This window comes from Xyrauchen texanus, chromosome 13, assembly GCF_025860055.1.
Source record: "Xyrauchen texanus isolate HMW12.3.18 chromosome 13, RBS_HiC_50CHRs, whole genome shotgun sequence".
Taxonomy (NCBI): Eukaryota; Metazoa; Chordata; class Actinopteri; order Cypriniformes; family Catostomidae; genus Xyrauchen; species Xyrauchen texanus.
In genome coordinates, this window is record NC_068288.1 from 719350 (window position 1) to 863528 (window position 144179).

General features: G+C 39.5%; 3 protein-coding genes across 8 annotated transcripts in view; 1 reads left to right on the plus strand and 2 right to left on the minus strand.

Annotated features, from left to right (window-relative positions):
- Positions 1-23216: 23216 nt before the first annotated feature.
- LOC127653644 (probable ATP-dependent RNA helicase DDX5) lies at positions 23217-36532 on the minus strand (the record flags this gene model as incomplete). The annotated part of the gene is made up of 11 exons (XM_052140414.1): positions 23217-24307; positions 24472-24693; positions 26517-26578; positions 26656-26766; positions 26940-27112; positions 27276-27436; positions 30360-30501; positions 35693-35758; positions 35935-36068; positions 36180-36276; positions 36374-36532. Coding segments are annotated over 11 exons (1731 nt in total), but the record flags the coding sequence as incomplete, so codon positions are not given.
- A 1262-nt stretch (positions 36533-37794) lies between these two features.
- On the plus strand, positions 37795-92791 carry LOC127653638 (centrosomal protein of 95 kDa-like). 4 transcript variants are annotated; one of them, XM_052140399.1, is made up of 19 exons: positions 37795-37970; positions 53592-53720; positions 54255-54359; positions 55652-55768; positions 57688-57778; positions 57876-57994; positions 70247-70440; positions 80684-80886; positions 81245-81362; positions 82691-82805; positions 82885-83003; positions 83109-83213; positions 83823-83964; positions 84390-84559; positions 85216-85290; positions 85376-85528; positions 87458-87604; positions 88196-88267; positions 91695-92791. In XM_052140399.1, the coding sequence occupies exons 1-19, from the start codon at positions 37952-37954 to the stop codon at positions 91869-91871; spliced, it is 2370 nt and encodes a 789-aa protein (XP_051996359.1). In that variant the 5' UTR covers positions 37795-37951; the 3' UTR covers positions 91872-92791. The 4 variants fall into 4 exon arrangements, with proteins under 4 accessions (XP_051996359.1, XP_051996361.1, XP_051996362.1 ...); XM_052140401.1 differs by having other exon boundaries at positions 87458-87645; positions 91695-91845; XM_052140402.1 differs by lacking the exons at positions 53592-53720; positions 54255-54359.
- Positions 92792-136177: 43386 nt separating this feature from the next.
- Positions 136178-144179, minus strand: part of LOC127653642 (importin subunit alpha-1-like) — an 86998-nt gene continuing 78996 nt past the window's right edge. For all 3 annotated transcript variants that reach the window (XM_052140411.1, XM_052140410.1, XM_052140409.1), the window contains 4 exons: positions 137494-137727; positions 137212-137394; positions 136923-137072; positions 136178-136497 (listed from right to left, as the gene is read on the minus strand). In XM_052140411.1, coding sequence (XP_051996371.1) covers positions 136411-136497; positions 136923-137072; positions 137212-137394; positions 137494-137727 — 654 coding nt within the window. In that variant the 3' untranslated portion in view covers positions 136178-136410. The remainder of the gene's footprint in view (positions 136498-136922; positions 137073-137211; positions 137395-137493; positions 137728-144179) is intronic.

The following is a 144179-nucleotide window of genomic DNA, read 5'->3' on the forward strand; positions in this document are numbered from 1 at the left end:
GAAGACATCGACTGAAAACAGCGTGTCAGCATTCACAGATGCTGGCCAGTACCCACTTCTTATTAGGTCAGCTCATGTCAGGTGTCCAATGAGCCAGACATAATCTGCACAGCAAGTTTGGCAAGTGCAAGTCATACCGACCTAAAATAAAAAAGTAGAACATTCTAACACACAAAGGGACAAGAAAAAATGTTAAATATAAAACCATAGTTCCTACCATTTATGCAAACCAAAATGATTGCTCTGCCAGCTGATTCTGTGAAGTTTGAAGGGTCGCAAATGCATAACTGGACAGGTCTCACTGTAGGTAATAAACATACTGAAAAGAGAAGAGAAATAATTTGAGAGAAATCATTAAAAATATGTACAATTAACATAATAAAAGTAAAAAAAATAATTATAATTAAAAGAAAAATTCACCAAAAAATCACTTTACCAAAAAGGTTCAAAACACTACCTTGATTGACCAGTGTATATTTGCCATCTTTTTTACACAGCACACTGTTGGCTCAATGGGCTTGTAAATTCCCTCAATGCAGGACTCCCTGTTATGGAGGGTGAGTTTTTTGTGTATGTGTGTGTCACAATCCATGCACAGCCACTCTTGGGGCATGCAGTCTTTGCAGCGAATGACGGCAGGAGATGTGCAGTGGCTGCAGTTCTTTTCTGGAGCCACATTGCAGGACAGCAAGCAGTTGATGTGATAGGACCTTGCTTTCCGCCACTCATCTTGGGCTACAGATTGGCGTAAGCACCATGATGTGGATGTTGAAGGGACTTGTTGGTGCCTTGAACATCTGCTGAGGTCAGAATATCCTGCAGTTTCTGCATCTCAATGTCTAAAAGACAGAAATAAGAAAATAATAATTCCTTTCACGCTTATTGCTAAATTGCATAATTACCGTAAGGTCAGGTGTCATCTTACCGAATAAGTGTTGAGAGCAGTTTGATTGGGTAACTGTGGGAACCTCCTCAGATGACTCAAAAGGTGTAGCGTCCTCACTGCCAACCACAGAAACAACTGAAAAGATAGATAGAAAGGAAAGAGATAACAATGTTCATGTCTTACAAGCATACAATACAGTGTTCATATAGTGACTTAAGGCTATAATAGGTTGATTGATATGTCTGACAATTCCTTTAAACTCTAAAAGTTTTTTTCCTCATAATCTTGAACTGTTAGAAGCATGAACCTGACACTGATGCTTCACTTCTACTTAATTTCTTTGGAATTGCTAAGCATTACAGTGAAGTCAATAACATAAGTAACACATCCACCATGTGGTGTTTCTGATGGCACAGTTTAACATACAGTATTTAAAGGAAAATGATTAAAATCCAGAAACAGAAATCCTATTAACCTAACAAACCTACCTAACAAATAGCAAGCTGAATTCTGTATACAATGGGCACAGTTATACTTAGTTAAGAAGCATTCTGTGGTGGGTTATCGCAAATAATCTTGGAAGGCATGGACTACCTGTAGCTGAAGCACGTTTTCGTGTCTCTCCACTTCTGCTTCTTTTTAGCAGTGGACGTCCTTTAGCATCTCTCTCCACCCATCGGACATTACATTTAGCAGATGTTGCTTTGTCCTTCGCTTCCTTTGCCTTGCATGACAGAAAGTGAGCAGTTTATGATAAAACTGAAATACAGCCAAATCTTGAGCAGTTCATTAATTTTTTGCACTCTAATTCCCACTCTTTAGTATTATTACCAATACGGGATTGTCTAAAAAAATACTCACTTTGGTTTGAGCAAGGAACATGTCTGCAAGGAAAATAGCATCATCTGCTCTCCCTCTGTCTTGCTGAGCAGCCATTTCAAAGATACTATACTGGAAAGGAAGATAAAAACACAGTCAGACAAAAAGTATTAAGGATGTATAGTATAGAGTGGCTATAGGCTATATAAAAACTAAATAAAAAAAAAAATGTTTTGGACAGTGAGAGAGAGTAAGGTGAAAGAAAAATAAATAATAGAGTAACAATACTTACTTGAAGACAGTGACGCTTTAGAAAAGAGATAGAGAGATGGAGAGAGAGAGAAAGAAAGAGAGTGTGTGTGTGTGTGTGTGTGTGTGTATGTGTGTGTGTGTGAGAGAGAGAGAGACTGACAGTGAGAGACTGAGAGTGAGAGACTGAGAGAGAGTGAGAAAGATAGAGGAGTGGCTCTTAAAAGAGCCGTTGGTTTCTTATAAAGATAAGACAGTTGGAGGTAACAGGGAAGGATGGTGGGTAAAAACAGGAGCTGTTGGACAAAGGAAAACAAAAACATAGTTAATTATTTTGCAGCAAAGATTCCTGGATTTGTCATATTATACATATAACTGTAACAAAATAAAGATGATAACTGTGATGCTGCTGTTATTGCATATTCAGCATGTAAACTGCATTCATGAACAGAAGCAGTGTGTCGTGATAAATGAGGCGAATGCATCATTAATATGCTTAATCTGAATACATTTTCATGACCACTAAAAGATTTTGTGATTTGTCCTCTCGATGCGCCTGTAATTAGTTGTGTGTATGGTTATTGTTTTTAAAGGGTTACAGTGTTGTACCCCCAATTTTGCACATTTTCTTCTGACAGATTTATTAACATCATTTACAGAACATAACACTATGTATATGAACTTTAATGATCAATAAAAACTAAATGTAATTGCACAAAATAGAATAATTATAGTACATTTTACATGTGGGGTCGGTAAGATGTTTAATGTTAAAAGTCTAATATGCTTACAAATGCTTAATTTATTTGATCAAAAATACAGTAAATCTTTGTAAAAACTAAAATTGTGAAATATTATTTAAAATAGGCGATCTGTTTTCTATTTGAATATGTTAAAAATGTAATTTATTCCTGAGATCAAAGCTGAATTTTCAGCATTATAATTATTAGAACAGCTTATATGATTGATATATATAAATATATATATATGTGTGTGTGTGTGTGTGTGTGTGTGTGTGTGTGTGTGTGTGTGTGTGTGTGTGTGTGTGTGTGTGTAACAATGTAAAGGCCTTTACGGTCACGTATAATCGATTTATTGCATCATTTCTGAATAAAATAAATTCGTTCTAAATGAATAAAATTACTGGTTTTATGTGAGGATCTATCCTTTAGAATAGATACAACATCAGTATCGATATTTCAGGATCGACAGCAGCTTTCTGTGGTTAATTAATTAGCCAATTAATATCAATTTCCATTGACGTTATTGACCACAGTAACGTTAACAGCACCATAGATTAAAAAGCTCCACAGTCTTCATACACACAAATATAACGTTAGGCTATAGCAACGTAGATTTCTTAAATGACTGCACCGTAATAAAAATATGGCTTTGACCTACCTGAACGACACGGGAATTTTGGAGAATGCACTATATCGCTTCTATTTGGTCCGTGGAGAGTTGTTGGCATTGAGGAAATTATTGCCCCCTGCTGGTACTCAACCTTCATTCATGCGTGTCATGTTCACGCCTTGAGGAGTGACCCTGACACGCGTCCGCTATTGGACCAGCGTGTGTATTACACGCTTTAGCGTGATACCGGGTTGACTCCCGCTGTGCTGAAGACCCACTCTGATGGAGTACTGGTAGCACATATGCACAGATATTTCCGTGCTAATCTTGCAATGAACGGAAACATTTTGTCGTCCTCTTTCCCATCAAAGGCCATTTCCCAGAGTGCGAATTACCCCACCATAATTGGGGGGTACTGCTCCTTCCAGCCAGGTTTCTTAAGCAACCAAATTGGTCCGGTTGCTAGGGAGGGTACAGCCACATGGGGTAATCTCCTCGTGGTCACGATTAGTGGTTCTCACTCTTTTGGGGCGAGTGGTAAATTGTGCATGGATCGCGGAGAATAGCATGAGCCTCCACATGCTGTGAGTCTCCGTGGTGTCATGCGCCTCACGGATTGAGGTGAGTAGCCTCGCCACCACGAGGACCTACTAAGTAGTGGGAACTGGGTATTCCAAATTGGTAGAAAAAGGGATAAAAAAAAAGTTATATAATAGGTGTGGGTGAGAGACAGATCAACATTTAAGTCCTTTTTTTACTATAAATCTCCACTTTCACTTTTTTCTTCTTTTGTTTTTGCCGATTCAAATTCTTCATGCATAATGCCACCTACTGGCCAGGGAGGATATTTATAGTAAAAAGCAACTGCAATATTGATCTGTTTCTTACGTACACCTTTCATATCGTATGGATTACTATTATGCTACCTTTTTTGCTTTATTGAGCTTCAACTTTTTGGTACCAATTCATTTGCATTGTATGGACCTACAGAGCTGTGCATGTACATGACTTTCTTCTGTTGAGCTCAAATGAAGATTTTCCTTCAAAGTGAGTGAGTAAATGATGTGAGAATTGTAATTTTTGGGTGAACTATTCCTTTAAGGACATTTATATTTGCTCAGTCAACACATGGAGGTTATTCTTTACATGTTCTGTTTTAATATGGACAATGACCGAGGGTCTTATTCATGGTAACATTGTTATGAGTTTACCTCAATATGCCAGCCCTTACATTCCAACTGTTTTGTTATGTGCGCTTTGAGCATAAAAAGGTCAAGAGAATTTTTTTTGAGTGGAAACATACCTGAAGAGAGAAAACCACAACATAGTTCTCCACAATCAGATGATGCAAGCAGAAATATGGGCGATGACTCGTTTTGTTGTTGGGTGAGCAAAGTAAACTGTTGTTGTTTCCAGTAAGATGTGTCACTAAAGGTTAAAAGCAGGGCATGTCAACAAGGCCAACGTGTAACCATATGTAGTCAATACATTTTATAGTGGTTTATAGTGAAACCGTAATCGTCCCATCCCTACAGGTAAGTAGCCGGTAATTCAATGTATGAAGACGTGACATGAGCTATGAAAGAACAAAACACGTTAATAAATGAAGGTTGTAAAATCAACAAGCTAGACGTCAGCTAGCAACTTATAATTATCCATGCACGTCAGCAGCAAACCGTTCTCTATCTCCAATGCTTCTAGCCGCCACGGTGGTTAAAAATGGTACGGTCCACTATAGGGGTGTCTGAAATCGCTTTACATTAAAATGTTCCTACAGTGAAAATAGGAGTTGACTTATATTGTAACCGTAAATATATTTTTTCACAATATCAGAAAAATTATCTGACCCCCCCAATACTGATATTTCTGTCCCTTTGGGGGGTACTGGGTCTTCATTGGGGGGTATAGTACCCCCCAGTACCCCCTGTAATTCGAACTATGCCATTTCCTGCAGGTACATGGTCATTTCTGCCTCGACCTTTTGCTCATCAGTGAGCGTGGCTGTGGCTGCACTCTTCGCAAGAAGGCTGCCCAAAGACGACTTTTTTTCTTAGGCGCAATATATTAGTAGGCTACTAATTAGTTGGGCTAGTAAAATAACGAAATTATAGTTTTTCAGTAGAAAAAAATATCTATGTAAAGAGATATTTATTAACTATGTAAAGAGATAATAAAAAGTGCTTAAAAGTGCACAACTTCTTAAGTGGAAGAAATATTTTTCCCCCTTACGTGCAACCTATTGGAAAGCGCGGATGAGTCAGTTGGGTTAGTAAAATAACGAAATGATAGTTTTTAAGTGGAAAATAGTATTTATGTAAAGAGATATATTAAAATAAAAAGTGCACAACTCTTCTTAAGTGAAAGTAAAAAAAAAAAATGCTTCACGTGTCGTGCAACCTACTGATAAAGCGCCGACGAGTCATTAGTTGGGTTAGTAAAATAACGAAATTAGAATTTGTCATATCATTTTTGAAAATTATATGAAATTATATAACCCCCACCCCAGAAACAATGCTCAGGTAGGCCGTGGCATTTAAACGATGCCCAATTGGCACTATGGGGCCTAAAGTGTGCCAAGAAAACATCCCCCACACCATTACACCACCACCACCAGCCTGCACAGTGGTAACAAGGCATGATGGATCCATGTTCTCATTCTGTTTACGCCAAATTCTGACTCTACCATCTGAATGTCTCAACAGAAATCGAGACTCATCAGACCAGGCAACATTTTTCCAGTCTTCAACTGTCCAATTTTGGTGAGCTCTTGCAAAATGTAGCCTCTTTTTCCTATTTGTAGTGGAGATGAGTGGTACCCGGTGGGGTCTTCTGCTGTTGTAGCCCATCCGCCTCCAAGGTTGTGCGTGTTGTGGCTTCACAAATGCTTTGCTGTATACCTCAGTTGTAACGAGTGGTTATTTCAGGCAAAGTTGCTCAGCTTGAATCAGTCGGCCCATTCTCCTCTGACCTCTAGCATCAACAAGGCATTTTCGCCCACAGGACTGCCGCATACTGGATGTTTTTCCCTTTTCACACCATTCTTTGTAAACCCTAGAAATGGTTGTGCGTGAAAATCCCAGTAACTGAGCAGATTGTGAAATACTCAGACCGGCCCGTCTGGCACCAACAACCATGCCACGCTCAAAATTGCTTAAATCATCTTTCTTTCCCATTCTGACATTCAGTTTGGAGTTCAGGAGATTGTCTTCACCAGGACCACACCCCTAAATGCATTGAAGCAACTGCCATGTGATTGGTTGATTAGATAATTGCATTAATGAGAAATTGAACAGGTGTTCCTAATAATCTGTGCGTGCGTGTATTTATCACTTTGTGGGTACCAAATGTCCCCATAAGGATAGTAAAACCCGAAATTTTTGACCTTGTGGGGACATTTTGTCGGTCCCCATGAGGAAAACAGCTTATAAATCATTGTAACACAGTTGAAGGATGGGCAAGGAGGAGGTGAGAACTGGCTTGTCAACATAAATTATATTTTAATGAGAAACTTAAACTCAAAAACACATAAACAAACACACATGACGGACAGGTCCGTAATTCTCCCTCTCTCGAACCATCATCACTGGCCGCCTTTATCCCTTGCGCGCCTCATCAGGCTGATGGGGACCGGGCGCGCGATATTCCGACCGGCCACGCCCCCCTCCGCTCCACACTCCTCCCGGCGTTATCTCAGGCCGGGGTGCCACCGGCATGACGTACACCCCCCCCCCATCCCTGGGGCGGGGTGTATCTTGCGTCCCGCGTGGTCATCCCCGCCTTCCTCGCCCTGGGAGGAGACAGGAGGGGAAGACAACAACAACAAAACAAAATAGGTGAGGGAAAAGGCCAACACGGTGCGACAGGGAGAGAGAGAGGAGAGAGAGAAAAAGCTCACTCACCGGTTCTCTGATGTACCGTCGCGTGGTCCTCGAACACTCCTCCACATCAGGCGGACGACAGCCGCTCCACCCCCGGGCGAACCGGAGTGAAACCGTCGACCCCCAGCGGGTAGAACGCGCCTCCGCTTTTCTGGCGGCAAATGGGGACACTCCTCCGCCCCTGGCAGCGGCTCCATCTCCGTCGGAGAGTTTCCTCCCTCCTCCCCTCGTGGACGGCGGTCTTCCCTCGACCCCTCCGCGTCTCTGGGGACGGCAGGGCACTCCTCCGCCCCCGGCAGCGGCTCCCTCGCTCCAGGCGGTCGGGGTATCCAGTCCCCACTTGCCCCGCGGACGACGGCCGTACCCCACATCCGGGCGGTCGGGCTACTCCGTCACCCGGCAGATGGCAGCGGCGCTCCCCTGGGTGGACGGCAGTGTCGAGGACTCTGCGACGGGCATCCCTCCTCCTTCCCGGGTTTCGGCCCCAATGTAACACAGTTGAAGGATGGTAATTCTTCGTGAAGGATGGTAATTATGTCCGTAATTCTCCCTCTCTCGAACCATCGTCACCGGCCGCCTTTATCCCTCGCGCTTTGGCGACAGGGCGCGCGATATTCCGACCGGCCCCGCCGCCCTCCGCTCCACAATCATACTAAATTATGTTTTTTGAAAATGTAAAAATGCAGAATGTTTTCTGTGAGGGTTAGGTTTAGGGGTAGGGTTAGGTTTAGGGGATAGAATATAAAGTTTGTACAGTATAAAAACCATTATGTCTATGAAAAGTCCCCATAAAACATGGAAAAACAACGTGTGTGGTGTGCGCACACATATACGCGCGCACGCACAAAACATCTTACAGCTACAAGAATCATCTGATTCCCAATCGTCCCGATGTCTGTCCTCGTCCAACATATATATGAGAGGCAAGATGACACTAGCTGCGTTTGAATAAAACGAGAGCGCATCCATCCGAAGTGTGATAAGAGACATGAAAGAAGGGCCGGATGAGTGGTTATTATAAAGCCTTGCTACTGACGACGATCATTATCGGTCATGTGTTACGACTGACAAATCAGAATCAAACATTTCAGAGAGCCTTGAATTGGCTTAAGTCAGTGTTTCCCAACCACTGTGCCACGTGCCATGAAAGATTGTCTCAGTTCAAAAATACTTTAAGCATACATTGTTCAGTTTTGTTATAATTAAAAAAAGATATTTAAATTAAGAGTCAGAGAATCTTAATGTACACTTCATTTCCTAACCTGGCCATATTCTGCTGCACCTGCTGTGCTTTCCCAGCCCCAAGGTTTCTAGGGCCTGACTGGCTTCCTCTCTGAGCATGCAGTTCATCTACATAATGAATTCATGTAGAGGTTGATGAGTAGCGGATGGCCCTTGCAGTACCACACTAACAAGCTGGGAACTATCTGACATCTAGCTATCTACACTTACCATTTTGTGAATGTTCCCTTCATTAACGTTTGATGGACCTGCGTTCAGGGTACCTCTCAACAGGTTCACTAAATGCCTTGCTGTGTATTTCCACCTATTTTTAGTTATTATCAAAGACAGAAAACACACACACACATATATATATTATATGCACAAAACATCTTACAGCTACAAGAATGTAGGAGAAATTTAGAAAGAAACCATAACCTCTTTACTGTCTGCCATCATCCGATTCCCAATCTTCCCAGTTCCCTCCTTTGGAAAAATAAAACAAATTATAGGAAATCACAGTTAGTGAAAGAGTATGATAACGGTGGTATCAACGCCTTGGAGTTTGAATCAATTTTTGGGGCATTTAAGAGTAAATTGTTGAAATTATAATTATCACAACCTTACTCTGTGGTTTCACATGCCTATCTCTATTTAATAAAATAGCTGGGCTTGAATTTATTTTAGGTAACTTTCCTATTAAATTATCTAACTTCCACAAACAACTTCTCCAATACTGTAAAATGATAGTTACCCACAACTTTTCTCCCTATGGAATAACAGGGTCTCGAATAGGAAATCGTTGTTTAAAAGTGATTGTATGAGACGGGTATTGTGTTTGTGAATGATATATTCGATGATAATAGTAACTTCTTGGAACATATTGGCTTTTTGTTCAAGTATAATCTTAACTGCACTTATAGAGAATATAATAAAATTTGTAAATCAATACCGTTATTACAGTTAATCCAAAACACATTGATGTATGTGAGAATAAGACTTCACCAACCTTACCAAATCTAGTAATTAATTAATGTAATTTGCATTACAGTAAATGTAATAAATGTATTTATGATTTTTTAAATCTAGAATGTTTTTGGATTATAATAGAGGATTGTGTGTACAAGTTCCAAATATGAATGCCTTGTCCATAGATGAACCAAATTTCAAATTCATCAAATGGCCCATCTCCCCAAAAGTCAAAGAGACTCACTTTAAAATAATTTATAAAATATATCTGGTTGCTGACTTTCTTAGAAACGGGTTTAATTTTGAAGTAGATCCCTGTGAATTTTGTGAGGCAGCTGATGAGACTCTGGAACACTTGTTCTTTTTATGTCCTATGGCCAAAAGCTTCTGGTCTGATTTACATAATTGGCTGTCATTTAAGATTGATGACATCCCGATGTTTGACTCATCACAAATTCTCTTTTATATGGATAATGTAGATTCATCCCTATCTGATTTGGTTAATATGATTGTTCTCATTGGTAAATATAATATTCATTGTAGTAAGTGGAGATATTTGAAGCCTTCTTTTTCATGGTTTAATACGATTATAAATTGTATTTTTCCTCACTGAAAAAGTAACGTCTAGTAAAATTGCAAGAAAGATGTGTAGTGATATATCAGACAATTGTTTTGATAAATATTCATTTGTATGCTACGTCTAAATTATGCTTTATTTAAAAATGTCTTTTAATATTTTATATTTTTCTCTAGACTTTGCTCTCGAGACTTTTTTTTTTTTAACTAATACCCCTTGTTTGCTTTTTGTTGTTCAGTATAGTGTAGGGGACGCTTTTCTTTCTTTACACTGACAATAATTGTATTGTTCCTATTAATGTATATTTCTTATTTCACCCCTACGAGTTTTTTTTTTTTTCTCGCATTATAATGACTTTAATCTCGATATTTAATGAGCTTATTCTCAAGATTGTATTTCGAGTTTTTTCTCGAAATTTAACGAGTTTAATCTCGCATTATAATGACTTTAATCTCGAGATGGCTTTATTTTTTTTATTATTGCTTCCGTAGTCCTCTATGGAAGCCGGTTTCCGCCACAATTAAATAAAAAAAATGTGATTTGTAAGTCAATATAATGAGAGATTAAGCCATTATTATGATATAGTATCTCGTAATAATGAGAAACTTTCTCATAATAATGACTTAGTATCTCGTAATAATGAGAAACTTTATCATAATAATGAGAAACATTCTCATAATAATGACTTAGTATCTCGTAATATGAGAAATTTCTCATAATGATGACTTACTGTGCGCATGCGCAATGTGCTCAGTCAGACGAACTTGTGCGTTGCCGATTGAGATGGATCACACAAATGACAACAGCACAACTCTTTTGAAAGTAAGTGTAGTTTTATAGCAACCGCTGAAGAGGTTTGCAAATAACAACAATTGTATGTTAAACAGCAGCACATTAAGTTTTTCAGCAAACATTTACTTCATCTTAAAGATGCCGGATGCGTGAAAGTTAACAGAGTGCCAAACTGCGATGCAATGGTCGCATTTTGTTAGATAAATGGTCGCTAAAAATAGCAAAGTTGGTTTACTCTCCGATTATGTGCTGTCTTTTTCTGTGGCGTATGAGAAAGATTAAACGTCAAACCGTTTAGCGCGATGTAAGTGCTGGGCAAGTGTGTTGACTCGCCAATTGGTCTCAACCACGCAGAGCAAGCGAGGTGTGCATTATTAAAATAAATGTATAATAATCTCGTTTATACCACAGTTGTTACACCTCAAGTCATTTTCAGGTTTCAATTCCTAAAACGCTCTGAGTATAACTACGTTCTTACGCCAGGGATTCAGGTGGTGAACCTCATTTTGCGCTGTCTTCACCTAGGGTATTGCGTACAAAGTCTCCGTTACGAATTCGAAAGCGTAACTGTGGATGTGCGCTTGCACACTGTGGTAAAGTTAGTTTTACGTATTATTGTTACAATGTGATATATAAATAAATAATAAAACAATGTGACAAGCAATACATCTTGGAAAAATGAACCTAACATTTATATACATGCACAGTTTTAAAAAGATGCCCATCCACAAACTTTGGTTTATATTACATGTTTAAAAATAAATTACTCTGGGGTGCTTATGTATGTTATTTAAATAAAATAATTTATTTTAAATTTATTATTTAGGTGATGGCTTAAATTTCATAACTGACATATGTTTGTCTACAGGATGGAAGATCTAAAGGGATTCTCGAGACAGAGGAATGTCCCTGAGGAAACAATAGAGACACTGGAACATGAAACGGTGATACAGATTAACACAGATAATGTTCATAAAAGTTTAAAAGTATTTTGTTAGAGATTAACATTTTAGCTCCAAACTCAAATATAAGCTGCCAAATCCATTCTTGCACTGACGGTGGTAGTATTACAACATGTTGCACAAGTAATTGATTAATCGAGTACTCGTTCAGCTTTAAATATTCGACTAAACTTGATTTTCATTTGTGCCAGCTGTGGGCAACAATGAAACTTCTTTTCTCACTAAAATCTTGCTGTTACAACTAAATGTATTGGCTGGCACTGTACACTCCGGAGCACAAAAAAAAGGGCCAAGCCCAAAATGTCAAAACATTAAGTGAGGAATATTAGCAAGAATTAAACAAATGCTCTCCTGAGACCTTCTGTGCCACCATTTGCTCATTAACTGTTTGGGGGGGAAAAGCTGGAAACGGGGAAATGCACTTGTTTTTTTTTTTTTACCAAATTTGAAAAAAAAAATATATAGTTCTTGTTGCTTAGTATATCAAAAATATTATCAGTGAAGAAAAAACATATGTGTGAAAAACACTTTGTTGTCAAGTCACTTCATAGACTTCAGTGTATTCTACAGTGCTGACACGAGTCATGTGAAAGATTCTTAATGTGTATAAATATCACTCACTTTTGCACATTAATCATTGTTCTTCACAATCACAAAAGTGACAGATTGTGGTTTCATAACGGCGAATTTCTCCGAAAGGTGAGTAGTTTAGATCCCTGAAATTATTATTATTTTCATGCATTTATTTATTTAGTGGAATTTGATCATTTTCCACGGCACACCTGACAATCTTTTATGGCACGTGGCACAGTGGTTGGGAAACACTGACTTAAGCCAATTCAACTTTCAGACATCAACATCAGACATCAAACAAAATCAGTAAGATGGACAGTGCTGTTTTGTCAAAGTACAGGCTTACATTAAGCAAAAAATATAAATTCTGATTGCCGATTTTGCCTCTTCATTTTCCTCGCCCAAACATCAGTGGGAACAATGAGTCCGACTTTTTGATGCACACAGGTGATCGAAGCAGGGCTGTATGGTAGAAAGGAATAAAGGTAAATCGTCCTCCACCTGCAGCCTTGATCTGTATTTGCTTTTAAGCAGGGTCAAAGCTGAAAACTCTCACTCACATAAGAGGAGGGGAAGAGGATGAGGACTTTCATAGCCTTTCGAGAGAGGAGGGGAAACTCAGTCACTACAAAGAGATCCATTTTGCTACACTCATATGCATAACACACACATTAACATGCAACTAGCTGGACAGATGTGTACAGGTGTGAACCAATGTTTTTTTTCCCCCCACGCTGCGCCTCACCATTTGAAAACCTCTGCCTTAGACCTTTGAAAAGATGTATAATTTGTAAACCTTGATTACATTTATAGACAGTAAATTATATTTAACATGTAAGCAGAGTGACGTCACTACCGAGTACGGGGGAATTGCGTATCAACAGGTTAAATGTTTTATTAATGACAACTTTAGGATTTAGAGGGTAACAGTAGCTTAATTAAAACTAGTAAGAATAGTAAAAACTTAAGATTAAGTTGAGTAAACTATTTTTATTTTTTATAATATGAGATTACTATTAGTATTTACAGTGTACACTTTGGCTTTTTAATGTTTTGTTGCCTAATAAAATAATTTTATATTGGAGATTGTGTGTCTTCCTCGTTTAATTTGATGATTACAATTAATGTATGAAATTAATAAAAAACTAAAAATATCCAAAAACATATTAACCTTAAATTAATAACCTTTTTTTTTTGTTTGTTTTTTAAATCTTTTTATTTCACAAAAATTTAACCTGAAAATTATGAAATACTGAAATAAAGAAAAGAGAATTTTAAAGAGCCCAAATGTTATACAGGAAGTACGGTTAATAAACCGGTGTCTGCGCAATAACAGGTTGAACTTCGCCTCAGTTTGGGATTTTTTTTTTAAGCATTTACCTAACTGCAACAAGAAATATAAAAAAACTATTTTGAATGTCTCAATTTACATGCTCATTTAATTGCAATTAATGTAAGTTATTTTTTGTACAATTAATCGCACCGAATTAACACAATTAATCGCATGCCCACGGACCATAATAAGGAAGATTCCTGAGAAGTGCAAGCTTGTAGTACCACCTGTTTAGTAAGTGAAATTTCAGCTTTATGAGCAACATGCAGTTTATACAGTGAAGAAAACACTTTAGTAGGCAGAACAACATGCGTTAAGTTCTTGCGTTCAAAACACTGAGAGCAAATGCGATCCAAGGGATCTCAAGATGTGTTTAAAGATTGTGTTAAGTTAAATGTAGTTTAATACTCAGTGACCTAAACATTTTATGTTTATGATGCAACACACCCGAGACATCTGATGTAGGTGTAAATTGACAGGCCCTTAAACAAGCCCTCATAATAAATCTCCAACTGATTGACAAATTCAATTGTGAAATGGATTGCTGTGAACTCTATGCCAATGACTGAGTTATGATCAGTAATATGGTAGTAAACAGTACATTGTATTCTAAAGCCTTTTTTTTTTTTTTTTTTTTTTTTTTAATGGCCTTATCAATTAACTCTTCTGCTACAGGAATGTTAAGCATTTTAATTATCTGAATATTATATATAATTTGTTAATATTTAAAGATCACTATGTATAATTATATATTGATATAAATATGTATAATCATTATATATTGAGGTATTGTTATATGAGGGGCTTTCTCAGCAAATATTTGTATATGCGATTAATCGCAATTAATTAACCGGGACACCATGTAATTCATTTGAATAAAAATGTTAATCGAGTGACAGCCCTAATTTTTATCCATTTAATAGTTACATAAATGTTTTTGAGTGAAAGACTTCAGTTCTTTAATTTAAATCTCAAGATATTACAGGACATTCACTTAAATACTTTCTGCAAATTAATTCCCAGGGCTTTGTTCTACTCTAAACTCAACATGTTTTCAGCCCAACACTTTTCATGTGTTGGTCAAAGCTCCGCATGTGGCTTGCATTGAGCGGTGTGTTGAAGCTCGTGAAATGAGTAATTATTTCAATGCTTATTAAGAAACACTTTATTATTAACTAGTTTACTGGATAATGTAGCTCACTTCTTGTACTCCCAGGGGCCAGCTGTGTGCCAGCGCATCTGTGCCAAGAGTGGCATCCGTTAGGGAGTACCAGAGTGGGCAGTGGGAGTTGTCTTGGCAGGCAAAGAGATCTATTTGTGCCCTGCCGAAGCGGCCCCAAATCAGCTGGACCACCTGGGGATGGAGCCTTCACTCTCCGCTGAGCGAGACCTGTCGCAACAGCACGTCCGCCGTCGTGTTGTGGTCACCAGGGATATGAGTGGCGAGCAGCGACCTGACTCCAAAGGAGGAGATGGCGGGCGAGTTGTGACATGTGACAGGAGCATACGCTGCCTTGGCGATTTATGTACTCTACTGTAGCGGTGGTGTCTGAACGGATCAAGACGTTCCCAAATCAGCTGGAGAAACCTCAGCAGGGCAAGGATTACAGCCAACAACTTAAGGCAGTTGATGTGCCAATGCAGGCGGGCCCCATCCAGGAGCCAGGGGCTGCGCCAGTAGCACACGGCGCCCCAACCCAAGAAAACAGATGTCTGTCTAAGGGTTGAACGTCTAATGGCAGGAAAGAGTGATTAACACACGGTATGTGCCGCGGCACCATGCCCATCTCTGGACTCGAGTCTGAAGCCAGTGCTGGAGCGGTCTCATATGCATCAACCCGAGTTGTACGACTGCGGCCGAGGATGCAATATGCCCCAGGAGCCTCTGGAAATGATTGAGAGGAACCGCTGTGCCTGGCTTGAAGCGAGCCACGCATGTAAGCACTGACTGCGCGTGCTCGGCTGTGAGGCGTGCTGACAATGAGACTGAGTCTAAAGAGATGCTCTGAACTGGAGAGATGGAGGGACAGGCTCTATCGCGTCCTTGAGTAGCAGAGTGGAAATCTCTGCTCGTAAGGTGCTGGCGTTTTCGCCCTGCATTGGCGTGGAGTGAATACCACAGAAACGAGGTGGGAGCCTGGCGAATTGAATCGCATAGCCAAGTCGGATGTCCTGGCCAGCTATCGCGACGGGCTGGAAAGCACAAGCTATGCGTTTAAGCTCCGTGCGAGGGGCACTAACAGGACGATCGTTTTGGAGGTACCGGGTGGGGCCTTGCAGTGGGGGGGAGCAGGTAATAGTGCGTCGGGAGGCAGAAGAGCGTCCCGAGGCTTGAGTGCTGAGAAAAAACTCAAAGCACTTACCTTGATCCGCGCACCCGGCAGGGGGCGGGTTATAGACAGAGGAGGAGGTCCTGCAGGGACGCCTACAGTGAGGGTCCGTGGCTGGGAGCGGCGCCTGGAGCCGAAGTACCAATTGTCATGCCGCGAGGGTTGGGGGGAGGACGGATGGTTCCAGGCCATCTGCACGTCAGACTCTGACTGGGCGGGCTGGCCCGAGGACGGGAGTCTGGTCAGGTCTTCAGTATCAGACGCCTGAACGCTCTTCGATGTAGCGGCGATGGGCGCAGACTGAAGCAAACGAGTGTGCCGGGGGGCGGGTGGTTCATGAGGCTGTGCCCCGCAAAAACAGAGCCTGCTGCCATCCCCAAATCGCCTCCATCGCCAGCCGGGTCATCCTCAATCCCGTGGGAAGGAGCGACACGGGGGGCGGCTGAAGTGGCGTTCGCTTTGAGAAACGAACGCCGCGACCGCAACGTTGCCATGGTCATGTCCTCGTAGTAAGAACATGAACCATTAACAAACGCTGCCTCGGTGTGATCGCTACACAGGCACACGAGGCAGCGTCTATGACCATCGGATCTGGAGAGAGAACGGCCACATCCAGGAACTATACTGTGGCGGAAGGGCATCTTTATAAAGACGCGTCCCAAAAAGGACGTTCAACGCCTGCTTGTGTATTGCTCTTTTACCAGAAAACAAACTCTTTTAGAGGAAAATAAACTTTCAGAGAAGTCAACTCTTTTATAAGAGAAGCACTGTCGAAGCGCCCAGGGGCAGAGTCTGCACAGCGTGCAGAGAGGAGAAAGCCGCTGGAATATGCCGTTAGATCCAACAGAAGCTCTCTTGCAAAGGTGGGTGAAGCAGTCGTGACACACAGCTCGCTGATCACACAACCGCTGTCTGACATTCGCTCGCCCGCTCCCTTTATACCCATATGTCCGGGGGCGGGGCATGCAAATTCTGTCTGCCAACTTGACATTGGCCTTTTCTCAAGTTCAAGTAGTTTGAGGTATGCGAGGCTCTCAGAAGAGACCCCTTGTATCACTACAATCGACACAACGTCGAGTGAGTGACAGAAGGGGAACCAGTGTTTTATTTGTGCCTCTTTTTCTTTTTTCCCCCAAAAAATGTTTCATCTTGCATCTGGACTTTAAAGGATTCAGATCTCTTTTTTGATCAGTTTAGTTGTAAAAGACATCAGTCCACTTTTCATTTACTCCAATTCAACTTAAATATTGATATAAATTGTAAACAAATACTGATGATGATCATAATAATAATAATACATTTTAATTAATATTATTATTATTATTGAATTAATTTTAAATATAACAGTAATATATTTCAAATGTGCACTTTTTAAACCCTCACACTTTTATTTTGACATTCTGAACTCTCCAGGAAGTCCTGTATGTGTCTGTTTGTAGGTGTGACGGCCCTAGGGTTGGCCGCACAAAAGTGGTAATGTAGATGCATCTCTTACATGCACATACACACACACACACACACACACACATTTACGTGGAGGGTATGTGTTTATTAATTTATGGTTAATCTCTATATTTAACTTTCACTCTTTCTTTCTGTCCTCATTTATTTCGGTTACAGTATAATGGTAGTTTACAATAGCCACAGGAATCAATCTGTATTCTTTATTGCTTTAGATTTGCATATCTTTATTTACATCGTTACTGATTTGGAGTCCACACAAGTTAGTTTCGTTGTGTCTGTTATTTATATTTGTTTAAATTTGAGTTTAAGTTTACTGGTGATGAGTGGTGATGGTCTTCAGACACGGATGGCAGAAGCAGCATATTGTGGTGACGAAAATTAGAGTCCTCAGTCTTCAATTTTGATTTCATAAACTTATTTGTTGATTTGATCATGATTTAAGTAGAGTTAAGTGTTAAATGTAAAGTTACTTTGTTTTCCCTTCTTGTGATGTAATGGGCCCATCCTTTCCTTTTTAAGCTGTTGCTTTGTTCATTACAGGGGACCGCTTTAGTTTGTTAGTTGTTTTCTGTTGAATGTTGTGTTCTTATTTTCTTTTTGTTTGTGGATTTTGTTATGTTTTAAGAAATTTATGAGTTTGTAAGTCCTTTTTTATTTGGGTTCAAATAAAGACCCATTTTTTCAGTTAAGAGCTTGTGTTCCTTGTTTCTGACCCTCGGTCCCTCACAGTAGGCAAGTTCACAGTAGTTTAATTCGCTTCTTATAATTCAAATTCTGTTAAAATGCACCTCCGGTGCCGTTCTAAATGCATGAATGTGAACCGAACTATTGAGCATCTACATCTGAGATGCTGTTCTTGAATAGCGCTCAAATATTGTGAAGGCTAAGTGACATTTTTGGAAAATGTTATTAAGGTTTTACATTTGCCTATAGTAAGACTATATAAGTGAATTTCCCCATTTCCAGCTTTTCCCTCAAACAGTTAATGAGCAAATGGTGGCACAGAAGGTCTCAGGAGAGCATTTGTTTAATTCTTGCTAATATTCCTCACTTAATGTTTTGACATTTTGGGCTTGGCCCGTTTTTTTGTGCTCAGGAGTGTACAGTGCCAGCCAATACATTTAGTTGTAACAGCAAGATTTTAGTGAGAAATGAAGTTTCATTGTTGCCCACAGCTGGCACAAATGAAAATCAAGTTTTCTAGTCGAATATTTAAAGCTGAACGAGTACTCGATTAATCAATTACTTGTGCAATATGTTGTAATACTACCACCGTCAGTGCAAGAATGGATATGGCGGCTTATATTTGAGTTTGGAGCTAAAATGTTAATCTCTAACAAAATATTTTTAAACTTTTATGAACATTATCTGTGTTAATCTGTATCTGTTTCACCGTTTCATGTTCCAGTGTCTATTGTTTCCTCAGGGACATTCCTCTGTCTCGAGAATCCCTTTAGATCTTCCATCCTGTAGACAAACATATGTCAGTTATGAAATTTAAGCCATCACCTAAATAACAAATTTAAAATAAATTATTTTATTTAAATAACATACAAAAGCACCCCAGATTAACTTATTTTTAAACATGTAATATAAACCTAAGTTTGTGGATGGGCATCTTTTTAAAACAGTGCATGTATATAAATGTTAGGTTCATTTTTCCAAGATGTATTGCTTGTCACATTGTTTTATTATTTATTTATATATCACATTGTAACAGTACTATGTAAAACTAACTTTACCACAGTGTGCAAGCGCACATCCACAGTTAAAACGATACCCAGCTGATTCATAACAGCGCGAACCCACAGGTACTGAACACTTTCTTTCCAGCGCTCATACGCACACACACGTTACTCCAATAAATCTCCGTTAGTAGGTCTAAAGTGACGCTTCCGAATTCGTAACGGAGACTTTGTACGCAATACCCTAGGTGAAGAACTAGAAACAGCGCACAATGAGGTTCACCACCTGAATCCCTGGCGTAAGAACGTAGTTATACTCAGAGCGTTTTAGGAATTAAAACCTGAAAATGACTTGAGGTGTAACAACTGTTGTATAAACGAGATTATTATATATTTCTTTTAATAATACACACCTCGCTTGCGGCGCGTCAGCTCTGCGTAGTTGAGACCGATTCGCGAGTCAACACACTTGCCCAGCACTTACATCGCGCTAAACGGTTTGACGTTTAATCTATCTCATACGCCACAGAAAAAGACAGCACATAATCGGAGAGTAAACCAACTTTGCTATTTTTAGCGACCATTTATCTAACAAAATGCGACCATTGCATCGCAGTTTGGCACTCTGTTAACTTTCACGCATCCGGCATCTTTAAGATGAAGTAAATTTTTGCTGAAAAACTTAATGTGCTGCGGTTTAACATACAATTGTTGTTATTTGCAAACCTCTTCAGCGGTTGCTATAAAACTATACTTACTTTCAAAAGAGTTGTGCTGTTGTCATTTGTGTGATCCATCTCAATCTGCAACGCACAAGTTCGTCTGACTGAGCACATTGCGCATGCGCACAGCTGGTCATTATTATGAGAAATTTCTCATATTACGAGATACTAAGTCATTATTATGAGAAAGTTTCTCATTATTATCAGAATCAGCTTTATTGCCAAGTATGCTTACACATACAAGGAATTTGTCTTGGTGACAGGAGCTTCCAGTCTACAACAATACGAAAAACAGCAGCAAGACATAGGTAATTAAAAACAAAAAAAGAACACAAAATAAATAATTATACATATATGTACATACACTCACCTTCATACACACCCACATACACACACGTAGTGCAAATCTATTACAAGCTGTTATATAAAGAACAAAAAACATTATATTATGTACAGAGCAATGTAAGTAATGGCAGAAGTGGATATGTTGGATAATATAAATAGAATTAAACTGTGTATTGCACATAATTATTGCTCAATGGGGCAGTTTAATTGTTCATTAGAAGGATGGCCTGAGGGAAAAAACTGTTCCTGTGCCTGACGGTTCTGGTGTTCAGAGCTCTGAAGCGCCGGCCAGAAGGCAACAGTTCAAAAAGGTAGTGGGCAGGGTGAGGGGTGTCCAGAGTGATTTTACCAGCCTTTTTCCTCACTCTGGAAATGTATAGTTCTTGAAGGGGGCAGGGGCAACCAATAATCCTCTCAGCAGACCAAACTGTCCTTTGTAGTCTTCTGATGTCTGATTTCGTAGCTGCACCAAACCAGACAGTTATTGAAGTGCAGAGGACAGACTCAATGACTGCTGAGTAGAACTGTTTCAGCAGCAGCTGTGGCAGGTTGAACTTCCTCAGCTGGCGAAGGAAGTACAACCTCTGCTGGGCCTTTTTCACAATGGAGTCGATGTGTATCTCCCACTTCAGGTCCTGTGAGATGGTAGTGCCCAGGAACCTGAATGACTCCACTGCTGCCACAGTGCTGTTTAGAATGGTGAGGGGGGGGGACAATGATGGGGTGTTCCTCCTAAAGTCCACAATCATCTCCACCGTTTTGAGCGTGTTCAGCTCCAGGTTGTTTTGACTGCACCAGAAAGCCAGCCGTTCAACCTCCTTTCTATATGCAGACTCATCATCATCTCGGATGAGGCCGATGACAGTGGTGTCATCTGCAAACTTCAGGAGCTTGACAGAGGGGTCCTTGGTGGTGCAGTCATTGGTGTACAGGGAGAAGAGTAGTGGGGAGAGCACACATCCCTGGGGGGCACCAGTGCTGATGGTACAGGTGGTGGAAGTTAATTTTCCCTGCCTCACAAGCTGCTTCCTGTCCGTCAGAAAGCTGGTAATCCACTGACAGGTAGAGGTGGGAACAGGGAGTTGGTTTAACATAGTCTGGAGTATATCTGGTATGATTGTGTTGAAAGCCGAGCTGAAGTCCACAAAAAGGATCCTTACGTATGTCCCCGGTCTGTCCAGATGTTGCAGGATGTGATGCAAACCCATGTTGACTGCATCATCCACAGACCTGTTTGCTCGATAAGCAAATTGAAGGGGGTCCAGTGATGTCCTTCAGGTGGGCCAACACCAGTCTCTCAAATGACTTCATGATCACAGATGTCAGGGCGACAGGTCTGTAGTCATTAAGTCCTGTGATTTTAGGTTTCTTAGGGACGGGGATAATAACGGAGCGTTTGAAGCAGCATGGGACTTCACACTGCTCCAGTGATCTATTGAAGATCTGAGTGAAGATGGGGCCAGTTGGTTAGCACAGGAACGAAGGCACGCTGGTGAGATGCCATCTGGGCCTGGAGCCTTCCTTGACCTTTGCTTCCGAAAGACACGGCACACATCGTCCTCACAGATCTTGAGTGCAGGTAGTGTAGCAGGAGGGGGTAGGAGGGGTGTTGCAGGAGGTGTTAATGGTTGTGTGAAGTGAAAGTCCGAGCGCATGTGGGGTGTGAATTTGGGCCTTTCAAATCTGCAATAAAACACATTCAGGTCGTCAGCCAGTCGTTGGTCCGCCACAGGGTTGGGGGTAGGAGTCCTGTAATTCCTGTAATTAGTAAGTTGTTTCAGGCCACTCCACATTGATGCAGGGTCTTTAGCTGCAAACTTGTTTTTCAGCTTCTCGGAGTAGCTTCTTTTAGCCACTCTGATTTCCCTATTCAGTTTGTTCCTGGCCTGATTATACAAGACTCTACCCCACCCCTGTAAGCCTCCTCTTTGGCATGACGAAGCTGTCTGAGTTTTCCTGTGAACCATGGTTTATCATTGTTGAATGATAAAAATGTCCTAGTATGGATGCACATATCCTCACAGAAACTGATGTATGATGTAACAGTATCTGTGAGCTCGTCCAGGTCTGTAGCTGCAGCTTCAAAAACACTCCAATCAGTGCAGTCAAAGCAGGCTTGTAGTTCCAGCTCTGCTTCATTAGTCCATTATGAGATACTAAGTCATTATTATGAGATACTTTCTCATTATAATGGCTTAATATCTCATTATATTGACTTACAAATCAAATTTTTGTTATTTAATTGTGGCGCAATCCGGCTTCCATACGTTCCCGCTTAGCCAGATGGGATTTAGTAGATAAATGTTTTTTTTGTGTATGTGCACGAGTCGGTGTTGTGCTGGGAGCCGGACGTTTGCTGGATTCCATCTCTAAGATTACCTAGTGGTGCAGAATGTGTGTAGACGTTGTTGAATAGCAGAAGAGAAGCTACTGTCTGAGGCAAGGCTCTCAGGAGTGTGCATAAACATCACATCATTTGGATTTTCCCGGCATAATCAACCCGCTCCCTTTGCATGAAAATCAGTCTACAGGCTCTAATAGGCAACCTAAGAAGTCCGGGAAGGGCTAATTTAAGTTTTGTTACTAGCCGTTCACACATTGGCAAAAAAGGCGAATTTTACATATTGTACCTTTTAAATATTGACCTTTATTGCACCAAAAGCGATTGTATTAAGACATTAATTTAACCACTGGAGTCACGATGACGTTTATGCTGACTTTCTATGATTTTTGGAGCTTCAAAGGTCTGATCACCATCCACTTCCATTTTAATAACCTATTTAGTTGAGATATTTTTCTATTTGCCTTCAAATGTGTTTGAAGAAAGTCACACATGCACCATATAAAGCTCTTAGATCATATCTAATTTTACACAACTCAAATTTTCTGTGATTTGTTTTTGGAAAGACTTTTTTTAAAGTTTCATCAGCGAAACGATCCAAAACACTTTCAATAACAGAACAACCCATTGAAGAGATGTCAAGTCTATCCCTCAACCTCATTTTCATATATATTATATATGAATGTTACATTTGATTTTCCATGAAAGCCAACTTACTGCAGCAAAATCCCACACTTGCACCTGCCATCATATAGTGCCATCTCCATCGAGAATATTTGAAAGGTTTTAGGGAGCTGGGATAAAATCCAGTAAGGAGTGTCTTTACAAGTTCAAGCATATCTGGTGAATTTAATTTTGCCAAAGTCATCTCAGTGCAAGTTGGTTTGAGATGACTGAGAGGGTCCATGCATAGATTATTAGCAAACCGTAACTGTGAATATAGATTTTGAAAAAACTTGTTTTAATACAACCATAATTTAATACTTAATATTTAGCCTAACAAACTGCTCTACTATAAATGCATTGATGCATTTCAAAGGGTTACTACTACATACAATTTCAACCCACCCCTCTCCCCAAAATAAGACATCCAGAATCCTATTCCCTTTTTATTTGAAGATCCATGCATGACCCTCAAAATCAAGTTTGAAACATAGTTAAAACATACATTAAATCAAAATGTGCATTACCTAAAAAATAAATTACCAAAGAATGAATCAAAAATGGTAAAGATGTGCACTGATCTTAAGTTACATTAAAATAGCTTGGACTAGTAAATATCAGCTAGATAAAACATCCAGCTCTGCCATAAGTAAAATAAACAGTACAAAGAATAGTCATACCTATAATAACAATGTTTTAAACAAGATAGTTACTTCATTATTTGTGTTTGTCTGAGATTTTCTACTGGGTGAAAGAGAGGGGCATGGGGTAGGGCATCATGAGCTGTGGTGTCTGCTGGGGTTGTTGAGAAGGGTTATAGGGGTACTGTGGGTGGTTCATCCCATTCTGGGCTGGAGTCTGGTTTCCTAGGAATGGCTGGTTCTGGAACTTTTGATTCCCAAATGCGGCCACAGAGTTTGTCAAATTGTAGTTGGCCTGTCCTTTGCCGTTACCAAAGCTACTGCTGCAATTTTTGCGTTTGTCAAAGCTGCTGCCCCCACAGCCTCCACTCTGTGCCTTTGGTCCACTACCATATCCCCGGTCACTATCCCTATCTCTGTAACTACTGAAATCTCTCCTACTCCCACCAGAATACCGTTCCCGACAGTCATCCTTATAGCCACTGCGACCACCACGGGAACGGCCTACAAATAAAAAAAGAGGGTGGGTGTAGGGGGATGTGTTAGTAATTATGACCTGAGCATTTGAGGATATCTGTTAATTACACTATTTTCACATTAAAACATGCAATCCAGCAAACCAAAGTTTGAGAAGATTCAGTTAATAGTGAGAATTTTGTCAACCTTACCTCCTCTGTCCTCTGCCATCTGGATCAGTTTTGGGTTGATGGCTTGGTTTGCCTCACGGAGGACAGAGATGAGGTCGTTGGCCTGTTTCATGTTGTTTGGAGTAAAGAAGGTGTATGCTGTGCCTGTTTTTTGACTGCGCGCCGTTCGTCCAATGCGATGTATATAGTCTTCAGATGAGTTAGGGTAGTCATAATTGATGACATATTTCACATCCTCCACATCTGTGAAGTGTTGCAGTGTGGCAAATAGGAATGCAGAAAGAATTTGCAAAAAAACAACAACAACAACTTAAGTTAGACATAAGCACTAATCAAACAACTGCGTGAAGGCTGGGCTGCAAAAAAAACATAAAAAACCAACAGAAAAGGGTTAATGGATAAATTCAAACAAACTGAAAAGTTTCTGACTACATGGGAAGACTACTGTGGGAAGAGAGAAACAATGCACACCCCATTTACAACAAACGAACAAAAAAACCTAAATGCTTTCCACCTTCCCTTTTTTATATTTTGTTTCTTCTTTTTTTTAAATCAGGAAAATTGCATTTTATGTCTTACCATTAAGGAGTATGCATTCACTAGTCCTTTCCCAATGCAGCGAACTCCCCACAAATTGTCAAGTGACATCGAGGTGCTTCTAATGCAGTAGGGCCACTATGTGCACAGTCACCTCCTTATGTGCCGTTTGAAGACCATTGGGTCTTCTTTTGGTTCTAAAGGTCTTCTCTCAGCAGCACACTCATTAGAAGCTATCTAATAAAGGCCACACTGCTTAGTCTTGCCAAGACGCAATAGAACAGTGCTAATCTAAGGGCACCCACAAAGCTGAAGTTCAATGATAACATCTAACACATATGCATATGTCAACTATCAAAGACCAGCATCATCATATCCCTCATCACAACCTCGTCTAGGCAAGATCTTCCCAGAAGCCAGTGTTCACTTGAGAAAATGTCTCATTGGCAGGTCTCGACATGACTTTTTTTTTTTTAAATGCAGGTGAGGGAGGAACATCAAGCTTGGAAATTTAGCTGAGCATTTTGTTTAAATTAAAGATTTCACACTTTGTGCTTCATGGTCTACAGGTGTCCCAGAGCTCCTCTACACATGTGCCAGTTGTCACTAATTGCGGTATGAGAAAAATAAATGCTACTTCATTCTCCATTTCATGAACACCAGTTCTTTGGATTCTGAAAAAAATAAATAAATATAATCACCAGAAAGCTTTGCAAACACCCAAGCTTGGACAAGCTCAGAACAGAAAGAATCTGTCCAAATCTCTAAGAAATGTATTGCCATACTGTGCTTTTACAGAACGCATGCAAGACAAAATGGTAAAACCAGCTATAAGCCTTTTTCTTTCTTTCTTTAAATTGTTATCGATATCTAGATGAACTGGTGTACTTAAAAGGTGTAAAATCCATGGACAGAGAACAGATGTGTATATAAAACGAGTTAAGGCTTAGCCACACTGCCTTATTGAAGATAACTGGCACACAGAGCTCAGCTTGGACATGGTCACCTCTCTATGCAACTGGTTGGCAGCCAGTCACCAAGTTCCAAAACAACTCCTTCCCCCTCTGCTGCCCTGGAGTTGTCATGCCTAGGCTCTGCCACAAAAGACTCCACCTTTAGGTGAGAAAAACTCAGAGATTGCATAAAGAAGTTAAAGAAAGCAAAAGCACTTTCTTTAAAAGTAAAACTTTTTGGTTTTTAAGAGAGGACACTACTGGAGGTGTCATCTGGCTGCCAACCACTTGACACTTGACTTGATCTTAGGTAAATTACTGACACAAGCCACGTGAGGCAACATCTGTTGCAATCAGGATGCAGGCTTTTCCGTACTTAAGCTCTACAAAAGATAAAAAGGAATATTACATTTTAACAGGAAGTCAAGGAACACTTAGTTTTACCCTTTTATTTGATTATACAAATTCACTCATTAATAGATATAACATTTCTGAACACTAACAGGATGTAGATTGAAGACGCACTTAGAAGCTCTTAAAAAAAAAAACAATGGGTAAAATAAGACAACTACCCACCATTCAGAACCCAGTCTCTTTCCTGCTGACTCTTGTCACCATGAATGCCCATGGCAGGCCAGCTGGAAGACAAAAAAACCCAGTCATGGTCAGGCCATAGAGGATCAATCGAGACCCACACAGCACTTTATTTTCTTACCCATCTCTCCTCATCCTCCGGGTCAACTCATCACATCTCCTCTTTGTCTCCACAAAAATGATTGTCTTGTTCTCCTTCTCACTCATGATCTCTTCCAACAACCGCAAAAGTCTGGAGAAATAAAGGGGCATTAATGAACAGTTGCAGTTATCTTTAGCAGCAATTTCTAGAGATGGCATTCATAACCACAATGGTAAATTAATATTTAGCAGTACTGCGTTGCCCTAGGAGAGATTTTGAAATAGTGGCATGGAAGTCAAAGTAGCTATAACAAATAATCTCACTTGTCATCTTTCTCTCCATCATTGCAGATGTCCACTATCTGCAGGATGTTATGATTGGCGCTAAGCTGGAGCACTCCTATATTGATCTGACAATAATCCTTCAGGAAGTCCTCAGCCAGCTGACACACCTCTTTAGGCCATGTAGCACTCCACATCAGAGTTTGTCTGTCAGGCTGTCAAATAAACCAGCAGGAAACTGAACAACTCCGATGAGGTTAACCAACATAACGGATCACTATGAAATGCAGGTGGTTGGAATTAACTGGAAGCCATCTTAAAACATTAATGACACTTTTAAAGACACATTTATTGTTTTTAACCTTTGAGAGAACTCACACAAATCTGATCAACAATTTTGCGAATTTGAGGTTCAAATCCCATGTCCAGCATACGATCGGCCTCATCAAGAACCAAGTATGTGCAGCGACGCAGGTTGGATTTTCCTGCCTCCAGTAAGTCAATCAAACGACCAGGGGTTGCAATGCAGATCTCAACACCTATTTCACAGAAGCATATCATGGAACACATACAAATCTAGGACCGTACCACTACCAAATGATTCAAAGTGGCGAAGTCACGCAGTCAGTGATGGACAGACATGATCATTTACACGTTAAGCAGGGTTAGGGATAAGCCTAAACAATAAAGCAAAACACCTTGATTTAAAACTTGTTTGTATTTATTTTAGCTAAAAAAAAAATCTAATAAAACTGGTAAAAATTAAAGTGCAATTAAAATGTGTGTTGTTCAACTTATTGAAAGATGGCTTTACAACAGCTTTGAAGGGCAACATCTATCTGGCAAAGAACCTACTTCATCTGTGCATTCTCTACCGGTTGGGTATTTCGTTGTCCGGGAAAATACATTGTGTGTGAATAAATTAGTTTTGTTCCCTCCTTCATGATGTGTATAATATATATATAGCAATATCCAATTACATCACCAAACCCTGGGCTGAGAGATTGGTGAATATTCTTGCTTTAGTGATCTTGCATTGAAAATTATATAAATGTATTTGAAAAAACAAAAAAATCTAAATTAAATTGTACTCCAAACAAAAAGCAATTAAAATAAAGTGATAATATATATATATATATATATACACTCACCTAAAGGATTATTAGGAACACCTGTTCAATTTCTCATTAATGCAATTATCTAATCAACCAATCACATGGCAGTTGCTTCAATGCATTTAGGGGTGTGGTCCTGGTCAAGACAATCTCCTGAACTCCAAACGGAATGTCAGAATGGGAAAGAAAGGTGATTTAAGCAATTTTGAGCGTGGCATGGTTGTTGGTGCCAGACGGGCCGGTCTGAGTATTTCACAATCTGCTCAGTTACAGGGATTTTCACGCACAACCATTTCTAGGGTTTACAAAGAATGGTGTGAAAAGGGTAAAACATCCAGTATGCGGCAGTTCTGTGGGCGAAAATGCCTTGTTGATGCTAGAGGTCAGAGGAGAATGGGCCGACTAATTCAAGCTGATAGAAGAGCAACTTTGCCTGAAATAACCACTTGTTACAACCGAGGTATGCAGCAAAGCATTTGTGAAGCCACAACACGCACAACCTTGAGGCGGATGGGCTACAACAGCAGAAGACCCCACCGGGTACCACTCATCTCCACTACAAATAGGAAAAAGAGGCTACAATTTGCAAGAGCTCACCAAAATTGGACAGTTGAAGACTGGAAAAATGTTGCCTGGTCTGATGAGTCTCGATTTCTGTTGAGACATTCAGATGGTAGAGTCAGAATTTGGCGTAAACAAAATGAGAACATGGATCCATCATGCCTTGTTACCACAGTGCAGGCTGGTGGTGGCGGTGTAATGGTGTGGGGGATGTTTTCTTGGCACACTTTAGGCCCCTTAGTGCCAATTGGGCATCGTTTAAATGCCACGGCCTACCTGAGCATTGTTTCTGACCATGTCCATCCCTTTATGCCCACCATGTACCCATCCTCTGATGGCTACTTCCAGCAGGATAATGCACCATGTCACAAATCTCGAATCATTTCAAATTGGTTTCTTGAACATGACTGAGTACACTGTACTAAAATGGCCCCCACAGTCACCAGATCTCAACCCAATAAAGCATCTTTGGGATGTGGTGGAACGGGAGCTTCGTGCCCTGGATGTGCATCCCACAAATCTCCATCAACTGCAAGATGCTATCCTATCAATATGGGCCAACATTTCTAAAGAATGCTTTCAGCACCTTGTTGAATCAATGCCACGTAGAATTAAGGCAGTTCTGAAGGCGAAAGGGGGTCAAACACAGTATTAGTATGGTGTTCCTAATAATCCTTTAGGTGAGTGTATACACATATAACCAATTTACATTTACCATCAGGCAAGTATCCGTCTAAACAAGCAGGTGAAAAATTACTTACAGAAATGAAGGCATAAAAAAATTATTAATGTAAAAATTATTTTGTAATTTATTATTTTGTTTGTTTTAATGGTTTTAAATCACAGATGTATAGGCTGCAGAATTGTGTTCACATGTGGAAATATGTGGAAATAAAGCCATGTGGAAATAAAGCCATGTGGAAATAAAGCAAACTGAACACAAACTGAACTTCAGAGTACCTCATAAGCTGAAATGTCTGAGGTCATTTGCAGTACTCATAGACGATACTGTTATTGCAAAAAAAAACAATAATAAGACAGAAACAAAGAAATAGTGAGAACCTTTTACATGCGCGAGACTGTTCTTCTCCGTACAAACAGCATGTCATACATCCTATGACATATATAGACGTCTTTTCTGTTATCTGTTCTTAATAATATAATGCGATTCTTGAAGCACATGTCTATGTGCCAAGGGGCAAATTATTTGTAATATTAATTTGATAATAATAATAATAATAATAATTTAATACATTAATGGGAAAACGAGCCAAATATCATCTTGACGTAATCTCCGATTATCATCTGTTGGCACAACACTAATGACTATTCAGAGTCATTACCGCTTAGCACCGTCACTGTGCTCCATTTCGCTCTAAAAATTAACAAAATGTTCAGACAGTCTCCTTGCTGGTTTTTCAGGCATATTCAGAATCATTACTGCTTTTGCCGGTGTCACTGCGGCTCACTTCATGCTTGCACTTGTAAAATTAATATTTTAAAAGGCTCATTATTATGGTATTTCTCTATAATGTAGAACAGCGATAGGAATGTTACTTATAACGTTCTTTCTCAGCCCTGGAACTCAAACCATTTTCTGATTCCCCCCAAAAAAGATGTATAAGTAATTAAATTAATCTCAAAAACGTGCAACAACTAGTCGACTAATGGCTTAAACTAACGACTATTAGTCGACTAGGAAAAACCCCTTGGTCGGGGACAGCCCTATTCAAAAGTAAAATAGTAATTTCACAGTAATAAAAATTATAATCAGTAACTACAGTACCTCTTTCAAGATCACGGATTTGAGGTCCTTTGGGTGCTCCACCATAGATGCAAGTGGACTTCAGTCGGGAAGCTTTTCCATACTCTGCAGCCACCTGCTGTACCTGCTGTGCCAGTTCATGAGTGGGGGCCAGCACCAAGCACTGAGAAAGCAAGAACAGACATAAGTTTCATATACTTGAGGTAATTTAATCATACGATGATTACAGAGTTATCTGGACTTCGTTGTTGATGACTTGACCCAATCCTTTATTAGGATTACCTTTAGAAGCAAATTTGATACTGGAAGTCTGACCCAGCCACTGCATCACCTTTTGAAGCATGAAAACAATTACAAAGGAATTAGAACGCAACTATTCCTGAAGCACTTCTGGTATCATTAACGGATCCTACAAATAAGACTCAGAGTTAACGTATTTTCCTCAAATAACATCAAACGTTTTCCTAAAGTGACATATCCAGATGTGTTGCTGATACTGAGCATCTACGCTAGTAAGGCGATGATATTGTAAGGCGATGAATAATTGATATGCTCACAATTATTTCCTCAGAGATCAGGAATATTAGATCATTGCTATTATAATCTATGAATCCGTTCAGTGACAAGTTAAGGATTTTTTTTAAACCTAATTTGTAATCGTTTAGGATAAAAGTGGTTGCTAAATTACTAAATGTAATTGTATATAACTTGCGCAGCTTCATTCATTATAATGGGAGCGAGCTATAGTCACTTTTAGAGCTTTACCTATCAAATTTATAATTATGTTGCTTAAATTTCATTCACCTACCAGAGATAAGATGCTACAGTTGTTAGCTGCTCGTATTTAGCAATTTGCTTCAATGAAGCGGTTCATGCATACATTTTCCATTGCTTTTATGGAGATTTACACACTTTAATTTCCGTTAGTCCCAGGCATCCAGGGAGCATCCAGCCACCGACCAACAGGGCCCACATTTAATGACATTTGCATCAATGCTAGTAACGTTTATCGTTTTAAAGTCACTATGAATGAAGTGCCTCCTGGCTCCTGATGTTGTTTCGAATGAGGGTGCTTTCCATTCTCAAGTGATCATGCCCATACCCTCCTTAAACTTTACCATCCAGTCTGAGATCTTTGAAAAAGGCATGGGGCTCCAAAATAAGGGTTACTCAGAACTCTCTTTTTAAAGTAATTTTTATTGGAAACGTTTTGAAGCGATCTTGCAGCATGACTATCATGATCTTTCTCCCTTCAATGTCCCCTTCGGAAGATGATTTATGCCATTTGGAACACAGTCAGAGTTTGACAACTAGCAGGAATTGTTCAAGGAACAATAAGACATCACTTCCTTACACCCTCTCAAAAAAAGAAAAACAGTGTGATTTGTAAATGTATTTTGACTTGCATTCAAACAAAAACAGTATAAAGATAAGGTACTTTATGTTTTACTTAATCAACAGCATTGCTTTTTGAAGATGTATGCTTTAAAAAAAAAAAAAAGAAAGCCTGTAAAGCATTCCAAAAAAGTGGCAATTTAGGACTAACAATCTGACGAGATGAAAAAAACAAGGTGATGTGAAACAGGTTAAGTTAAACAAGTGAGGCAACCGTGTTATAGTATATAAGGGTCTCCAAAAATGCCTAGTCCTTCAAGAGCAAAGGTGGGTTGAGGCTCACCAATTTGCCAACAAATTTGCAGCAAATAATCCAGCACTTTGAGAACTATGTTCCCCAAAAATAAATTGAAAGGATTTTGGGTATTTCACCCATTGTGCACATTATAGTAAAAGAAAAGGCCGAAAACCACTTCTGAATGTACATGATCTCCTATTCTTCAGAGTTCACGGTCTTAACAACCATCATGCGTCTGTAATGGACATCATGACACTGGCTCGAGACTACTTTGGTAAACCTTTGTCAGTCAACACCATTTGCTAAGTTGGTGTAAGTTAAAAGAAGAAGCCCTACATCAACAATGTCCAGAAGCATCTCACCTGAGATGGAAAGTAGAACAGTGGAATTGTGTTTTGCGTTCCAAGGAGTCCACATTTCAAATAGTTTTTGGAAAAAACAGCAGTTGTGTACATCGGGCCAAAGAGGAAAAGGACTGTCTGCAGTCCTGACCCATCTCCAGTTGAGAATGTGTGCCACATTATGAAGTGCAAATTACGGCAACAAAACTGCACAGCTGAAGACCTGCATAATGGATAAATGGGGGAAAATTCTGTTTGCTGAACTTGCACTTGTATCTTCACTGCCCTAATGCTTAATAATTATTAGAACAAATGGTAAGGTTACGAAGTAGTAAACACTTGACTGTCCCAACTTTTTTGGAACATGTTGCAATCATACATTTTAAAATGAGTAATATATATATATATATATATATATATATATATACATATACATACATACATACATACATACATACATACACACACACACACACTACACACACATACACACACACACACACACACACACACACACACACACACACACACACACACACACACACACACACACACACACACACACATAAATACATGTACACACAGTGCATCCGGAAAGTATTCACAGCGCTTCACTTTTTCCACATTTTGTTATGTTACAGCCTTATTCCTAATGGGTTAAATGTATTATTTTCCTCAAAATTCTACAAACAAAACCCCGTAATGATATTGTGAAAGAAGTTTGTTTGAAATCTTTGCAAATTTGCAAATATATATATCACATGTACAAAAGTATTCACAGCCTTTGCTCAATACTTTGTTGAAGCACCTTAGGCACCAATTACAGCCTCAAGTCTTTTAGAGTATGATGCTACAAGCTTGGCACACCTATTTCTGGGCAGTTTCTCCCATTCTTCTTTGCAGGGCCTCTCAAACTCCATCAGGTTGGATGGGGAGCATTGGTGCACAGCCATTTTCAGATCTCTCCAGAGATGTTCAATCGGGTTCAAGTCTGGGCTCTGGCTGGGCCACTCAAGGACATTCACAGAGTTGTCCCGTAGCCACTCCTTTGTTATCTTGGCTGTGTGCTTAGGATCGTTGTCCTGTTGGAGGTCCAGAGCGCTCTTGAGCAGGTTCTCATCAAGGATGTCTCTGTATATTGCTGCATTCATCTTTTCCTCGATCCTGATTAGTCTCCCAGTTCCGGACAAAAGTTCAATCTTTGTTTCATCAGACCAAAGAATTTTGTTTCTCATGGTCTGAGAGTCCTTCAGATGCCTTTTGGCAAACTCCAGGTGGGCTGTCATGTGCCTTTTACTGAGAAGTGGCTTCCCTCTGACCACTCTACCATAAAGGCCTGATTGGTGGAGTGCTGCAGAGACGGTTGTTCTTCTGGAAGGTTCTCCTCTCTCCACAGAGAAACGCTGGAGCTCTGTCAGAATGACCATTGGGTTCTTGGTCACCTCCCTGACTAAGGCCCTTCTCCCCTGATCGCTCAGTTTGTCCGGGCGGCCAGCTCTAGGAAGAGTCCTGGTGGTTTCAAACTTCTTCCCTTTATGGATAATGGAGGCCACTGCTCATTGGGACCTTCAATGCTGCAGAACATTTTCTGTACCCTTCCCCAGATCTGTGCCTTGATATAATCCTGTCTCAGAGGTCTACAGAAAATTCCTTGGACTTCATGGCTTGGTTTGTGCTGACATGCACCGTTAACTGTGGGACCTTATATTAGACAGTTGTGTGCCTTTCCAAATCATGTCCAATCAACTGAATTTACCACAGGTGGACTCCAATCAAGTTGTAGATACATCTCAAGGATGATCAGTGGAAACAGGAGCTAAATTTTGAGTGTCATGGCAAAGGCTGTGAATATTAAGTACATGTGATTTTTTTTTTTTTTTTTTTTTTTTTAATAAATATGCAAAGATTTCAAACAAACTTCTTTCACGGTCTCATTATGGGGTATTGTTTGTAGAATTTTAGGAAAATAATTAATTTAACCAATTTTGGAATAAGGCTGTAACATAATAAAATGTGCAAAAAGTGAAGCGCTGTGAATATTTTCTGGATGCACTGTAATTGTGTTTATTTTGGCCCCTGGTGAAGATCAGCTACCCTTGTGTTTTGGTATCAATCGGGATCATCCACTTAACTGTATGCCATTTTTAGTAGGCTATTCTGTTGTATGAAGTAAGAAGCGAGATTGCAAATGTTAAATGTTTATAACATACATGACTAAAACTATTGTTCATGATGTATGACCTAACAAAGATCTTATCTTATTACATAACCTACCTTAATATGTCTTTCTTGGAGAACATGGTAGATGGCTCTACATGTTTCGGGAATAAGCTCAGTTAAAACTGAGCATCCAATTCGAAACAAGTAGTGCAGGTTACGAAAAGATTCCCCCAAAACAATTCAATAGGTACAACATAGCTTAATTTATCTTGTTTAATTACCGTAACAAATCATTTTAGTTGGTTAAATTGACATTTCATGGGATAAAATGAGATTATTACCTGTTTCCAGGAAACAAAGTGTAAGCGCCCCGTCTCTCACGTCGCAACAACCAAGGCGTTACCCACAACCTCTTTAGTTTCATTCATCGTCTTTTCAGGCAAAGAACGACACATAAAGACTTAGTAAAAGTAACATTTGGATTGTGGTAAAAGGATCATCCACCACTCTGACTCTCCGTAACGAAGTCTGTTGGTGCAGTGTGAACACAACTATTATGTTCCCAACATTCTAAATCCAAAGGCCGACTTTAGAATGTTGGTGATTGTCGGCATTGGTCAGTGTCTGTCGGTGCAGTGTGAACTGGCCTTAACAGTACATAGATTTAGAATTGATGATGCTAATTTTGATTTAAACATGATTGGCAGTCATTGGAATATGTTGACGATTACATTGATTCATAATCGATCAAGCTAATTTTAGATTTTTCAAGACTACCAATTGTTTGTTTGACAATGCAGAAAGAACACAAAATAGAGAAAATATTGAAATAATCTGATAAACAAATCTGAATTTCTAAATATATCTGGTATTAAAAAATATAAAATCATATACCCGCTGTCTCCATATGAGAAAATCAGTTAATGTAGGTAAGCAGCATTACCATTTAACTGCCATAAAAAAAAAAGAACGAAAAAAAAAAACATCTATTATTTTTATTCCAAAGTCAGGTCATAATGAAATTGAAAACAATGTAACAGTTAAGCATTACATTTATTCACTTCTTTTTTTTTGGCCGCATTGGCGGCGTTTGACCTCATTTGATGATTATTATGAAGATTATCATATAATTTCAGATGTATTAAGCAATGTGATGATTAATAGGCCCTTGAAGGCAGGAATAAAATCATACTGCTTAAAAGTTTTATGAGGGAGCTTACAATAGGACCATCTCCGCGTTCCAGGAAAGGCTGGTGGTTAATGTGCACAATGGCAGGCAGTAGGTACTGTGGGCAAAAAAGAAGAAAAAAAAAAAAGTTTTTTTTTTTAATAATTCACAGGACTATCAAAATCTGTGAATACTAATCAGCTGTTTATTTTCAAACATCATTCATTCAGCATTTATTTGAAGTTTATGTTGTTTGTCTTTATACATTTATAATTTATAAAATAAAGCACTTACAGCCAAGGTTTTCCCAGATCCTGTCTGGGCAATGCCAACCATGTCTTTTCCACTGAGTCCCAATGGCCACCCCTGGGACTGTATAGGGGTGGGCTCAGACCAAGATTGTCTAGAGATCACGTCCATAACATAATCTTGAGAACAACAATATATTGTGTTGAATACATGCATAATATTTTAACGAGCATATGTACTTTAACGAGCATATATACTTTAAAGTTCTTAATGCAAGAATGTTTGCATACTGGGGAAATTGGCCTCACTGAACTTAATGACGGGTTTAGGAAAATCTCTGCCTTTCACCATCACTTCTTTCCCTCTGCGGTACTGCTCCACTTCTTGCTGAAATTCAAAACAAACAAAAAAAGAAAGAAAATAAAATTTTACAAAAAAATGCTACTCAAATAATATTATGCATATCCAAATAGGATCACCAAACCATCGCTCTCCGAGTGACATCAGGGTGCACTTTGTAAAAATTCTTCTCAAACTTGGGAAGCTCATTAAGGTCCCAGTGCCTTTTCCGCAGTCTCTCACCAGGGTTCCCAAACTTTCCAGATGGAGGACCACTGTGGCCTCCACCAAATCGAGGGTACCTTCATACCTATGAAAGAACACACACACACACACACACACACACACACACACACACACACACACACACACACACACTTCATTCAGGTGGAAGCACATTACACACCATAGGACCTACTATGATTTTAGCAAATGTTTAAGAAAAACAATCATACATATCAAGCACCAAATCAATTAACTGCTGAAGAGAAAAAAAAATGCATGTAATGCAAAAAAAAAAAAAAAAAAAACGTATTCTTGCAGAACAAAGAATTGGTAGCTTAACACGAATTTACCATGGCAAAGTCTAGCCTCCTTGAAATCAATTAAATGACTGGCGTGTCTATGACGGTAAACGAGAAAGCGAGACAAAATCCCATTCCCAGTTTTCACCATAATAGGTGAAATTTCGCGAGCCGGGTAGTCATCTTGAATTCACACACTTGCCCACAAAACACAGCTCCAAAATAAACCAAACAACATCTAGATGTTAACAAAATCACTACGTCTAACAAAGTATTGAGTATGTTATTATCTTGCATGTGTTCTTTTGTTTTATTTTGCAACAACATATACTTAATTCGACTGCCACGATTTTACTAAAAAAAAAAAAAAACATTACACGACGAGAGAAATACTCAACTTACCCCCGGCCACTGCCAATATCTCTATCTGAATATCCAGGCATGTTATAAATAAATTTGGTGAATTTATAAGAAAATATAAAAATAAGGCCGTTTTTGAGAAAAGACAGCGATCGAGGTTAGCAATCGAACCGGGAGGTTAAATGGCCGCTGCAATACCGCTTGATGGTGTGGATGCCATGTAAATGCGCTTTAGATGCAGTGCTTTAGTTTATTATTAGGTGGTGTCCATCATTCAGTGTGAGCTTTTTGACATAGATCTAAACATAACATACTACACTAATAGAAGTAAGGTAATACTGCTTTCTTTATCTTTTGAAAAAACCAATATGATATTCAACTCCGGTCCTATTTTAGGAACAAAGTACATCGGCGTTCGGATACAGAAGACTTTGAGGTGCGTTATTGGTCTCCATTTAGGTCACCAACCAACTTTGTGAAATTTTCGCCGGGTTTTCATTGTATGTGCATATTTTCTTCTATCCTGGGTATCAGAATATACTTTTATGTACAATCTATTTCATTCACAATATATTTACCCCAAATTCTCGCGTTTGTTGTGGTGTTCGGACCGATATTTTAAAACTCTGGTTCTGAATGTCAGATCCGGCTTAGTTCCGCAAACGTCAACAGGAGTCTCGGCCAATTACAGTGCGAGAACATTTTAAACCTCTGTTACTGTTCCAGCTCTTGAAACGTCAACATCTTTCTTATTTGGTTTACTGATCAACTGAAACGCTTTAGTAAATAACCGTGTATTAAAATATGCCAGTGTGCTGTTAAAGAGTCAAATCTTCACGATGGGACCAGAGGACATGGGTGAGTTTGAGCTACCGATGGGCGGTTGATATGTTAACGTTAGCAGCATGCTAGCTATATTTAAAAACGCTCATATTTTATATTTGATTCAGTTTTGATGGACACTGACACAATATTTCTCTTCTAAAGTCATTTTGAAATGTGTAATTTTGTTTGAGACAATAATATTGGGTTTGAGAGTTTAGATAACAGCCAGCCAAACTACAGGACATCGTAGTTAGGAAATATTGCTTAGATATTTCCTCATGTATACGCACTGTAATAAAACGTTAAACTGTTGTTTAATTGTATCATACAGTGTAATCAAATCTTGAAACAAACCGTAGTCATTCGACTTCCTCAAAATTGAATTTGTGTGTGTGTGTGCGCGCGCACACACACACACACACACACGATTGTTTTCTGATCATAATTAACAAAGTGAACGGCGCGCTTTAGAGCGCCAATGATGATGTGTGTGCTAATTGTCTTTTTTTTCCGTGCTCTTGATCGGAGTGTGTGTGTTCATTATCACTTTGTGTTGTGGGTGTTTACGGTTTTTGTATGTTTATGATGTGTTCCTTCACACAGTCGCCTTTGGCTTGCTTACTTTTGGCATATAAACTAATATAATATAAAAATATATAATAGACCATGTTATATAATTGTTTTATATATATATATTTTTATGCATAATTTACAATCACGTATTTAATAAAACCACACAGTAAGGACTTTACAGACATCACAGCTTCATTTTCTGTTACAGCATAATTTTTTGTGAAGCTGCATTGAAACAACATGTGTTGTGAAAAGAACCTTATGACTTGATCTACACTCACTGAGCACTTTATTTGGAACACCTGCTCACCTATTTATTCATATGGCTTTCTAACCAGCCAATCATGTTCCAGCAGATCAATGCATAAAACCATGTAGGTGCAGGTCAGTAGCTTCAGTTAAAATTCACTGTCAGAATGGGGGGGAATTTGATCTCAGTAATTTCTACTGTGGCAATGATTGTTGGTGCCAGACTGGCTGGTTTCTGTATTTCTGTAACTGCTGATCTCCTGGGATTTTCATGCAGAACAGTCTCTAGAGTTTACTCCGAATAGCTGACAGAAAGGCTAACTCCGATAACCACTTTGTACAATTGTAGTGAGCAGAATAGCATCGCAGAATGCTCAACATGTCGAACCTTTAGGTAGATGAGCAGAAGACCATGTGGGGTTCCACTTCTGTCAGCCAAGAACAGAAAGCTGAGGCTGCAGTGTGCACAGGCTTACCTAAACGTCACAGTTGAAGACTGGAAAAATGTAGCCTGGTCTGATGAATCTCAAGGAATACAGATTGTAGGGTCAGAATTTGACTTCAATAGCATGAAACCATGGACGAAACTGCCTTGTGTCAAAAGTCCAGGCTGGTGGCGTAATAGACCTTGTTCATGCTAGTGCCATCCATGATTTTTAATAGGTAAATGGTCTGCACTTATATAGCGCCTTTATAACCTTATTGGTATTCAAAGCGCTTTACACTGTTGACTCATTCACCCATTCACACTGCTATGTAAGGTGCTAGCCTGCCATTGGGAGCAACTTGGGGTTCAGTGTCTTGCCCAAGGACACTTCAGCATGTGGAGTCGTGTGGGCCGGGATTCGAATCACCAACCCTGCGATTAGTGGCCGACCCACTCTACCAACTGAGCCACAGCCGCCCCAATAATAGGAATGTCAACTAGGCAGTGAGGGATAGACTTGCCATCTCTTCAATGGCACAAATGGTATAAAGCACCTAGATCACATCTGATTTTCCACAACCCATGTTATCTGGAGTTCTTTGTATACTGAATGTTCTTGGTCAGATATTTTATCAATGTTTTAAAAAAAAAAACACTTTAAACTGCAGTACAGCCCATTAAAAAGACTGTAAGTCTATCCCTTGCAGTCTTGTTGTAATTTGTGAATAAGGTCTATGGTGTGGGGAATGTTTTCTTGGCACACTTTGGGCGTGTTAATACTAATCAGTCATCATTTGAATGCCACAGCCTATTTGAGTATTGTTGCTGACCACGTGCACCCCTTCAACGGGCGGCTGTGGCTCAGTTGGTAGAGCGGGTTGGCGGTTCGTTTCCCGGCCAACATGACTCCACATGCCGAAGTGTCCTTGGGCAAGACACTGAACCCCAAGTTGCTCCCATTGGCAGGCTAGCGCCTTGCATGGCAGCTCTGCCACTATTGGTGTATGAGTGTGTGTGTGAATGGGTGACTGGGACACAGTTTAAAGCGCTTTGGTAACCGCTAAGGTTAAAAAAAGCGCTATATAAGTGCAGACCATTTACCATTTACCATTCATGGCCACAATTTACCCAGCTTCTAATGGCTACTTCCAGCATGATAATGCACCATGTCACAGAGCAAAAGTTGTCTCAAATTGGTTTCATCATGAACATGACAATGAGTTCACTGTTCTTCAGTGGCATTCCCAGTCACTGGATCTGTATTCAATAGAACACTGTAAGAGGGATTCAGATGGGCAAGGAGGGGGAGAGAACCGGCTTGTCAATATAAATAATGTTTAATTAAACTCGAAACAAAAAGCACAAACATAATCACACATGATGGACATGCCCGTAATTCTCTCTCTCTCTCTCAAACCGTCGTCACCGGCCGCCTTTATCCCTCGCGCCCCATCAGGCCGATTGGGGACCGGGCGTGTGACATTCCAGCCTGGCCCCCCCTCTGCTCCACACTCCTCCCGGCGTTACCTCAGGCCGGGGTGCGACATACCATTCCCCCCCGTGCTTTGCGCCCCGTCAGGTCATACCGGCCTTCCTCTACCTGGGAGGAGACAGGAGGGGAAAAAAAAAAAATAGGCGAGGGAAAAGGCCAACAGGGTGACACAGAGAGAGAGCCAGGAGAGAGAGTGCCATCGCGTGGTCCTCTAGCACTCCTCCAAACTCTTCGGCCGATGACAGCCACTCCTCCCCGGGCGGACTGGAGTCAAACCTCTGACCCCCAGTGGACAGAACGCCCCTCCGCTTTTATGGCGGCACATGGGGATATTCCTCCGCCCCTGGCAGCGGCCCTACCGCTACAGGCGATCGGGGAGTTACTTCCCTCCTCCCCTCGCGGATGGCGGTCTTCCCTTGACCCCTCCACGTTTCTGGGGGATGGCAGGGCACTTCTCCACCCCTGGAAGCGGCTCCAGGCGGTCGGGGAATCCAGTCCCCACTCACCCCGCGGACGACGGCCGTTCCTCACGTCCTGGCGGTCGGGCTACTCCGTCACCCGGCAGATGGCAGCGGCGCTCCCCGGGTGGACGGCAGCGTCGAGGACTCTACGACAGGCATCCCTCGGGCGGTTTGGCCGGGTGGCTAGCTCTAGGAAGAGTCCTGGTGGTTCCAAACTTCCATTTATGGATGATGGAGGCCACTGTGCTCATTGGGATCTTCAATGCTGCAGAACTGTTTCTGTACCCATCCCCAGATCTGTGCCTCGATACAATCCTGTCTCTGAGGTCTACAGACAATTCCTTGGACTTCCTGGCTTGGTTTGTGCTCTGACATGCACTGTTAACTGTGGGACCTTATATAGACAGGTGTGTGCCTTTCCAAATCATGTCCAGTCAACTGAATTTACCACAGGTGGACTCCAATCAAGTTGTAGAAACATCTCAAGGATAATCAGTGGGAACAGGATGCACCTGAGCTCAATTTTGAGTGTCATGGCAAAGGCTGTGAATACTTATGTACATGTGATTTTTTTTATTTATTTATTTATTTATTTGTATTTGTAATACATTTCCAAAAATTTCAAACAAACTTCTTTTACATTGTCATTATGGGGTATTGTTTGTAGAATTGAGGAATATAATTAATTTAATCCATTTTGGAATGAGGCTGTAACATAACAAAATGTGGGAAAAGTAAAACGCTGTGAATACTTTCCGGATGCACTGTATATCACAATATTGTTAAATGGTTCTGAAAAATCAGTACAATTGTATGATATATTAAGACATGTCACAATGAGTCATTTTGAGTAGGGCCGCATGATTATAGCAAAAATCATAATTGTCGATTATTGCTCTTGATATTGTAATCGCGAATATTAATGTTGAATAAAATATTAAATTACCACGTCGTCACAGTAAGCAACCGTGTGGTTCTTCGGAGTAGCAGATTTCAATGGTGGTTATGAGCTGCGCTCTAGTTTCTTTTAAGCATTTTATTGTATTGTATTTTATATTGTAATAATGTTTGTTAAGGTAACACAAATAAAAATTATTTTAAATTGATATCTATGGTATAGAATAAATTGAATAATTTTGCATTTATTTAATTAAATTGACCAAGTTACTGTGTTCACTAAGCCCTTAGGTGGCTAGACAGGGGACTATTCATCCTGTTAGATCTTCAATGTAAGATCTTGTTCATGTAAGATGACATCTTTTGAGGAATTTTCGATATTTACTGCGTGCCGCTAAAACGCAAGCAGTTCGGCTTTCTCAGGCTGCGTTTCCACTGGGGTGGACGAAATCCACTCAAGGCGCTTCCAGCACTAGGAGAGAGCTTGCTCTTATCTTTCTGCGCTGTAATCTTGAATATTGTTCTCTAGCAACAAACATGCATAATTTCTACCCTATTCCGCTCCGCACGCATTGCCTCTTTTCCTGCATGTGTGTAGACATAAAGCGCCGCATTAGTTAACATGGTTTCAAAGCACCTTTTAGACCATAACGTTTTTCCCTTCTAAATGTATCTTTATTAATCGGCATGCTACCAGCCTTTAATAATAAACAATTCGAATAAACAAATTGATTTCTGTTCTAATTTTGTGAAAATTAATTAGATGTCTGGAATGGATAAGGAAAGACTAAAAATTACTAGTTGGTAGACTTGTCTCTCACTTTAATGAAAATATCCAAATGTTTTTTATTATTTTTTTTAAATGTTTGAGATCTGCATTTTGACGCATGCTCACGACGCTCTGCACAAAGTGCTGCACTCTCGAGAATGCTTGCATTAAAAACAAAGCTGTCTAATCAGCATAACAATTTAATTATTAACACCGCGGCTGTGCCTTGATTAGAACGGGAGGGTTTTAGTTTTGTCGTGTTGCTCATTTGCCGTGTATTTAACATCTACGTTCAAAGCAAGCAGTGCACTATGCAATGAATCCAAAATAATTACAAAGTGCTTTTCGCTCTTGTTCTACACTTTTCAAGTGTCAGGTGAGGTTTCTTCAGTATTACATTTCCTGTGCTGCGCGAACAGAGCTAGAACTTAAAGCAAGCATCTGGGCATTCCTTGTGTTGTGAAAGGCGCTATATAAATAAATTCAGATGGTTTAAAACTTGGATCAGTTGTCGTTACAGATAGGACGGAGGAGTAATCTAAGTGGCTCTGATTGGCCGTTGCTGTTTCTTTGCTCAACGGAAATGTTGGTTATTGGTTAGAAATCTCAACCAAAAATAATCGTGGCAGCCGTCATCGCGATTCGTTTTTTCATTAATTGTGCAGCCCTAATTTTGAGTAATCCAGTCAGTGAATTAAATGCATTATAAATGAAAACTTCATCTTATATAATGTTCTCTTTATTTTGATCTTGACAAACAAAGTATCAAATAAAAAATGCCACATTTCAGTCTTATGATGTGCACTAATTTTCTTTTTCTTATTATTATAATTGTTGTTGTTGTTATTATTGGTATTATTGTTATAACTCCAAAAAACGTAACATCTCAAAGCAATGCAAAAATTAAAATAACACATACATTTTAAAAAAGTATATGCTGTAAAAAAATTTCAGTGAATTTAACAGAAATAAAATGTTATTTGATTAATAAATATTAACTGTAAAATATACAGTAGCATTTTTATATATTTTAAAAGACAATACAGTAGTTTTTACAATAAAATTATTTAAAAATGTAATTATTTAAATGTAAAAAGTAAGATTTGTCTGTAAAATTAATGATAAAAAGAACAAGAGAGTACATGTACTTTTTTACAGTAAATTATTGTTAAAATTACAGTAAAAACAGTAATCGGGCGTTCCCACAATTCCCTGCATGACCCATTACATTTCATTATATTTTATGGGATAGTTATGTTTCATCATATTTTTAATATCAGTTATGTACACTGGGGTGTTCTGTGTTATATTTGGTGTAATTTAGTTAATGTTTACTGCATTATTTAAATCTCATATGTGTTACCATGATGGTGTTTAGTGTTTGTGTGAGTTATACTGAGCACTATCTCTACAAGTTTATGGGTCATTGCTCCTGGAAGAGCCACTACTGATCAACTTCATGTCATCGTGTGCCCTTTTGTAGTTACTGCGGTGATTAACAAATACCTTATAAAGTAAACAACAGATTTTTACAGTTTTAGAAGGCATGTTTATGATTTAGTTTTTTACTGTAAATATAACAATGTTTTCTTCTTTTTTTTTTTTTACAGTGCCAGCATTAACTGTAAAATGTACAGGTTGTTCTGTAAAGTGGTTTACATTTTAACTGTATTTTTTACATAATTATTCTGGCAACCACAGCTGCCAGATTAATTTTTTTGTAAAAACAACAGAATATTTTTTTAAAAGTGTATATTTTTTACCCCTATTTTTTTAGTAGGGGTGAAATGGTTAGAATTTCTCATGGTTCAGTTTGTATCAAGGTTTAAGGATCACGGTTTCGGTACAGTTCAGTATTTGCTTTGTTAAAAAATAAAAAAATAAATATTACTGCCAGATCAAAGAATTATCTATTTGGTAAACACTTCAACAGGTTTGCCCTTAAATAATAATCATTGTTTTTCAACAGTAACCATAGTTTAACCATGGGATTTGTAGTAAAATCATTATATATCACAATATAAACATAGTTACGGTCATGGTTTCTATATAGAAACTACAATATTACTGTTTTTAAACCATGGTTAATTGTATCAAAACCATGATTTCTGCTCAGAAAAACCTTGGTGACAGCAGTCATGGTTACTACAATATTACTATGGTTAATTTTTTTCAGGGTCCTTAAAGGGTTAGTTCACCCAAAAATGAAAATGATCCCATAATTTACTAGCCCTCAAGCCCTCCTAGGTGTATTTGACTTTTTCGGCCAAACACAATCGGAGTTATATAAAATAATATCCTGGCTCTTCCAAGCTTTATGGATTACTTTTTTGATGGGTGGCTGCACTTTTTGGGCTTCAAAATCTAAGGTACCATTCACTCTCATTACAAAGCTTGGAATAGCCAGGATATTTTTTTATTAACTCCGTTTGTGTTTGGCTGAAAGAAGAAAGTCATATACACCTATGGCTTGAGGGTGAGTAAATCATGGGATAATTTTTGGGTGACTAAACCTTAATTACTTAATCAAAAATGTTGATTAATGCCTGCACTAATCCGCTACATGCATCAACGCAAAGTGCACTTCTCATCTCAACATATTCAATATTCGGATGCTGTACATCACTAAAGAAGGAATAACCTTGCTGTTAGAATGCATACGTGAAGGGATGTTATGGTAGTGCTTCTTGAGTATTTTAATCATATATGGAAATCCCACATAAACACCTTAAGCGCTTAAGTTATTGTTTCATGTCTGTCCGAATGAGCACGGAGTGCCTGCTTAAAAATGGAAGGTAGTGTGCACAGTTTCGGCTCACCTCTTTCCCTGGGTGATGTTGGCGTAAATGATTAATCATGTATCAATGTATTACTATAAAGGCATCTTAATGTAATTAATCAAAGTGCGTTATTGACACTTATGATAGATTGCAGCCATGAGAGGAAACGGGAAGAACTTGCGTGCACGTTTTAAATAAACCCTTAATCGTATTATTGACATATTACCCGTATACAGCACTCATGTCGAGTGATTTCTGCAAACAGTGCCTGTTCTGTAAACGTCTTTTGACCATCGCAGTTGTAATTGACTGCAAAAATAGAATGTTCCCTGTAAGGTGAAATGCAGGGGGCTTCTCTGTCTGCAGTTTTCTCCACTTGCCATTTTCAACTACACACAACGCTTGCAGAAAAGTGATGTCATCAAATTGACGCATGAAACACAGTTGGAGCGTATCCATTCAGTTGCATTAGCGGAAGTTGTAACTGTGTCTGTCTGTTTGACACTGTTTTCTTGACCAAAATTTGTGCTCCAGATGCATCATTAAATGTGAGGTGAACTGACCATGGTGCCAATGCTTCCCGAAGCACAGGTGGGGAACAGTATGGTTCGGATTTTTACTAAGAACTGTTACACCCCTAGGTTTTAGTAATCTCTATAAAGAAAATATAAAATATCTGAAGGGAAATATGTCTGGTTTTTTTTCCGTGATATAAAACATCATTCGAACAGAATTTTAGAAAGGGTTTTGAATTGTAGTTTAAAAACCCACTTGACATTGAGTGAAACCAGAATGAGTAGTGGGTGTGATGCGCCTTTTCTGTCACTACTAATGACAGGCCTTGGATGCAGGGGTGTAAATTAACGAATTACAAATACTCACGTTACTGTGATTAACTACTTTTTCCCAAAAATGCTATTTTTAAGTAGTTTAAAATTTTTATACTTTTTTCTCTCTGAACATGCCACACAACTGCTTGTTCAGTCACTTGTCATAACTAGACTGGACTACTGTAACTCTCTCATTGCAGGCCTTCCTGCATGTGCAATTAGACCTCTGCAAATGATCCAGAATGCAGCAGCACGTCTGGTCTTTAATGAACCAAAGAGAGCGCATGTTACACCACTCTTTGTCTCTCTCCACTGGCTACCAGTTCATGCACGTATTAAATTCAAGGCTCTGATGCTGGCATACAAAACAGTCATTGGGACTGCTCCAGCATACCTAAAATCTTTTATGCAGATCTACACTCCTGCCAGAAGCCTGCGGTCGGCTAAGGAACGTCGCCTTGTTGTACCAACACAAAGAGGCACCAAAACACTTTCCCGGACTCTCAGTTTCATCATACCACATTGGTGGAATGACCTTCCCAACTCCATCCGTGAAGCTGACTCACTCTCTGTCTTCAAAAAACGGCTAAAAACACATAATTTCCAAGAGCACTTAACCAGTCACTAAAAAATAAATAAAAAAAAAACAATAAAATAAAAATTAAAAAATTCTTGTTGCACTTAAATCTGTTTTGAATGCTATTCTGATGCTAGTAAAACTTTGTAGTATGGCACAAAGGTCTCCTTAAGATGATTCGCTTATGTTTTCCTCTTTTGTAAGTCGCTTTGGATAAAAGCGTCTGCCAAATGAATAAATGTAAATGTACTTTTACTTGGGTAATTTTTAAGTGATGTAACTGTACTTTTACTGCGCTATTTTCCCACGGTCTGTGTTCGCTACTTCCCTGTCCTAATTTAATTTTTTATCTATCAACATGATTGGCTAGAAAGAGTCTTGTGACTCTTGTGAAAACGTAAAAAACTTGAACGGCATCTGTAGATCTGGCGCCAACTGTGCAGAATGCCTCAAGCACAGTTTACTGCTGAACATAACCGGCTGCACCTGGAAAGGATTTTCGCCGTGAAAAAAGCCAATTGCATGATCGTGTCATGTGAGTTTAACTTGCTCAAGCCAGATATCAGTATTTATCCTGTGTCTAATTTGAAGAAACATATCGTGGTAAATTTCATATTTCTGCTTACTAGATTCTGTGTGTCTATAACATAGCCTGTAATTTAACTATCTATCACTGAGATTATTGGGCTGCTGTGAGAGATTAATGCAATGTTATCAATAGGGCAGTGCAATAAAATGATCTAGATGTTTATCGGAAAAAAGATCAAACATTTCAGTAATTTTCTAAATTTAGCCCATGTTATTCATCTAGAACAGGGGTGTTCATTACATCATTCACGATAGCAAGAGCACCACTGGTTGGTTGAGCTAGATGAAATATAAAAGATTGACTTTTTTATTTCCAGACGTCTGTAGCTGCGTGTTGTTTAATTGACAGGCGGCTAATGTTTGAGCGCTAATGCGGGTATGCGCTTAAATGATCAAATACACTTTATAATTCCGCCAATGCCCGTCTTGTTGAGGATTTAATGTAAACAATCGTTTATGTTTAAAGTGAACTTAAACAGTGGGACAAAAAGCGTATTTGCTTCAAAATGTCGGACTTGAAGTGTACATGTAACCGAATTGAGCATTGTCTAGTAGGCTCTGTCATAAAAAGGCTATTAATTAAACATTAACAAGGAAATGAGAAAACCACTCACTACTTTTGGCTGAATAACTTTAGTAGCTTTAAAATTATTCATGTAATAGAATAAAACAGTGACATTTTTAATAATATTTTTGGAAAATATTGTTTGCTTTTTAATAATAATGACCCCTGATGAAGAGAGTATGGTAATTGGTATAATAAATTACCAGGAAAGTAGAGATGATAATAATTTTTAGTTATTATTAGCCTTTATAAAGATAGAAAAGTATCAACATTTGCAGAGCAATACTTCAGCAGAACATCCACCAGTCACAATCTTAAGAAAACTGTGCATCATGCATTAGAATGGGCTTAAAAGGCGGCAATTTTTCTGGGCTTAAAAGATACAAGAACTAAATCAATGTTGAACATGGTATCTCAAAGGAGGACAACGTGGCCCCCCATGTGCTACTTAAAGAAATAATTTACACAAAAATGAAAATGATCTTATAATTTACTCACCCACATGCCATCTGTCTATGACATTCTTCGGAACACAAATTAAGATGTAAGTGAAGGGGTTGTAAAATGTTGACGCTACTAAAAGCACATAAAAGTAATACATACAACTCCAGTGGTTTAATCCATGACTTCATAATTAATATGACAGGAGTGGGTGTGAAACAGATAAATATTTAAGTCCTTTTTTTGCTAGAAATTCTTCTCTCTGCCCAGTAGGTGGCGATATGTTAAAGTGGAGATTGACTGAGCAGGGAGGAGAATTAGTAACAAAGGAATTAAATATTGATCTGTTTCTCACCACATCTATCATATCACTTCTGAAGACATGGATTAAACCACTGGAGGCACATGGATTAGACTACTTTTATGCTGATTTATGTGATTTGTGGAGCTTCAATATTTTGTATTTATTTAGATATTCTTCTAAAAATCTTAATTTGTATTCTGCAGAAGAAAGTCATACACATCTAGGATGGCATAAATGTAAATAGTTGAGTAAATGATGAGATAATTTTCATTTTTGGGTGAATTATTCCTGTAGCCCCTGTAACAAACAACTTTTCCCATGCTTGCTCCACCTACACTCTTGTGCAGGACATGACGTGCCAAGTGATCATGCATATTTAGCATTGTTTTGCATTCCTTGCATTGTTTGAACCTGTTTTATGCACAACAATAACGCTCTGTCTGCATTAAGGAAAATGTAGACGCTACACATAAATTGATTTTATTGTAATTGTTTCATACATTTGATTGAACAAAAATATGTGAAGTGCAAGTCAGTGAGTTGTCAATATTTTTGGTTCATTTTCCAAGAAGAGTAAGACTGTAAGTTTTAAATGACTGCCGTTCAGCCATGTAACTATGTGGTGCAAGCTAAAAGGTTCTTTGAACTTGTTATCTGTTAGCCAACCGAATTGCTCACATGTGACATGTGAAGCCAATCGGCTTGCATGGAGTAAGCTGATTGGCTACCCAGTTACATTTGAATAAACCAATCAACTTGTGTCTCTTTCTTTGTCTAACATTTAAATAGCTCAGTTTGGCAGATAAGCAAGTGTCACTGCAGCTCACTGCGAGAGTTTTCTATTATAATGCTCAGGTGGTTTCTGGTTATTTTTCATCTATCAGCTTGCACTGTAGGGCTGCACGATTTGGGGAAAATGTCATATTGCGATTATTGAGGCTAATATTGCGATAAGCGATTGCGATATAATAAACAAATGGTAACGTGAGTCAACTAGATTGCACAAATGATTACTGATAGTGCTGAAATGTGTATTTCTCAAACTCACAAACACATCTGTGATTGTGCTTTGTTTACTGGGCTTTTTAATGTAGTTTTAGTCAATGAAAACTGTTGACATTTTAGTCATATTTTAGTACCATTTAGTAATATTGATATTTTAGCCACTGAACACTGTAAACATTTTAGCCATAAGAGTATTATTGATAAGCATTTGACAATCTTGTCTATCCAAAACCTATATAACCTATATCATCATGATAAGATCAAACTTATGTGAAAAATAACACTAAAATGACAACAACAATAAAATGTGTGTGTATGTGTGTGTATATATATATATATATATTACACATACACACATACACACACACACACACATATATTTTATTGTTGTTGTCATTTTAGTGTTATTTTTCACATAAGTTTGATCTTATCGTGATGATCTCATCAATGATGCTACACGTTGCACTGCAGACAGCGGGGGTGAGAGACGAGAATCTCTGTGTTAGAGTGCGCATCACCTGGCAGAACTTTATATCTCTCCCGGTCTCGACTCCCGCTCAGATTGGGTCACTTCCGCGACTGGTTGAAGCGGCTCTGACCGTACCGAGAATGACAGTTTTGGAGTTTGTGTTTATTTACCTGGCACGCTCCCGTATTATATTAACTTTAATTAAGGGTGAAATAAAGATATATCGCCAAGATATGATCTGTGTTATTTTTTCTGGCCACCAGTTCAGTGTCGGTCTGCTCAGCATCTATCACCACGCTGAACACCAGAAACTGATATGACCATACGTGCCACTCCCTAAACTGAGACTGACTGGTCATCTTTTTATTAGCGGTGTAGAGAGAATGGGCTGTCACGTCCACTCATGCATTTATTTATTTAATATAATCGCAGCGTTTTGCCGTCATATAATCGCACAGGCTGACATCGCGATTGCGATATGATTTATCATGCAGCACTAATATACAGGTATCTTTGTATTAAAGAAACAAAGACACAAATTATGAAATCATAAAGTAATATAAGACATGTTCACCTTGAACCTAAAATGGAGTTCTATTTAATTTACTTAAGGCAGCATTAACTGTATTAACAAACCCAATACAAACACATTCGATAAGAACACACATTTGGCACAGAGGGGTTACCAGGATATCATGTTTGGGGGGCATTTGGCTTGTTTGGGGGGGCAACATAAACAATTGAAAAAATCGGCGCAAAATTAAGCTATACTACACACAATCTGTTTTAGTGCATATCTTTTTCTAAGCCAGGAACCCAGAGATAGGCACAGGGCCCCTATTAGACTATAGGGCTTAAACTGGATTTTTGTCGTGTCAGACCTCACTCATCTGCTAGCGGTGGAAAAATATGCACAAAACAATCCACTTTTAAATTGTAATTTATCATCATATGCAGAGGCGTTTCCAGCATTGAAGGACATCCGGGGCTTAGCCCAGACAATTTTATTTTCACACTAGCAACCACTTCCCTGTAGTCCAAAGCTGGTGAGAGGGTATTCTTTGAGTTTTGCTCTGGCTGGGCCTGTTTCTACAGTTCCTAAATCTTCCACTCTAGTACTATCCTCAACATCCTCTCTCCTCCCTGAATCATCTGTGATGCAAAAGAACAGATACAGCACATAACTTATTGCAAATCAGCTTCAAACAACTAATTCATCAAGTGCTACATATGTCAAAGTGTAGACCAATACCATTGAAGAAAATGTATTGGGAAGAGCACATCAGTGGGATTGCCCTAATATCTATCATGATTCTTGAATTTTCATGTACATTAACATAAAGTCATCACAAAAGAGTTATATTATAGTGAGTAAAGTGAGGTAAAAAAAATATTGAATATAAATAATTTATATTTTTTGACATAAATAGTCAAAATGATGTATACGATCCTAAGTTAAAGCAATACATGAATGACTTTAGTCTAAGTTCATTGACACACTATGGCATCGAACTGTATATAATTCTCATCATCTCTATGAGAATAATTCATCTGTCAAAATCCTTTCATTAGGGTCATTAGGATCATTGAGATAAACAATGTTTCACTTTTAACTTTCTCTAAAGTAAAGTGACTTATTAATTGTTACCAGTTTCCATGCCTGATTCTGGCACAGCTGCTGCTGCTGCTCCTCAGTCTGTTGCTCATCTTTGCTACACTCTACAAAACCATTTAATCAAATCAAAGTGTATATTTCCTACAAACTAATATCACAAAATAAGTCACACATACATTTTATGTTAATGCTTATTGGTTATCCTTAGCGAAAACAACACCTGATAAACAAGAAAAATATGCTCCGAACGGGGCTCCTGCGTGAGAGGCGACTGCGTTAACTCGGAGCTACCAAGCTGCGTCAATCTACACTAGGAGGTTACAGGCTACAACTCTTGGCATATTGTGGGTGAAAGCCAGCTAGATGATGATCTTAATACTTTAAGGACAAAAACAAATGTGAATTCTTATCCACTGACTTCTTTCGGAAAAATCCCCAAAGCCTCATTTGCCTAATTTTTGCTGTCTTTCCTGCTAATTGCCGTTAACTCGACACTAAGTAACGTTAGTTGATGTCAACGACTGTGCAAGCTCCTCCTCTACCTGCTGCATATTCAACAGAGAGGAAGAAACGGAGTCGCCCATAGGCTACCGACAGCAAAGGAACTTATTCTATAGGCTAGATTATGCCTATGTCTATTTTTACAGGCTGTATGCAGTATGTGCAAAGCCAAAGCACAATGAAATAAGGCAACTTATGATTTTGGGGGTTTACATAGGCTTTAGTCCGGTTTCATATTTGTCAGTCAACTATTCAAAATACATTCGTGGCTACACTCAAAACAACAGATGGACAGATTATTTCTCAAATTCTCAGGGGAGGCAGAGCTTATCCTAGGGGAGGCACTGCCTCCCCCAGCCTCCCCCTAGACACGCCCCTGATTTGGCAGCATTTTTTGGGAACACAAGGGAATATATTAGGCTTATTTATTATGATGATTATTATTATAATTATCTTTACATTTATAATCGTCTTTATTTCTTAATTTGCAACTGTTGCCGCATACTGATACTTGCGTGATGGCAAATGGGGTCGTTGGAGATGGTGTTTGTATTTGGGGAGATGGTTATATAGAATATTTTTTTTAATCCCTTTGTTTATTTATTGCATTTTCATTTCGATTAAAGTGCTATTTGAATTTAAAAATGTATTTTATTTAAGTTTTTCGTGTTTGAATAAATACATTTTTAAAGCAATCAGTGTTGTGACTGCAGATCATTACCTCGCCCACCCCTAGATGCAATCAAGTCAACATAGACCAGATTTTTAAGGAATTTTTCCAACATCTTGAGGAATTCATGCCATGAAGAATTGAGGCTGTTTTGAAAGCAAAAGGAGGCCCTACCCAGTATTAGTATAGTGTTCCTAATAAAGTGCTCATGTGTGAATTTACTGTTTGTGGTTTGTGATTGGAGTGCCCTGACCATGATCTCTGCATTCATACCGCAAGCCCCTGCCTCTGACAATAAGATCTTAAATAATCAAGAACAAATATGTTTTTTTTTTTTTTTATTTATTATATTATTTTTTGTACACAAATGTAGCATTACTGTCAGTGGGAAAGGAAACACTGTGTTTGAAATGTTTAATGTACACTTGTGTTTTTGTGTAGATTGGGTGGATGTGGCAAACAATCTTCTGTTGAAATGTCACACTAGCCTGAGGCTTGAAAAGATTACAGACTGTGATGCAAATGTGTTTGTGGCTTTGTACCAGGATATCTTGGGAGAGAAAGTACCAGGTATTCACATTCCTTGAGCACAATGCATTATATTTATATGTATCTAGCAGGTTTTGTGTTTTTGCCTTGTTGATAGTTTTTGTTTTATAGTATCAGGTTTCAGTTGTTGATTTTAACAGCATTTAGTCTGAGTTTGAGAATTTGAATAATCCATCTTAAAAGAAACTGGGCCAGCATGCACAGTACAGCTAAATATTACACATAAAAGCTTTCCTTTCAAAATTTAATATAAATCTTTATAGTTTTCCAAAGAATTGTAACCTCTATCATTCACAAAATGTATATAGATTCCTTCCTTCTTGCATGTTTATTCAATATTTTGGCTAATTTCATCTTGCTTGCCACTTCAGATAAGAGTAATGTACTCTCAGCTCTATTTAACACATTTTACTGTGTTTAAATCCATTCCACACCTTTTCCTTCCCAGTGATGGAAAAAGTCATCAGATTTGGTCTTGACCTAGTCATTACTAAGTGGAGAGAAGAACCTACTTTTTTTATATGAATGTGATTTGTTGGAATGTTTCTTCCTCAGATTATGTTGATGCTCATCGTCAAGAAGATGACATTCACAATGTGCAATCTGTAGTTGACTCGCTGGCCTTAGACTACCTCCACATCAGTTTATCTCACATCACAGGTTAGGATCTGTTTTTTTTTTGTTTTTTTTAATTTTTTTATCTTGCATCCCATGTTAGGACTTGTTTTGCTGTCTATCACAAGAATCAAGTAGCTTTATTGGCATGGTAAAAATAAGCTTTAAATGGCTAAAGCACATGTAAATAAACATGTATACACATTTATACACAGTTGTATGCATTAAAAGAAATATCTAGAATAAAATATAGTAATAATAATAATATAGGTACAAATAAAAACTGCTAATATTTAATGCATGTTGCACAATATTGATATTATTGTCCTCTCTTGGTAGGTAAACCTACTAATGCTCACTATAATAAAAAGTCTTTGCATGGTCATTAATCAGTTATTATTGGATGAGGAATAGTGTCATGTGATCTAAAGTGTTTACTCAAGCTCACATCATATCCACCTTTTTCTGCACACGAAAGTGTCCCACAATTCATACTGGAAACCTCTCTTCGTTTTTTCGAGCTGCAGTGTTTTTATTCGCATCTGTGTTTGTTCTTAGCAGTTTATGTGATGTTTAGCATATTAAATATGTAAAAACTGCTAAAAAAAAGTGGCTACAGAGTGCCGATACTTTACAGAGTCAAGATGACATTCTTCTGCCTCACCCATGGTAAGATGACATGATGCGATAGCCCATGGTCAGTTATGTTGATATCATGATCTACTTCGAGGTGATTACCCTGCTGGAATATAATATAATGGCCCTTTACCCTATCTGCTCCAGGGGTGCTGTATTATGTATAATTGCATATATACAGTGAAATGTATTTGTTTTCACATATCCCAGCTAAGCTGGGGTCAGAGTGCAGGGTCAGCCTATAACAGCACCTCTGGAGCAGATAGGGTCAAGGGCCCAACAGTGGCATCTTGGCAGTGCTGGGACTTGAACCCCCGACCTTCTGGTTAGTAACCCAGAGCCTCAACCGCGTGTGCGTGCGTCCGTGCGTGCGTCCGTGCGTGCGTCCGTGCGTGTGTGTGCGCGCGCGCGTGTGTGTGTGTGCGCGCGTGCGTGTGTGTGTGTGCGTGTGTGCGTGTGTGTGTGAGTGAGAGAATGAATGAATGAATGGATGGATGAAATAAAAGATTTATGTTTTTGCTTACATTTACTTTCTAATGGGTAACTATTGTAACCAGGATTGGTTGTCTCCAACTTGTGGGCAGGGCCTTCTTGCAAACTGTATGTGAATTTTATGGTGCCTCTTGAGAGCACTTCATTTTCTAATCTGGCTGGCTTAAACTAGTGTTTCCCATACTAGCTCCCATACTTTCTGTCTGTAGGTGAGAATATAGTCAGAGGAGACAAAGAATCCATCAGAAATCTGTTGGAGATTTTTGATGGTCTGCTGGACTACCTCACAGAGCAACTAAGTGATGTGGATGAGCCCAAACATGGAGGTGAGATTTATATCCCACTAATTATTTTTATATACACTCACCTAAAGGATTATTAGGAACACCATACTAATACTGTGTTTGACCCCCTTTCACCTTCAGAACTGTCTTAATTCTACGTGGCATTGATTCAACAAGGTGCTGAAAGCATTCTTTAGAAATGTTGGCCCATATTGATAGGATAGCATCTTGCAGTTGATGGAGATTTGTGGGATGCACATCCAGGGCACGAAGCTCCCGTTCCACCACATCCCAAAGATGCTCTATTGGGTTGAGATCTGGTGACTGTGGGGGCCATTTTAGTACAGTGAACTCATTGTCATGTTCAAGAAACCAATTTGAAATGATTCGAGCTTTGTGACATGGTGCATTATCCTGCTGGAAGTAGCCATCAGAGGATGGGTACATGGTGGGCATAAAGGGATGGACATGGTCAGAAACAATGCTCAGGTAGGCCGTGGCATTTAAACGATGCCTAATTGGCACTAAGAGGCCTAAAGTGTGCCAAGAAAACATCCCCCACACCATTACACCACCACCACCAGCCTGCACAGTGGTAACAAGACATGATGGCTCCATGTTCTCATTCTGTTTACGCCAAATTCTGACTCTACCATCTGAATGTCTCAACAGAAATCGAGACTCATCAGACCAGGCAACATTTTTCCAGTCTTCAACTGTCCAATTTTGGTGAGCTCTCGCAAATTGTAGCCTCTTTTTCCTATTTGTAGTGGAGATGAGTGGTACCCGGTGGGGTCTTCTGCTGTTGTAGCCCATCCGCCTCAAGGTTGTGCGTGTTGTGGCTTCACAAATGCTTTGCTGCATACCTCGGTTGTAACGAGTGGTTATTTCAGGCAAAGTTGCTCTTCTATCAGCTTGAATCAGTCGGCCCATTCTCCTCTGACCTCTAGCATCAACAAGGCATTTTCAGCCCACAGGACTGCCGCATACTGGATGTTTTCCCTTTTCACACCATTCTTTGTAAACCCTAGAAATGGTTGTGCGTGAAAATCCCAGTAACTGAGCAGATTGTGAAATACTCAGACCGGCCCGTCTGGCACCAACAACCATGCCACGCTCAAAATTGCTTAAATCATCTTTCTTTCCCATTCTGACATTCAGTTTGGAGTTCAGGAGATTGTCTTCACCAGGACCACACCCCTAAATGCATTGAAGCAACTGCCATGTGATTGGTTGATTAGATAATTGCATTAATGAGAACTTGAACAGGTGTTCCTAATAATTCTTTAGGTGAGTGTATATGGGGCTTTCTCAGCAAATATTTGTATTTGCAATTAATTAATCGGGACACCATATAATTAATTCGATTAAAAAATGTTGGTGCAAAAACGGTACAAAGAAAGAGTTCAAATTCTGGCAGAATGTTTCACCTAGATACACACACACACACACACACACACACACACACACACACACACACACACACACACACACACACACACACACACAAAAAATGATCTTAGCACAAGCTAATAGTTATTTTACATTTAAAGTTATTTTAGTAGAATACTTGTATAAACTGAGGCTTCAGTGTGCGTGCTTCTCAACTGTGTCACTTCATGTTGATGCCAGGCAAACTGAGTTCCATGGAGTCCTGGTGCATGTACTGTTTACAACTCTTGTTTCAGCACAGTGGTTGATTGACAGGTGAGTGGGTGGTGCTTCGCTGTTGTCCGGGGCAGATTAGCGTTTACACTAGAATGCGATGTGGTCACATGCGTTTTTGTCTACCTCTGTATAGTTTTTGTGATCCAATCACAAAAGGTTTTGGACCCCTTTACACCTATATTTAGTGTGGCTCACTTGTGATCTGATCACCTGAAAGAAAAATGAATACCTGGGGTAAATGGTGTAAATGACTTAACTGAAGACTTGTAAATTGTCTTTAAACACACATGTAGAGCTCAATGGAGAGACCCATACCAGCACTGCAGTTCTTCAGCATGAGGAACAGGACAGAGAAGAGATGCAGTCTCTGGCCTCAAGCATTCAGTGAGTGGTCTTTTAGCTAATAAATGGAAATGATAATAACATGAGTTCACAATAATGCCATCAACAAACAATGAAAAGACAATTCTCTCTCTTTCAGCTCTGCAGTCCAGTCTAGCAAACATTCCCTTCATTCCTGGAATGGGGATGAATCGGAGTCTACCACAGAACTAATCCGACTGGGGGATTCCGCTTGCACGTTCGCGGCCAAGCATGAAGGTTCTTATCAGTGTTTGATGTTGGATTCTACTACTTGGGAGTTCTCATTTTCACAGAACCACATTGCATGACACATTATACTGTACATGATAAATACTGCGGTGTGTTTTTCTCAGAGGAACAGCAAACAAAAACTACACTAAATCAACCCTGTAGTTGTATAACAATGCATTTTCCACTTCAGAAAGCTGGGACCAGATAATTTAATCCGCTGACAAATAAGACACTCCAGGCTTACACCATTTTTTTTTTTTGTAGCTTTCTAATGCTCACTACAGTCAAAAAGCATTAGTTCAGATTTGACAGATTCTTTCAGAAAATGTGCTCGAGGCCGGTCTCTGGTTACAAAGCGGACCAATGACCGCTGTTGTGGTCTGCGTCAACGTGATGCATTTATTTTTGGATATGTATACATCAGGCTATGGCATAATCTATACCGTAACCACCATAGCTACCTCAATGCAGAAGTATAAATCAGTTCACTACCATGGTTAGGTGTACAGTAGCCATGGTTCCATAAAACAAACAGTAGCCTAAACACATTTAGAAACTGTAAATACAAAATATTGAAAATGTATATATACTACATTTCTAACCATACCCTAGTTGATACAGTTTGTGTTACTATAGTAAATTCATCGTACCTTTTTGTTGGGGTCGTGATTTGTGGATTAAAAATGCCTTGTGTACAGTATCTCACAAAAGTGAGTACACCTCTCACATTTTTGAAAATATTTGATTATATCTTTTCATGTGACAACACTGAAGAAATTACACTTTGCTACAATGTAAAGTAGTGAGTGTACAGCTTGTATAACAGTGTAAATTTGCTGTCCCCTCAAAATAACTCAACATAAGTGAGTACACCCCTAAGTGAAAATGTCCAAATGGGGCCCAAAGGGTCAATATTTTGTGTGGCCACCATTATTTTCCAGCACTGCTTTAACCCTCTTGGGTTGCCACTGGCACTCCACTCCTCCATGACGACATCACTGAGCTGGTGGTTGTTAGAGACCTTGTGCTCCTCCACCTTCCTTTTGAGGATGTCCCACAGATGCTCAATAAGGTTTAGGTCTGGAGACATGCTTGGCCAGTCCTTCACCCTCATCTTCTTTAGCAAGGCAGTGGTCGTCTTGGAGGTGTGTTTGGGGTCGTTATCATGCTGGAATACTGCCCTGCGGCCCAGTCTCTGAAGGGAGGGGATCATGCTCTGCTTCAGTATGTCACAGTACATGTTGGCATTCATGGTTCCCTCAATGAACTGTAGCTCCCCAGTGCTGGAAGCACTCATGCAGCCCCAGACCATGACACTCCCACCACCATGCTGGACTGTAGGCAAGACACACTTGTCTTTGTACTACTCACCTAGTTTCTGCAACACACGCTTGACACCATCTGAACCAAATAAGTTTATCTTGGTCTCATCAGACCACAGGACATGGTTCCAGTAATCCATGTCCTTAGTCTGCTTGTCTTCAGCAAACTGTTTGCGCGCTTTCTTGTGCATCATCTTTAGAAGAGGCTTCCTTCTGGGACGACAGCCATGCAGACCATGGTCTGAGCACTGACAGGCTGACCCCACCCCCCAACCTCTGCAACAATGCTGGTAGCACTCATACGTCTATTTCCCAAAGACAACCTCTGGATATGACGCTGAGCATGTGCATTCAACTTCTTTGGTCGACCACGGCGAGGCCTGTTCTGAGTGGAACCTGTCCTATTAAACCGCTGTATGGTCTTGGCCACCGTGCTGCAGCTCGGTGTCAGGGTCTTGGCAATATTCTTATAGCTTAGGCCATCTTTATGTAGAGCCAACAATTCTTTTTTTCAGATCCTCAGAGTTCTTTGCCATGAGGTGTCATGTTGAACTTCCAGTGACCTGTATGAGGGAGTGTGAGAGCGATGACACCAAATTTAACACACCTGCTCCCCATACACACCTGAGACCTTGTAACACTAACGAGTCATATGACACTGGGGAGGGAAAATGGCTAATTGGGACCAATTTGAACATTTTCATTTAGGGGTGTACTCACTTTTGTGGCCAGCGCTTTAGACATTAATGGCTGTGTGTTGAGTTATTTTGAGGGGACAGTAAATTTACACTTATACAAGCTGTACACTCACTACTTTGCAAGTGTCATTTCTTCAGTGTTTTCACATGAAAAGATATAATCAAATATTTACAAAAATGTGAGGGGTGTACTCACTTTTGTGATACACAGAGTTCTCCTATTTTCCTTGAAAATGCTGTTCAGAATGGTGGGCTCGTTTAATATGATTTTTAAACTAGTTTAATCACAGACACTAGGGCTTTCGCGATTATTAAATTTAGCTGACGATTAATTGTGGGTGGTTGTGGTTGAACTTTACTTCCTGTTCCGGTTGCTGCTGGCACACTGCACAAGTCTCTGTTTGTAGCTTGCTAGCCTGCTTAGCATTGCTTATTCTTCTTATACGTTCAGCATTTTATCCTTTACCATTTTACTGCATGCTTCGTTTTTTTCTGATTTTGCATTGTTTCATCTGTGTATTTTACCTTGCGCACCCATTATCTCTCTTTTTTATTTTCATACATCTCGCATCTCAACTGTGTGCATTCGTTTTCTATTTGTTTTACACTTATTATTGCATCAATCTCAAACTTCTGCTGATCAGAAATGACATTGAACCACATTGATCTCAAACCCTTGCCGCTAAAGAACAATCCACAACAACAAACACTTGCTGTAAGGCATTCGCTCATGTTATTTCTTCCTGCATTACATGCCACATGTTTACTGTGTCTTTTTTTGTCAGTAGTGAGGGATTTGCATGTGATAAATGTAAGGAATTAGTCAGGCTGATGGACAAGGTTAATGAGTTACAGACATGCATCCAAATGGTAGTGGAGTTCATTGAGAGAGAGAAGCCGGTAGATACTGTTTTGGATGTGAGTAGTACAGAGAGCAACACGCACACTTTGGTTCCGGCTGTAGAGCCCCTGCAGCAGGGTGTTTGGGTGACGTCTCGGCGGCATACTCGCTCAGCAGAGAGAGGCCACTCTCTCATTCCTGTTAGGGTTTCCAATAGATTCTCCCCACTCAGTGATGCACCCACTGAGAATCATGTTGAAAAAGCCCTTGTTATTGGTGATTCTATTGTAAGGAACTGGAAGTAGAAACTCCAGCCACTATTATTAACTGCATTTTGTGTGCTAGAGTGTACGACGTCAAATAAAATTTACAAGTGCTGGCTAATGTTAAACGTAGATTTTCTAAAATTGTTATTCATGTTGGCACTAATGATGTCCGGCTTCGCCAGTCAGAGATCGTTAAAGAGGTGTGTGAATTTTCAAAAACTATGTCAGACACTATAATATGCTCTGTTCCCCTCCCTGCTTGTCGTGGTGATGAGATTTATATTAGATTAGTGTCACTGAATGGCTGGATGTCTGAGTTTAGATTTTTTGATAGGAATATATTAGATCTAGTAGCGATCTCCAATTCCCCAGTCCCGTCTTTCTATGTTCATGCCCAGTGAGGTGCAGTCGTGAGTCTGAGTCTCTGAAGACTTTGTGAAGGAAGTAGAAAGAACAACAACACACACTGTGTCTATATTCACTCTACTCAATGTTTATTACAGCAAGCATGTTATTTATATTCTTCATGAGACAAAGAGACAAAGAACAGCCGATAGATAAGTGACAACAAGGATCAAGGGGGAGAAACTGGGTACACCGGAGTGATACAGGAACAAGACCATATACAGATGCCCCAGACATAATGCCTTATGGCTGACCCTGTTCACCTCACGAAAATAAGTATGACCTGTTCAACTCACAAAAATAAGTATGATTCACGGAATATGGAACATCATAAAGAGGAAGAGAGCAAAGAGGAACAGTCAGCAATTGCTAAATATATTGCTACTATACCATGCACACCCTGAGGCGTGTGGCGTGCATCTGGGGTCAACTGAGCACACATACATAGAAAGTAAAAAACACACAGAGCAGAACAGCATGTATAATTTCATTTTTCTCACAATTATGAGACACTGTTTTCTGAGATGCTGTGACTGTTGACTGCATAATTCCAATTTTATTTCTGAGGATTTCTATTTTATCAGTAAAATAATTTATGAAGTCATTACTATTGTGCTTCGACAGAATATCTGGTCCTGTTGAGGCTTTATTCCTAACCAAATTATCTACAGTACTGAATAAATACCTAGAATTGTTGTGGTTATTTTCTGAGTTTGCTAAAATACGTAGCAACAGACACTATCCATCTAAAACGCCGCAAAATACCTCTAATTTTGTATTCTTCCACTTGCGCTCCATTTTCCGAGCTGCTCTCTTGAGAGCGTGAGTGTGATCATTGGTGCAGGGCTTTTTTTCTTTAATTTTCTTTCATCGAAGGGGTGCGACACTATCAAGAGTGCTATAGAAGACTGTATTTATATTTTCTGTAATAACACAAGGTAGACGAAGTAATGTTATGAGATGTCATTGCTCTATGGCATAATTTCTATAGTATCAACATCAACTCCACATGACAGAATTAAATCTAGCATAGGATTATGATGAGATGAGTTGGTCCTGTCACAATTTTTCTGACTCCAAGAGAGGTGAGAATATCTATAAATGCTAATCCCAATGTGTCATTTTCAATATCTGTGAATGTTGAAGTCACAAACAATTAAAGCTCTATCTACAGTAACCACTAGATCTGATAGAAAATTAGCAAATTCACCAAGGAAATTAGAATATGGCCCGGGTGATCTATATACTGTATTTGTATATGATGGTGTCACATTAAGCATTATTAGCTTAAAAGACTTACATTCATATCCTGTCCTCTGAGAAACACCAAAACTTCACTGTAAATTGTAGCAGCTCCTCCTCCTCGACCCATCAGACAAGGCTTAACAATAACGTGGGGGATTAGATTAGTTTAAATAAATATATTCATCCAGTTTAAGCCAGGTTTCAGTCAAGCAGAGCGCATCCAATGTATGATCTGTAATAATTTAATTTACATTGGTAAATTTACCTTTGGTTGAAAGAGATCTAATGTTTAATAGCCCTACCTTTTTATATGAGGTTTATCTTCAATTCTAAATATTTTTTTCAAGTCTGACCTTATAAAATATAAATTATAAAATACTAATTTAATTATTGAGGGGTTTGTGTTTGGTAGTTCAGGGAACAGACACAGTCTCTATATGATATCTAGGTGATAGTCTCTGTGTTGTAGTTTGTGACCTGTGTGATTGCATCTTGCAGACGTTCGGGTTAACCAGTTTGTTTGCTTCCTGACCTGGGCCCCAGTTAGTCAAATACTATCATTATTAAGACTATGAGCCAAATTATTAGAGGAGAGCGGTACCTTCCCTGGAGGGATGGAATCCGTCTCTCTTTAGCAGGTAAGGTCTACCCCAAAAACTCCAATTGTCTATAAATCCTATTTTATTCTGTAGATCCAATACCAACTAAGCTCTTAAAAGAGGTATTCCCTGTAATCTCAGAACCGCTTAATATTATTAACTCATCACTATCCTTGGGACATGTCCCAAGAAACTTTAAAATGGCAGTTATCAAACCACTTAAGAAGCCACGTCATGTTCCTGAAGAATTAGCTAGTTATAGAAGATTTCAAATTTTCTAGTGTCCTCCCGACTATGTTCATTTCTACAGAGAAATGGTATATATGAACAATTTCAGTCAGGATTTAGGCCCCATCACAGTACAGAGACTGCATTTATCAGAGTTACGAATAACTTGCTCTTATCATCTGATCATGGCTGCATTTCTCTTGTAATGCTTTTAGATCTTAGTGCTGCATTCGATATGATAGATCACAACACTCTCTTGAATAGGCTGGAGAATTATGTTGGCAATTGTGGACTCATTAGCATGGTCCTATTTAACAGACCACTACCACTTTGTATCTGTAAATGAGGAATTGTCAAATAAAACAAAATTTAAGTATGGAGTGCTACAGTGATCAGTTTTAGGGCCTCTGCTTTACTAATTATGCTTTGCCTGGGAGATATCAGGAATCGTGGAATAAGTTTCCACTGTTATGCCGACGATACCCAAATTTATATTTCTTTGAAACCCAAGGAAATTTCACAATTCTCCAAATTAGCAGATTGTATCAATGAAATAAAAGATTGCATTGCCAGACATTTCTTTCTACTCAATTCTGACAAAACAGAGGTACTAATTATTGGACCAAAAACCTCTATAATTATAATTTGACTCTCAATGGATGTATTGTTACGTCATCATCTAAAGCGAAGAACTTGGGTGTTATGTTTGATACCAATTTGTCCTTTGAAAATCAAATTGTTTGTAGAACAGCATTCTTCCACCTCAGAAATACTGCTAAGTGACGACACATGCTCAGTGTTGCTGATGCCGAAAAAATTATTAATGCGTTCATGACCTCAAGACTAGATTATTGTAATGCATTACTGGGAGGATGTACTGCAAGTTCAATAAATAAACTTAAACTGGTTCAAAATGCAGCTGCCAGCGTGCTGACTAGAACCTAGAAATGGGATCTTAGCCTCATTTTATCGTTGTTGCATTGGCTACATGTTAAATTTTGTATTCATTGTAAAATTCTGTTAACTCCATACAAAGCTTTGAATGGTCTAACTCCACAGTACTTAAGTGACCTTCTGTCACATTACATTCCATCACGTTCATTACGATCACAAAATTCTGGCATATTAATAGTTCCTAGAATATCAAAATCCACAAAAGAAGGTAGATTATTTTCCTATTTGGCTCCTAAACTATGGAATAATCTCCCTAAAACTCACTCAGATTAAGTCTAGACTAAAGACATCTATTTAGCCAGCATACACCTAATTTAGTTGCTGGAACACTATTGTAGGTGTACTGATTTTCTTTTTATTATTAGGGGCTCAATCATGAAGTGCTAGAAATCCTATTGTTGTTGCTCAGATTTTTTTTATTATTATTTAGTTGTTCATGCTCAAAGTGCTTGACCAATCCAATGCCAAACGATTCTAGTAATTTATATCATATGATAGCTCCTCTCATTGTGAACCACTTTGCCTCAAGAACCATAAGTGTCTGTCAAACCGTTCATTAAATATTTGAGATTATGTTAAAAACCTACTTTTGCGAACTAGTCCTAGGCCGTTCGTCCAATTGGTACCAAACCAATGCCAAAAGATTAGTCTCAATATCAATAATAATTAAATTAATAAATAATAAAACAAAAAAAAGTTTGAACTTTCACGTTAGCTACGATGTATGAAAACACAGGAAGTAGGCGTGGCTACTTCTACATTAATGCTAATGGGAGAGAGATATCTTTACTAAATTTAACTTATGTATGGGCTCTATCTGACAACACACAACTAAATCTGCATAGTTTTGCCAATTGGTGGCGCTATAACAGTGAAAAACATGAAAACGGCTGTAACTATGGTACCTTTGGTCAGATTAACTTCAAATTTGCATGCAGTGTCATTGTTTCAGGTCCCATCAATTTCTACGAGGACATTTGCATATGGATATTGCGATATCCAATTACTTCGGCGAGTGGTACCCGGTGGGGTCTTCTGCTGTTGTAGCCCATCCGCCTCAAGGTTGTGCGTGTTGTGGCTTCACAAATGCTTTGCTGCATACCTCGGTTGTAACGAGTGGTTATTTCAGGCAAAGTTGCTCTTCTATCAGCTTGAATCAGTCGGCCCATTCTCCTCTGACCTCTAGCATCAACAAGGCATTTTCGCCCACAGGACTGCCGCATACTGGATGTTTTTCCCTTTTCACACCATTCTTTGTAAACCCTAGAAATGGTTGTGCGTGAAAATCCCAGAAACTGAGCAGATTGTGAAATACTCAGACCGGCCCATCTGGCACCAACAACCATGCCACACTCAAAATTGCTTAAATCACCTTTCTTTCCCATTCTGACATTCTGTTTGGAGTTCAGGAGATTGTCTTGACCAGGACCACACCCCTAAATGCATTGAAGCAACTGCCATGTGATTGGTTTATTAGATAATTGCATTAATGAGAAATTGAACAGGTGTTCCTAATAATCCTTTAGGTGAGTGTACATATATACATGTGTATATACACACACACACGTTGTTTTTGTCAACAACAAAATCTACAGGAAGTTTTCTCTTCCCCCTTTTAAAAACTGAAGAGCATATTTACATATATGAGCCCAATATTATCCCATTTATTTCCTGATTTCAAACATAATTCAAACAGAACATACATATTACACAGGCTCCTCATTACCATGGTTAATAGTAATAATAATAACATATTATAGTATTTATGAAAAAATAAATACTAGCTGAAACACATCTTGAAACTTTAACTACAACTGCCACTCTTGATATACAATTAGGTCTAATAGATTCTATGTTTTAGATTATTTCATATGAAACTAAAACATTTTCAAAATATAACAGTTACTTTTACTCATGTAAAACTATTTGGTAAAGGTGATGATGTATAATGAAAAAAAATAATAAATTCTGCATAGCACAGTGTTGCTCTTTTCCTCCTCAGTGCTGTTTGGCATGTCAGGGCTGCCTACTGTTTGATGATTTTGACTTGACTTCCTCCTTAACGCTTTAAACTAGAAAAGTCTCACTAGAATTGAAATTGGTCACATCAGTTTTGAGGTCTGCGCGCCGCAATATCGAGGGAAGCCGGTTGTTGCATGCACGCTCCAGAGAGAAGCACAGATCATGATTACAAGCTGGTTCCGTTACACTTGTGCTAAAGTGCAGATGAGAAGCCTTTTGCTGATTGCGAGAGTATCATTAAATTTGCCTCGGCAGTCCTAAATAGGCTATCACTTGGACAGGTGAGATTCTCTGTCCGGTTGTATTTTGTTTGCCTCAATACCATAGATAAGCAAATGTACATTGTATGATAACCATACATTTTCAAACCATGGCATACCTTGAAACCGGTATACCGCTGCAACCCTATTTGCAATGGCTTGCCCTATGGCCAGTTACCATTTTGGATTTGGCATGAAAACTTCTGATATTATGCAATTTCATACGTTTCATGTCTCATAGTATGTATTTGGTGTTGTTTGCACACCAGTAAGCAGTTTCATTTGAGTTAGCAATTCACATAAACACAAAAGCTGTATACCAATTTGAGCTGATAATTTAGAAATTAAATTGTTATTTGGTGGTGGTCTCAGTTCTATAAAAATGTTGCACATTAGAGGTTCAACACAACATTTCACAAAACTACATAGCTTTATAAGTTAGAGGTACACATATTTGTCTAAAAAATGTGCTTACAAACTTACAAAGTTTTGAACTGCAAATTGTGTCTACACATTGGTTACCAAAGGCTCAAACACAGTTTATTCACAGCATGCACAGTATCTATTCTTTCATATTTGACTGTTATGGTTCCCAAACCTGCTTGGACCCCAATAATTGCTGCTTGTGGCTATATTTCTTTTCTTTTTCTGCCTTAAAAGTGTCTGGGCATCAGAGACCGCAAGTCATGGAGACACCAAATTGGCAGGATGGTCTCAAATCCCCCTCACTACTCGGGTGCTCAAATGCACACCCATAAACCACAACAAAAATGGCTGACAATAGCCAATCAAATTTTAGCACATTATAACTCGTATTGGGAATGGTCCAGTGTTATGAAAATTACTATATGCTAGTAAGGTGTCAACTCGAAGCCGCATATCAAATTTTGTGACAATGGACCACACAGTGGTGGTATAATTAGTTTGCATTTTTACTCATAACTCTGGAACCATACAGGCTACAATACACATTTCTCTGAATCTACCAGTGCCACTTGAATTTCCATTTCCGCAAGAATGTTTTTTTTATTTATTTATTTATTTTACAATTTCGATTTATTTGAAAAAAATTTTTTTTTATAATTCTTCCTAGGCCGTTTTCCCGATTCTAACTAAACTCTCTCTAAATTTCTATATGTCATCTACAGACCCTCTTGACAAAAAGTTATCAAAATAATTTTGATCCGTCAAATCGTTCCAAAGTTATAAGCAAATATGTTTTGGCTGTGGGGTATGACTAATTAACCTATATCTTGTGTGCAATTTTCAAACTTAAAATTTGTACACATGGACAAGAGAACACTGAGGTAACATACCAAGTTTTGTTAATTTTTGAAGCTAGGGGGCGCTATAACTTCAGAAAATCCTATTTTTACAACTGTGCGCAAAGCAGGTGAAATGTCACACCAAAATAGATGTCCATGGGATCTTTTCTGTCAAATTTGTTTGTTTTGGTCATCTCGCCATATGTGCTTGGCCCCCGACAATAGTCGCTTGTGGCTATATTACTATTTGTTTCCCTGTCTCAACCTCGGGATTCATAGCTCCATTCCTGCTTTGTGTCAGACACCATATCAGATATATCGGATACATCGGATACTTCATATGCCACTGTCTGAACTTTGGATTTAAGATGCACCCCACCGAACCTCACCAAAATATCCTGCCGGTTGAACTGCGATGCACCTCATCAATCTCTGCCTGCATCACCTTTGTCTGTTGATGGACAACACTCTTGAAATGGAATACATAGACTATCAATTAATTGCTAACAAAAGGGATACTTACTGTATGTGAACTTCTGTAGCTAATCCAGGATGGACTTCAAAGACATTAGTCATTAATCTTACAGTTCATACAAAAATCTCAATTTCAAACCATGACTTGCACTGCACACAAATAACTAATATTGGCATTATATTCATGCTGTTTAGCCAGAGGGAAACTGGCCACAACAGTGAGCCTGGTTTCTCCCAAGCTAATTCTTCTCCATTAACCAAAATCTTGTGGAGTTTTGTGTTCCTTGCCACAGTCACATTTGGGTTTATCATTGGGGTTCTAAATACAATTAATATTTCATTTATTTTTACACTCAATTTACAGTCATATTTAATCAAACTACACAATGATGACTATAGATATTAAGGTTTAATTTTCTGCTAAAACATGATTTTCTGTAAAGCTGTTTTGAAACGACTCGTTAAAAGCACTATATAAATAAGAATTACTTGGCAGAATTTTAAAAAAATTATAATTTAGATTATGGAGATGAATTGTCTCTTAGGGCTTTCACTATGAATAGTTATTTATTAAGGTGCTTGTGTGCTTCATACACCTTAAGAAATAATTTTGCATATATAATTTCAAATATATAAATCAAATAATAAAAGAGGGATATACGTTTTCCTGTTAAAGCTTTAAAATGTAATGAATGTCTTGAAAAATAATCTTTTAAATATCAAAATCTTTTTTGACAACTTTAGTTTTGGTTAATTTTACATTTACACTGTTGTTTTTGGAACTCAAATATTTTATATTAGATTGTTTTATAAAAAAAAAAAATGAAATTATATTTGGGTAATATTATATTTAATTATATTACATTACATTTACATTTATGCATTTGGCAGACGCTTTTATCCAAAGCGACTTACAGAGCCCTTATTACAGGGACAATCCCCCCGGAGCAACCTGGAGTGAAGTCCCTTGCTCAAGGACACAATGGTGGTGGCTGTGGGGATCGAACCAGCAACCTTCTGATTACCAGTGTACCAGTTATGTGGTTTAGACCACTACAACACCACCACACAACCCACAAGCGCTTATTAAGATTATAATGCAGCAAAACCGTTGATATTTAGTTTCATCATTTTATAACTTCACAGAAATAGAGTAGGGGAAGATTTATTTTGAAGTGACAAGGTCAAGTTAGACCCTTGGGGTAAGATGCCACCCCCCACATCAGAGCACTTGATGTGCGCTTCAGGCACTCTTCCTGACAGGAGCTGCTCTGGCTGGCATCCTGAATGACACATATGCATTGTTAATGACATTTTTATATTCGCTTAAAATTATCTTATTTGGGCAATACATTGTGATTGGAATTTGAAGTGCACAATAATCTTGGTTTTCTCAAATACACTGACTATTGATACGGATAGGGCATAACGCTGTTTATTTCCATTTTGGAGTGTTTGCCTTTAAACGACAGCACATTAGAGTGAGTCAGCCAACTCTGTAGTACCTCCTACAAAATTTAGGAAAGAAATTTGCAGTCTGTAGCCCTGTTATGTCCCTTTTTGTAATGGAAGAATGATGTGAACCACCATTAACAACCTAACGTCCATTTTTTTATTTTTTATTCATTTATATTAGAGTAAAAGAACCTGCTAACACTATAAAACCTCTACTTCCTTAGTGTTGGCTGCTGATCTTCCTGTAGTGGAAACCCTAGAGACAGATGTAGCGAACACCCATGCCATCCTCCTGAGGGAACCTCTTCGGCCCGCCATTGCTCTCCAACCTCCCTACCAGAGACCCACACCCTCCTCCGACATGGCCATGCCACCCAGAGACCAGGCCATACAGCACCCAGAAAATCCACAGCAAGAGGTTAAAACTCTTTATACAGTACTAGATTTCATGCAGAACTATTATTAGGAGGATGGTATGATGATTTGCAATGGAGTAAAGCTAAAAACACAAAACAAAACAAAAAAATAATAGAGAAGAGGGCTGGGCTATGAAACGATATTGATTTTATTGGAGAAGAATAAATTATATCATGTAGGGCTGGGCAAAAACATATTTTTACAAGATTCTTTTTCTCTTTTTTTTCAAGAATCGAGGAATCAAGGTTTTGCATAAAAATATTACCAAATGCTATAGTTAGATTGTTGTCAATCCACCAAAGGCTGAAAAATTCAAAGAAAAATGTCACTGCTTGGTTGATGCTACCCCCCAATTTGATCAGCTGCACATGTTTGTGCACTCCAAATGAATGTAACACGTTAACAACATGAAGACTGCTTTAAAAGACACCGGTTATGTTACCAGTACTATTTGACTGCATTACTGTAGCTTAACTTCATCCAACATACATGTGTACACCAGTTTAATCAGACCATAACTGGCCTTGGCGTTCTGAGCATGTTGATGAAGGGTCTCCTTTCTTTTCTTTGCTATAAATAAATAATAAAGCATTAGGTATGTAACCGTTACGGGCACTTCTTGTCAAATCATATGGATAGGCTAAATATGGGAGAATCAAATATCCACAGCTGTTTTAACCATGATGATACATATGGATTGCTAATTGCTTTATTCTTTGATGTGTTTCAAGTGAACTGCATCCATAGCCAACATTTGGAAAGGTATGATTTTAGTGCTAATAATGATTTTGATAAACGATTTATCCTCTCTTATTTCTTCGATTAATTGGAAAAAAGTTTTATTTCCTGTATTTATTGAAAATGAAAACAAGGATTTGGTTCAATTTACAGTACTAAATTCACAATTCAATAGTCCCACAAAACTTGCCTGAATCATGAAAAGGTACGTTTGAATAATTTTATTATTACTTTTAGGACATAGGCAAAACAGTTCCTTTTAAGAAGTTTACATACACTTTGATTGAAATCATTAAAACTCATTTTGTAACCACTCCACAGATTTAATATTAGCAAAATATAGTTTTGCTTTGAAACTTTGTGCATGACACCAGTAATTGTTCCATCAATTGTTTATAGACAGATTGTTTCATTTTTAATTGTCTCTATCACAATTCCAGTTTGTCAGAATTTACATACACTAAGTTAAGTGTGCCTTTTAAGGAGCTTGGAAAATTCCAGTAAATTATGTTAAGCCTTTAGACAATTTACCAAATAGCTTCTGGTAGGAGGTGTACTGAATTGCAGATGTACCTATGGATATATTTTAAGGCCTACCTTCAAACAGTACCTCTTTGCTTGACATCAGGGGAAAATCAAAAGAAATTAGCCAAGACCTCAGAAAAAAAAATTGTGGACCTCCACAAGTCTGGTTCATCCTTGGGAGCAATTTCCAAACACCTGAAGGTACAATGTTCATCTGTACAAACAATAGTACACAAGTATAAACACCATGGGACCACGCAGCCATCATACCACTCAGGAAGGAGACGCATTCTGTCTCATAGAGATGAACGTAGTTTGGTGCGAAAAGTGCAAATCAATCCCAGAGCCACAGCAAAGGACCTTGTGAAGATGCTTGAGGAAACGGGTAGACAAGAATTTATATCCAGACCCCTATATCGACATGACCTGAAAGGCTGCTCAGCAAGAGAGAAGCCACTGCTCAAAACTGCCATAAAAAAGCAAGACTACAGTTTGCAAGTGCATGTGGAGACAAAGATCGTACTTTTTGGTGAAATGTCCTGTGGTCTGATGAAACAAATATGTAACTGTTTGGCCATAATGACCATTGGCTTGCAAGCTGAAGAACACCATCCCAACCGTGAAGCATGGGGTTGGCAGCATCATGTTTTGCTGCTGGAGGGACTGGTGCACTTCACAAAATAGATGGCATCACGAGAAAGGAAAATTATGTGGCTATATTGAAAAAACATATCAAGACATTAGCCAGGAAGATAAACTCGCCGCAAATGGGTCTTCCAAATTGACAATGACCCCAAGCATACCTCTGAAGTTGTGGCAAAATGGCTCAAGTACAACAAAATCAAGATATTGGAGTGGCCATCACAAAGCCCTGACCTCAATCGGACCAAAATTCCAGCAACTTATTGTGAGAAGCTTCTGTACCATGTGGCAAAGTTTTGCATAACCGCAACATAAAAAGTACACAAATACCTGTTGACTCATTTTTACAGGTATAAGGGCTGGGTATTGTTAAAAAAAATTATATACCAATATCTTGACTTCGATACCGGTTCCTAAATGATACTTTTTCCGATACAAATTTTATGAAATCCATTTTAACAAGATTACAAACATTACCTCAAAAAAACTTTGGTTTTATTTTTTCAGTTTGTTGAATTTTTTACAGACTCAAAGACGACTCTCCTGAGCCACTGCAGCTCCAACAAAGGAACAAAAAAGCACAAAGGAACAAAATGTAACCAACACAAAAAATGTGTGCAAATAGTTTTAATAACGTTCAAATAGTATAACATTAATGTGAAGAAGAAAAAAAAAACAACTAAACTGTTAATTCAGCCAACCCTAAGTACGGTTTAACACAACTAGTTTAATGTGAGTTAAACTTGATCAGTTACTGTCAACCTTAAAGCATTTTTAGCATCGATTTAGCTAGCTATTTATAGCCATACATCCAAACAATATCTAAAGTTACGTAGGTCCCAGTTTATAGGACTAGGTCACAGCGCACAGAAACGTTAATTTAACAAGTACACAAGCATGTACCACTACAAGTTGGCCGATTTTGTTTGTTTGCTAAACTTTAACCTACCTGTCGGAGTCCCAGACATGGCACCGCTGAATTCATCAGTAGTTTGAGGAGGACTCGTGGTGGGCATGTTCAAGGAAGCTCTGTGGCAGGAGGACGCTGAGAGGATGAACGCACCTACTCGGTCTTCTTGTAGTCGACGATGGAGCAACTTTCTGCTCCTAAGTTTATTCCGTGCTCTTTAAAGTGCTTCATCAGATTTGTCATGTTGCCGGTATTGGCAGCAATTATCTCACAAATATTGCATTGCGTGCTGTTGGCATCGAGACTGGTGAAATGTATCCAATCTTTTGTTCTTTTCCACATCTTTTACATCTATGGGTGTTGAGACGCATACACACTACAGCCTCACATGTGTGCTGCGTCTCTGGGTGTAACCGGCACAAACTAGTGTTTTTTCTTGATGCCTAAACACAGCCAATCACTGGCACTTTTAGATTTGGGCACATCTAGCATGCTACATTAACCTTAGACCCCGTCGAGATTAATGTGATCAAGTGTGATTGGAATTTAGAATGCACAATAATCGCGGTTATCTCAAATAAGTGTGGTTAGAGCAAATATCCGCATCAGATGATTATTTAATAATCGCTAGAGGCCTAGTTGGCAGGCAATGGCAATGCAAATTCAGTTCCATGTTTTTTGCCTTTTGTTTGAAGATAAAAAGTCCATATTATGCTAATTTACAGGTTCATGATTTTATTTTGGGGGTCTACTAGAATAGGTTTACATGTTTTATTGTTCAAAAAACACATCATTTTTCACATACTGTACATTTCTGCTAAACATATTTTCATCCTCTGGCTGAAATGCTCTGATTTAGCTCCTTTCTCTTTAAAGCCCCGCTTTCCGAAAAGCCAGTGGGGATTTCTTTAAGACTGCAAGGGAAGCTCAGCTTCCCCTATAATGTCAAAAAAATAATGGTCAAATATGTACTATTGTGTAAACAATTTATTGACTAAAAATGCGTTAGAACACGTTCATCTCGAAGACGAGTTCGTTCAGAATCAGCTACATTACATATAGCAGGTCGGCTGACTCGATTTACTTCTCATACATTCCCGTAGCGTCAGTGCATTTCCCTGTTGAAGCCGAGCGTCCATTGACTTCAATGGGGCTGCTCTGAACAGTTTTTTCAGTGCTCCGAAAATAGACGGTCATTGGATAAATGCTGCGATTATGTCCCACCCACGGACGCTCAGCGTCTCTGGGGGTGAATGAGGAGTGGGCTGGCCTGGACTCGGGCTTCAGCGTGATGATTGGAGGATCTGTCGAAAGACTGCATCTCCTTTTGATTGACAGCGAATCTGAAGCTATTTCGCGCTCAGTCCCATCGTGGATTTCTCAAGTGTAGTCGAAAGACAAACTGCTGCAACCTATTTCTTTATATTTGTTTGGCTGAAATTGCTAGTCAATTTGCATAATACATTTCACACAATTATACACCACATTCCTTGTTTCAGTTTTACCAAGTTTAATATATTTTGTTTTAGAGCGTTCGTTCGTTCGTTCGTTCATTCATTCATACAGTAGGCTAGGCTAGCGTCGTACGGGTGAAACTGCGCACGATGGCAGACGGTGCTAATATTGTCGACCTGATTTTGGCGAAGCCATTTGAAAGTCTTCCTTACGAGGAAAAAATTTGAATTAAACAGCAGGGCAGATCAACACCTAAGATTGATTTAGTGCAAAAAATAGGGAAAAATAACAGGTCTTTTCAGTTCTCCTGGTATGACAAAGTTAGCTGGCTGACTGGAAGTGCTGTGACAAATAAAATGTACTGCTGGCCATGCCTCTTGATGAAACCATCTCACGGATGTGTTGTTTGGTCAAAAGTGGGGTTTGGAGATCTGTCTAACTTTGACAGGGCATATAAAAGACATGAAAAGAGCAATGAACATGTGAGTGCATGTGCAAGATTAAGTTGCATGGGCAGGATCAGGGTTGAGCATGCAATCAATGAAGGTGCTCGCATTCAAGTGACTAAACATAATGAAACAGTCAAACAAAACAGGGCCTCTCTGTCATTGTTCGCTATGTGGATAGTGCAGGTAAAATTCAGGAGCGCTTTATTGGATTTTTTGATGTTTCTGGAGGGCGAGATGCTCAGTCCGTTTTTGATGTTTTAAATGAGAACATGCAGGCCTACAATTTTAAGGATAAGCTTGTGGCACAGACCTATGATGGGGCTGCTGTCATGGCTTCAGCACTCAATGGTCTGAAAGCAATAGCCCCAAGTGCAATGTTTGTGCATTGCTATGCACACAGACTGAATCTGGTGCTGTCACAGGGGGCTAAATGCTTGCCTGAGTGCAGAATTTTTTGTGCATCACTCTCTGGGTTTGGCACATTTTTTTCAAAATCCACAAAGAGGACGTCTTTTCTGGAGTCTGCAGGCTGTTCAAGGTTGCCCAGAAACGCTCCTACTTGATGGAATTTCACATCACGGATAGTGAGCACTGTGGCAAACAATTATGATGGGCTCCTGCAGACATTTGAAAACATCATTGCAGACACGACAACTGATGATGATACACTGGATTGTGCCAAAGGCTTTCTGAGGAAACTGGAGGATTTTGAGTTTGTGTTCATGTTGTACACATATGAACAAATCTTCACTGAGACTGATGTGGTCTTTGATGTTGTCCAGCAGAGGGCGATGGATGTTTTTTACTGCAAGAAAAGAATTGAATCTCTTCTTGCATTTGTCAAAGAGAAAAGGTCAGAGGGGGCTTTCCAAGCTGTTTATGCCAAAACAGCAGATCTCACATCAGACCCACGAGATGAGTCCATGAGAAAGCCGTCTGACCCAATTGCAGGATCCCCAAGAGCACTACAGAAATCTCTACATGGCCATCCTTGATAACATCTTGGAGCAGATTCCTCAACGTTTTTCAAATTTGGAAAGTATGCTCTTCTTAGAATTAGTCAATCCAGGGAAATTTGATGACATGAGACAAGAATTTCCAGAGGAGGCCTTCCAAAGTGTCCTGAAAAGTTATGGCCATCACTTTGATTCAGGGAGACTGAGGTCTGAACTTCAAGTCCTGTATTCAGATCAGGTTTTGCAGGGTAACAGGGAAAGCTGTGTGATTACTTGGTGTTCCTCAAAGACATGGAGTTGGACAGTGCAATGCCTCAGCTTTACAAACTGTTCTCATTAGTGGCAACAATTGGAGCTACATCTGCAGGTGTAGAAAGGAGCTTCTCCTGTTTAAAGCGTCTCAAGTCCTACACCCGTAACACAATGGGCCAAGGTCGTTTAAGCAGCCTAGCTCTGCTGGCCATTGAGAAGACACTGGTCAAGTCACTGGAAAAGACGCCTAGTTGGTACGACAGAGTCACAGTGCATTTTCTCGAAAAGGAACGTAGGGCAGAATTTACTTTTAAATAAGTTTATAATGTAGGCCGAAAATGAGCTTCCCCTCTTTGAAAGACCACAGCCGCCACTGCGAAAAGCCCACTCTGCTCTTATTGGTCAGTTGGCTCAGTCTGTTGTGATTGGTCAACCGCATGTCGGAAATTTTACACCCCTTACCGTAACTGAGTTTCAGGTGTCCTTAACAGCTGTAAACACTATTGTAACTACGGTAACAGTGGCATCAGTTTTTGCCGTACCAGTTCTAGCCTGAGTCCGATAATGAAAGTTTGGATGAACAAGCTAATCGACCCAAACCACCTTCGTAAGCACAACTTGAGCAGGACCTTTCACAGTGGTAAGATTTAATTTTGTAGTACACTGTTGATTATTGTGAACCTAACAAAGCTTCAAGTTAAAGACATGTAGTCCATCTAAATTAGTCATCTTTTGCTGGAATGGGTGTAACCGAACTTTTTCCACCCGAGCTATGCATGGAGAACAGAGGATTACTCCCTGTTGGAGATTACCAGGTTGTATCAGAGAGTTAGTGAGCAAATTAGCCGTGGAATACTGTGGATAGCAGCTGTAACATTACTGCTTGTAATCATAAGTAAACCTCCACACTTTACCACTTACATAGACTCTTTAGATCTTTTGTTACACAGTTTTAGGTAAAAGCCGGCCAACAGCTGAATAATAGACCCTTACCAAAACCATAACATTACATGGCAAATTAGCCGAGCACTACCATGGATTGGATACGTAAAATGACCGTTTGTAAAAATAAATCCATCTCCACACTTCATCACTATTCATGGTAGTAAGAACGACAAACAATCTGCATAATTCTACACAAATGAAGGTAAAAGTAGGGTCGAAGCTGATCAGCAAAACTATTTCAAAACAATAACATTAGCTAGCAGGTTAGCAGAAGCCTACAGCTGTACACTGGGTGTACACCATAGCTACAACACAAAACTCTGCATTTGAACTCTCAGTAGCAGATAAATCCACCTGTAATCAAGCATACTTACAGGTTGCGATCCTGACGCATCAGATTATCCCAACAAAGTGGGAAATGCACCATATTTCAGGAGTAACCATTTTGAAAATCCGGCATTGGTTGAGGTTGTACTGCTGAGGAATAATGGTAAAAATAAATTTTTACCACTGCTTCTTCAATTCGTCTGCGTTTGGAAGTCTTAACAAAGAGGTTTTGCTTTCGCAGTGAAAAAAAACAGCGTCTTCTTGATATGGCGACAACACTAACCCAACTCATCCTGGTCTCAGCTATAGCTACGTTTGTTTGAGGGAGGGTCAAAGTAGCCTGTATGTGGGCGTTATGCAAATGTGTTTTATAGTGACATGCTTTACGAAAGAAATGGCTTGACTACAATCCAGCGGTTTCTTGTAATTCTTGAGCAGTGGTGTTTGTGAGAGAGAATAACTCCCTTTTACATGGACTTTGTACTTTGTAACTTTTCTGACATTTTACATGCACAAACAGCTATATTACACACTAAAGGAAAGGTAAAATTTCAAAAAGCATAATAGGGCCTCTTTAAATAAATATAGAAAACCGTGTTTCATCATGTTTTTCGTCATTTACACCATTTTCCTCCATAGGAATAACTGACTAACTGTGGTAACAGGGCTACTTTCCCCACATGAGTGGGTGGGGCCTCTTGTTGACTCCATAGAACCATTCTAGTAATGGGAGTCTACAAGCTTGGCATGAAATAGCATAATGCAGCGGTCCCATAGACAAACTATGGCAGTACACTGGCGAGGAGACAAGAGCCAACAAGTTGACTGCTATACTTTCTCCTATTATTGAGACACAGATGTTGTTACAGTTTTCCTGAGGAACAACTGGGCAGCACCATGATGTTTCTAATTGCCTGTTTTCTGTTTCTGGTCTCGAGACTTAAACTAACCAAAAAGAGCGTTCCAGATGGAGATCAACAACCATTTTAAATTTTATTTGGAATAAACATTTATTTCAGGCTCAACTTGTGCTGTTGTTGGCTGTCATAACTTAAATGAGTTACTTATATCAATGTAAATAACCTCGGAATATCGCTTCATGACATCTACACACTCATGTGAGGCACTATTGATAAAAATTGGTCATCTCACTGGGGCCTGGGTAGCTCAGCAAGTAAAGACGCTGACTACCACACGTGGAGTTGCAAATTCGAATCCAGGGCATGCAGAGTTCTCCAGTCAGGCTTCCCGAGCAACCAATTGGCCTGGTTACTAGGGTGGGTAGAGTAACATTTGGTTAACCTTCTCGTGGTCACTGTAATGTGGTTCTCGGTGGAGTGCGTGGTGAGTTGTGCGTGGAAAATGTGGACCATAAAAAATGGTCGTCTTGACTCTGCGAAGTATCGACAATGTAAAGCCAGGTTTTTTGCAAACGTAATAGTGTAAAACATCACATTACCTGCTAAGAATATATTCGATAAGGGTTAAAACAATGGAGACCAGAAACTGAAAATGGGTGATTCGTGGAACACTTCCTTGTGGGCTACATCTGTGCAGGGAGGGGCACACACAGTAAGGAAGGAAAATGGCACAAAATACTCAGCCGATCAGAAACTTTGAACATCAGTCTCTCTCTCACACACACACACACACACACACCTAAAGCCTCACACTCGGTATCAAACTCTCTAACACAAGCCATCAAACAAAACAAAACAGTTTGGTAATATGCATGAGAGAGGTTTGATGGTGCATGTTTGAGAGACAATTACTGTGTGTGAGAGGCTTTGACAATGTGTAAGTGGTTTGATAGTGTGTGTGAGAGAGAGGGATTGATAGAATGTGTAAGGAGTTTGATAGTGCGTGTGCAAGAATATGATGTGTGAGCGAGAATATGATTGTGTGTGAGGGAGTAAATTTTGATTATGTCTTGAATGGCCTCTTATAGATTCTGATTTTCAGTTATTTTTTTGGAACTCAACCAACTTAAATGTTGTTTGTATTTGTAATTTTATAATGTTGTTAATAATAATTATAATATACAATGATAAAAACCTTCTTGACCATTTTGGCAGAGCACTCTAGGAAGACTTGAGTGTTTGTGTTTAGGCTAGTTCACAGTGGTTTTAATATTCTTCTCTTTCAAAATCTAGTAAAATGCTTCTCCGGTGCAATTCTCAATACATGTTATAAGCAAAGTGAACAATGGAGCATCTATATATATGAGATGGAGTTTGTGTGGAAGGCTCACATATTGTGCAGCGCTCTTATAACAGCAGTGCATTATAAACAAAGTGAACAATGGAGCATCTACATATGAGATGGAGTTTGTGTGGAGCGCTCGCATATTGTGGGGCGCTCTTATAACAGCAGTGCATCACAAGCCCCATGCGTGCTATGAGTGTGTCTCAACAGAGCAGCGCTCATTCACTGAAGAGAGCTACGAATGCAGACTTTATATTTACTTATTAAACACAGCCTTTTGCGATTCACAAGACTTAAAGAGACTTTGAATATAATGCATGAGGTATGGTCTTCTTGAATGGTGCTTTTATGGTTATTTTATGTCATTTTGGAGCTTGACAGTAACAACAGTCACACAATTTATGTGCTTATAATCAAGAGAGCAAATGCTTCACCACTTCTGGGTATGTGAACTTTGATGTGTAACTAGAAAAGACAAATACTAACTGAATTTGTTATCGTATTTAAATTTTTTCACAGCATGCTTCGATAAACTCCAGTGAGTTGTTTTGTGCCCTCGTTCATGTAGATTTCTTTGGGATAGAGATGCACATATCTCAAGCAGTCTCGACTGAAAGCATGACCTCCTGCTTAGATTAAATGTAATTTTAAAAACATTTTCACAGAAACAATGCTATTCTCCATGTCAGTGTTTCTGTTACTGGAATTTTAAATCATTTTGTTCTCTTTTGGCCAAAAAACGAAAATAATATTTTATGCCATTTTATGCCAAAATCTTTTGTACATCCCTACTTCAAAGTGCTTGGAGTGTTCATGCTGTCTTATCTCTCCTGGAGTCAGATGGGCATCACAGATCTGAGGCTGGATCTGATCTGCACCCAGCCAGATGTGCTGCTTCAGTCACTCAGAGACGAGCTGCATGAGAATGAGTCAGAGGGACAGAATGGGCACAGAGAGGAGGAAAATGAGAAGAGAGAGAGAGAGCAAGCTAATAAATCACCAGGACTGTGTACAGTCCATAGAGACATGAGACAATGTGCTGGGTAAGAAAATAAATCCAGTAGAACAATTAGATTGTTGGGGAAGAACAGGAACATTGGACAAATGTAGTGGATTGAATTAGAATGCAATTAATGGAGTGTCTTTACCTTTTGAATTTGTGTGATATGTTGTGTATTTATTCCTTTGTGGGCTTGCCGTAGAAAGCGTCCATATGTGCAGCTTCAGTAAGAGTTATGTTTAACAAATACAGACTTTTCTGCCTTCTTTTTATTATTTTATTAGCATTAGTTTTAGCCAACCTAAAGATGGCCACAAGTCCACCCCAGTGATTTCCAACAATAATTTCAAACATGTAGGATGTTATTGGAGAGTTGATATTAACTTCTGTCTTTCCCACAGGCTAAAGAGCGATAGAGATAAGTCTTTGTCCATGTGTAGCCAGAGGAATAAGGAGGCAGAACAAGAACTACATGACATGTCAGAGAAACTGTCTCGCCGCCTGGAAGAACTTGATCTGGTCTGTAACTCCTTGTGTATGTTTCTTGTAGATGTCTATTGATTCTGTTTTTCCATTTTGAAGGCAGTGTACACCAAAATGAAGTTCTGTCTTGATTTACTCACCTTTATGTCATTTGAAACCTGTATGCCTTTTCTGTTGAACACAAAAAGAGATTGAAGGGGCAGGTTTATGCCTGTCTCTTCAGCCTATTGATGAGTTGAATACATTCACTAGCATTTTTTTTTTATCAAAAGGTAATCAATTTTTTTTTTCATGTGTATTTATTCAGGTTATGTTATAATCATGAATGTTACAGGGCATTTGTGTATTTGATCTCTGAGGTGTGACTGAGGGTCTGACCTATGTCAGGAATGCAGTAACAGTGTTTGCTCATTTAGCCTAGCTCCCAGAGAGCAGATTTACATGTACATTTTAGGTTATTAATTACTGACACAAATACATTCTTAGCATTCATCAATAAAAGTATATTTCTGCGTTTGTATGTATTGTTCTATTGTCATGTTTGTTCCAGCTGGATAAGGCCTGTATCCCAGTCAGGCCTGTCTCAGCCTTGAGGGAAAGATAGCCTATGTTGTGTTCGGTCTAATGATGTCATTGCAGTAATTGTTTGGAGTTTTGAGAGTCATGTGCGAGTCAGTATCTAAAAGGAGACTCACCTCTGAGACTAACATATGTTTCTGCTAATCGACTTGTGTTGTAAAAATATAATCTTTGAATGATTGCATTCACGTAGTTGAACAGAACAGCATGTTTGTACGTGTCTAGAACTATCTGTATTGTTCTCCATCTGAACTCTGTACTTGGAAGAGATTATGTCAATTTTATTTGCATATGCCTAAAATTATGGTTGTTTCTGTTATATAAGTTAGTTCGAGTTTAGAGTCTCAACTCAATTTCTATTTGTCTTTTGCCAATGGAAATATGGAGAACTTTGTCTTCAGTAAACTCTTTCTGTTGTTTGAAACCTCAACTTTGACTCCTGATCATCATTGTACATACTGGTCTTTTTATTGGGTACAGCTGTGTTCCCCTACAAGATGTTTAGCAGAATATCCAACCTGCTCATTTCCATAAAACAAAAGTGAATAGCAACAGGGACTGTCCAAACAATAGCAAAAGGACAAACAAATATTTAGTGGTACATTTTGGTCCTTTTTAGAAGATTAACAGCCTCTGGTCACTGTCTGTATTGGTTGTATGGAAACATTTTGTGTTCTATGGAAGAATGAAAGTCATATGGGTTTGAAGTTACATGAGGTAGAGTACTATTGCTAAAGTATAATAGTTTACTATGAATGTATTAATTATTGTGGTTTGAGGTGCAGATGTTGAAGCATGTTCTTGGTGAGATCGGAGAGACATCAGAGCCTAGAGAGGAAGATAAACAGTCTTATCATAGCGACAGCATCATGGAGTGCAGACGCACCCCCAAACCCACAGGTAGATCATGTCCTCCTACATCACAGCCATTATGTGACGCATGTGCTCCCAGACTGTTAAACAATGTGTCTTTGTCCAGGTACATCTCACTCTAGCAGATATCCAGGCACACGCTCCCCCTCCCCTCCACCTGCACACCACTCCTTACAGAGAGAGAACACTCTGATCATAGACTCATGCAAGACTAATCACAGCCAGGTACATCCCATACCATCCCAAAAAAACTCTTGAGGCACTTTTAATCATTCTTATTCTCATTCTTATTAATCAGGCTGAACTGTGATTGATTGTTTGTGTGTATAGTTGGTGGCTTCAGCCTATGAAGATGAACCAAAGCTATTAGTAGAGCAGGAGAGAGCAGATCTGACCACTGATAAACTCTGTGTTCAAAAATCCAGCATTAATAAGGTATGTATGTTACTGAGTGTTTTCTAAGTTATGAAGGTTAAAGGTGAGTTGTATCTGCTGTGTAATTATGTCAATACATTTCTCCCAAAACTAAACTATTTTATAACTCCTCTTTTCTTTATTATTCAAATTTTCTGCTATTCAGATTTATCAGATTGATAGCTTAACTCACAGACTCCATTAAAACATTGTTTTGTTGTAATATCAGCCATTGGTGTGCTGTCTGTTTTTGATGTTTGTAAATGTTATACATTAGGATTTAATTAGGATTTAAATTTGAAAATCTGCCATTGAGCTACATTGTTTGCAATTCAAAATCTAACCAACAGCAATGAATATTAGCATGCTGAATTCAGTCTATTTAACAATATAGTCACATCTATACTGCATAGATTCGGTGTAACGTGGTGTTTATTCTCATACTCGGTCAACAGAAAATGAGTCACAACAACAGCAAAATGGCTCTGATTCAGCATTTTATTTACTCTGTAACAAAAACCTAAGCTTATCTACAACTATAACACTATGCTTTGGCTGCCTTGCTAGCACTGTTATTTTCTTCTAGAGATACAAGATAGTTAATTAATGGTGTTTTATGTGTTTGTTTAGGAGCATGAATACCATCATGCTTTGTGTAGAAAAGATCCTTCTGTTCCCAGTTCCAGCTCCAAATCATCTTGTTCTCGATCCTCCCAGCCCAAACTTCAACAGATAGCTGGAAGACACACTCTACCCTGCAAGACAGGAGCCAGTAAGATAACACACACATAACACTGTAGAGGAGCATCCACTAATGTCCTTCCATGCGCCTATCAGTATTTTATCTAATTTAATTAACAATTTAATTTCAAATTGCTTCTCTCATGTTTTACCTTTAGTCAAGGTCAGCCCAGAGTGATCCCTGTGTTTAAGCATCTTTCTGTTTGTCAAGTCAATTTTATTTGTATAGCGCCTTTCACAACACACATCGTTTCAAAGCAGCTTTACAGAAGATCAGCATTAACAGACGATAAAACTGTAATGTCTATAATGTCGATGAATCATCATTGTGCAATTTAGATAAAATAAGATTCTTAATCGTGTTTAAAAATAATTAAATAATAATTGTATTAATAACCCCTTTTTAATAACTTTTTAATTAATAAAATTGTTTGTGTCTGTGTGTGTTTTGTCTAGTGAGAGTGAAGGAGAATGATCTACTCCCCGTTCTGGTGGAGGAGTTTCCACAGGTGCAGCTATCTCCTCACGCTCTGTCCTGCATGTGGAAACAACAACTCAGACAGATCGACCAGCTCAACCGCCCAAAAAAACTGAAAAGACATACGCAATCCAAACTGTCAAACCAGGTAGGAGCTCACACACACACTCACACAAACCTTAACCAAGGTGATGTATGTAGTCACAAAATTAGATAATTGTGGTCACTGTAGAGATGCATGTTAATACTAGATGTAAACAGAAAACTCTTTCAGCTGTCCGTTTAAGGTAACCAAAGACTGATGGTAAAGGGACAGTTCACCCAAAATTTTAAATGCTCTTATCATTTACTCACCCTCTTGCCATCCCAGATGTGTATGACTTTCTTCTGCAAAAAAAAAACACACATTATGATTTTTATAACACTATTTCAGCTCTGTAGGTCCATACAATGCAAGTGAATGGGTGTCAGAATTGTGACTCTCCAAAAGGCTCAGAGTCATCAAAAAAATAATCAATACAACTTCAGTTATTTAATAACTATCTTCAGAAGTGATCTTCAGAACTATCTTCCAATTTTGATCTGAAACAGATCAAAATTGGAAGTCATTTTTTGCTAGAAATTCTTCTCCCTGCCCAGTAAGGGGCGAAATGCATAAAGAATGTGATTCACCAAAAGCATGAGGGTGAGTAAATGATGAGAGATTTTATTTTCGGGTGAACTATTCCTTTTAATAGCAGGTGTAAACGGGACAATATAGTTTCAACTCTGAAAGTAATGGGTTCATTTTATGTGTAATTGTAGCTGGAAGAAGCTCAGAAAAGACATGACATGCTTGTGCAGATCATCCACAAAGAGCAGGAACACAATTGTCGCCTGGTGAGAACACGCTCACATGAAGACTCCAATCACACACATTCTAATGACTTTGTGATCATCATGATCTTCTGTCTATGTGATACAGAGAGAGTTCAGAGAGAGGATTCAGCAGCAGAAATCAGCACAAAATAAGCTCCGAGAACAGCGGCAGCAGGTTGCTTGTGCTAAAAAATACTACAACGACTATCATGTCCAGCTCCGTGCCAGATTGATGCGGGCAAGGACACGAGAAGAGAGAGTGAGTGTGAAATTCACATCTATTATTAGTGGTTCATGCCAAGGCAAGCATTGCAATTGCAATGGTTTGAGTTAGGGATTTAAACACCCCTAATTTAAGTATCAAACATTGGCACATAACTCGTCCTGCACCACTTGTCCGACAGACATGGATGAAAGCATCTCAAGTTGCTCCGATAATTGAGGAAAGGTGTATTATTTTTTTATGCAATTACACAATGAAAATCAGTAAAAATCATGTTGTTCCAGACACGTGTGACTTTATTCTATGAACCACAAAAGGAGATGTTAGGCAGAATGACAGCTTCAGTAAAAATTCACTTTAATTGAATGGAAAAAGATGCCATGGAAGTGAAAGGTGACTAAGACTTACATGCTGCCTAACATGTACTTTTGTGATCCATGGAACAAAGTCATAGAAAATCAAGAAAGTTCAGTATTGGGGTAAATGGATCAAACCAGATCAAACTTAGTTAATCCGCCTGAAGTAGCAGCGATAGTTGCCAGTACCCGCGCGAGGGCATGGGGTAAAAGCGTAAATACTGCTCATGACATGCGGGATGCGGGATAAAACACACTGATATATTGCTGCACTGATTTAAAAATCTACACTTAAAAAGTTGGTGTCATTGGAGCCATTTACATTATCAACATGAAAATGGCCATCTCATTACACAGAAAAGCCCGCGTTAGGATTAGAGCCAAAATTTACGTCAGCGTGCTGCCTTAAATTGGAGCTGTGATTTTAATCTTGAAATATCAGCTTTTCTTAGTGTTAAATGAAGGCATTGCATGACGAACTATTCAAGTCAAGTCAAGTGGTTTTTATTGTTGTTTCAACCATATACAGTTAGTACAGTACACAGCAAAACGAGACAACGTTCCTCCAGGACCATGGTGCTACATAAAAACAACAAAGGACCAACACAGGACCACATGAGACAACACAACGAAATAAAATACCTATATAAAAAAACCTATATATACCTATATAAAGTGCACGTGCAAACATGTGCAAAAAGTACGGGACAGTACAACAAATTTCTGACAATGAACAGGACAATAGACAGTGCAGCGCCGACCAGTACTCAGTAGTGCAAAAAGATGACAGTTTCTAAAAATGTAAACATAACATACTATGAGATAGTGTTCTATGCACATAGCAGTTATTGAGGTAGCAGACAGTTATAAAGTGACAGTAATTAAAGTGCAACTCAGGACACGTGTGTGTCTTTTTCTTTTTTTCACTGTGCGAAGCAAAGAGCTTGATGCGAAGCAAAGAGCTTGATGCTGCAGCAGTGATTTAGTGACAGTCTGTGACAGTGGCTCAGCATGCATAGCTGTGTGAACTTCCGCTCTTGAAAAAGTCACATTCAATAATCTCTATAAATCACACATTAATTAAAATTAAACCCAGTAATGCCACCCATTGTAAAGAAGTAAAAGTAAAAAAAAATGTCACTAGAAATTTACTTGAGTGAGAGTAAAAAGTTCCCACATTTAAACCTACTCTAAAAGTGTATATATATATATATATATATATATATATATATATATATATATATATATATATATATATATATATAATTTTTATTTTCACTTGATTAAATGTAGCGCATTACTACCCACCTCTGGACTTCAGGGTCATTTCATCTATAGCAATGTGCTAAAAAAAACACTCGGAACATAGCAGCTGCATAGACACACCCTAATGCGTGGTGCTGACATTTGCATGGGCAAGCTCTACTCATATTTTCTTTGAGTCTAATTAGTTTTAATTGTCTATTTTTAAAGCACTACTTTTAAAATAAGATTTTTGTCACTTTTATAAGAGATTGACTACAAATAATAATGTAAGCGTACAAACCTGGGTTTGAGCATGTATGAGTGTGTTCAGATCTTTGAGGAGGTTAAGTGTGTGTTTGTTCAGATGCTTAGGCAGATCTTTGAGGATGGAATGGAGCTACAGAAGGCTCATCTGAGAGAGCAGCGTGCATTCGCTAAAGAACTGCGTCAGGACCAGCACCGCAAACACCGGGACGAGATTCATGCCATGGAGAACTATTACAGAGACCAAGTAACAGCACTGTGGAACTTCTTCCCTCAAACTTCCAAAATGTATTAATGTGTCTTTGAACATGCAGTTTGTCCATCATTAAACAATGTGCCCATGTCAAAGACAAAGCAATGCTATAATTTGCTTCTTCTGAAACATGTAAACAGTAATGCTTTAGATGAGAACGCAGATTTCTTTCCTTTTTTTTTTGGTGCGTGTCATGTCCCATGCAATAATTTCAGAAGCTTTGATTTTTGCTTGCCAGCAGTAATCTGATCATCTTTGAAGAGAATATGGGGAAACAAAATTATGGCTGGTTGTTTTGGAAAAGACATGAAACCTAATGGAGCTTTTAATTGTTTTTGAGTTACATGTTCCATGGACTGCTATCGAATTAATAACACATGGGCATATGTGAACTATTCCTGCATATTTTCTACTACTAATGTGCTGTGACTTCATTTCAATAAAGCAGTGATCCTCAAAAGCAAAAATTATTATTTGAAACTGTTTATTATTTGATGTTTTTCTGTTCTATGTTTTGTGATAATTGCTTAACTATTAATTATAGGTTTAACGGTCATTTAAATGTGTTTTTTGGTTCTGTTGCAGTTTTCTTTATTGGCTGAAACCCTTGCCCAAGAAAGACATGACATACAAATCCGTAAGACAGCCCAGGAGAAGGTGAGATGTGGTTGCTCAAAGAACTATATATTAATATTTCACCCGTCTGTGTGATATTTGTGTTTTAGTCTACTTGGCTAAAGTACAGTCTTATTCAGTTTAAGAGGTAATTCCTTTGAACGATGTCAAAAGTGTGTTATTGTTGCCCAACACTTTTTGGCTATCAGCCTCTTGCAACACCCAGTACTAGTACTAAAGTGCTTCTTGTATAATTTGTCCATAAATACCAGGATGAGTTTCCCAAAATGTTTACACTGAAGCCATGTGATAGCTCTTTCAGGGTTCCCACACATCCTGGAAAACCTGGACCTTTGCAATGCAGTTGTCCAGTCGTGGAAAATTTGAAAAATATCTTTATGTCCTGGAAAATAATTATTTGTCCTGGAAAATATTTCAGTATAAAAAAATGGTGTGAATGTGTTCAAAGCATTTTTTTTTTTTTATACTTTTTTATACTGAAATATTTTCCAGGACAAATAACTATTTTCCAGGACATTTAGATATTTTTCATCTAGCAAGGTTTCTGTTACTTGTACAAAAACATTGTAATGATCGGGACTCTCATAGGAGTCAAATACACAAATTTGTGTTGTCTTGTCACTGCCGTTGGCTGCGCATTAATACAACATCAAAGGTTAAGGCCGCTTACACACTCATGATTGAATACAGCAGCAGCCAATCGTGTGCTTGGCAATCTCAGTCCAACCAAAGCAGATCACTTGATTGGCTACAGCAGCGGGACAGTGAGAAGCAGCACTCATGAAACTTATCATTCATAAACAAACTGAATGACCTGGTACATGTATCGACCGGCAGAATGAGAGGGGCATGTTGTTCGTTCACTTCAGCATCGGCATGTGAGTCTACCTTGTTCATCACAGAGAGAAAATGGCGGAAGAGCTATTAATGTTTAAAAGAGACTGATGTTTATACATGTTGAGGGGCTTTCACATGACTCGCGTCCGAACTGCCGAATACATTGACGCGTCAGTGCAACCTCAGCTCCAACTTCACACCAAAGTGTTTTTCACATACGTTTTGCCTCACAAATTATGTCTTTGAAAGTACAAAGCTACAATAAATATTTTAAAACTGTCCAAATTTATTGAGATATTGAATGTCTCAATTTGTTTTAATTATTACCTTATCTTTTCCGAGTATCCAGAGACCCCAGTTATTGAACAACAGTAATTACATTCACCAAAAAAACAAAACAAACTAACAAAAAAAAAAAAAAAAATCCTCATTTTATTAAATGTATTCTCCTCCAGATAAATGTTTTCAATATTTATTGTGCGCACATCTGCTTTCTTGTGTGGCAAGCTCGTAAAATGTGCCCCTCTATGAGGCCTACTGCAACGCTTGTCATGTGGAGGGCAAAGCGCCGCTTGACGCTGGTGTTGAGTGGAGCATTGATGCCTCAACTCGTGAAATGCACTTTACAATGGTGAAAGGACATTATTGAAACTCAAAATTCTTATTATTAAGCTATTATTGTTGTCTTTTCTGATAAAAATAATGCTCAGCAATGTAAATTCTGTAGGAAATTGTTACAGCACATTTGCTTTGTTCTTATGGTGCTTAAACATTCTACTGAAGTCAGTAGATTTGACATGCAAATTTTAACAAAGGAGATGGTAAGGACATTATTAATACTTTTTATTAATATTATTATTAGGCTATTATTGTTGTCTTTTTGGATGAAAAGTCCTGCCTAGCAGTTCACAAACTGAATGAAAGTTATAGATCTGCTTTGTTCTTATAATGTTTAAAGGGATGGTTCACCCAAAAATGAAAGTTCTCAGATTTTTTTACTAACCCTCATGCCATCTAAGATGTCTATGAATTTCTTTCTTCTGCATAACACTTTTGAATATTTGTAGAAAAAGATCCAGGCTCAGCAGGTACTTAGAATGTAGAAATGTGTAGATCCAAAAAGCACAGATAGTCAGGATAAGATTTATCCATTAATGTCTTTTAAAGTGAACCGATCATTTTGTGAAAAAGAATATGTAAGCACTTTTTTAACTAAAAAAAGATCACTTCCAGTCAGGCATTAATGAATGGCCAAATTTACCCGATTGTTCCGGTGACGTAAGTGTGATGGTACATGAACTGACGTGTGACAGACACACAACCAATGAGTTGAAGGAATGTGCCAATGTGCTTGCATCACAAGAGCACTTAGTTAAATTCGGCTCTTCATCAACGACTGACTGGAAGCAATATTTAATAGTTAAAAAGTGCTTAAATATTGTACTTTTTCGTACACAAAACAATCAATTTGCTTTAGAAGACATTAATTTTACCGCTGGAGATAGGATGGATTACTTTTATGCTGACTTTCTGTGCTTTTTGGACCTACACATTTCTAAATCACCATCCTCTCAAATTCTAAGGACCTGCTGAGCCTGGATCTATTTCTACAAATCTTTAAAAGTGTTTTGCAGAAGAAAGAAAATCATACACATCCCAGTTGGCATGAGGGTGAATAAATTATCAAAGAATTTTCATTTTTGGGTGAACCATCCTTTTAAATACTACAAAGTCTCTTGGCAGATTTGGTGGTGAACGTCTCAAAATTATTAAATGACTCATTGCACATAAGGCACTCATTTGTCACCACCTAGTGGCATCTTCAGAAGTGGTCACTAAACTAATCAATTCGGAACAAGCCACACCAAAAGACCCTTTATTTTTGTAGCTAATTCTGCACAACTCTGGAAAACATGTCTGTTGATCAGTGATTGTCTTTATCTTTTTCTTAAAAGAAAAAAAAAAAAATCACACTGGGTCGGCCTTAATACCTCGGGATTTGAATTATTTTTTTGTAAATTTATTTAATTAATTCAATGATTGGAGTCACCTTATACCACGGTTACCACATGTAGTATGTGGAAAACATGGACTCTAGTACTATATATGGCATTAGAAATAAAATGCAGAATGTCATGGAATATGACCTATTTGGTCAAAAGTTAATGTTTGAATGTACAATTAATCAAATTAAAATTGTGATGTCCTTGTGTAATAATTAAACTAAATAAGTCTCTAATTTAATTGAAATGAGTCCGCAAGCAATGCACACTTCAAAATCATGTGTGAAATGACAAAGCACTCTGAAGTGCATGGCACATACAGACTATGTGTTTATTTAATTGAATCACACTGGGCCATGGAGGAAACTGCTGTCAAAAACACAGAAATGCAAAAATAAAAGCTCAATTTAAATGGACGTATGTGTTTTTGTTTAAATATTACATTTGTTTAGCGTGTAAAATTATCTGGAAATGTCCGGTAAATTTGAAAAGAGTGGGAACCCTGACTTTACACTCGCCCAGTACCCCCTCTACACCACCCCCACCCAAGAAAAGAGGAAGAAAACATCAGAGCATTGCTAAAAGTGTTTTTATTTTTTTTGTTACAGGCTTTGCAGAAAATGAAGAGAGAATTGAGGGATAAGATGAAAAAAGAGATCAGCGAGCTGCAGAAGATCATTATTCAGAATGACGATGATGATTATTTCAGAGGCTTGGAGGTACAACGCTTACGGAATCACATGCAGATGGCCTCTTTTCTGTACAACACCAACTGCCTGCACTGAACCCAAGTCAGTTAAGCTGGGATTGATACTGGTCTTCAATGCATCTTTCTTACACGTATACTAATCTTAAAAAGTTACCTCAATTATATGAAATGAATGAGCGTAACATTTTGCCACTTCCGTCAAAAATGGTTGAAAATAAAATGCAGCTTTTTGACATGTCCTTGTATAATTTTTGGGAAACATTAGCATTACTGTGACGCTATCACATTGTTCACTTAAGCACACTTAAATAATGTTGCACCTGAAGTACTGCCACCAGGTCAGTCGTGAAGAATTAAACAGTAATCATTCCCAAGAGCTGGCCCTGGATGTACTTCCAGCAGTCCAAACTGTAAGCTGGTTCATAGGACAGCATGTGCAATCTGTTACTTTCCCCTGCTGAAATTTTAGAGACTGCTCTCCTGCTGCTAAAATAGTCTTCCTCTTTCTTCTGAGCAGCCTGTTATTGCAGTTTTGTTCTGGTGTGTTAAATGAACGTGTTTTTCCCCTTGTCCTTGTGAACCAATGACTGGTAAGAACACTAATCATGATTGTTAATTATTTTTTTTCCATATCAATCTAAATGCTGGATTTTTCTTCCTTGAATGTCTTAACACTGTTAAATTCATGCCATGACTATTTATTTAATCTTATATGGTATGAATTGAGTGATTCTTTATAAAAGTTACATCTAAACCACCAATGTGTTGTCATTATTTGGATCAGGGTTCACACAAGGGTCCTTTTAAGTGCTTGCTTGAATTTAACTGTTAGAAATTTTTGTACTGGAATACCTGGAAAATCAACATGTTTGGGTTCGCACAAGGGTCATTAAAGTGCTTGCTTGAATTTAACTGTTAGAAATGTAAGTACTGGAATACCTGGAAAATCAATATGTTTTGTTTAAAAGTGCTTGAATGTGAATGCTGTAAAACAGATTAAAGGGATAGTTGATCCAAAAATGAAAATTCTCATCATTTACTCACCTTCCTGGCATCCCAGATGTGAAGGATTTTCTTTCTTCAGCAGAACACAAATGAAGATTTTTAGAAGAATGTTTTGGCTCTGTAGGTCCTAACAATGCAAGTGAATGGGTGCTAGAATTTTGAAGCTCCAAAATCCACATAAAGGGAGCTTAAAAGTAATCCAAATGAATCCAGTATTTAAATCCATGTGTTCAGATATATGATAGATGTGGGTGAGAAAAAGATCATCAACATTTAAGTAATTTTTGGTCACAAATTCATCTCTCTGCCCAGTAGTGGGGCGATATGCACGAATACTGAATCACCAAAAACAAAGGTGAAAGTGAAAAGGACTAAGTAAAAGGACTTAATTATTGATCTGTTTCTCACATATCGCTTCTGAAGATATAGATTTAACCTCCATTATGTTGCCCTTATGAGGATTTTGGAGCTTAATTTTTATCCGATTTTGGCACCCATTAATTTGCATTGTGAGGACCTACAGAGCTGAAATATTCTTCTAAAAATCTTAATTTGTATTCTGCAGAATAAAGTCAGTCATACACATCTAGGATGTCATGAGGGTAAGCAAATTATGAGAGAATTTTCATTTATGAGTAACCCATATATTTTTTTTTATTATATTCCCAATATCTCCTGCTCACAGAGGCCTGACTGACATAAAAAGTGACCAGTCACTGCTTGTTTTGTTTTTTATTAAACGTGTGGTTAGGGGTGTGCGATATTGACAAAAAATTATATCTCAATATTTTCTGGGATTTTGAAGATAACGATAAGTAGACAATATTTTGCATCCTTCAAAACAAAATTGTAAAAGCCTTATATTGTACTAGCTTATTGTACTCTTGTTAATAGGATATTAACTTTTTTGCAGAATGATTCGGCTATAGTTTGCTGAATGTGTTTTGTGCTGGTACCTTGGCTAGTTTATGCCTGGCATAGACATCTGACTCCCAAAGACTTTCATATTCTGTGTAGTGGGTAGTTTGCAGATGGTGAAACAAGTTAGTTGTTGAGGTAACCGATTTCCGACATAATTTGCAGATTGCCGTCTTTTGAGAAACAATAGATGTATCTAGCAATTAAATCTAACGACGTAGATTACGAGGTTTAATGGCACTGTTTGTTCACTCAATTTTAACTTCAGTCATGCATTTTTAGGCAGCTACGCTTAACTTGTGAGGCAGTAAACATGTATGCCTACACTAGCACACTAAGAGGCTACATCACAGTGAATGCGTGGACTCTCAAGGCGTGTTTTTGATTGTTTTTTGCAAAGCGAGTGAAATACACGATAATGTCAGCTTGCACATCGTTACAACAGCAATCAAGATATTATCGTAGACGATACATATCACACATTCCTAGGTTTGGGGAGTGTTAAACACACGCCTGGGCTTTTTGTTTTTACCAAATATCAATGTGTATCTACTCCCTCTACAACTCGCATATGCGACCTTTGTCATTAGCCACTTGCCAGTGATTGAGTTGTGTAGTGACAAAAAACATTTATTATGTGTTTCTGAAGGAAATTTACCTCATGGATTGGCTGCATGGATGCCTCCACTTTAGTTTGAGGCATGATGTGCCATAGTTACATTTACACCGCGTTTAACCCTTGTGTTGTGTTTGTTTAGTGTTAACACATTTTGCGTTCCCGGGTCAAAATGACTGGCCCATTAAGATTGATCATAAATCTCTCATATTGCATAAATTACCACAAGATATTGCATAAACCTTTTTATGAAATTATAATTGGTTTTGTGCTCCTGTTTTTGAAGATATTTTTCAAAAAATATATTTTTGTTGCTATGATTCATTGAACACTGAACTTAAACTGGGCAAGTGGAGGGCACACCCTGTGGAAGAAAAAAAAAGATATAGCTGCAAGCAGCAATGATCAGGATCCAAGCCCTAAAGACATTCACTAATCACAATGCAAAGAGCTCTGGTACAACAGAGGCACAATGTTTAAACCAGCTGAGATGGGGTCTGAACCGGGATTCACCCAGTCTTTTGAGCTGTAGCCCATAGCTCTAACTACTGCACCACACAATTGACAAGACATTCTAGGTTGAGAGTACATAACTTGATGCAGGAATTACGCAATAAAGTACATTCTGCATTGTATTAAGCACAACATGAAGACTCCGAGATCAACACATTTTTTTTTATATACTGCTCTTTCCTGGAATCAAACTCACAACCTTTAGAGACAGATTTCAATGTGTTAACCACTGGTCCATTCAGTTGACACAACTCAAAAGTTCCAAAGAGACATTCCAAACTGAGAGCACAAGGTTTTTAATTTTATATATACATGTATGTATATATATATAAACATACATACGGCTCTGAAAAAAATTTAAAGACCACTCCAAAATGGTATTAAATCAGCATCTCTACATGTATGGCAGCCATTCCATTTCACTCTCTGTTCAATTTCAATACAAGCACACCTCGTTCTACTTGATAAGGTACTAATTAGGTGGTCACCTAAACCAAATCTTATTTAATGAGGAAAAGTATAAAAACCACTGCTGTGTTCATCACTATCCTCTTGCTATAGGACCAGCTGGATGGCAAAAACAGTGCTAGTAGTACCTCAAATGTAATTGGAATTAAAAAAAATAACTGACCATGCCAAAAGAGTTGAAAAGAAAAGTTTTCAGTGAAGAAAAGGGTTTAATTCTGGCTTTAATGGCAGAGGAATACAGTGAGCGTCAGGTTGCTTCCATCCTTAAAATTTCAAAGATGGCAGATCATAAGAACAAGGTCAAGCAGCAGACATTGGGGACAACAAAGCTACAGACCGGCAGAGGGCAAAAACGACTCTCCACTAACTGGGATGACAGCCAACTCATTTGAAATTCACTCAACAACCGTAGGATGATATCAAGTGACCTACAAACAGGCTCCAAGGGTCATGGCTGAAGTCGTGCAAAACTAGAAAAAAAAAAGCCCTTAATCAATGAGAAGTAAAGAAGAGCCAAGCTGAGGTTTGTAAAATACCATAAGGATTGGACCGTAGAAGACTGGAGTAAGGTCATCTTCTCTGAGTCCAATTTTCAGCTTTGCCCAACACCTGGTTGTCTAATGGTTAGACAGAGACCTGGAGAGGCCTACAAGCCACACTGTCTCACACCCACTGTGAAATTTGGTGGAGGATCAGTGATGATCTGGTGGATGATCTGATCCATCACTGACAAACATTTTGGGTAGCCTTCCACAAGCTTCTCACAATAAGTTGCTGGAATTTTGGCCCATTCCTCCAGAACTGGTGTAACTCGCACATGCTTTTTCAGTTCTGCCCACAAATTTTCTATCAGATTGAGGTCAGGGCTTAGTTATGGCCACTCCAATACCTTGAATTTGTTGTCCTTAAGCCATTTTGCCACAACTTTGGAGGTATGCTTGGGGTCATTGTCCATTTGGAAGACCCATTAGTGACCAAGCTTTAACTTCCTGGCTGATGTCTTGCAATGTTGCTTCAATATATCCACATAATTTTCCTTCCTTGTGATGCCATCTGTTTTGAGAAGTGCACCTGCCCCTCCTGATGTGGGAACATGATGCTGCCACCCCAGTGCTTCATGTTTGGGATGGTGTTCTTCGGGTTGCAAGCCTCACCCTTTTTCCTCCAAACATAATGATGGTCATTATGGCCAAACAGTTACATTTTTGTTTCATTAGACAGAGGACAATTCTCCAAAAGGTATGATCTTTGTCCCATGTGCACTTGCAAACTGTATTCTGGCTTTTTTTATGGCAGTTCTGGAGCAGTGGCCTCTTCCTTCCTGAGCAGATTTTCAGGTTATGATGATATGGCTCATTTTACTGATATAGATGCTTGTCTACCTGTTTCCTCCCCTATCTTCACAGGGTCCTTTGCTGTTGTTCTGGGATTGATTTGCACTTTTCACACCAAATTACGTTCATCTCTAGGAGACAAAATAGGTCTCTCTCCTCAGCGGTATGATGGCTGTGTGGTCCCATAGTGTTTATACTTGTTTACTATTGTTTGTACAGATAAATGTGGTACCTTAAAGTGTTTGGAAATTGCCCTCAAGGATGAACCAGACTTGTGGAGTTCCACAATTCTTTTCTGAGGTCTTTGCTGATTTCTTTTGATTTTCCTATGATGTCAAGCAAAGAGGCACCGAGTTTGAAGTAGGCCTTAAAATACATCCACAGGTACACCTCCAATTCAGTACACCAATCAGATGCTAATTGTCTAAAGGCTTGACAAGATTTTCTGTAATTTTCCAAGCTGCTTAAAGGCACAGTTAACTTAGTGTATGTAAACTTCTGACCCACTGGAATTGTGATATAGTCAATTAAAAGTGAAACAATCTGTCTGTAAACAATTGTTGTAAAATTACTCATGCCATCACAAATTAGATGTCCTAAACGATGCTAATATTAAATCTGTGGAGTGGTTTAATTTTTTTGAGTGTATGTAAACTTCTGACTTCAACTGTATATACACACATATACATATATATGCACACACACACACATACACACACACATATATATACATACACACACACACACACATATATATATATATATATATATATATATATATATATATATATATATATATATATATATATATATATATATATACATACACACACATACACATATATACATACATACACACACACACACACACATATATACATACACACACATATACAGTGCATCTGGAAAGTATTCACAGCGCTTCACTATTTCCACATTTTGTTATGTTACAGCATTATTCCAAAATGGATTGAATTCATTATTTTCCACAAAATTCTACAAACAATATCCCATAATGACAACGTGAAAGAAGTTTGTTTGATATCTTTGCAAATGTATTAAGTGATTTTTTTTCCCATTTTATTATTTTTAAGTATTCACAGCCTTTGCCATGACACTCAAAATTGAGCTCTGGTGCATCCTGTTTCCACTGATAATCTTGAGATGTTTCTACAACTTGAATGGAGTCCACCTGTGGTAAATTAAGTTGATTTGAAATGATTTGGAAAGGCACACAGCTGTCTATAAGATCCCACAGTTAACAGTGCATGTCAGAGCACAAACCAAGCCATGAAGTCCAAGGAATTGTCTGTAGACCTTCGAGACAGGATTGCATCGAGGCACAGATCTGGGGAAGGGTACAGAAAACTTTCTGCAGCATTGAAGGTCCCAATGAGCACAGTGGCCTCCATCATCAATAAATGGAAGACGTTTGGAACCACTGGGACTCTTCTTAGAGCTGGCCGACCGGCCAAACTGAGCGATCGGGGGAGAAGGGCCTTAGTCAGGGAGGTGAACAAGAACCCGATGGTCACTCTGACAGAGCTCCATCATTTCTCTGTGGAGAGAGGAGAACCTTCCAGAAGAACAACCATCTCTGCAGCACTCCACCAATCAGGCCTGTATGGTAGAGTGGCCAGACGGAAGCCACTCCTCAGTAAAAGGCACATGACAGCCCGCCTGGAGTTTGCCAAAAGGCACCTGAAGGACTCTCAGACCATGAGAAACAAAATTCTCTGGTCTGATGAAACAAAGATTGAACTCTTTGGCCTGAATGAGTTTATCACCTCTTATCACCTGGCCAATACCATCCCTACAGTGAAGCATGGTGGTGGCAGCATCATGCTGTGGGGATGTTTTTCAGCGGCAGGAACTGGGAGACTAGTCAGGATCGAGGGAAAGATGAGTGGAGCAATGCACAGAGACATCCTTGATGAAAACCTGCTCCAGAGCACTCTGGACCTCAGACTGGGGTGAAGGTTCATCTTCCAACAGGACAATGACCCTAAGCACACAGCCAATATAACAAAGGAGTGGCTATGGGACAACTCTGTGAATGTCCTGGAGTGGCTCAGACTTGAACCCGATTGAACATCTCTGGAGAGATCTGAAACTGCCTGTGCACCGACGCTCCCCCTCCAACCTGCAGCTTGAGAGGTCCTGCAAAGAAGAAGAGAAACTGCCCAAAAATAGGTGTGCCAAGCTTGAAGCATCATACACAAAAAGACTTGAGGCTGTAATTGGTGCCAAAGGTGCTTCAACAAAGTATTGAGCAAAGGCTGTGAATACTTGTACGTGTGTGTGTTTTAAAAAAAAAAAAAACTTCTTTCAAGTTGTCATTATGGGGTATCGTTTGTAGAATTTTTAGGAAAATAATGAATTTAATCCATTTTGGAATAAGGCTGTAACATAACAAAATACTTTCCGGATGCACTGTGTATATGTATATATATATATATATATATATATATATATATATATATATATATATATATATATATATATATATATATATATATATATATATATTAGGGCTGTCAATCGATTCAAAATTTTTATTGAATTAATTACACGATGTCCCGATTAATTAATCGCATATACAAATATCGCATATACAAAAAAGCCCCTCAGTATAACAATAATTAAACATAATGATGAAATAATTATACGTAGTTATCTTTAAATATAAAAAATTATATATATATATATATATATATATATATATATATATATATACAGTGGGTACGGAAAGTATTCAGACCCCTTACATTTTTCACTCTTTGTTATATTGCAGCCATTTGCTAAAATCATTTAAGTTCATTTTTTTTCCTCATTATTATACACACAGCACCCCATATTGACAGAAAAACACAGAATTGTTGACATTTTTGCACATTTATTAAAAAAGAAAACTGAAATATCACATGGTCCTAAGTATTCAGACCCTTTGCTGTGACACTCATATATTTAACTCAGGTGCTGTCCATTTCTTCTGATCATCCTTGAGATGGTTCTACACCTTCAATTGAGTCCAGCTGTGTTTGATTATACTGATTGGACTTGATTAGGAAAGCCACACACCTGTCTATATAAGACCTTACAGCTCACAGTGCATGTCAGAGCAAATGAGAATCATGAGGTCAAAGGAACTGCCTGAAGAGCTCAGAGACAGAATTGTGGCAAGGCACAGATCTGGCCAAGGTTACAAAAAAATTTCTGCTGCCCTTAAGGTTCCTAAGAGCACAGTGGCCTCCATAATCCTTAAATGGAAGACGTTTGGGACACCAGAACCCTTCCTAAAGCTGGCCATCCGGCCAAACTGAGCTATCGGGGGGAGAAGAGCCTTGGTGAGAGAGGTAAAGAAGAACCCAAAGATCACTGTGGCTGAGCTCCAGAGATGCAGTCGGGAGATGGGAGAAAGTTGTAGTAAGTCAACCATCACTGCAGCCATCCACTAGTCCGGGCTTTATGGCAGAGTGGCCCGACGGAAGCCTCTCCTCAGTGCAAGACAAATGAAAGCCTGCATGGAGTTTCAAGATGGTGATAAATAAGATTCTCTGGTCTGATGAGACCAAGATAGAACTTTTTGGCCTTAATTCTAAGCGGTATGTGTGGAGAAAACCAGGCACTGCTCATCACCTTTCCAATACAGTCTCAACAGTGAAGCATGGTGGTGGCAGCATCATTCTGTGGGGGTATTTTTCAGCTGCAGGGACAGGACGACTGGTTGCAATCGAGGGAAAGATGAATGTGGCCAAGTACAGGGATATCCTGGACGAAAACCTTCTCCAGAGTGCTCTGGACCTCAGACTGGGCCGAAGGTTCACCTTCCAACAAGACAATGACCCTAAGCACACCGCTAAAATAACGAAGGAGTGGCTTCACAACAACTCCATGACTGTTCTTGAATGGCCCAGCCAGAGCCCTGACTTAAACCAAATTGAGGATCTCTGAAGAGACCTGAAAATGGCTGTCCACCAACGTTTACCATCCAACCTGACAGAACTGGAGAGGATCTGCGAGGAGGAATGGCAGAGGATACCCAAATCCAGATGTGAAAAACTTGTTGCATCTTTCCCAAAAAGACTCATGGCTGTATTAGATCAAAAGGGTGCTTCTACTAAATACTGAACAAAGGGTCTGAATACTTAGGACCATGTGATATTTCAGTTTTTCTTTTTTAATAAATGTGCAAAAATGTCAACAATTCTGTGTTTTTCTGTCAATATGGGGTGCTGTTTGTACAATAATGAGGAAAAAAATATGAACTTAAATGATTTTAGCAAATGGCTGCAATATAACAAAGAGTGAAAAATTGAAGGGGGTCTGAATACTTTCCGTACCCACTGTGTGTGTATATATATATATATATATATATATATATATATATATATATATATATATATATATATATTCAGATAATTTAAATGCATTACATTCTTGTGGCAGAAGAGTTAATCATTGATAAGACAATACAAAAAAACGGCTTTAGAATACAATGTGGTTTACTACCACATTATTGAAAATAAGCCAATCTTTGGCATACAGTTCACAGCAATCCATTTCGAAATTGAATTCGTCAATCAGTTTGAGATTTATTATGAGGACTTGTTTAAGGACCCATCAATTTCAACAAGCGTCAGGCATGCTTGTGTAGTGTCTCGGGCGCGTTACATCATAAACATAACATTTTTAGGTCACTGTGTTAAGTTAAATATAGTTTAATACTTAGAACACATCTTGAGATCCCTTAGTTTGAATTTGCGTACCATCAAATGTTTTGAATGCAAGAATATGATGCATGTTTCTGTTGTGTGTCTGGTGGATGGTTGTTTTATTCACTGTATAAACTGCGCATTGCCATACAGCTGAAATTTCAATTACTGCCCTCTGGAGTAAACAGTTGGTACTACAAGCTTGCATTTCTCAGGAATCTTCCTTATTACGGTCCAGGGTCATTGCGATTAATTGCGTTAATTTTTTTAACACGTTAATTTTAATAAAATATATTAAACACACACACACACACACACAGAGTAAAAGACCTGCTTGACCATCAGAAATAATTGTAGAATAAAATGGCCTTGATTATACCTGATTAATGTATACATAACTTGCTAAAAATAGACATACCCCCCCCCCCCCCCACACACACACACACCTTCACATATTTAAGCATGCGTGTGCAACTGGTTCAGCCTTGTTTGTGGTTGTCACAGTTATGTAGAGTGTATCAAACAAAATATTCATCATCATTTTAAGAGTTCTTGCTTGTAGTGTAGATGTCTTCAACCCAGATACTTTGCGCATCGAAGAGGGTCACCCTTTGGGGAGAGGTTAGCCAGCACTTACACCCAGGGAGTGGTTCTTAATATGTTCACATATATTCATTGGAGGAATCAATCTCCTCACAATTTGGTTTTTCTGTCCATTCAGGGTACTTGTCATTGCATTGGGCATTCACATTAATCAATGTCATCTGTTTCACTGTTGCTCGAATAAAAAATGATTTTACCAATGGTAATACACAACAGAATATTATTCCTTCCACAATGTTGTTATTCCAAATATTATATTAATTTGAGCTAATTGTACACCCCATTTCTTAAACAATTCTATTTAAATTGCTATAAACAAGCCAGGCCATGTTAATTTTTAGTCACCACCATGTTTTCTTTTTCCATTCTTCATTATTATTAAAATGTACATGAGTTCAATAAAAGCATAAACAAAAATAAATTTTCAATCTTAATCTTTCATTATACAAACAGTCCCAGGTTTGCTTAATAATTCTTTAATAATTTAGGCACTTCTTTGTATGCAACGGTTCTCAAAGCTTTACCTCCAAAATCAATCTATAATTTATCTTCTACACAGGGTGTGATCCCCTGATAACACAGTGATAGAATGCTTGGTATTTATCGCTGTGATAAAATATTTTAATAAAGCAGTTATTAAGACACAGTCGGGTTGAGTGGAACTCACAACTTCGGGCAGGTTTCTTCTAGACCTCCCTTTTGATGCTTCTTACCTAAAAGCATCCTTCCACTTCCTTAAACCCATTTCACCCTTCTTGGGCATGTTTCCAGGGTGGTGAAACCCCCAACTGGATAGTTTTTAGCCATCATTGGGTTCTCACTTCTCACCACTGGAGAACTCCACCCATCATTGGGTCATCATTTCCTGTCTCTGGTCTCGATACCGCTCAGTCCTATTATCCAATCTTTAATAATCTGGTATCAGCAAACAGATATTTTCCCTTGTTTCAGGGAGCATCACCTGAGAACCGTCACAGCCAGTGGAACCATCTACAACTGCTTAAACATGGAGACAGTTCATAACACGGTTACATTTACAAAGCATTATTCAAAGTTCAACAATCTATTGAAATTGTCCAAATTGTCCATAGTAAAATGCTACAATTGAACTAATTTACAGTTCACTAATTTCATTCTAGTTGTTATGTTTTCTCCTTTAGCAAATGTCACAAAAGACCTTGTCTCTTGGTGAAGACTAACCATCAGAACAAATCAAAATACAGGGTAGCCTCTGTCAGGCTTCTAATATGCTTAATTTAAAACATCACTTTAATTTAATAATCATTTCTAGGTAGTTTTAGAACCTACATTTATTCTTTCAGATGTACATTCAACCAAATCTCTTATCTTTAGTATGAACGCCACTTCAAATTGCCCTCTGAATATATAAAATCTTTAATCATGATGAGGAAAGCTGTTTGAACCTTTCCTTCATATCACTGTATCTAACATTATTGTCAAATCACATAATTTTCCATAAAATCAAATCAAATCAAAATAAACTAAAACAATTTAGAGATATGCCTTTAGCCCTCCTCAAAAACGTAAACTGAGAGTGAAAAGAAAAGAATTTGGAGGGAGAGATTCCACTCCTTCACACCATTGTTACAGTTATTCCTTTTTTTCTTCTTATTTTAGAATCTCACAATAACACATTTATGTAATTCTACAACAGTGAGAATAGTGATAATTGTAATTTAATGAAATAATATAATAGTGATAATTGTAATTTAATGAAATAATATAATGAAATATATTTCATTATATTAACTGCTTCAACCTTTCCCATTTTAAACCATCTTCAAGAAAACTTCTTCTAGAATTTCTACTTCTCTTATCCCTCCCCCCCTCACGCAATGAAAATAATGCGCATTTGTATTCAGACCATTGAGAAATTTACGTTTTTGTTTTTTAAGTCAATAAACTTCCTTATGATTACTTTCTCCCTTTTCTTACTCTTTCTCAGGAGAAGGAACTTTCATTATGTCTAATGAAACAACATAAATCACCTTTTTTTAAACTAACAGAAAATAAATTAAAGATTTTAAACTAAATAAAGTAAAGAGGCATAATGGAAGTTCAGACAAATCTCTTCTGTTTAACAATAAATGATCAGTAAAACACATTCAATCCTTTTAATTTCTCATGAGCCCCATTCTTCTATATCCTAATGTTTTCATCATTTAACAATATGATTTTTTCAGTTATTATCCTCTTATACGTATCAGCATTTCCTGACAAATCATTCAGTTAAATAGCAGAGACAGATTTCACTGTGCAGAAACTGCATACCTCTAAAAGTTTATTTTCATGGATGTAACTCAAAATAGAAATAGCTTACTAGAAATAGACAATTAATTAACTCCTTGTAGCAATCATTAATCTTTTTCTTTAAAGTGAGGGTAGTCTTTGTAAAATTTAGGGGCGTAACCAATCCAATATGTAACTCTTACTTTGCCATTAAGTTTTTTTTTTACTTTAACTTTCACATCAACAAATTAGCGGTTCGATGCTGGATTTAAATTTAGACCCTCAGAACAATTTAGACTTAGGTATTGAACCCATGGATGGCAGTTGGAGAATCAAACATCCAATTAGTCATATATGACTGAAATCTTTTTTTTTATTTTATTTTTTTTATTTTTTTATTGCAAATTAACAAAAGAGTAACACATACAATGTAGTGAGACACATATACAATACAGAAGAGAGAAAAAGCACAAAAACAAAACAAAAACAACGAAATACAAAACAGCCCAACACAGTCATCGATAAAGAGGTGTATGTAGGCACATGAGATCCTTTCTGTGACGCAAGTAGAGATAGGGGCAGTCCGGTAGTATCAGTATAGTTTTAGTGAGGGTATTAATCACCCCAACTATCACAACAACAACAGCAATATATTAATATTAGTGGTGATAGTATCAATGATAATATGTATAATGATAATTCATGACAATAATAGGAGCATTAGCTCTAGCAATCTATAATAATAAAATAACAATACATTTAGGTCAATCAATAATGTCACCGTACCTGCTCTAAACTCTAGGTCAGGGGGCTGATCCACAACTGCCAGTGAGCACAACCCATAGACAACTCCACCCCCCTCCCCACACAGACACCGATACCTCTCCTCTATTCAATAATCCGATTCCCCCTCACCGCCGCCAGCGACACCCAACCCCCGTAGTTAAGCTTCTAGGCTCCATTGAGGTTTCCTCTAAAAAGTACACCGGGGCACCATAACAGGCACCTCCAAACCAAGCTCCCTTAGTCTGTTTGTGACTTGACATAACCAAATGTTATGGGTGGTTGGGCCTCTTACCCCCCTTTTTCTTTTTCCCCTTTTTTCTTTCTTTTTTTCCCTTCCATGGCTTTGAGCAAGGTGTGCACTGGTTAGCTCCCCAGCCAGAGACACCACATCCAACCCAGGTATCAAATCAATATGATTCTTTAACATAAGGGAGGGATCTGGCCAGAGGCAGTGAAAGGGAAGGGCCAGTCAGTCCAATCACTGAGTCTGTAATGATTATGCCAACAGGATATGCCAGTTGCACCCACCAACAGCACCTAGAACAGACGCCCGACCCAGACCATTTATATTTTTAATAAAATTTTATACATATTTATACGTAATATTTTCTGAATTGTCATTTATATAGAAAGAGAGAGGAAGGGAAGACTAATCATTCTATAATAATAATAATAATAATATCAATATCATCATCCCTACTACCACCATCTTTAATAAAAATTAAAAGAAAATAGCAATAGTATGCAGATTTTAAATAAAATAAAAGTACAGCTTATCGAACATTATACATATACATGTATACATACATACATATACACACACATACACATATATGACTGAAATCAACTTATCCAGAGAAATTTGAATCCACAATTGAAATGTCAATTCAGTGATGATTACCAGCATTCACGATAGTAGGAGGGCCAATCATATAACAGCCCACATACTGTATTTCTCAGTCTTTTTCTTTGCTCCAGACTTTCTCCTGCAATATAAGCATCTTCAATAAATCATCTGGCCCAGCAATCTGCAATGGTGAGAGACTGTTCCAGAATGAGTTATTGAAACGACTTACACAATGCTGACAACAGAAAGGGTAAAACATAGTTAGCATCAACGGCACACACAGAATAGACACATGAGGAACAATCAAGAAATTAGCGGCGACTACTAAACCCGGGTAAAAAGGAATTCTCTTTCTACTCTAATGTTCACAATACATACTCTAGAATTTATCTGTTTTTGACCTCACAAACACTACTGCCCCACATTAAAACATGTCTTTATTTGGCTGCAACCTTATCAGACCACAATGCTTTAAGAATGGAAGTGTCTATGCCACAGGAAGGCCCTGCCTCCCATAGATGGAGATTTAAAACATTCCTACTTAATGATCCCGATTTTGAAAAATATATGAACGACAAATTAGATATATATTTGGAGACTAACTTAAATACTGCTTCTCACTCAGTTGTTTGGGAAACACTTAAGGCATATATGAGAGGTCATATTATTTCATTTTTATCCCATAAAAATAAACAAAAGAGAGACCAACTATCGCAACTAGAAAATGAAATAAAAATACTTGAAATCCAACATGCCCAAACCAAACAATCCGAAACCCTTAGTGCATTAAAACAAAAACTGACTTTGTATGACAATCTTTGCACCAGTAAAGTTGAAGCAGCCATGGCGAGGACTAAATATCATTACTATGAGTATGGTAACAAAACTAGCAAATTGCTTGCATGGCAGCTAAAGCAAGAAGATACAGAAAAATACATACAATGCATCAAAACTGATGATGACCAGTACTAAGTACATAAACTTGGAATTCAAAAAATATTATGAAACGTTATATAAAACAGAGCAGTCAACGGAAACTGATATTAAAGACTTCCTTAATAAATTAGCAATGCCTAAACTTACAGTTACAGATAGGAATCTATTAGATGAAGCGATATTAGAAGAAGAGGTTCACCGAACGATCAAGTCCTTACAAAACAATAGAGCCCCAGGACCTGATGGGTATCCAATTGAATACTTCAAAACTTTTTCAGAAAAAATATTAACACCGCTAACAAACATGATTAGAGAAGCATTCCAAAAAGAAACACTCCCAAAAACATTGGAGTTGGCAACCATAACGCTACTTCCAAAACCTGGAAAGGATCCACAAAAGTGCAGTAATTATAGACCCCTCAGCCTCCTTAACTCTGATTATAAAATTTTATCGAAAAATCATCGCACAACGCTTAGAGATAGTGGTTACAAAAATTATTAATACAGACCAAACAGGTTTTAGCAAGAACAGACAAGGTGCAGACAATGTTAGGCGACTATTTCATATTATAGAACACACAAAAAAACAGGACTACCCTGCCGTGATCGTCTCTATGGACGCCGAGAAGGCGTTCGACAGGATAGAACCAAGCTTCCTCCTTGAGACCATGAGGGCCATGAATTTTGGTGAAAATTTTCTGGGTTTCATCAGGACCCTATTCGTCGCCCCCAGATCGCAAATCCTAACAAATGGGGTTCTGTCGGACGCCTTCTCCTTATCGTGTGGCTGTCGTCAGGGTTGCCCTTCCTCTCCAGCTCTTCTCAATTGCAATAGAACCACTGGCTATTGCCCTGCGATCAGATATATCCATCACCGGCATAAAAATTGGAACGGAAGAGCATAAACTCGCACTCTATGCAGACGACTTATTAGTATTTATATCTCAACCTATCACATCATTTCCCTCGTTATTGACTAATCTCAAAAAATATAGTGCTGTATCGGGATACAAAATTAATTACTCTAAAAGTGAAGCTTTCCCAATCAACATGACAAATCATTACATAAGTCTGCTTCCAGTTCAATTTAAATGGTGTACAGAGGTCTTCAAATACTTGGGAATCACTATCTGTAGCACTTGTGACAAAATATATGAAGAAAACTACGCCTCATTGCTTACTAAATCTAAAAAAGAGTTACTGAGATGGATGGACCTCCCCCTATCACTGATTGGCAGGATTAATACAATAAAATGAATCTATTACCCAAATTTATTTATTTATTCCAGTGTATACCTCTGAAGGTTCCTATGTCTTTTTTCAAGGAATTAGATAAATCACTTACTTCCTTCATGTGGCATAACAAAACTCAGAGAGTCAAACTCCTTACATTACAGGCACCTTATTCCAAAGGGGGCTTGAATCTCCCAAATTTTAAATTGTATTATATGGCTGCACAACTTCATGCTCTGTGGATGTGGTTTCACTGCAGAGCAGATGAAGTAAAATGGATGTCAATCGAATGATATGAATTACAGAATAATCCATTAACAATAGTACCATTTTTGGAATCTAAAAAGAAACTAAAAACAATCACTCAAAACGCAATAATCTCTGCTACATTTAACGCCTGGCAGCAATTATATATATCAGTCGGACAAAATATAAAATTATTGGTAAATTCACCTCTCACAAACAATCCCAACATCCCAGCAGCCTTATCGGATGGAATTTTACAAAACTGGACGAGAAAAGGAGTAAAAATAGTTAGTGACCTTTATACTAATAATGTCTTTTTAAGTTTCAGTCAAATGTCAGAAACTTATGATATAGGTAAATGTAACTTTTTCAAATATTTACAAATTAGAAGCTGGATCAAGAGTCAAACTAAAGGTAGTTTTTATCTTATTAAAGGTTTAATATCTACAGTGTATAAAACCACTATTGAAAACTTACCGGCTTATGCCAGATATACAAACAAAACAAGGTGAGAATCAGATCTTGGATGTACTTACACAGAGGAGAATTGGAACAGATTATTGGAATTGGCACAAACAAAATTGGTGTCTTCTAAACACAGACAAATTAAATTCAATATTTACCATAGAACATATTTTATGCCATATAGGTTAAGTAAATTAGGAAATGACATCTCTGATCAATGTCAAAGATGCACCATCTCTGTCGGAACTCTTGTCCACATGCTATGGAGTTGTACCCGTTTGAAGCCATACTGGTCTCACATCATCGCAGTAACCTCTCGGGTTTGTGGACAGGCTCTGGATGCCGACCCTAGGATCTGGTTGCTGGGGGATGTAACCTTACTGAAGGTGAACTCTAACATGAAACATTTTGTGCTACTGGCAGCAACGGCTGCCAAGATGTGTATCCTGAAGGATTGAAGAGTGCATCCCCCCCAGCCAAAAACACTGGGCTAATGAGCTCCTGTTGTACTGCACTCCAGAAAAAATTCTACATTCTATTCGAGGAAAACTAGATGTCTTTGAACTGATTTGGACTCCTTTTTTGAACATCCTGACCCAACTTGACATGGCCACAGACTAGATGTATTCCTATGCTTATCACTGTTTATTTCTATTTTCATGATTATATAATATCTTGCCTTGTGGAGAGAGAGCTGTTTTTCTTAGTTGTTTTCCTTTTTTTTTTTTTTTTTTTTGTGTTTTGTAAAATGTTAAAACTATAAATAAAAAAAAAAAAAAAATATATATATATATATATATATATATATATATATATATATATATATATATATATATAAAAGAATAGACACATGAACATGAAGTTACTTCGGATATTCAATTGAATCTTAATGTTTCTCCGTGGTTTTCACCCAGTACCAATTACCAGTTTTTCCTTAGCATTATCATTATTTTTACAATCAAATATACCACATATTGGGACTTATTTCAATGTTATCTGGCATGATTGGTCACAGAACAAACCCAAGAAAAAACTTCTCTAAGCAAATTTGAAAAGTAGAGAACATGAAATGATCTAAATCATTCTTAAATGTATTTTCTTTAATTCTAGTCTCAGTGACAGCTCTGTGTGTATACAGTGTATCCATGATCAACCAATGCCTACACTGTATATATAAAACAAGAAATAAAAGAAAACTATCTAATCTTTTCTAAATTCGGGGCACCCCTTTGTTTGAGTGGAGACATCAAGAGAGATGAGATTTTTTAGTACAGGGTACAACCCCTCCTCCTCACTCTCCTTACAGAGTGCAGGATCTGTTTCTATTCAGGGCACTAACAGGTCTCACTCAATCTCTCCATTCAGACATTCCCTAGCAAAAATAATAAACGCTACCTGTCTTATTACCTCAACTTATTGGTTGATCAAGTTTACACCAATGAAGTTGTACTCACATGTAAATTGTTCTCCAGACATATTTAAACACATCAAAAAACAAAACATATAATCATGGGTTCTTACATTTATATATCAAGACTTATAGTGTTTAATTTAATATTGTTAAAAATGTTATTCTCTCATATTGGACTAGACAGAACATAAAACAGACACATGAATGTGACATTTTCACATTTAAGATTTACTTTTCATTTACAAAATCCTTCTTTTTAATTTTTTTTTTTCCCATTTTCTTGACATGTAAGCATTTCCGTTGTGGCTTTGATAACTACTGGTCTCAACAAGAGAAGTACACAACAAAACAATAGCTCTCCTGTTCAAAACAATCTAAAGACAGGTTTCTCTCATTTCTCCTATGCTGTCTCTTCACCCTTGCTTGTCTTCTTTTTATAAGTCCACCATCCACATTCTTCTAAAGTATTGGGAGCTGACCTTTGGGGTCACATATGGAGGTATTTTTTAAAAAGGACCCTGCCATTTAACCCTCCTCTGCATCCCTCAGTATTTTCTGGCCTGTCTCATATTTCTCAGTGAATTTTATCCTTCCTGGACATTGGTAACACTTTCTTTATTCTTTTTATTTTTTCCTGTTTTTAGTTTTTACTCTTATCTTTTTATTTATTTATTTTTTTAACCTTTTAATCAAAAATGTCTTTCTAAAACAATTTCCTTATCTTCTTCTAATATATTAATTATTATAACCCATACATGAATACATTTCCTATATGTTTGTCAATTTACTTTTAGGATCAGTCTTCATCTAGATCTTAGTTTTTATTTCTTCACTGTTTATTTCTTAATTTTTACTTGGCATATAAAAATGAAAAATTATTTTAGCACCATTAATTTAGAGAAATCAAAACATTTAGCCAATAAACGAATCTCTTATTTTTTTTAGTCTTTATTTTGGTGTAGCAGCATATACATTAGCACATGTTACAAAATAAAAATAGTTGTATTTTCCTTCTGCCATCTAGTTTTTCATTTAGAACAAAACAAAGAAAAAAACAAAAAAACAAAAACAAACACACAACACTTGGCAAAGTGTGCACAAAATAGTCCATACTGAGGATTGGTACTTGAGGATTCTTAGTCTGTGGTAGTGACTGCGGGAGAAAGTAAGTTAGTTCCTAATGCGTGGTAGGGAAAAGGAGTGCAAGGGTAAAGAAAAAAGGTATGTACACTCTCTGGCTGTGTACATAGTATGTACTTAAGGGCTCATACACAAACAAACAAGTAGGCAAACAGATATGGTTACCTTAAAAAGTAATTTGTTCAATACCTCCACAAAATCTGGTCGCAATGGCCTTACATATTCGACCCACATGGTCCAGAATTTAATAAACACATTTTTCTGAAGACGAAGGGAGAAAGTAATCTTTTCCATAACATAAATGTAATTTACTTTCCCCTTCTGTCGCTCTCTTATGTTGTGTCAGAGAACGACACTAGGGGTCTCTCTTGAGCGCCGATATTCACCTCTGTACTATGAAAAAAGGCCAATGAGAGTTGGCAGCCAGTATTTGCATGTCCCGCCCCCGGACATACGGGTATTTAAGCGGCGCAAATACGGGAGTTCATTCAGAAAATTTCTTCGAGCCGATGGTGCGTGTTTGCAGTTTGCTGCGTGACTACACACCGAGTTCCTGCTATCCTCTGCTGCATGCTGTTGGATTCTACGGCGCACAACAGCGGCTTTCTCCTGGTTACGCGGCTGTGCACTTCCTGCCCTGAGCGCATCGACAGTTGCAGATAGAAAGATCTCTCACGAGTCTTTCATTCATAAAGAGTGATTTTATTTAAAGAGTAATTTCCTCTAAAAGAGCAAAACACAGCGGCGTGAACGTCCTTTTAAGGGCCGCGTCTTTTAAAGATGCCCTTCGCCCCTGTGTTGTTCCTGGATCTTGATAGAGTACTCTCCGCTTCCGGCGACCACAGGCGTTGTCTCGTGTGTCTGGGCAGTGATCACACCGAGGCTGCGTTTGTGGATGGTTCATGCTCTCACTGCGAGAACATGACCATGACAGCGTTAGCGATCGCGGCTTGCTTACAGTCGTAAGCAAGCCACTCCAACCGCCCCGTGTCGCTCCTTCTTCCCACGGGATTGAGGGCGATGCGGCTGGCGATGGAGGCAATTTGGGGATGGCAGCGGGTGCAGCTCGCCGGGTATGCCCCCTCGGACCACCAGCGCCCGGCACGCTCGTTGACTCCGTCTTCGCTCGAGGTGGTGGCGACTTCGCCTCACAGCCAGTCTGCCTACCCTCAGGCGATGGAAGCAGATGAGTTACGCCGCGACATCGGGGCGTGGGCTCTGGCGCTGAGGGCTTCTCTGGGCTTCCGCCTGGGCTTGCACGCCCAGCAGGAGGCCGGCAGCGCAGATGTCCGATATGCTTTCCGGGCAGCCAATAGCGTGGGCCTGGATTGGAACCCTCCATCCTCCCGCAGCCATCACGGCTAGATGATTGGTTTTTGAGCGTGGGCGCCGTTCACAGCCTCACCCCCCAGTACCTTTCTTCCGGAGGTGCATGATGAGCTGGCGTCTTCGTGGAGAGCACCCCTCTCCACTCGTCGTGCCACCTGCTCATCCGCCCTCGCCACCCTTGACGGCGGGCGCCCACGGGTACACGGAGATCCCCAGGTGGATAGAGCTGTTGCGATCCATCTATGCCCGGAAGCACTACCACCTGGCGGGGCCGCCCTGTACTCCCTTCCCGGTCCTGTAGAGCAACATCCTCGCTCACCGCGAGGCCTACAGCGCTACCGGACGGCGCCGCTTCCGCCCTGCATGCCATGGCTCTCCTGCAGGTCCACCAAGCCAAGGCACTCCGCCAACATGCACGGGGGTGGCCCTGATCCCGACACGCTGCAGGAACTGCGCTCAGCGACCGACCTGCGCCCTGAGGCGGCGAAGGTCACAGCGCGGGCACTTTCGGGCAGGCGATGGCCACTCTGGTGGTCCAGGAACGTCAGCAGTGGCTGGACTTGGTCGAGATGCGTGAAGCTGACAAGACTACGCTTCCTCAACGCCCCTGTCTCCCAGTTCGGCCTCTTCGGCGACACCGTGGAGGACTTTGCCCAGCAGTTCTCCCTGGTGAAGAAGCAGGCGGAGGCCATTTCTCACATCATGCGGCGCCGCAAGCCTGCCGCCACGGCCCAGGCCCCATCTGCTCGCCGAGGGCGTCCTCCTGCGGCCAGAAGATCTTCTGCTCCGCCCCAACCTGGGCCCAGCTCTCAGCCCCAGCGTCGAGCAAACCGCAGGAAGCGTCGCCCCCTGCCTCCACGGACCCGTCGAGGACCGGAAGGCTCCCAAGCGTCCCTGAGACAGCGGACCCAGAGGGCGAGAAGTTAGCTCGGAGATGGTGAGACCGCTCCGTCCCCGGTGGAGGGCGGGAGGAGAATCCTGTGTTTTTCATTTGCCGCACCCCTGGCGGGGACTGCGGTACCCAAATTCTCAATAAAGAGCTATTTCCTTTACCTCTGGGTCACATGGCCGCAAATGCCGTTCTCACGGCACTTTTGTTTCAGGCCTCAACAGTCCGGCGCCCAGGATGCGGTGCTCCGCCCTCAGCTCCACGACTGTTCCCGGCCGGCCGGTTCAGAGCGAGCCCAGAGGGCGCCGACATCAGACCTCCTCCTCTGTCACGAACCCGCCCCTGCGGGCAGCGGAACAAGGTAAGTGCTTTGAGCTTATTCTCAGCACCAGAGCCTCGGGACGCCACAGAGCCTCCCGGCGCTGCGTTACCTGTTCCGCACCGCTCGCGAAGCCCCGCCGGGTACGTCCAAAATACTTGTCCCCTTGGTGCCCCTAGCACAGAGCGCAGAGGCATGGCTTTCTCTGCCCAGCTCATCACGCTGGCTGCACCGGACCATTCGACTCGGTTACGCAATTCAGTTTGCCAGGTCTTCGTTCCTCCGCAGTGCACGGCGAACATGCCCTCTCCCTGCGCGAGGAAATCGCCTCCCTTCTAATCAAGGACGCGATAGAGCCTGTCCCTCCAACCGAAATGAAGAAGGGTTTCTACAGCCCTTACTTCGTTGTACCCAAGAAAGGCGGTGGCATACGACCGATCTTGGACCTGCGAGTTTTCAATCGGACCCTGTCCAAACTCTCGTTCAAAATGCTCACCCAGAAACAAATTCTATCTGGCGTTCGGCATCTAGATTGGTTCGCAGCGGTAGACCTGAAGGGCGCGTACTTTCACGTCTCAATTAGCCCTCGACACCGACCCTTTCTACGGTTCGCATTCGACGACCAGGCGTATCAGTACAAGGTCCTCCCCTTCGGCCTGTCTCTGTCCCTCGGCGTCTTCCACGAAGGTCGCAGAGGCGGCTCTTGCCCTGCTACGAGGGCGGGCATACGCATACTCAATTACCTCGACGATTGGCTTATTCTGGCCCCTCGCAGGAATTACTATGCGTACACAGAGACCAGGTGCTCGAGCACCTCCGCCGCTGGGGCTTCAGGTCAACTGGGAGAAGAGCAAGCTCACCCCAGTCCAGAGCATCTCTTTTCTCGGTTTGGAGTTAGACTCAGTCTCAATGACAGCACGTCTCTCCAGCGAGCGTGCTCAGTCAGTGCTGGAATGCCTCGCTTCCTTCAAGCCAGGCACCGTGGTCCCGTTGAAGCATTTCCAACAGCTCCTGGGGCATATGGCATCCTCCGCGCGGTCGCGCCACTAGGGTTGATGCATATGAGACCACTTCAGCATTGGCTCCAGACTCGAGTCCGAGGCGAGCATGGCGCCACGGCACGCGCGGCGTGGAAATTACCACTGCCTGCCTCCAAACCTTCAAACCCTGGACAGACCTCTGCTTTCTTCGGGCAGGGGTACCCTTGCAGCAGGTGTCCCGTCGCGTTCTGGTTACAACCGACGCCTCCAAATTGGGTTGGGCGCCGTGTGCAACGGGCGCGCAGCCGCAGGCCGGTGGAACCAAGGCCGCTGCGCTGGCACATCAACTGCCTAGAGCTGCTGGCCGTTCGTCTTGCCCTGAAGAAATTTCTTCCGATGATTCGTGGCAAACATGTCCTGGTCAGGACAGACAGCACCACGGTGGTGGCTTACATAAACCGCCAAGGCGGAGTACGCTCCCCCCACATGTCACAGCTCGCCCGTCGTCTCCTCCTTTGGAGTCAGCAGCGACTGGAGTCACTGCGCGCCACTCACATCCCTGGCAACCTCAATGTGATAGCGGACGTGCTGTCAAGACAAACCTTGCCTAGCGGAGAGTGGAGGCTCCACCCCCAATCGGTCCAGCTGATTTGGGACAGGTTCGGCAAGGCCCAGGTAGACCTGTTTGCCTCCCAGGAAACCTCCCACTGTCCGCTCTGGTATGCCCTCACAGAGGCTCCCCTGGGGACAGTTGCTCTGGCACACAGCTGGCCCGTGGGGCTGCGCAAGTACGCTTTTCCCCCAGTGAGCCTTCTTGCACAGGTGCTATGCAAGGTCAGGGAGGACAAGGAGCAAGTCACTCTGGTGGCCCCCTACTGGCCCAACCGGACGTGGTTTTCGGATCTCACGCTCCTTATGACAGCCCCTCCCTGGCGAATTCCCCTGAGGAAGGACCTTCTTTCTCAGGGGCCGGGGCACGCTCTGGCACCCGCGCCCAGACCTCTGGAAACTCCACGTCTGGTCCCTGGGCCGGGACGCGGAGGGTCTAGCCGGCCTACCTTTAGCCGTCATAGACACTATTAACCAAGCCAGAGCCCCTTCAACCAGGCATCTTTACGCCCTGAAGTGGCGTCTGTTCATGAACTGGTGTTCTTCCGAGCCGAAGACCCGCAGAAGTCGCGCAGTTAGTTCAGTGCTCGTGTTTCTTCAGGAGAGGCTGGAGAGGAGGCTGTCCCCTCCACCCTCAAGGTGTATGTTGCTGCTATCGCGGCCCACCATGACACGGTAGACGGCAAGTCTCTTGGCAAGCACGACTTAATCGTCAGGTTCCTAAAAGGTGCCCGGAGGATGATTCCCTCCGGCCTAACCTATTTCCCTCCTGGGATCTCTCGGTCGTCCTGATGGGATTCCGGAGACCCCCTTCGAGCAGCTTGACTCAGTTGGACTCAGGGCCCTCTCTCTCAAGACAGCCCTGCTGATCGCGCTCACCTCCATCAAGAGGGTCGGGGACCTGCATGCGTTCTCTGTTAGCGACGCCTGCCTGGAGTTCGGTCCGGCAGACACTTTCGTGATCCTAAGACCGCGACCGGACTACGTGCCCAAGGTTCCTACCACACCCTTCAGGGATCAAGTGGTGAACCTGCAAGCGCTGCCCGGGAGGAGGCAGACCCAGCCCTCTCACTGCTGTGTCCGGTGCGTGCCTTACGTATTTACCTGGACCGCACACAGAGCACCAGGCGCTCTGAGCAGCTCTTCGTCTGCTTTGGGGACAGCAGAAAGGGAACGCTGTCTCCAAGCAGAGACTCAGCCCACTGGGTTGTCGATGCCATTTCCCTGGCTTATCACACCCAGGCCGTGCCCCCCTTTGCGGGTCCGAGCCCACTCCACCAGGAGTGTGGCGTCCTCATGGGCACTGGCTAGGGGCACTGCCCTAGCAGACATTTGTAGAGCTGCGGGCTGGGCAACACCTAACACTTTTGCGAGATTCTACAATCTCCGAGTTGAGTCAGTTTAGATCCGTGTTCTCTCAGGTACCGAGCCCGTGGGAACTTCGGTGACACGCTGGCGATCTGACCGGGTGGATCGCTTGCACCCAGCGCCTTCCCCTAACCAGGGAAACAGTGCGCCTTCTTCCCAGGAGATCCCAGGCTTGGGACACTGGTTGGCTCCTCCCTAGCCCTTGCGGGTCGCAGTTCTCTTGGAGGGACTCGCCGACCCAAACCACTGCGGGTACCGCTAGCTACCCTGTACTGGTATAGGGGCCCCACAGGTAAGGCCTCCTGCTCGGACTCCCCTGTGTGTAAAACCACGGTTCTGTCCCCTCACGTGAGTTGGCGCCGTGTTTCCCTTAGGCAGTCACAGCTACCTCAGGTGCCGTGCTGTATGCTCCCCCTCTTTGAGGCTGGTGCTACCACCACACTACTGTTCCGCATAAGGCCTAGGTATAGGCCATGCGATGTATGTGCCACTCAAATTTGCCTCCCCTCCGGGTAGGTGTGGCCTCCGCAGGGTCTTCCTCGCCCTACCAAGGGCTAAGACCCCCTTCCCTCAATGCGTGTAAGGGCCCGGCCGTAGTTGCTCTATCGCGAGAAACATAGAGAGAAAGAGGCCCAGCCAGGCTGGCCCGTTCCCATGTTGGCGGCCGTCACCTTGTTCCCCCTCGGGGTAACGATAAGGAATCCTGATGGCTTAAATGGGACATTGGGGAAGAGTGCGTCGCGGCCTGATACAGTTGGTCGTTCTGCACGTAGGAATACCTGCTCGCTCCTGTATCAGCGGATCACGTACACGGCTCAGCGCATGGCGCTTTTAAGTGGACCCCTAGTGTCGTTCTCTGACACAACGTAAGAGAGCGACAGAAGGGGAACGTCTAGGTTACGTATGTAACCTCAGTTCCCCAATGGAGGAACGAGGCGTTGTGTCCCCCTTGCCACGTCGCTGAGCCGAGCCCCTGTTGTGGCGGACCATTTCCGGCTCCTCAGAAAAATCCTGAATGAACTCCCGTATTTGCGCGCTTAAATACCCGTATGTCCGGGCGGGACATGCAAATACTGGCTGCCAACTCTCATTGGCCTTTTTTCATAGTACAGAGGTGAATATCGGCGCTCAAGAGAGACCCCTAGTGTCGTTCTCTGACACAACGTCTCGTTCCCTCCATCGGGGAACTGAGGTTACATACGTAACCTAGACGATATCCATCCACTCTTGTATTGTGGGGGGTTCAGGAAGCAGCCAGCGCCTTGTGAGTGCCTTTTTACACACCGTCGTTAAAATACAAAATAAATATTCATAAGGCCTTCTTGCCAGGAAATCAGCATATCCTAAATATAATGTGAAAAACTGCGAAGGCAGGACAGTGTTACATATGTTTTCCAATGCTGTATGAAGCTCTGCCCAGAACACATGCCAGTGGTTGGCTTCTCTAGATCCGCACTGTCTCCAACATTTGGTATCCCCCCCAATATGTGCTTTCTGTTTTGGTGTTATAAAAAATCTGATAAGGCACTTCCACCCGAACTCCCGCCATATGTGAGAATTAGTACATTTCCATGGGAGTTTACATACATCAAACCACTCATCATTTGATATGAGAAAATTACCTTCTTTTTCCCATTTTTCTTTTATGTATTCAGTAGAGTGGGATTTTTTTTTATCCTAAGGGCTTTATAAAATGTAGATATAACACCCTTATTTGGATCTTCTTTGTATGCACCTATAAATATCCTCAGTATTGGGTCATCAACGTCTGTTCAAAATTATTACGTATTTGAAGATATCTATAAAAATCTGATTTCTTAAGCCAATATTCGTTCTTCAAGCTTTCAAAATCTTTTAAGTGTCCCTTTTTTGTAAGGGAGTAGAATGTTGTTATTCCTTTTGTAACCCAGGATTTAAATCTATGATCCATTATATTAGGCTTGAATTCAGGATCATAGGCACACCATTGAATTATTTGTAGTTTATGAATCAGATTATATTCTTCTCTTATCGCATTCCAGATTTTTAGTTGGGCTTTTATCCATGGGTTTTGCACCTTAACTATAAATCTTCCCAAATATGTATATGCTAATATTGCGTAAAATGGGGGATCATTCATTATTGAAAGTTCAATATCTTTCCACCTTGCATGATATGCTGGATTACATATATTAATTAATGGTTCAGTTTGAGCTGAATAAAAATAATCCCTAAAATTAGGTAATGCCAATCCTCCTTCCTCCGTTGGGAGCTGTAGAGTTTTGAATTTGACCCTGGGTTTTTTTCCTTGCCAAATAAATCTGGAAATTATTTTGTTCGATTCAGACCATTGTTTTGAGGAAACTTCTACAGGGAGTGCTTGAAATAAGTAAAGATATCATGGAAGGATATTCATCTTTACAGAGTCAATTCTATAACTGAGGCTAAGCAAAGAGATGGAATTCCATTGTTGTGGCAAAAAATTATTAACCAACCATTATCACTGCGTAAGAGACACTCTGAATCAAACTGTCTTTTAAAATAATTTATTCTTGCAAGAAGGACCCAGTCATTACACAGGAGTTAATCTGTGCCATGAGTGAGACGCTGAAGGGGAGGGTTGACATGTATTTTATACCTCTTTTATCCAAGGTCTGTAACAGAAGCAGATCCTCCCCCTCTGCATTCCTCAGACACAGGGGCATTCCCTTGCAATGACTATCACTGATCAATGAGTATCAACATTTCTACAACAATTCCCGCTTTTTATCATTCAGATTACTCAAAATTTGTCATATTGTTTATTATTGTGATTGAGTCATATCATCACACTTACACTCTTCTTCTTTTATTTTTGCATAAATGATCACTCTCTTAAACATTTGTGAAATAACATTTGGAAAAAGTAAAAAAGCTTAGGCTGTTTTTTTTTTTTTTTTGTGGGGTGTTGTGGGAAAAAGTTATTAACCAACCATTATCACTGCGTAAGAGACACTCTGAATCAAACAGTCTTTTAAAATAATTTATTCTTGCAAGAAGGACCCAGTCATTACACAGGAGTTAATCTGTGCCATGAGTGAGATGCCGAAGGGGAGGGCTTACTTATTTTTTTATACCTCTTGCCCATGGTCTCTCACAGAAGCAGATCCTCCCCCTCTGCATTCCTCAGACACAGGGGCATTCCCTTGCAATGACTATCACTGATCAATGAGTATCAAAATTTCTACAACAATTCCCCGCTTTTTATCATTCAGATTACTCAATCACAATAATAAACAATAAGACAAATTTTAAGTCATATCATCACACTTACACTCTTCATCTCTGATTTTTGCATAAATGATCACTCTCTTAAACATTTGTGAAATAACATTTGGAAAAAGTAAAAAAGCTTAGGCTGTTTTTTATTTTTATTTTGTGGGGATAGTCCCTTAAGTATTAGCAAGCAAGTAAAGACTTTATCTGAAGCCGGGCTAAATGAGTAAACACTGTTACTGCACTTCTGACATGGAAATCAGACCCTCAGTCACCTCAGTATAAACAAGAAATAGTGCACAGATTAAGTAGGAAAAAACACATCAATTTAACATTTTGGTTATGTCACATCTCTTGGTTATGTCAGCAGGCTATAAAAATACAAAGAATAAAAGTAGAATAAAATCCCTCATTTCAAACCTCTCCTTGTACGTCATCTCGTAACACGGGTGGCCGCTGCTTATAACCTTCTTTACATATCAAAACATTCTCAGAAAGGGAAGACATACCTCATTTTAACACATTTCACAGTAGCTCTCACTACTTTTATCATCACATTTGTGTTCATCATCCTCTGGATATACTGTCATTTTTACCATTTGAACAGACACCCCTGCTTTAACCAGTCTCTGTACTGAGCTGGAAACACACGTTATGATTAGGGCTGGGACAACGCGTCGATTCGTCTGACCCAAAACAAAGATGGCGGCGCTGGAGAGTAGTAACAACACGAGTGGCTCCTCAAACTATCAGAAGTGCAAGGCGGCACTCACTCGTTTCTCTAAAGTATGGGAATTCTTTAATTTAAAAGGAAACAATTCCGTGATATGTCACCTTTGCAAAATGGAGATGGCCTTCCATTCTAGCACCACGGCAATGCACCAGCACCTGAAGAGGCACCACCAGGCGCACACACACACACACACACACACACACACACACACACACACACACACACACACACAGTATTCTTAAGGTGAAAGGAAAGTGTCAGAGTGTAAGTTGTTATTTGCATGTGAATGAAGATGCTTTTTTTCAGTAAGCTAGGCCTATGTTCAACATATGTTGAATTCTGAATGTTTATTTTTATTATTTATTTTTTGTTGGAAAATAACTCTGTATTAGCTTAAAGCCCCCAAGTTTACAATAGTTACTGTATTCTTTCAATAGCTCTAAGAAAGGGTGGCTGGGTGACCTTTTTAATTTTGTTTTGAATGCTAGACATCGGAATGCATTATTTTGCTCTTGTACACTTTTACTTGAATTTTGAGTTTATGAAAAAGGGTGTATTACTATGTTGTTGTTACTTTTATGTGAATGAAGAATTAAAAGATGCAATTTTTCAGTAAGCTAGAACTGTGTTTTAAACATAAATGTTCAATTCTGTTGGTTCAGGAAGGACGCCATGACAGGCTGCTGGCTCCCACTGTCGCTGTTAATTTTTATTTATTTTTTGTTGGAAAAGCACTCTCTGTATTAGCTTAAAGCTCTCAAGTTTACATTGGTTACTGTATTCTTTCAATTGCTCTAAACATGTATTTTGGTGACTTTTTTATTTTTTTATTGAATGCTAGACATCAAGTTGTTGTTATTTTAATCTGAAAGAAGAATTACAAGATGCACTTTTTTTCAGTAAGCTAGGCCTATGTGTTTTCAAGGCATCAAGGTTTTATTGAATGCTACCTCTGACTAAGAATGCATTACTTTGCACTTGTATAGTCTTTTATTTTGGAATTTTAAGAGCAATAAACATATATTGCAATGTTAAAGAATTCATGTTTTTTTCATGCAGATATGTAAATCAACATGTATAAATTGCTATTAGTCAATTAATGGGGGGATAATCGAATCGAAATCAAATCGGACTGGAAAAATTAATCGTTAGATTAATCGATGCATCGAAAAAATAATCGCTAGATTAATCGTTTAAAAAATAATCGTTTATCCCAGCCCTAGTTATGATGCATGGTAAACATAACAATATCAACAGTGCTATCACCACAATTGGTAACACAGTTTGAATCAGCCAATACCCCCATCCTCCCCAGAGATTCATAAACCAAGTAAACCATGTAATCTCAACATGTTCTGGCTCCTGTACGGCTTTTCTCATGTGTTCAATTACATTTGTGATGTTGTCACTGTAATCTGGAATACTGAAACAACAAGACATTCCCAACATTTTGCAAACTCCCCCTTTCTCTGCAGTTAACATATCAAGAACCAACCTGTTTTGAATGACTACATCTCTGAACTGTTTCTTTTCATCATTTATCATTGTCAAAGCATTTTCTGTGCTATTAGCTATTGCTAATACTGTCCATGCTAGCCCATTTATCTTATTAATTGTTACCGTTGTACCCACCCCTAAGAACAATGACCACCCCAGGTGCCTTGTTTGGCAAATACACAGATGTACCCACATTCATCAAAGCCGGATACCAACACACTGACCATTTCTTTTTTTCCCCCTTCTTGTAGTCGTAGTAGTACGCTTTCACGTCGCCCCACTTGCATGGATCTCTGCAGACATAGAAAGGTGCATACTCTTCGCTGCGTCCCTCACAGTTCGGACAGTTCTTTTGAAACGGGTTGCAGTTGAAAGTCACATTTGTTCCTTCCTGAATCGTGATGATTTCTCCTTGCAGGCCACTCGTTGGCTTCGTTAACATAAATGCGCTTCTCTTGACATGTTGGATGGTATTGTTTGGCGCAGTTGTCTCAGTCCAGTTGGTGTGGTTTTCTGTTGATAACACTCTCAGGCTCTCGGTAAGGTGCGGTATTATCATACAAATTGTCACTGCAAGCAAAGTAATTATGCACATACTCTTACCCAGACCACACATTCCCGGCACTCTGAATGGGTGCCACGGTCTCGGACGCTCCATTTCTTCCGTTTGCTAGATCAGTACTGCAGCTGTGTGACCAGAATGTGTGAAGGAGTTCAGTCTTTGAAGCACTCAGAGTCTTATCTGTTTTGCTGATTAACGGTGCTGTTTCCACAACTAGGGCTGCCTGCCTTTTCCAGTCTCCTCCCTTCTTATGGTATCTGGCTCCTCTTAAACACACACAGCTAGAATGCAGGGGTCTGTTGTTAATATTCCTTGAATTATTTTCAGTTCGTACCTTTTCACGATGATTACTGCTTGTGACCACACGATGGGGTCCACTCTGCACACAGGCCGTGTTATTCTCTGTGGTTGGCCTTGCTCTTCCACTGATAGTGGTACTTGGTGTTCAAACTTGATCTCGGTGTTTATTGACATTCACTCGGAACAATCTCTTCCTGTTGCCATTCTCCTGCGATGTGGCCGTAACTTTCCTGCAATGGTTGGCATGAACCCACGTAGCTCTCTCTGCGACCTTCACTGGCGTGTGAGTCGTTAGTAGCACTTGGAATGGTGCCAGCCACCTTTTCGCCTTCCAGCTCTTTCTCCTCAGGTCATGAATCACAACGAAATCGCCAGGACTGATCTTATGCAGGAAGGTTTCAGCAACCTTCCCCTGAGCAGCTTTCACCAGAACACAAACATTGGACAACAGAGAAGACATTTCTTTGCGATAATTCAACATGTAATTCTCACACAGATCTGTTGATGGCAGCCTCTGTCTACCCCCCTCTATTCCCATGAATGGGGGTCTACCAAAAAGTATTTCAAATGGACTTAAATTTGTTTTGACTCTTTTTCTCATTCTGGTGTACATCAACACAATTGAGAGTGCTTTAACCCATGTGAGCCCAGTTTCCTCAGACACTTAGCCAATTTGTTCTTGATCGTTTGATTCTCCCTCTCAACAGCGCCTCCACTGGCGGCGTGGTAACTTCAGTGTGTTCTCATGTCAATTCCCAAAAACTGACCCACCTGCTTTATTGCTTCATTGACAAAGTGTGTCCCATTGTCCGAGCTGATTTTTCTTGGAATTCCCCATCTCGGAACAATCTCGGTTAAAAGAGCTTTCGCTACTGCTGCTGAGTCTTGTTTCGAGGTTGGGAAGGCCTCAACCCATTTGGACCACACGTCAGCACACCTGTTCAAGCGCTGACAGACAACAGTGATGTCCCTCGCCATCCTCCTCTGTGGGGAGAAGTGTGGCAGGATTCAAAGTTGTGCATCTTTTAACAGTTATGTTTGGCATGTCCAATAAAATTGTGTGGTACCTCAGCCATCGGGCTGTAGATAAATGTGACGTTCTCTGTTCTTGCAAAATCATGGAGACTGTGTGTGGAACCATCAAAGTTAAATCAGAATACCCCACAAATTCCCTGGATGCCAGTACTGCCAGTTCAGCAGCCGCCACAGCCCTCAAACAGTGTGGTAGACCTGCTGCTACTGCATCAAGTTTGGTTGAAAAATATGGCACAGGTCGCAGTCTGTCTCCATGAGTCTGCAAGAGAACAGAAGTCATAAACCCATTTTTCTCATCAACCATCTGATCAAACGGTTTGTTTACATCTGGCAGACCCAAAGTGGGAGCCAGAGCCATTTGCACTTTCATGTTAACAAACGCCTCTTCGGCTTCGCTCGTCCAAACAAGCTTGTCACATGACCGCAGCCATTTCCCTGTCATCAGGGCTCACAAAGGCTGTTCAAGAATGGCATAATTAGGAATAAATGTACGACAATAAGCACACATTCCTAAAAATGACAATAATTGTTTTTTCGTAATTGGTTTTGGCACATCTTTTATGGCCTGTACACGTTTGTCACAGATGGATTTACTGTTTGGTCTGATAACATGTCCCAAAAACTTTATTTCCCGTTTCACAAACTGCAATTTTGAAAGACTGACTTTGTGTCCCTACCCCTCTAGGTGCTTCAAAAGGGACACAGAGTCAGCCACACATGTAGCTTCATCACATGCACAGATCAACAAATCATCCACATACTGCACTTCAATCTCAAAATCACATTTTGACATAAATCCTCCTGCACTTTTCCTGTGTTTCACTACTGCACTTATTTCAGCCCAATTTGTTGCTTTCATGCATTCTCTCACAAAAGTGCCCAGATCTGCTCACAGCTGCTCTTTGGCCTTGATTGCTGATTAAGTGTGGCTCAGTGTTCCCTGCTATCAAATAGAACTGCATTTGTTTTTCTGTCAGGCAAGCTGAGAGCGCACACACATTTTCTGTCCAGAAAATCTTATCAAATTTCACAGTCTCATTTTCTGCCCCGTTAAACCACCCCAAAAAAGTTAATTCAGGTCTCCTCCTCTGTCGGGAGAAGCTGCTTGTGGTGCTTGTCTTCTGGGCGGAGAGCAGTCGAGGTCGGGGTTCAGTTTAAGGGCTTTCAGCTCAGCCACGGGATAGTTATGATTATACGCCGGCAGCGCCAGCACAATCGTCGTTGCATGTGGGGAAACACAAACATACTTTTCATGAGTCGGTTCTGGTGGTGCTGACACACAAACAGATCTTTCACACATTTTATTTTAGTTTTTTTTCCTACACTTTTCAATCCTACATGCTAATTCTTTCTGCATTTGCTCTTGTTCTCTTCTATCTGCTTCCTTAAGCCAACAGCCCACTGTCTGTTCACATTCTTTACACACATATTGAACGCAGCAACAATAACCTCTTTGCACCCCGCTGCCCTGTTCCACTGATTCTCGCACCACTCTCAGTCTAGTCGTGCTCAGTGTCCCCTCTCTGGGGAAATCATGGTATTTGATCAGTTTCTCTATGTCCTGCATACATTTCGTCCCATAGTTTTTTCTCATTTGACAGAAAACCGGTGTATCAAATTTGGCAAGCTTGCTTTGAGATTTCCCCATACTGGCTGTTTCTGTTCCTCTGTGGATTTACCGTTCGACGCACGTCTAATAATCTGTCGGACGTCTCCAACAGATCTGATTTCTTAACCCAAGATCAGCTAAGGGTGAACTCCCTAGTGCTTTGTTAATTACGGTTTGCTCAAAATCTTTCTCTGGAATACGTTCCAGCGCACAGAATTACAGCTAACCTAATTAAACAATTTTTGCGAGAACTCAGTCTCTGTTTAGAAAACCTCTTGACCTGTTCGTAGGTCTCAGTTTCTGCTCGAGAACCTCTTGTACTCGCACCACAGAAAACAGTTTCAGCCACTATGGTTCACTCACTTTTATACCAAAAGCAAATAATTTAGTCGTCCCTTACCAGAGATAATTGGGTTGCCACGGGTTCGTTTTCATTTGATTCCAGTGGAGTTTCTCCTGGCCCTGATGCGGTCGGCCCCTCTCTCTTAAGCTTACGAGGTAGAGCTGGAACTTCTCAGTCCAGGTGGCCAAACACCGTCTGCACTCAGGTCCAGAAGGCACTTCCAAGGAATCCCATTATTCGGACACCAAATAGTTGTGGCAAAAAATTATTAACCAACCATTATCACTGTGTAAAGAAACACTCTGAATCAAACAGTCTTTTAAAATAATTTATTCTTGCAAGAAGAACCCAGTCATTACACAGGAGTTAATCTGTGCCATGAGTGAGACGCTGAAGGGGAGGGCTGACTTGTATTTTATACCTCTTTTATCCAAGGTCTCTAACAGAAGCAGATCCTCCCCCTCTGCATTCCTCAGACACAGGGGCATTCCCTTGCAATGACTATCACTGATCAATGAGTATCAAAATTTCTACAACACCTTCTATGTATGTCACTTTTTATTTTTGTTAAGAGAGGGTCAAAATTTATCTCCGCCAATGTTGGAATTTCTTTTGGTAGATGTATTCCTAAATATTTCAGTGAATTCTGGTCCCAATTAAGGTGGAATTTCTCTCAGATGTGTTTTGATGGAGTATAATTAAGTATCAAAATTAGCGTTTTTTGTATGTTTAGTTTGTATCCTGCATATCTACCGAATATTTCTAGGAGGTTCATTAATTCAGGAAATGAGCTATCGGGTTTACTCAAATAAATCAATACATCATCAGTGTACAATGTCAATTTGTGGTCTTCTCCATTTATGCAAATGCCTTTGATGCTTTCAGACTGCCTTATCCACTGTGCGAGAGGTTCTATATAAAGCGCAAAGAGTATTGGTGAGATCGGACACCCCTGTCTTGATCCACGTTCTAGGACACTGGAGTCCGAGAGATACCCATTTATTTTAATCCGGGCTGATGGTTTATTATATAGTGTACTGATACCCCTAGCAAAATTTTCGTGCATGCCAAATCTTTCAAGAACTTTATATAAGAAAGGCCAACTCACGGAGTCAAAAGCCTTCTCTGCATCCAAACTAATTACGAGGGCTTCAAGTATGTCCTGTTGGCTGTGATTTAATATGTGCAATGACCATCTAATATTATCGTGAGCTTGTCTTTGAGAAATAAACCCTGTCTAATCATTATGTATAAGTTGGGGGAGAATCCTTTCTAATCTCTTGGCAAGGATGGCTGTGTATAATTTGTAATCGACGTTCAAAACCGAAATAATCTATATGAACTACATTCTAATTTGTCTTTTCCCTCTTTTGGGATAACTGATATCACTGCCTCGCTCCATGACGGAGGCATTTTTGCCTCCATTAACAATGTATTGCAAGCCCAAAGGAGGCTTGGTATCAATTCGGGTCGAAAAGTCTTGTACCACTCTGATGGGAAGCCATCAGGGCCAGGAGACTTATTTGCCTTGAGCCTGGAGATGGCGCTGTTTAACTCGATCTCAGTTATTGGAGCTGTTAATGTTTGATTTTGTTCCCCTGATATAACTGATAGGTTGAGAGAATCAAGGAGCTTTCCGATTAGATGCTCATCCTCCAAGCGTGGTTGTGTGTACAGTAATTTGTAGTACTTTTTAAGAGTTTTGTATTTCATCTTGTTTATATTGTATAGTTTTAGAATCTGGGTCCCTTATTTTATATATTGTATTATCCGCTTGTTGTTTTTGTAGCTTCCTTGCTAAAATGTTTTTTGATTTTGAGCCTGATTCATAGTATTTTTGTTTTGTAAATATCATCTTTTTTTTCAATTTCCAGTGAATACAGTATATTTATTTTGTTTCTAATTTTCTTTATTTTTGTCATCAGATTTAGTTTTTGTTCCCTTTTATGTTGTGTCTCAAGGTCTTTTAGTTCACTTTTGAGACTCATTAGTCTTAATTGCTTTTCTTTCTTTTCATAGGCGCAAAAGGATATAACTCTCCCCCTAATGACTGCTTTTAAGGCATCCCATACTGTAGCTGAGTTAACTTCCCCATTATCATTTTCTTAAAGAAACATTTTTATGTCTTCCCTTATTTGAGTTTGAAATTGTAGGTTATCTAGGATGCTTGTATTTACCCTCCACAGTGTTCTTCCTGGGTTATCATTAATATGTAAAGTACAAGAGAGAGGTGCATGATCAGACAAGTCAATTGATCCAATGTCGCAGCTATGTATTCTATGGCGGTCTCTCTTTAGTACAAAAAAATAGTCTATCCTTGAATATACATCGTGAGGGCATGAATAAAACGTGTAATCACGGCCTGATGGGTAGAGATCTCTCCAAAGATCTAATATGCCCAGTTCTGTCATTAGAACGTTAATTTTTCTATGTAATGATGTGGTGGTTGAATTTTTTGATGAATCAAATTTTGGGTTGAGACGAATGTTGCAGTCTCCACCATATATAACAATTCCTGTGGCTCCTATCATTAAATGAAATATTTTCCTGTAAAAAACTAAATCACTTCCAGGGGGGACATAAATGTTAAATATTGTTATAGCAGTGTCATCTATTTTCCCTGTGACTATTATATATCTTCCTTCCTTGTCTGAGACCTCTGAAAGATGTTCGTATGATACTTTTTGTGATATTAAGATTGCTACACCTCTTCTATGGCCTGAATTATAAGATGAGTAATATGCCCTTGAAAATCCCATTCTCCTTAGTTTTTCATGCTCTGATGCAGTGAGATGTGTCTCTTGTAGAAACACAATCTGTGCATTTTCCCTTTTCATTTTTAACAGTATTTGACTTCTCTTAGCTGGGTTCAAAATCCCATTCACATTGAATGAAATAATCTTTAGAGCTTGCTTATTCATGGTCGTCTACATTGGTTAACACAATTTTAATTTCTCCCGGTGTCTCTACCAATATTAAATGTGTACACTAAGAATACCTCTCCCATATAACAAACATTGAACGGGAACCAAGCTGTAACAAATAAAAACAGTCGTTTCCGGTGTTGAGGCTCGTTTCAAAAGAGCCTTGTGGGGCTTTGTAAGTTCAAAGCTCCCGTAAGGGGAAATCCCACATTGTAATGGAAGTGGGGAGCTACGATATCGCATGCTAGTCTAAATAAAGCTGTAGATAGTTTAGAAAATAAAATAAATAAATAAATAAAAATAAAATAAAGCAAGGAAAACTCGCCAATTAACAAGTCCCAACTCGATTAAATAGATAATAGTACTGTAGGATTTACATAACTGTATAAAGTTACTTGGCAATCCTCTGGCCAAATAGCCAAGATAGCGCGTAGCAGTGGGAATCAAATAAAACATATCTGCATTTCCGATTGGGGTGTTAAAAACATCGGACTCCTATCGTGGGGGATCATTTTCTGAATTTCTGCAGTTTTTCTTTATATTGAGAGTGGGGGGGTTTCCTGGATTGTGTGTAGCGTCCACTGTGTCAGATTCCTTATCTCCACCTCGGTCGCGCCGTCTTCCCGCTACCTGCCAAGTAGATAGGAGCCCGATCTCCTCCTGATCCGCAGTAGTGGAGCACTTCACCACAGTGACTAAAAATCCTCGCGAAGCCATGTCTCTCGTAGCCTCTGTAGCATCCTGGTATAATCGTGAGCCGTCATCGTAGAAGACGCTTATCCTTGACGGATAAGGTGTCTGGAACTTTATTTGTTTTTCTTTTAACGCTTTCTTGGCTTCTGCATATTCTCAGCGTTTCTTAAACACTTCTCGAGGGGCGTCATGGTCAACGTAGAAGCGGACATCATGGCAAAACACTTATTTTTTCTGCCAGGCTCTCCTGAGCACCTCCTCTTTCGACCGGTAGCTCCCGAATTTGATAACTATAGAACGTGGCTTTACCTGCGGAGTATTGGGCTTCGGTGCTAATGCCCGGTGTGCTCTTTCAATTCCAAGCTCTCCAAGCAAGTCCAGTGCGCTTTTCAACAAATTGTCCAGAAATCAAACCATATCGGTGTCTTCTTTATCTTTGGGTATTCCATAAATTCTTAAATTGTCTCTGCGCGCATGGTCCTCCTGATCTATCAGCCTGGCTTCCAGATTAGCCTGATGTTGTGTTAGCCGCTTGATTAGCGTTGATGCTGCTTGAAGTATGGTCTCCGTTTCTTCAATTCTCACCTCTGCCTCATCTAATCTGTCATTTGTTCTCTTCAATTCTTGCTTAATGTCGGAGAGCTGTATCGTATTGTTCCTTCTGAACTCTCTTAGTTCGTTGAGAATACATCACAAGCTAACTTCGGAGCTATCTTCACCATGAGGAGATGAACTCAGAGAGATACTTCGGCTATCTTGCCTCACATCAGAGTCATTTTCTATCACATTCATCGTTGTCCTACTTCTGGTATTAACCCCTTTCTCCATTATTTCATAAAACATTCACTGGGGTTCACAGATCTAAGTTTTTTGGGGTTATTTAACAAAACCGTTGAAGAGCTCGAAAATTAGGCTGTCATCCTCTTGGTGGCGGGACCGGAACTCAAATCTCGTATTTTTTAAATGTATTTCCTTCTACACTAATCTTCAACGACACTATCTTGAAACAATTTTTCCAATTTCTTTCACCTTTACTTTTTAATACAAAAAGATAATTCAAGTCACTTTATTATTTTTTTTTTTTTGCTTTCTCATTTCTTTGAGATTTTACACGGTGGACTTCTAGATTTTAGTATTTCCACTGGAGTTTTACCTTATGTAATATAACAACACTTATCTTAAATACAACCTTTGTTCCAATTACCTAGTTGACTTAGCTGTATTATTTGTCCAGATAATGTGATTTCTCAAATGGAATTAAGTCACTTTACAGTTCTTTATAATTTAAATATTCTTACTCGTCACTTTAATATAAACTTTATCTCCAAGCACAGTTATACCTCTTGAATGTATATATTCTCTATATGAAGTCAAATACATTTCTATGCTAAAGTCTAGTTTAGGAGTTATGATCTAGCACAGTCCAATCAACAGCTGCTAGACTAAGAACAGCCAAGACTCAATTTTTTCCAGGCAGTTAAGAGTTAACGTTTTGATATTTTTTTTGCTAATTTTGTTTTACAGCTTTGTTGTCTCTCTGTTTTTATTATTTTTCATATTGTTAGTTTATACTCTATTATATTTATCCTTCTATATATATATTTATCATTGGTTTTATCTCCACTTTACAACCAGAATATTTATTAAGTGCCCTCTCTGCCTGTAATTATCAGATCTCTTTTGCCTCATATATTGATGGAAGGTTGAAAATAGCCCAAATATATTTTCTCTGCTGTAAATTGCATATATACACCTCACCAGTTATGCAGCATGGGCTGAGTCTCTCTATCTGCATCACAAATTCTACAATTTGAAGAATGGCCAAACAATCTACGAAGCCAATATTTTGGAAAATTTTTCGTTTTCTCTGTGTTAACAAAGGAAATTCCAAAGTTTCACGAGACAGGCTTTCATTTCCAACATCACCTCAACATATAAAAGACAAACTTTCTTTATTAGACAACATTTACTCCATTGATCATATTCCTTTTAATTTTAATGGCTTATATTCCAACTTGTCCCCTTTTTTATAGGGCTCATATACATAAAGACTACATACAGACTCATCATACATTCCAATCCCTCTACTGGGCTTATATCTGTACTCAGTCATACACTTCCATACACACTCGCTCTACACACACACACACACACACACACACACACACACACACACACACACACTCAAACACAGCTACAGATACTCTCACAACCACAGAAATGACCACACTTTTTTTACAAACACAAGGCCTTTATAAACACAGAGCTCTCAAAAGATACACTAAAATTCTAAAACACAACTATTTTACCTTATACTACAGGGCTGTTGAATGCTTGATTCTGATTGGTTGAGAACGTTCTAAGGTGTGCAATTATTTTCAGGGAAACGCACGGCTAAAGTAGTTCCAGGCAGGTCTTGACCGCATTACAGTTCCATATCACTTCGCGTAGTCAACTGTAATAACGGAAAATAGGATACAATTCACAACAAGAAGTGACAGCGACAAATCCACTTCAACTTCAAGAGGAAAAAAAATGACAGACTATTTTGATTTTCCGAAGTAAATTTTAATATTTATGGTGAACATAAACATTTTAACAACTGGGCGACCGCAGTATTGGATAGCTCAGATGAAAAAACAAATAAACGGAAGAGGACATCAAAGGCAGCCGGCAACAACAAAAGACATAAAACAATCAGCTGAAGAACAGCTAGACCGACTCGAGGGCTGAAAAACATGAAGAAAACACCAAAAACAACAGCTTGGGCTGTCAGTGTGTTTAACGTGCAGTTTAATTTTAATAAATAAATTCGTTCGAATTAACGAATGAATTATAACGTATGAATTAATAAATAAATTAAATAATATGACGCACATGATTTTCTGTCTCATTATTGCAACCTCTGTCTCTCTAATAACTACACTAATAACTGCATTAGTCTGCTGTCAGTGGCTCAAACCTCCGTTACTAACTCTAAAATGACGTTTTGGAATTAGCAACGGAGGCATGGGATTAGATGCGTAAGAAATTAGTCCTACATACAAGAGCGTTTTAATGACAAAAACTTGACAAACGTCTAGAATCACATCATCTGAACAATGTTTCGAGGTGTGGTAACTGTAGTATAAGCGGAATAACTCCGCTTCGCGTCGTGACCGCATTACCACCCCGGGTGTGCATTATTTTTCTAATAATTCAACGGCCCATCGTCAATTATTCCTTACATCACTGATACACTTCCTCAACACAGTGAAAGACAACTATTCACCCCTCTTAGGTGACCTGCAGGATTTATACACATACCTTTTCCAACAAAAATGTTTCCCTTCCTGGTCAATAATCTCTGTACTATTTAATTCCTCAACCAATGAGTAATATTTAAATTCCTCAACCAATGAAGAATATTTTTAGTTCCTCAACCTATGAGGAATATTTTTAATTCCTCAACCAATGAGTAATATTTTTAATTTCTCAACCAATGAGTAATATTTTAATTTCTCAACCAATGAGTAATATCATTCCTCAACCTATGAGGAATATTTTTAATTCCGTAACCTATGATGAATTTGCCTTGGCCTCCCTTATACTTAATCTGTTTTTATCCATTGATTTCCATCAAAGCCCTCTCAACAGCCAAAAACAGATCATTGCATGCAAAAAACCCTTTTGTATATCAATTTTTTTTATTATTTAAATTTGGAAGAGCTTTTAGAGTGTTCTTACCACCACAGGTAAACTGGCAAGCAACACAAAATTAAATAAGCTTACCTTTTAGATGGGTTGCTCGTCCAGAAAACCTGTTGTAGTAACTTTTCTGCCCTGTTCCATCCCTGTTCGGGTGCCATTTGTAGTGGTTTCTACCCAATTTGTGAAAAATCACTCGAAGTCTTAGGGATTTTGATTTCAGAACAATAGACTTGCCGAGTTGCCTGCAGAACAACTAAAGCATCTCTGGGTTTTGGTTCACTTAAATGCATGTCCTCTAACAAGGTGGGGCTAATACACTTCAAGCGTGTCCCCATAATCCATCATCCTATTCTTCGACTCCAGTGTAATTATTTTAAGAAATGGACAGGAGACACCTGTGGAAGAGCCTCACCATTTATTCTCTCAGCAGTCATGAGAGAACATATGTGAGGCTATTCCTGTTCCTGCACAGACCTCTAAACACACACACACACATGTTGTGTTTCCATGTTTTATGGGGACTTTCCATAGACATAATGGTTTTTATACTGTACAAACTTTATATTCTATCCCCTAAACCTAACCCTACCCCTAAACCTAACCCTCACAGAAAACTTTCTGCATTTTTACATTTTCAAAAAACATAATTTAGTATGATTTATAAGCTGTTTTCCTCATGGGGACCGACAAAATGTCCCCACAAGGTCAAAAATTTTGGGTTTTACTATCCTTATGGGGACATTTGGTCCCCACAAAGTGATAAATACACGCTCACACACACACACACACAGAGAGAGAGAATAAAAGACCTGCTTGACCATCAGAAATAATTGTAGAATAAAATGGCCTTGATTATACCTGATTAATGTATACTAAAATACACCACAAACACTGTCCTGAAAAAGGGATGTTTCTTATACATACATACATACATATACATATATATATATATATAGTATTAAAATATATAACTAAATTCAAAATAAAATCTTTTAGTATGTGAAATGTTATTTAACTATATGTTGTTTTATACGATTTTAACAACATGTTAGATATTTTTAAAATGTGCTAATTCCATACAGCCTATCCTATACAAATGGTCATACTGCAAGTGTAATAATGATGTCAGTGACTTGTCAGTAATTGAAATTTCTTGTCAGCAACACATTATTACACTAAATTAGCAACACTGGAACTTAAAAGTTAAATACAATTCCACATTGAAGTGCTTGTACCATTTTTTTTGTTTAAAACACAGCTGTATGAATATGACCTGTAATCTCTTATTTAACACTGTGGCCAAGGGAAAGTGAACATTTGCAATGACAGCGAAACATTTCAGTTCCATTTTCACATGTTGTGCAAAGAAATAGATCGGTTTCTTTCAGCTTGTTGGGAACATGCATTTTCATTTTGGCATTTCTAATTTAAATTGGATGATGAAAAAGAGTGCAAAGTGCACGAGTCGTTGTCATGGTAACAGATAGATTCTGGTACTGCTGAAAACTAGAATGAGCGTATCGTCAAATCATCGTGCAATGCAATAAAATATCTTCCCTTCCTTGCAATCGATATCACCCGACCCGATCACTCTCGCTCCATTGCCTCCCCCGTTCCTCGAGGACCTGGTGAATGACGATGCAGTCATTCGAGTATATGGAGCAAATGGATTGTGAGGCTGTACCGCCGGCTCAGGTCCCGCAATCACCCACACTCTTCTTCCCACATCCTGTCCACTAAATGTTTTCGCCTGCCCGACAGCGCTTCCACCCTTGTGCAATTAGGCAGCACTGAACATGAAGTGGAGAATAATCACACCGTATCTCTCACGGCTTCAGACACTGTCGCCTCTTTCGCGTCAATGGAGAATGCTGCTTATGATTTTAGCATTCTGAAGCTTTCACGTGACTGAGCTGTTAAATTAGCCACGCCCTCTTTCCAAAACCCCGCCCTCCAAAGATCATTTTAAGGCCAAAACAGAGCAGCATTGTTTTTTCCTGTGGCTGTCAAATTCAACAGTGGCACAATAGTGCCCTCAAATGACAAACATTATGAATCATAGCCTCAACGATCCTCTTCAAATACAACACTATGAGAACCAGAAAAATTATTGACAGGTGAAAAGTGTCAATGTCAATGGCACTTGGACACATTTTTGTTTGCTGATAAAGTCAACAGCTGTCACAGAGACCTGTGAGATATCTCAAAGACTGGTATTTCATTGATATCTTTAAGGGAGTAGAAAAGTTTCTTACATATCTTTCCATGAAAAAAAAATCACTTACAGCACCTTTAAACTTGTCATGGCCCCTTCCACTTTTAAAAACTCCAATCTCTCTACTCATTTGTCGTGGCCATGCTGTCTTTGTAGAGTTTGTGCTGCAAATCGTGTATAAAAAAAGAAGTTTACTTCGGCACAATCTCTGAGATGGGCTTCAAATTTATAAATTTTAAGGGCAGTAACCTAGGTAACAGCTGGCACGTGCGATTGTAAATGAAATATTACACATCCAAACCACACCCAAGGTTCCTTTTAATCGATCATCAACGCTCTTTGACCCACCGAGTTCTCCCAGGTCAATTTCAGAGATGTGCGCGAACATGAGAAATATCAAAGCCCTTCTGGTTTCTGGAAATATCACCAAACTAACACATTGGCAGAACAAAAATGTCACTGCATTTCATCATAATCTTTAGGCAAACTAAGCTAAGCCTGTTCAACCAATAAATCATTTATTTATTAAATGTATTATAAATAATAAACATTTTTGTCATTGGCACATAAACAGATTTCATTTAAGACAGTTTGATACAATCTATGCAGACCAATTCCATCCCTAACATCAGTAACCAAATGATACACAACAAGACATCAAGGGAAACGCTATTAAAATATTTATTTACATTAAACTTAAAAAGGCATAGTCTTCATGTACAGATCGGCTTTAAGAAAATGCTTGCAAATAAAAAAAATAAAAAAAAATCAAATAAAAGGAGTAAATGAAAAGAAGTGTTTTAAAAGTTGAAAGTGCTTCCGTTATTAGCTAACTTAAAGGAGTAACTCTCTGAAGTGTTTCCTGGAGCAACTGATTCATCTTCCTCCTGAAAAATAATAGCAGGAGTACACTTAAAATATACAAAGATTATTTTTATGATTCTTTTATATTGTTATAATTTTTGGCGGAACTTTCACAAATTAATCTTATCAAACATGACAAGAGCTACAAAAAGCTCTGGAAATATAAAACAGATGTCAGGATTCCAATTTAGACCTTTTTTGTCATATATGCTGTGTAGCAGCACTGCAAGTGTGGTTTCAGCTGAATAACCTGTAAATTATTTACCATTTGATTTAAAATGTGGTCTCCCTCCAGATGACGATCATTCATGACAATCACATTTGTAATAGTTTTCAATGGCCTAAATTGATAACCATTTTATTTGTGGCCATTATCAAAAGATAATATTCTGGGCTCAGATGCACAATATGCAAAACAGGCCTTACAATGGCTTTTCTAAACACTTACCTCTCCCCCAAAGTATTTTTCAATCAGGTTGAGAGCAGCTTTGTACACCATCTCATTTTCATGTGTCTGCAGAGCTTCAATCTTGTCCAGTCCACCAGACTCCTCTATCTTTAAACACAATTTCTCTGTCTCTCCCATCTTATCTGCAGCCTACAAATCAGCATAATGACAAGTTAAGTTTCAATTGGTGTATTATTGAAAATTAAAAAAAAAAAAATTGAGTGCTCTGTGTGCAGCTATCTGCTGTAAAAACCTTTCATTCGACTTGGAGTACACAGAGAGAGCGTACCATGAAAATATTGGAAATGCCATCCAGGACAACCAATATCATCTTGCCATCTTTGACTGACAGCAAGTTAAGTAAAGGCACAAGGACATTGCACTGAATGAGATACACAATCTGTTCCACTGTCCCACCACTGGTGTAGTTTGTGATGGCCCATACTGCCTCCTTCTGTGTCTTAAAGTCTCCCTGATATAGAAGAACAGAAAGCAAAATGCAAAAAGAACAATTACAATTACGGCATCAAAGAATAGAAAAGACAACAAAGCACAGTATAAGGCTTCTAACCAGCTTGAGAACTTCCACAAGCAGAGGCACCAGGCCAGCGTTGATGACCTCCTGAATTTGTGAGTCCTTCCCTGCTGAGATGTTAGACAGTGTCCACACAGCCTCTTTCTGAATATTGTTCTTTTGATGACGAAGTAACACAGGGAAAGCAGCTAAAGCCCCTGCGTTTAGTACACTCTGGGTCTGCTCATCTGTACCAGTCACTATATTACCCACTGCTCTCAAGGATGGGGTCTGAACAAACAAGAGTTTAGAGATAAGAAAACCAGCCTGTGAACTCTCTTTTAAACATTCATTAACAAAATACAGTATATTAACTCTTAATTAACACATTAATAATATATATATATATATATATATATATATATATATATATATATATATGTGACCCGTCACGGAAACCAGTGACACAAGTCGGCAGCACAACTTGTGAGCAAAATGAGAAACAAGTGTTTTTTTCCAAAATTGGTGATTTCCGCTTTTTGCAGAATCTGTTAGTTGAGATCATGAAGAAGCCTCTCCATGTTTGAGATAACAGTATTGGTATATTTAAAAGCGTACATTTTGAGGTTGAAATCGGCTTGTTTTTCGGAGATTCTAGCATGCAGTAGGGGCGTGTCATTGTCTGTGTGTATTTCCGTACTGAATAGCCGCGCGCTTTTGCCCCGCCCCTAACAGCGTGGCTACTTATTATGCAGCGCTCTAGCCGGCTCTATCTGATATCAAAATTCAATGAAGATGGACGCCGCAAAGAATGTCGCAGACGAAGCTGAACCGTGGCCGTTACAACGAAAATGTTTTGAAGTACTTCTTCGACAAGCCGGATGCTTATGAACAAGCGTTCACTGATTCTGAAGACGATCTGAGCGACGATGAAAGTGGCATGATAAGACTGAATAATATCCCTAATCTACAACTGAGCGAAGATGAAGACGAGGAAGAATGTATCGGACTGGCGTCATGCGAATTATTGGACATTTAGAGGCAAACAGACGCACAGTGCAAACTTCGGAGATGGTTACATCCACAAAGAAGACCCCGACAAAGAGAAAGTGTGCCCGAACGACTTATTTCATTGGAGGCAACGAGATCTGCAAGAATACTTTTCTGTTTCTTATGGGGTGAGTTTCCATAAACATCAAAGTTTGTCGCTTTTTGTTCATTCTAAGAACACGCATACACGTTATCCCATGTTTAGTCCATGTTTACAGGGGGAGCTTTACAGGGGTATGGCTTATCTAAATGAGATGTAAATGAGCCCTATTGTCACTCCCAGCAGCAGAGAGAGGTGAGAACTGCACAATCTTTTGAGGCCGTTTTCTCCCCTTTTAGCTTTTTTGAGTGCCTACCTTCAAATGGCCACAACTTCTCCAAATATTTTCAGATTTCCATGTGTTACAAATCGTTGGAAAGCTTGGAGACTACACTTTCAGAATCTGTGAATAACTCAAAATGCCCCAAACTTTCCGTGATCGGTCACATATATATATATATATATATATATATATATATATATACACACACAGATCATCCACAACATTAATAATATTGTGTAGGTCCCCCCTTATGCTGCCAAAACAGTGCCAACCCGCATCTTATTCTTCTCACTACAATTGTACAGAGTGGTTATCTGAGTTACTGTAGACTGTCAGTTTGAACCTGTCTGGTCATTCACTGTTGACCTCTCTCATCAACAAGGCATTTCTATCTGCAGAACTGCCACTCACTGGATATTTTTGGTTTTTGGCACCATTCTGAGTAAATTATAGAGACTGTTGTGTGTGGAAATCCCAGGAGATCAGCAGCTAAAGAAATACACAAACCAGCCCATCTGGCACCAACAGATGTGCACAACTCATCTTTTAAAAGATCCACAAGTGTTCCTCATGCGATCGGTACATCCCGCAGTCAGACGAGCATGAGAGCTGTGTTCACAGGGCCACACACACGCAGAAGCAGCTCTCATTGAATCTTGTTCCGGCGCAAGCCCCACGGGCCCCCCAACTTCTGATTTAGCATCCTCCTGAGTACAATATGTGCGTGATGAGTTGTTGGAGTGCACAGCCTCATCGCGTTTGGCAGTTCTGACGATGGGGATGACTCCTTATCCCTCGCAGCATCAAATATGACTGGTCCATGGAGGATATTGCCGTCCCTTCCCCCAATGAAGGTAAGGAGCATGCACATCACTGATGCAGAGCTGATTCGCATCCTCTAACATGGGTGGTTTAAGAGCTCACTTTATAGTGATCTCCTCCAACCAAGCCGGAAAGATACAGTAGATTCGGCTTGCCTAAGTTATGAATGTGATGCAAAATGCACACAGTTACATGTTGCTCATCCCCGCCGAGTATGCCAGGATGATAGACAAATACGCTTCAGTGTTGTGCTTTCACAAGAAACAGAAATGTGCCCGCTGCTAGTGACACACCCATTCGCACGTTAATCATCCCCGCCAGGAATGCCAGAATGGTAGACAAATGTGTTTCTGCGTTGTGTTCTCACAAAGAAACAGAAATACGCTTGCTGCTCGTGACACGCACATTCGCACGTTACTTATCCCTGCCGGGAATGCCAGGATGGTAGACAAATGAGTTTCTGCATTGTGTTCTCAAAAGAAACAAATGTGCTCGCAGCTCATGATGCGTACATTCACACGTTAGTCATCCTCGCCAGGAATGCCGGGATGGTAGACAGATGTATTTCTGTGTTGTTATCTCATAAGAAACGGAAATACCCTCGCTATTCATGATCCGTGCATTCACATGTGGCTCATCCTAGCCAGGTATGCCGGGATGGTAGACAGATGTGTTTCTATGTTGTGTTCTCACAAGAAAAAGGAAAGCACTCGCTGCCCATAATGCGCACACTCGCAAGCTACTGGGTATGATGGGATGATAGACAAACGTGTTTTTTGTGTCATTTTTACATGCAATAGAGAAAGTGCTTGTTGCATCTGCTAGAGACGCACTTGCATTTACACACCCTCCTCACTGGAGTTCACTGGGATTTGCATACATGTTTCTGTGTGATAGTTTTCACATAAACAATGTTCTCATAAGAACAAGGCGCTCGCGAGCTGTTTGTTTCCCCTTCCCTCCGGTGTTCGCCAGGAGGCTTCACGCATTCAGTTTCTGTGTATTTTATTCACATAAACTATGTCGCATGAATCAGAAATGTACTTATCGCACCTGCAGGGTTCCCACTCTTTTCAAGGCACAAATTTCCTGGACATTTTCAGTAGGGGTGGGAATCACAAGGTAACTGGTGATATGATAAATTATCATTTAGATAACGCTATGATATTATTGCGATAATTTTTGGCGTATTGCGATTAAAAACTATGATATATTGGGATATTTCACTCAATGTTTCTCATTTGTCTTCATCAGACTTAAGAGAACTGTTTCCAAATCACCAAATGCATTGTTAAATTAATATAAAAGTGCCAATTTACAAAACAAGGCCAAAAGTAACAGTCAGTATCTGGTGTGGCCACCAGCTGCATTAAGTACTGAATTGCATCTCCTCCTCATGGACAACACCAGATTTGCCAGTTCTTGCTGTGAGATGTTACCCCACATTTCCACCAAAGTACTTGCAAGTTTCCAGACTTGACACCCAGTTTAAACCCAGGTCTTATGCCACATAAATCTATATTAGGGAGGGAACCACAGGACAAAAAGTGTATGTATTGTGAGACAAATACATGACAACAGATATACATGATTGGCATCAGTATATTTTCAGTAACAAAGACTATTTACATAAACAAATTAGGTGAATTTCGAGACACACACACACACACACATATATATATATATATATAAACCAGATTCAATGAATTGACATGAAAAACCAGATTAAATGAAAGCTTTCACATATACCAAAGAGAATCACCTGAGCTCACTGAAATGAGCAAAACATTTCTTATGTTTTAGTCCATAGTGGTGATCTATAGTCCTGGCATGAAAGTCACAAGGTAGATGTCCTCAAACGGTCCTTAGTCTAAATAACTCCTTTCTTGAGAATCACACTCCTTGGCATTAATTGTAAGCACACACAAAGGAGTCCTTCTATAAACAAAAACATAACCTAACCTCAGTGTATATAATAAACATAAGCAATATACAAACGCCCATGAAACAAGGAAAAGAAAAAGCATATTACACAGAGCATGAATCACAAACGATTTCCAATCTGGACTCTGAAAGTGGCATGCATGCACCATGAACCATGCTGCTAGCACCAAACACATCTTACTTCTTCTGTTAATAGCTTGCTTATATACAGGAGCTAACAGAGTAACACTCCCCCTAGAGTCATTTAGAAACATTACATAACAAAAAAAATGCCCAATTACCCCGTGGAGGCGGCGGTAGCGGCACATCTCTGCCCAGCGAGTAACATGTACAGTCAGGTCCATAAATATTGGGACATCGACACAATTCTAATATTTTGGCTCTATACACCACCACAATGGATATGTGCCTCCCACTTTTTAAGGGACCAAAAGTAATGGGACAGATTAACAATCATAAATCAAACTTTCACTTTTTAATACTTGGTTGCAAATCCTTTGCAGTCAATTACAGCCTGAAGTCTGGAACGCATAGACATCACCAGAAGCTGGGTTTCATCCCTGGTGATGTTCTGCCAGGCCTCTACTGCAACCATCTTCAGTTCCTGCTTGTTCTTGGGGCATTTTCCCTTCAGTTTTGTCTTCAGCAAGTGAAATGCATGCTCAATCAGATTCAGGTCAGATGACTGACTTGGCCATTGCATAACATTCCACTTCTTTCCCTTAAAAAACTCTTTGGTTGCTTTCGCAGTATGCTTCGGGTCATTGTCCATCTGTACTGTGAAGCGTAAGTTCTGAAGCATTTGGCTGAATATGAGCAGATAATATTGCCCGAAACACTTCAGAATTCATCCTGCTGCTTTTGTCAGCAGTCACATCATCAATAAATACAAGAGAACCAGTTCCATTGGCAGCCATACATGCCCACGCCATGACACTACCACCACCATGCTTCACTGATGAGGTGGTATGCTTTGGATCAAGAGCAGTTCCTTTCCTTCTCCATACTCTTCTCTTCCCATCACTCTGGTACAAGTTGATCTTTGTCTCATCTGTCCATAGGATGTTGTTCCAGAACTGTGACGGCTTTTTTAGATGTTGTTTGGCAAACTCTAATCTGGCCTTCCTGTTTTTGAGGCTCACCAATGGTTTACATCTTGTGGTGAACCCTCTGTATTCACTCTGGTAAAGTCTTCTCTTGATTGTTGACTTTGACACACATATACCAACCTCTTGGAGAGTGTTCTTGATCTGGCCAACTGTTGTGAAGGGTGTTTTCTTCACCAGGGAAAGAATTCTTAGGTCATCCACCACAGTTGTTTTCCGTGGTCTTTTGGTGTTGCTGAGCTCACCGGTGCGTTCTTTCTTTTTAAGAATGTTCCAAACAGTTGATTTGGCCACACCTAATGTTTTTGCTATCTCTCTGATGGGTTTGTTTTGATTTTTCAGCCTAATGATGGCTTGCTTCACTGATAGTGACAGCTCTTTGGATCTCATATTGAGAGTTGACAGATGCAAATAGCACACTTGAAATGAACTCTGGACCTTTTATCTGCTCCTTGTAAATGGGATAATGAGGGAATAACACACACCTGGCCATGGAATAGCTGAGCAGCCAATTGTCCCATTACTTTTGGTCCCTTAAAAAGTGGGAGGCACATATACAAACTGTTGTAATTCCTACACCGTTCACCTGATTTGGATGTAAATACCCTCAAATTAAAGCTGAAAGTCTGCAGTTAAAGCACATCTTGTTCGTTTCATTTCAAATCCATGGTGGTGGTGTATAGATCCAAAAAGATTAGAATTGTGTCGATGTCCCAATATTTATGGACCTGACAGTACATCCTTCCAAACCATGTCAACAAACGTCTGCACTGGCGGGAAAAGCTTACTCAGCAGCAGAACAAGCTGGAACAGCACTACACAATGGCGGTGCTCCAGGGCAGAAAAGAGTGATAAGGAAAAAGACACTATTTTGGATGCTCCATTTTCACCAGTCTGCCTTTTTGGCGGCACTATGAATAAGTTTGCAGAGCGTTACATTGTGATTCAGCAGCAGTCACAGGATATGAGATACTTTATGCCCACACGGAGTATATCACAGCCGGTTCGCCCTCGCTCTGTTTCGAGCCAGTGCCCGACTAAAAGCCCCATACCTGCTGCCTCACAGGCACCTGCTTATCAGCACGCACAGCAAAAGCGCTCCTGACAGGCACAACCCTTTGAAACGGAAAGCAGAGCCTGTGATTCCCTCCGGGTCTGCTCCAAAAAAGGCTAGATTGGAGGGACACAAAACACTGTTCCCCATCTTCCCACTATTGTTAGTCAGGAAAGGGATATTGTTGTTCACAATATTGTTCAAAATGTTGTTTCTGTGTCTTGCACTCAAATAAATGCAATAAAAAAATGCAATAAGTAAAAAGAGAATACAGCATCCGTTGCTGATTTGATGCTGATGTGAGCAAATGCACGAGATGCTCACACATTCTCAATAAAGAGCCCCTTTTTCCTCTTCAAAGCCCACACATTATACGCAACTGCTCGCCTATAGAGAATGTCGCATCATATCATACATGGAGCAAACCAAATTGCCCTCTGTCCC

Coding starts and splice junctions, on each gene's coding strand:
- LOC127653638 (XM_052140399.1), top strand. Junction 70,441..80,683: donor CAGAAAATCCACAGCAAGAG/GTTAAAACTCTT, acceptor TCCTGGAGTCAG/ATGGGCATCACAGATCTGAG. Junction 84,560..85,215: donor AATCCAAACTGTCAAACCAG/GTAGGAGCTCAC, acceptor GTGTAATTGTAG/CTGGAAGAAGCTCAGAAAAG.